We start from the raw sequence: 144,179 nt of genomic DNA on the forward strand, positions 1-144,179 counted from the left end.
AAGGTGATATCATTTATTGGTCTTCTTCAAAGAATAGTGCTTATTTAGTTGACTTAGCAAAATATTTTAAATTGACTAAGGTCTTGAATAAATGTTTAATTTTTTTGGTGGGGGCAGGGGGGTGTCAATGATAATTTCCATTCCATGATCTTCAGCATGTAAAAACTATCAAGTCATAAAATATTATAAAAATCCGGACTTGCTTTTTTTTTTTAACATTGTGTGGCCTAAAAGAAACTATATGAGACAATAAGAAATTAGAAGGCAAGAAAATAAAAGAATGCTACCAAAATAGAAATAAATAGGTTATTTGGTTGATAGGTATTACTAGAGAAAATTCAAACATTATGTTGTTGTTAATCAGTTATGCTTGTTGAATAAACAACTCTGCATAGTACTCTGTTAGCTATGCTAGGGCAATATTCAGAGGTGTGTGTGTGTGTGCACATATATGTATGTGTGAATTAAGAGACATGTAATGTGCATTGTTCACATGTTTGACACACTCAGTGACTATAGCCACAGCCATGATTTTAGGCTATTTGGAGATTTACCTTTAGCCCACTCAAGAAAATATATCTAGAAAGTAAGAGTGACTTTATTATAATAGTAGCCTGGATGTATTCTAGCATATCATCCCTGTGGTAAGAGGACTTTTCTCAGTTGCACCTGGTAGAAACCTAATGCCAAGAGAAACTTTATTGCCCCCGTATAATATTAAGTCGGTGCAAAAGTAATTGCGGTTTTCCCATCAAAATGGAAAAACTGCAATTACTTTTGCATCAACCTAATAGAAAAGCACAGACGTAAAACTGAGTACCTTCTATTTCCCTTCCTCTGTCAACTCTTCTTTCCTCCGTGTTGGTTTTATTCTCAAGTATGCTTTTTCCACTCGGTGGCAAAAAATGTCTCTGGTAGCACCAGGCTTGTACAGTCTTTGGTACCAATGATCTAAAAGGAAAAGAAGTTCCTCCCACTCCCCCAATCACAGCATTTAGTTTAATACTGAAAGTGACTCTAATTGACCTTGTGTAGCCAGTTTCTCACCCTTGGACTGATGAATGTGCCTAGGGGTCTGAAGTAGCACATCACATGCCCACCCCTGTAGGTGCGGAGGAAAGTCCTTTTATTGACAGCAGACTCAAAAAAACGGGAGGAGTTTACAAGATGAAAAGGATTTTGTACTAGAAGAGCAGGGAGGGATGGTGGCAGGCAGAAAGCACAGATTATTTCTTCAATTTTTTTACTCGAACTACTGTTAGAAATAAAATCTTCATGGCACCTCTCGTAAGTGACCATGGCATATCAGTTTGTCTTGACATGACAGCCGGGCATAGTTATTTTAGTGAGCTTTAAAACAAGGGCAAGACAGTCCCTGCCCATAAAGGTCATTGGTCAATTCTTAGAACAAATCTCTAGTAGTTCATATGCTTCTTTGGTGACTTAAAAATGTCAGGGAGGGAAAAAGAATTTAGATAGTAAATGGAATCCAAAAATCCCTGAGATTTAGACTGCAACATTTAAATTGCAGGAAATCTCACCCTCAGAAATATAGCTTTAGTAAATACTGATTTTTTTATGAAGACTGAAGAAATCACTAACTTTACCTCATTTGTTTTTTGTTTTCTCTATACTATCTAAACTACAAGAATGACTGTGGTATAATTTCTTAATGTTCTTCTTCATATTTTTAGAAGAGATTTTCCTAGAGATGTAATATGTTGGATGCTTTTATGTAAATGTTATCCTACTGAACTGTTTGTATAAGCATGTGGACCAGTTTAGCCTACAATGATGCAAAAACATTTTCAAGACCTTACATATAATTTATGCTTATATTGAAATGAGTATAATTTATATTATATAATTTATATCCTCATAAAATTCAGATATCCAAAAGATGATGAAGATCCATGCTTTACAGGGAAAGAAAAAAGTGACTAAATTATTTACAATTTGGTTAAATCAGGAGCCTCCAATTCATTTTAATCATGTATCTATGTAAGTAAAAATATTGCGTATCTAAATGAGTAAAAACATTATGGCCATGTATCTCAATATAATCATTTTAAAATTTATGAATTATAGAAAGACATATTTTAAATATAAGTAAAGCTTGATTTCTTTCTTATGTTTTAAGATTAAAAATAAATATAAGCAGATGTTCTTTCTCACCCTTGTAGATGATCATGCATACTCTGTTTTAGACACCACTGATTTGAACAACTACGAAATAAGAAGAGAAATAGACGCTATATACTTGTGGATTTTGGCAACATGGTAAATTTACTTTGCTTTGGCAGGAAAATTATAGATTTTGATGGGCTGACTTGGTTTCTGGGCTCAGTGTGGTTACTTCACGGAATTAGCCTTCAAAGACTTGTCAATACAGGACATGACTCTATGTGGGTATCTACGTGAATTTGTGCTTTTTTTCTTGGTTTTTCCTGATTTTAATCCTGAAATTGGGAATTGTATAGGAAAATTTTGAGTATCTCACCCTCAGAAATATTTCTGAATACTCCGAATATTAGAAAGCAAGTTCTAAGGCTGGGTCCTAAGAAGTCTGAAGGAATTGACTTCATTCTCTTTCATGTCGGCAGCCCTCTTCTCATAGGCATTTCCCGTTTGAAACTCACTACTGTTGAGTCCTTCAATCAGTTGGCTGCCTATTAGAGTATTTTGGAAACACAGCTTACCTTCCAGGTTATGTTATACTTAAAATATAAAACCTAGAATGCCTGAGTAACTTCAAGATTTAAAAACAATGATGATGGGAATTGATATATTTCATCACAATCATCTTCTATTTTTCCTTAAATCTTCACTAGAATTAAGTCATTTGGAACACGTGAGAAGTTTTCAAATTTTGGGTTAGGGATAAGGGAGGGAGTTTGTACAGACATAGAAAGGACAAAATATCCCCCCCGAGGCTTGGTTTTAGCACATATTGTGTCTTTTAAATCTTCTCACTGCCCAGGTCTGACCTATATGTCACAAATGATTTGAGAGATTAATGCTGAATAAATATCTATTCAAGCTATAACTTGGCCTGTCTTTCAGATTTACATCATTTTATAAGTTCCTAAATGTTAAAAAAAATCTTCCTTGTTCAGAGTTAAGTATGAACATGCATTTCCTTCTGAAGAAATCATTTTTGTGAATTTAAACTTATTGAAAATAGAATGCTGTGTGTCTGGCTTACTCATAATAGATTTGCCTAGAATTTTTTTTCTCTGCTTTAACTAAGGTCTCGATAACCCAAATTCTCATAAGATTATAAAATTAGAGAATTAAATAAGTTAGGAATGACCTTGCAGAGTAATTTTATCTGCTCTAGGCAAGAATATACTCAAACCCTTTCAGAAAAGGTGAAGATACAGTCTGTTTTTAAATTCCATCACCTCTTAATTCCAGCAAATTGGGAGGCCAAGGCAGTAGGATTATCTGAGGCCAGAAGTTTGAGATGAGCCTGTGCAGCATAGGGAGACCTCATCTCTACAAAAATAAAAAAATAAAAGTTTTTATCACCTTGTAGTGGGTTAAATGGTGGCCCTCAAAAGGATATGTCCACGTCCTAATCCCTGAAATGTGTTACTATTACCTTACTTGAAAAAAGAACCTTTTCAGATAAACTTATTAAGGACCTCCAGATGAGGTCATTATTCCAGGTTATCTGGGTGGGCCTAAATCCCATGACAAGTGTCCTTGTAAGAGACAGAATAGGAAATGGTATAGACACACAGAGAAGAAGGCAATATGAAATAAAAACAACACAGCTTCAGTTCTGTATCCCAGCATCCGTTTAACATTCACTCAGTGTACTGGGTAGAATTGGATACTCCAAAAAGACGTGTTTAATTCCTAACTCCTAGTCCCTGTAAATGTGACATTATGCTTATGTGGAAGTAGGATAGGATTTTTACAGATGTCATCAAGTTAAGATGAGGTCATACTGCATTGGGGTAGGCCTTAATCCAATGACTAATGTTCCTTTTTTTTTTTTTTTTTTTTTTTTGAGACAGAGTCTTGCTCTGTCATCCAAGCTGGAGTGCAGTGGCTCAGACTTGGCTCACTGCAACCTCCACCTCAAGGGTTCAAGTGATCCTCCCACCTCAGCCTCCTGAATAGCTGGGATTACAAGTGTGCACCACTGTGCCTGGCCCAGTGACTAATGTTCTTATAAGAAGGAGGAAATTTGGGCAGAGAGAGGAGGACAACATGTGAAGATGAGACACACCCGGGAGAGTGCCACATGAAGAGGGAGGCAGAGATTGAGTGGTGCATCCTCAAGCCAGAGAACACCAGCGATGACTGGCAACCAGCAGGAACTAGCGAGAGCCATGGAATGTATTCTTCCCCAGAGCCTCTGGAGAGGGCACCACCCTGTCGACGTCGTGATTTTGGACTCCTGGCCTCAGAACTGCGAGATGATGAAGTTCTGTTGTCTTAAGCCACCCAGTTTGTGGTGATTTGTTATGGCAGGCACAGGACACTAACGCAACCTCTCCACTACTTATTTAGGAAAGCTTGTTATTTCACACTTTTGCCTAAGAGTAGCTCTGGGTTATTGTTAGTTTTAAAGCTGTCCCAACATGAAAAAGAACAGATAAGCAAAGCGACTTTGGCTGTGGAAGAATCTTGGTAAACTGAGATAATGTTCTGTTAACAAACGAGTCAACCTCTTTTACTTCCTGTCTCTCCTTTTTGTTCTAAGATAGAATGAAGAAAGGGACATTAGAAAAGAGAAACTTCGTTTTAGCTTCCTTGTTTTTCAGCAGTTCTTGTTTGTTTGTTTGCTAAATTTGCCTTCTGTTTTCTAAAAGTTAAGCTGATTCTTCCTTTATTCTTGTGCTCAAAATTAATCATGGCCTTGCACTTCACGTTTCTCTAAAATATTAGTTACCACAAAATGCTATTCACATCCCAAAGATTTCAAACTATGTTGTAAATAAGAATCACTTGGGTGGCATTATAAAATGTGAATTGTTTGAGCCCACTATCCAGGAATATTTATTCATTGAGTCTAATGTGAGGCTCAGAAATTGCTTTCTTTTTTTTCACTCTGGTTTTTTTTTTTTTTAAATCAACTCCATGAGTCTAATGCTGGGTGGGGATGGGTCGCACTTTGGGAAACATACTTTAGTCCATCCTGGCTCAACTGATGGGAGGAGTGCTGAGGAAAAATCAAAGCATCCATGTTTTATGTCTTAATTTCTAATTCATTTTTTCTTCAATTTCATTTCTATAGGAACGAACCTTTCTTCTTCTGTGACTCTGAAAAGCAATGTTTATTTCTAAAGTTTTCAAGGTTCCTTAGCCTTTCGTTCTGTTTGCTTGACAGTTTTACTCATTTGCCCTTTTAAAGAGTTTAGGGGGAGTGGGTGGAGAATGCCCCTCCCTGTCCCTAGATCTCCCAATGATCTGCACAACTTCCAATTCCTCTGTCACCTCTCCTCTGTCTTGCATTTCCTACAGCTCGTTCTTCTGAGCAACCCATGACCATGGTATGTGAAACTCACAAGTAATAACCAAATAAACACTAGACACTTTTGCTATTATTAGCTCAATTTACGGTAATCAGAAAGGTTAGCTATTATATCTAGCATTTTATTTACTTTTTAATTCTCAGTGTTCTAAGAACTGTACAGATACCTTCTGGCAATAGGCAGGTTCAGAGATTCATAAATACTTGCTGTTTCTTGACCCTTATTGGGAATCCTAAACCCCATTTTGACTTCCAATTTTTAAAGGAAGATGAATTTTTTATTTAGATGCACTAGGATATATTGTTTCAGCTGGCTAACATCTGGATGCTTTCTCAGCACATGCTGAAGCCGACATTTCTAGCACTGAGTAGTTTGTTCCAGGAACACGAAGAGCTCGTTATTTACCATTGTTATTTTCTTTGACTCTAGAGAAAAGTCAGTGCTACAAAAGTATAAACTCGAAGGGAAAAATGAATTAAAGCTGATAGAGTTCAAAATGTTGATATTCTGATTATTGTCTCCTGGATTCACCCTAAAATAATTGTTTCTTTTTTGGAAAAGCATAAAAGAAAGATGAAGTTAGATTAATTTTATTTCTATTTAAATAGACCATATATATTCTAAATTTTTCATTTTTTAAAAACCTCTTGGAGTCATAGAATGCATCACTTGACCTTGAAGAGACCTTGGAGGTTATGGAGTTCTGCCTCCCACGCAGCTCAGAAACATCCTCTGCTCAATCTTTGGCAGGTGGTCCTTCAGGCTGTCTGCTTAATGGCCCCTATTTGCAGAATGCTCTCCCTGGACAAAAACCAGCCCTTCTTTGAGTTAGTTTGAAATTAGGTTATTAAACACCATTAATAAGATGAAAAAAATGGGTGCAATTAATCATTCATCTGCTCATTCATTCACTTTTCCACCTGGTTCCAAAGGAGATTTAATGTACTTTATGCTGGAAGTGGTAAAGGATGGTGGGCTTTGGAGTCAGACAGACCTGGGCTTGATTCCTGACTCACAAACTTGTTTCATGACATTAAGCTAGTTGGTTATATTTCTAGGCCAAATTTTCCTCATCTGTTAATGGAGATTTTAATAACAATACTGACTTCATTGAGTGATTGTGAGGATTGAATGCATGTTGGGAAATTAGTAAATAATTCATGTTAATCACTATTATGATTTAATAGTTTTTAATAACTTACTGTAGCAGAAAGAAAAAATGCCAGACTTTAACAATGTACAGGGTCTGTGCGTGGTGGCTCACGCCTGTAATCCCAGCATTTTGGGAGGACAAGGTGAGGGGATCACTTGAGGCCAAGAGTTTGAGACCACTCTGGACAACATAGCAGGACTCAGTCCCTACAAAAATAAAAAATTAACCGGGTGACCGGGTGTGATGGCCTACACCGTCATCCTAGCTACTCTGGAGGCTGAGGCAAGAGGATCACTTGAACCCTGGAGTTTGAGGTTATAGTGTGCCATGGCTGCTTCACTGCACTCCAACGTGACGGAGAGAACAAGACCCTGTCTCTAAAACAACAACAACAAAACACACACACAAAATATACAGAGATGGTAGCAAGATTCATTTGCTAATTTGGGTGCCATATTAATTTGTTCGTGCAAAGGAAATCTATGATGCTAGTCCACCTTTGGTGAGGAAGCAGATTTCAGAGAATGAGAATGGCCAGGAACCGTGGCCTATAGGATAGGCAGGCATTACTGAAGGAAAGCCTGGAGCAGCAGGTTCGTGTAAGACGAAGAAACAACACAAAAGAGGCCAAGTAATTCCTTCCTCCTTACATTCGTTCACCTTTTGGATTTTATTAAAATACCCATTGATACTCATATTTCGACTGCAGTGAGGGAAAGAAAATGATAATCCCAGAATACTGGAGAACATGTGAATATTATAATTTATCATTGATATTATTATTATTATTACTATTATTTTGAAATGGAGTCTCCTCTGTCACCCAGGCTGGAGTGCAATGGCGCCATCTCAGCTCAGGGCAACCTCCACCTTCTGGGTTCAAGATATTCTCCCGCATCAGCCTCCCGAGTAGCTGGGATTACAGGAACCCGCCATTATGCTCGGCTAATTTTTGTATTTTTGTAGCGACGAGGTTTCACCATGTTGGCCAGGCTGGTCCTGAACTCCTGATTTCAGGTGATCCACCCGCCTTGGCTCCCAAAGTGCTGGGATTATAGGCGTGAGCCACCAGGCCCGGTCTAATTTATTTTTAGATATTATATGTGATACAGAATAACAAAAATGAAACATAATTTAGCTATTCATTCAGCAAATATTTATTGAGCTCCTATCTGTTGTAGTTCCTGGAGATGCTCTGGAAAAGAAAAACAAAGGAAAGAAAATCTATTTTTCACAGAGTTTACATTCTAGCAAGAGAGTAACAGAAAATAAATAAATACGTCATAGGCAAGTAGTACGTGCAGTGTCAGGGGATAGTGATGAAGGACGGGACAGGACAGAGGTCTTTTTAATTAAGTGAGCAGAAACCTGAAAGTTGTAGGAGTGAGCTAGGGAAGATGAAGGGATGTGCATTCCAGGCAGAGGGAAAAGGAAGTCCACAAGCGCCAAGGTAGGATTCCATCAGAATGACTGGAATGGGGCACGAGGCTAGGAGTGTGGAGGAAAGGAGTTCAAAGAGGCAGCCTGGGGCAGCTGAGAAAGAAAAGGGAAAATAAGGCTAGGAACAGAAATTGAAGCAGAAAATGATGCATTGTATATGATGAAGAGACATTGGACTAAAGTCTGTGGGGCTTCTCTTAGGGAACTCTCATGACATAGTATCCAGATGTCAGATGATGAAGGTCAGGCCTGGGGTGCCATCAGTAAGAATGAAGACAAAGTAACGGATCAGAAACTATTCAGAAAAAGAATGAAGGGCTTGGAAAGTTGGACCTAGAGGATGAAGGAGAGGGCTAATCCAAAGACTATCCTAAAGTCTCAAGTCTTAGTGATTGGGAGAATTCTGTCATGGTACCACTAACCAAGAGAAGAAAGCTAGGAAGGCAACCAGAATATTGAGCATGAGCATGGATACGATTGGCATAAGCTGGTGGCAGCAATTCCTGGGGAAATTTCCAATTAAAAATTAGTCCTGTTATGTGGTGAAAAGGGAACGCTTATACACTGCTGGTGGAAATGCAAATTAGTTTAACCTCTATGGAAAACAGCATGAGATTTCTTAAAGAACTAAAAGTAGGTCTACTATTCAATCCAGCAACCCCACTAGTGGATATCTACCCAAAGGGAAATAAGTCATTATATCAAAAAGACACCTACATGCATCTGTTTATTGCAGCACAATTTCAAAGATATGGAACCAATCTAAGTACCCATCAACCAACAAGTAGATGAAGAAAATGTGGTATATATACTACATGGAATTCTACTCAGCCATTAAAAAAGAATGAAATAATGTCCTTTTCAGTAACTTGGGTGGAACTGGAGGCCATTATTCTAAGTGAAGTAACTCAGGAATGGAAAACCAAATGCCGTATGTTCTCACTTATAAGTGGGAGCTAAATTAGGGGTATGTGGAGGCGGACAGAGCAATATAATGGACTTTGTAGACTCAGACAGTGGGCAGTCGGAGTGAGGGATGAAAAACTACATATTGGGTCCAATGTACACTACTCAGGTGATGGGCATACTAAAATCTCCGACTTCACCAATAAACAATTCATCCTTGTAATCAAAAACTACTTGTACCTCAAAAACTATTGAAATAAAAAATATATTTAAAAAAGTTAGGGTACCTATTCAAAGATCCTGGCAATGAAAGGAGAGAAGGCACATGGTACCTAGACAAGACAGTAGCATCACACTTCTCAGGTTGGGGTGGATGCAGTAGAGGGTCATGAAAAGGACTTAGAGGCGCTCTTAGAGGTGGATAAATGTACGGCCGGGCGCAGTGGCTCATGCCTGTAATCCCTACACTTTGGAAGGCTGAGGTGGTTGGATCACTTGAGGTCAGGAGTTCAAGACTATCCTAGCCAACATGGTGAAACCCCGTCTCTACTAGAAATACAAAAAATTAGCCGGGCGTGGTGGTACAGGCCTGTAGTCCCAGCTACTCCAGAGGCTGAGGTATGAGAATCACTTGAACCTAGGAGTCGGACGTTGCAGTGAGCTGAAATCGCACCCTGGGCTGGGTGACAGAGCAAGACTCTAACTAAAAAATAAAAATAAAAATGTAAGTGCAAGGCCTTTTGGAATTTGGCAAAGAATAAAATCTAGAATTCTGTAATGTGAATGGGTGGCTTAATCATTTTAAATAAGGTCAATTTTGCTAAGAGGACCTAGGTTTTTTTAGATGAGTTCATTATTTTGAATAGTTGACAAATATTAATCCAAAACCACAAATTCCTTTGTGATTAATTTCAGGAGCTCAGGGAAGTAGAAATAGTATTTGTTGGTAATCAGCTATATTTCCATAAATATGAGTCAGAGAACAAATAATCTTATAAAACCAAACTAAAAGGTAGAGGTGGTGAAAGGACTGGAGTAATATAGAGAAGATAAAGGAGATGACAGGCTACACAAGGCTCTGTGAGTTTCTGAGATCCAACTTCGTTTATTTCTTTGCTCAACAAATACTTGTTAATCATGTTATGATGTAACGGTCACTGTGCAGGGTTTTAAAGATTCTGAGAAAAAGTAGAGAAATATGGCCCTGCTCTCATGAAGCTTCAGTCTAAAGAGGAGAGCAGATATTAAACAAATAATTACACAATTAAGACTGAATATGTTAGCACGTGGAGAAGTAGAGCGTGAAAAAGGCAATCCCTACATTCAGTTTCACAACCTTTCTACGTAATGGTGAGAGTGAATTCCTCATGTACATTATCTGAGATTGTAATTTTTTTTAAAGGAAGTTACCAACCCCATCAGTGTTTTACACTTATGGTAACTATATACATCATCATTCAAACCAGTTCACTGGTGTTAATCATTATGCCAGATAATCGCACAAAACAGGACCAAAACTCACTCTTTTTAAAGGGGCAATGAGGAGAGGACTCAAAGCAAATAAAATGTTGACAGAGGCAACGATACATTTGTTCAGGAAGTAAACAGTATTTTTCCTATGATGAGGTAAATAAATCAAGGAGGAAAGGCAAGAACTATTTAGAGAAGTCCAGTAGAATGTAATTAAGACTAATAGCATGAACCTAAACAGAGGAAAAATTGAGCTAAGTAAAGTACCAGCAACAATTTTCTAACAGCTAAGACAGATTATAAAAATCCTCTCAAGGGAAGGCACTTCAGCTAATGTGAACTGAAATATTAAAAATTAAAATGGAGAACATCCATGATACATATACTAGAAGAACTACGCCTTCACCATTAAAAGATAATTGAACAACGACATCTTTTCTAGCTCTAATTCTTAATATTCTTGAAAACTTTCAAAGTTTTCATTTTTTTTTCTTAAGGCAAAAAGCCCCTCTTTGTGATTGTGGTCTCTAATCTCACTTGAGGTACTTAGAATCCCAAGACCAAACATTGGCACAGCTCAGATCATATCCTGGTTTTAATCTATTCGCTTAGTTTCTGTCTTAAAAACAACAACAACAACAACAACAACAACAACAACAACAACAACAACAACGTCCATGGCTGAAAGGTCCAAGAGTTCTTTCCTAAAAGTTTCATTTACAAAAGACACAATTTAAATGAACGTCTTCATTGGGCACCACAGAGGGCCAATCCAAGATACCCTATCTCCAAGTGTCTACTTTAAAAAGGCAAGGGAAACTGGCTCTGTCTGGGATAGGAAAGTGGGCAAGGCAGAATTCTAGTTTCTATAAATATTATATGATTCTTTTAATTTGGAAAGAATCAAAATTCATTTGGCCTAAAATATTTGGATACGTGTCTCAATTACTCTGTTAGTGTAAGCCCGACCTCCTCTCTGCTAGCAGAAAGAATTGGCAGACAAAATACATGCTGGTGACTCAGTGTGAGGTGTTCTCTCCTCCTTGGGGGGACGAAGCGGGAGCAGAGAACACTGAAGCCAGAGGCACTGACTTAAAATGGAGCATCTGATCCTTAAAGATCCCCTGGTATTTGTTGTCAGAGATGTCAGCTGGATTTCAGTTCAGATAATTACATTTTGCTTGTCTAATGCCCCTAGCAATTTCCAGTGGGATCTTCATTTCCCATCAGAAATTGCTCTGCATGTGATGCTGTGCTTCATTAAACAACTGCCGTGTGCTAGCTCACAGGTGGTGTTTGTTTCAGTGGTCACTGAAGTAATCTCTCCACAGGCCCATGCCAGCCATACTGCCCAGACTTGAATTCTCTCCAGAGAAGTTTCTCATCCAAGATCCCCAGTAAAGAAAGTAAGTCAATCTTTAAGGAAGGGGAGTTTAGAAATGAATGACTACAGAGCAGGTTTCAAGAGGGTGTGTTTTAAGAGGCTGAATTTCGACATGGCTCTTCAATACGTACTCCAGTGGACCAATTTAATCTGGGCTGTCTAAGTTTTCTCCTTTTTACAGGGATCTTAGGATCGATTAGTCCTGATAGAAAAAGTGAAATGATGGTAAGGTCTATGGCAATTAACTTTCATTTCAAGGATTTGGGAGAACTTGGATAATTAAACTGTCAGGGAATCCTTACACATGTTTTCTTTGTTTTACATTTTCTCAAAATAGCCTCAGCTAAAACATTTAATTTGATGGGAATTAAGGTGGAGAATCCAGATACAAACTACCCCAAGAAAGCACTGTACTGAACCAAAGGCTGATAGCACACCTCAGGACTCTTTTATTGTTCTTGTAAATGCGTTTTAACTATAAAGTTTTCCATGGGCATGTCATAATCCAACCACAGAAAAATTTATAATTAAAAAAATAAAAATTACGTTCATATTCTTTAACACAAGTAGGATGAGTTCTTTATAGGGGATATAGAGTGAGAAACCCCACTGTTGTGATGGACAGAATATATTGTTCAACTACATTAAAATGCCAACTTTTTATAAATTAAAATTACAGAGAAGATATTAATTGTGATTGTCAAAAAGATGGAACATTACAATTTTGTGATTTCACCTATTTTTAGAAATATAATAAATATAGTAAAGAGGGAAAAATCTGGTAAATTATGGAGTTTATTTCTGTACTGGTTCATACAGATATATTATCGTGTCACGATTTTAATAATAGTACTGTGGTGTATATGGAAGACAAGCCTGTAATCACTGGTAATTTGTGTTGTCTTGTTGTAATATGAATATTGACAATTAAAGTGAGTTCATATTATATTGAATATTTAAAATATCAAATGATTATATATATTTTTATTGAATACACCAGTACATCAGTTGTTTTTACACAGGAGAAATCCTTCTTTCTTCTCATTTGCCAGGGACTACTGAAGGAAAAAGGAAAGAAAATAGAGCTTCTTTCATCTTTATTCTGGGGTTTTCTGCAATTTTTTTAAAGAGAAAGGTAATGCCTGTATTCAACTACATGTCTAGCTAAAAAATACACTGTAATATAAAGTTTTAGAAGAGAAAAAAGAAACATACATTATTTATCTGTTTTATGAACTGAAAGAAGAAAATCAGAAAATAGTAGCAGTAACATGTTCTCTTATCAGCTACCCAAATCCCCACCACCGATCTCTATTTTTATGCTTTCCAGACAACTTTAGAAGAAAAGTTAAAGTCGATATTTCCAACTTGTTGCTGATATGATAAAGCTCTTTAGTGAAAAACCAAAATCCTACTGTCTGAGAAAAGCATCACATCAGCAATGTCATAGGTCAGTCTCTCGGAATAAGTTATCACTTTGACACTTGTGATTTAACCACCATGCGAGTTATCTGAAACAATTTTTCACCATAGGGTGATGTCTTTTCTGGAATATCTTTCACATTTCTAAACTCTTATCATGCAGTTTTGCTTATTCTTTCGTACATTTATCTCCTTTTAGCGCTAGAGAACCGTTAAGATGGCTTATATGGATACAGAAAATAAGACAAGATTAAATGAAAACCAAATTACATGAATAAAGAAAATGGGCTCACAGAATGAGAATAGGAATAAAATCATGAAGTTAGGAATATGCTGCTAGGTAAATGCTTAAGGTTTCTTCCCTGCTGAAAGGGGGTCATGAATTTCATTTACACTTTTAGTAAGCAATATAAGGGTAAAAGGAATCATTTGCTCAGGAGAAGCCCAATTATTCTTGGTACTGAAACTGACAGTGGCCTCTCCCAGGAGTCCTCAGAAAGGGGAAACTGCGATTTAATGAGTAATATCCTTGTAGCAGCCTTACATTTTATGGAGAGAGTGTGGTCCAGTTTAGGAGCTACCTAGTTAGGCCTAGATTTGAACAGGCTCTGTACTTTCATCACTGGCTATGTGACCTCAGGAAATTAATTTAACTTACGAAGTCCCAGGTAGAGCATTTGTAAAGTGTGTCCACCTCATATGAGGTGAGGATTAAATGAGACAAGGCACATGAAATGCCCAGCAAAACCACTGGTACCTGGTGAGTGCTCGATAAATGTTAGCTTTTACTAATCTGTGGTTACTTGGGGAGTGCAAAGGCACTTCAGTGTTAGCTCAGATAACTATGCATACAGAAGTAATTTGATGCGAAAACAAATAATATGAAGCATTGCGAAGTCTTGAATGTATATATTTGAGCTTACCCACGTGTGTGCACACATACAGAATGTTGATTTTTGTCCATTCCTTGGCCTTCTATTATATATATATAGTAACTTTAACCTAGGCATCTAGCGTATGTTGAAGAAAGTTTAGCATTTATGTTTTACCAACTCCCAGGTTGGGTATAAGAACAAAAATTTGCAAAATAGGTGCCTTTTTCAAGTGCTGAGAACGGACTTGAGTTCCTAGAGTCAGCAAAGATGTGGATTAGGAGATAATTCAGACCAGCTAAGTAGACGATAAATGAATCCTATTATTGTTTTTTTTCCCCTTTCTACAAATCATTTCCTCATTTTAAGTAAAGAAGGAAATAGAAGGCTGAGAACTTTGGCTGGACATGGTTTTTTCAAAGCATTTCTCACAAGTGAGAAAAGGAACCGGGGTTGCCAGCTTCTGTAGGAAGAACTCAGTATCCACCACACAGAGATGAAAGAGGCACATTTTCCTAAGTATTTTTCTGTGATTGGAGTTTCAAAGAGTGATGAATTTGAAAGGTCAGCAGTTGATGCTTGTTTTTTAGTGTAGTTCTGGCTGGGAAATGGTATGATCAGAGAATGGAACTCTGACAAGTGAATTCTAAGTCTTCCACAGAAAGAACTTCAATAATAGCAAAAAATTTGGGCAGACGAGATGGTAGATCCACTAATTTTACTGAACAATCAATTTGGTATGCCAAAATCTGCCGATCCGTTTTTGGTTTTAAGTCCTGAAACAGTATAACATGAGAAATTTTGTTAATATTTGTTTTGTTTTGTTTTCTTAGAGCATGAAGTAGCATAAAGATTATTCTGTATATTTCTCTTCTCTTTATCTTGCCTATGCCAGAAGTTTTACTGGACATGTTATTTACTTTAGGCATTTCCTTTAGGCCTTCTTTGCACAGTTTTAATAGTTTTTTGCTTTAAGAGGCTCCTATCCTGATTTCCTTCCTTTTGTATAAAGAGGAGAACATGATACCGTGAAAAAACCACTGTCTTATGTTAGGGGACCTTAGGTTCTTATTCTAGCTGTGCCTGTAGCTGCTGGTATGATATTGTTCTCTTCAAATAACTTGTCTTTGATTGTTTCACATTTCTGCTTCTAGAACAACTTAGTGGTTATGCTTCTTAAAGTTTCTGTTTTTCAAATTGGCAGAAACATTTTTTGAAGTAAAAATTTTCCTCAGAAGCCCAATATGTAAATTAGATGAAAGCCAAATCCCCTTGTTGAAATGAGATGTCTTACTGTCCTGAGAGCTTCTCCATCCCTAAGCTCTGGCAATGACCTAGGGCAATAACCCCCTAGGGCAGTTTCTCAAAGCATAGTCCATGGAACACTCATGGCCCCTGATGATCTATGGGTGGTTCATAGGTGTTTTAGTCATTTTAGACTGAAATGTTTTCTCACATACATTTCTTAAATTCGAAGTATAAGAATAATAATGATTTTTTGCAGAAATGTCTTTATGTTCTGAATAATTATGTTTTCAAGGATTGTATATGTGCTACAAGCTGTTATTAATTTGTCTAAATAATTTATGTTCACATATTTCTGTATTATTGTTTTTGCTTACTGGTAATCCTATTTTTGTTGTTGCTGTGATCATAGTGCTGTATATATTCCAAATTCGCAAAGTGGATCAAGGACTCAAAATACAGTTCACCAAAACATTAAAATAATAGTAAAATATTAGTACAAATGCTAAATACAAAATAGTTTTTTAAGTACTAAGAATAAAGAAGATTTCAGTTTGCTTATGCAATATGAATATTTTGCTACAGGGACAAGTGGAAATGTAAGTATGATGAATTTATGAGAATAATCAGAAAGCAAAAGCTTGAGTCAGAGACAGGTTGATGAACGTTTAAAAACCAAATTTTATTAGCCCTGTGGGCCATTTGAACCTTGTCCTTAGTGTGTTGTGTGTTACAGAACTTTTTCAAATAGTGAAAGGAAACCATAGAAGGTTTTATGTTGTTCTCATAATTACGCAGTAAAATCTGACAAATCAGTTGTTTTCATAATGAGAAAAAAAAGTAACAAAAAAAGAGTATTGTCACCAAAATGAAGACTAAAGATAGATTCAAATTTTTAGTTCTTATATTAAAACCACATACAAATTACATTCTAGCCAAAAGGTTTATGAAATCATTCTCAGAATTAGTGATAATATCATACTTGGAAAGAAGGCATAATAAACATTTTAAATATTATTTTATCTCATAAGGTCACGGCATGTTCTGAAAGAGAAAGTACTACTATATGTGCATTAAAGTAGGTATTTAAATTGGATACAATCATTAAAATGCAGATTAAGAATCCTTGTTTGCTCTATACGCGGCATGCGTATGAGGGAGAAATGTTTGATTATCTTTTTTTTGTTTGTTTGTCATTGAAACTTCTTGGTACTCAAAAACAGTTCTTTTTCTTCAATTGGTTAACAGCTATTTTATGAGCTGCTTTCCAAATAGCAGCATTTTTCAATCAGTGACTCTCTTGATTCTTCGTTTTCTTCCTGACACAGCAGCCAGAGTAATCCTCTTTTTTTTTTTTTTTTTTTTTTTTTTTTGAGACGGAGTCTCGCTCTGTCGCCCAGGCTGGAGTGCAGTGGTGCGATCTCGGCTCACTGCAAGCTCCGCCTCCCGGGTTCACGCCGTTCTCCTGCCTCAGCCTCCCAGGTAGCTGGGACTACAGGCACCCGCCACCTTGCCCGGCTAATTTTTTGTATTTTTAGTGGAGACGGAGTTTCACCGTGTTAGCCAGGATGGTCTTCATCTCCTGACCTCGTGATCCGCCCGCCTCGGCCTCCCAAAGTGCTGGGATTACAGGCATGAGCCATCACGCCCAGCCTCAGAGTAATCCTCTTAAAAAGTGATTCAGATCGTGGCATGCCTATGCTCAAAAGTCATCAATGGCTCTCATGTCACTCAGAGTAAAAGCCGAAAGTCCTTTTTATGACGCACAAGGCCCTACAGAACCTTCTTCCCACCCTGGCCTGTTTCCTCTCTCACCACAACTCCTCCTAATCTCCCTTTCTCCACCCTGCTCCAGCCACATGTACTTGTGTGTCATACTTTTTTTTTTTTTTTTTTTTGAGATGGAGTCTCGCTCTGTCACCCAGGCTGGAGTGCAGTGGCGCGATCTTGGCTCACTGAAAGCTCCGCCTCCCGGGTTCAAGAGATTCTTCTGCCTCAGCCTCCCACGTAGCTGGGACTATAGGCGTGCACCACCATACTCGGCTAATTTTTGTATTTTTTTTTTTTTTAGTGGAGACGGGGTTTCACCATATTGGCCAGGCTTGTCTGGTCTCAAACTCCTGACCTCGTGATCCACCCACCTCAGCCTCTCAAAGTGCTGGGATTATAGGCGTGAGCCATTGCACCTGGCGTGCGTCATCCTTAACATGCTTCCTCCTCACTCAGCACCTCTGGCCTTGTTCTCTGTGACAGTGACGCTCCCCAAATCCATGTGGTTTCTTCTCCACTTCTTTGCTGGTTTTTAACCAATGTCCTTCAGGCTTTGAGTCAAGTAAAGTTTTTCTTGGCTGCACTATCTAAAATCGCAAAATCCACCAGAAAAACAGCTCTTCCCTGCTTTGTTTTTATGTTTTTTGTTTTTTTCTCCACACACCCCCCCCCCCCCCCCCCCCCGCCCTTAGCATTTATCACTGTCTAATAGACAACTCATTTTAACTGATCTTGTTGAGGGTCTATCTCTCACACTAGAACGTAATCTACGGCAACACAGAGTTTAGGTATCGCAGCACCAAAATAAGGCCTAACACATTGAAGATGTTCAATACATATTTATTAAACAGGTGAATTAATAAGTGCTTTCAAAATTAAAAAAGAAAACTTTGTAAGCTGCTTTTTACTCTGATATGCTAGATTCTGTGGGTTCTGGTCTCAAAGCCATATCACTATTGTCTCGATTCTGCGAGTCAGTATGTAACATGGGCTCTACTTATGAATACACATCACATCACTTTACACACAGAAAACCCTTTACTTCTCCAGACAGGGAAATAAAAGGTGTTTTAGATGTGCTTCAAAGGACTATCAGTTAATATACATTTTAGCTTAATTATTTGATCTTTTCATTTAATATACATTTAATGTATATTTTAGCTTAATTATTTGATCTTTTCAAATTCTGTCTCTGTGAAAATGGTATAATTAATATGAAATCTAAAAAATTAAGCTAAATTCCTAGACAGTACTTAGTGGTGTTCTCTGTTAAGCAGAAGTTGAGTATGGCTTATTAAACTAAGAGAAAGGAGCATAGAGGTGGAATAAAAAGTGTAGTTTCCATATGTGGTTAACCTATTTCTCATTTACATTTCAACAGCTGCATGTGTCATTACAATTCTCCACAGAAGGTCCAAGCCAAAAATAATGTTATTCCCAGATAGCAAAGTTTTTCTGTACATGGGAAGTAATAAAAAAAAAATCGCAATGATGCCACCTAGATCTTTGAGAATAACATATTTAAAAAAAAAAAGAGAACCTAAAGTTACTACATTAGATTACAATTAGCGAAATTCTACCTTAATAACAGATGTAGATATATTAGTTTTCGGACTACAGTGGTAAATTAAGAGTTGCAGGGTGTTTTATTCTTTTAAAGTATATTTTAGTTCTTAATCTAGCTACTCAGTTTCTGTTGTCTTTAATAACATACTTATTGAGTGAAACTCAATACAGTTGGTTCATTATTTTCCTATTCTTTATTTTAGGCCAAGTGTATTTGATAGTAGTAGTTTGAGTCATTATATATTAAGAGAATAATGAACATTAGTGAGATATTTTTCTGTTGAATTTCAAGGTAGACCTTTGCACAGTCAGGGTAGCACCAAAAAAGCCACTCTGACTATTCCATAGATGCCTTGTGGGGTGGGGTTACCTGGGTAATTTGTAATGATCCAGACCTTGACCTCCAGCCTTCTAGACTCAGTGGCCTGGTTTTCTAACACCCTAAAAGTTTTTTTTTCCTCTTAGAAAAAGATTTAAACTGCAAGCTCAAAACCCTGACATGTAAATCAGAATGGCCAATTTGTTAACCTACAGCAGCACATAAAAACATCAAATGTACAATGTATTGTTTACATCTGATCAGTATTTATCTCCTTATAGGTAAGCTACATAAAAAGGAGTTTGCTTGGTGAGCAATGGTGGAGTGAGGCTCATGATTTGAGTATTTCAAGATGTCAACTAAGGGCACCTCAACCAAATGCACCTCATGCCCACTGACTCAACGGGTCGAGACCTTAAGGAAATGCAGCATTCCATTGCATAATGCTTCAGTAAGTACTCACTATTTTTGTCTTTCAAAATCTCTTTTTTTTTCTTTTTTTGCTTTATGGCTACTATTTTCTTTCTTTAGATATGTTATTGCATTTAAATATGATTTTTACACTATTTTCACTTTAAATCGTGATGGTTTAAACTCAAGACTTATTGTCCATAGGACACTATTATTTCTCTCATTTTCAAGTTCTTGTAGGCAGAGGGTATATATCTGTAGTAAATAACATATTTTGCTATATCCAATTTTTTAAAATATAAGCCAGAAACATTGCTTCTCTATTAATTAACTGATGGGTCTGGTTTATTATCAGTCTAGTATCCTGAAGGATTTTAGAGATGTTGCCTTCTAGATTATTTGTCAAAATTAGGTGATTACGGGGTGTGGGGGTCCTAGATGATCATTCATTTTCTATTTTGCTAGAGATGACCCTGCTGCTCTTTTAGAGTTTATTTTTATCTGGAAGTGGGCTGAGGGAAGAGGTAGCTGTATACAGTCACACCCTGCATAATGACATTTCGGTCAACAAGAGAGCACATATACAACAGTGGTCCCATCTATTATAAGGGAGCTGAAAAATTCGTATCACCTAATGACAGCAAAGCCATTGTTGTATCTTAGTGCAACTTATTACTCATGTGTTTGTGGTGACACTGGTGTAAACAAACCTACTACGCTGCCAGTCATATAAAAGGGTCGCATATAAAATTATGTATACAGTACATAATACTTGATAATAAATGAATATGTTACTGGTTTATGTATTTACTATACTACACTTTCATTGTTCTTTTAGAGTGTACTCCTCCTACTTATAGGCACTATTCACAATAGCAAAGACTTGGAACCAGCCCGAATGTCCAACAATGATAGACTGGATTAAGAAATTGTGGCACATATACACCATGGAATAGTATGCAGCCATAAAAAATGATGAGTTCATGTCCTTTGTAGGGACATGGATGAAGTTGGAAACCATCATTCTCAGCAAACTATTGCAAGGACAAAAAACCAAACACCACATGTTCTCACTCACAGGTGGGAATTGAACAATGAGAACACATGGACACAGGAAGGGGAACACATGGACATGAGAACATGAACAGGAACATGAACAGGAACAATGAGAACACATGGACACACACCAGGGCCTGCTGCGGGGTGGGGGGAGGGAGGAGGGATAGCATTTGGAGATATACCTAGTGCTAAATGACAAGTTAATGGGTGCAGCACACCAACATGGCACATGTATACATATGCAACAAACCTGCACGTTGTGCACATGTACCTTAGAACTTAAAGTATAATAATAATAAAATTAAAAAAAAATTAACTGTAAAACAGCCTCAGGTCCTTCAGGAAGTATTCCAGAAGAAGGCACCGTTATCATAGGAGATGATAGCACCATGCATGTTATTGTCCCTAAAGACCTTCCAATGGGACAAGAAGTGGAGGTGGAAGACAGTGATATTGATGATCCTCACCCTGTGTAGGCCTAGGCTAATGAGTGCATTTGTGTCTTTGTTTTTAACAAAGCACATTTAAAAAGTAAAAAATATTAGAAAATTAAAAATAGGAAAAAAGCTTATAGAATAAGAATGTAAAAAAAATTATTTTTGTACAGCTGTACAATGTGTTTGTGTTTTAAGCTAAATGGTATTACAAAAGAGGCAAAAAGTTTTAGGAAATTAAAAAGCTTATAAAGTAAAAAGTTCATGGTAAGCTATGGTTAATTTATTAATGAGGAAAGATAAGTTTTTAAAAATAAATTTAGTGTAGCCTAAGTGTGCAGAGTTTATAAAGGCTGCAGTAGTATACAGCAATGTCCTAGGCCTTCACATTCACTCATCACTCACTCACTGACTCACCCAGAGCAACTTCCAGTCCTGCAAGCTCTGTTCATGGTTAGTGCCCTACATAGGCGTAGCATTTTTTATCTTTTATACTATGTATACATTTTTTGAGATGGAGTGTCGCTCTTGTTGCCCAGGCCATAGTGCAGTGGCACGATCTCGGCTCACTGCAACCTCTGCCTTCTGGGTTCAAGCGATTCTCCTGCCTCAGACTCCCAAGTAGCTGGGATTACAGGTGCCTGCCACCATGCCTGGCTAATTTGTTTGTATTTTTAGTAGAGGTGGAGTTTCACTACATTTTCACTGTGCCTTTTCTATGTTTAGATGTATTTAGGTACACAAATACCATTGTGTTACAGTTACCCATAGTATTCAAAACAGTACCATGCTGCACAGGTTTGTAGCCTGGGAGCAATAGGCTATACCATACAGCCTGAGTGTGTAGTAAGCTATACCATCTAGGTTTGTGCATGTGCACTCTATGATGAAATCACCTAACAACACATTTACAGAAAAGTATCACCGCCATTAAGTGACACGTGACTGCACTCTTAAGGTGAACATTACTAAACTAGCTCCAGAAAAATGGCTCCATGCACCCACTCTAGGCTCTCCTTTGACTTTACTCAATGCTAACCAGACTCACCACCCATGCTGATTACTTTATATGTAGACCCTCTGCCAACTGCCTGGACTTCTAGTCTCAGCCTGTGGAGGGCATATGGTCCTTTGATCTTTAAATAAAAATGGCTTGAAGTTCCAACGTGTCCCCACAAAATATGTGGCACTTTCTCCTGGTCACTTTTTCTTCTAAATTCCTTTTTCCATTCAAGTTTCTACTTTTCTTGAGCCTTTCCACTACCAACTGGGGACTCCGTTCTTCTCCAGGTCAATGGAATCCAGCCACTTTTTTATTTCCTCAAATGCCACTCATATACTTTAGTGATAGGTTTATTAAGAATGATCTGTAGCTCATTCAACAAGGTTGGGGGAGCTACACTGAAGAACAGTTATCATCTCCTTAGATGTTTAAGTCGTACAGCCTAGCCCAACATTAAGAAGAAGAAAAAAAAAACTTATTTTACAAAATCTTACACTAAATACTAACCATTTGGTTCCTAAGATTCCACCAGTCATTCCTTCTTCCAGGCACTGCTCTCTTAATGTTCTTTTTTCTCAGGTCCCAGGCCCCTGCCCTTGTGCTCTGTCTGGGCTGGCTTCTCCCCAACTTTCCTCCTCTGCACCCCTCTGTCCTCTCTATTCCTGCTCATAATACCTTCCCTCTTGGGCCGCTGTTGGAAACCCAGATTTATGTTAGGATGTAAAATTTAATTAATTTCTCAATTGTCAACTACCCTATCAATGTGCTGAGGGTTTTCTTTTTACAACCAAAGTCAGCAGTCAAGTTGATTTGCTTCTAAAAGATAATTCTATTTCAGAATAATTCTCCTATCAGCTTTTATTTTTTGTGCCCTTTACGTGCCCCCAATCATGACTACAGGTATGCTAAACCCAAAACTGGGGATGTTCAACCATGGTGCTTGTTAACCCATCCTGATGTGCCTTGATTCCTAGGCTTTTGGATATCTGGGACTCCTAATTGAATGAGTACATTTGCCCAGCCTTCTTAATAAACACATGCAAAAACATTCACACTTTTTTCCCCTTTGCTTTACACAACAGTCTGTAGCGTATTGTTCTTTAAAGGCTTACTCAAAATACTCTTACTTATTTCTATAAGATCCATATAGGGTTTTTGATATGTTTGTAAGGATGTTAAAAACCAGAAAACAGTCCTAAACAGCTGTTTGTTCCTATTCTTTAAAGCCTCTGGTTATTTTTTGACCTAATGTTCTGCCAAGAAATAAAATAATTTGAATAATAAAGTCCTAAGTACACCATGATCACCATCTTTAAATAGTGGGGCCAAATTTCCTCTGCACATCCAAGAGATCTAGAAACACTATTTATGTTTCTGAGCTAAGGGGAAAATAAAGAAAAAAAGAAATATTTTTCTCCTGGTTTTTTATGGCATGGGAAACTGAAAAAAGAAAATGTTCTCTAAAGCTGGATAGTACTTGCTAGCAAAACATGCATTTCATTACTGGTGGGAGTTTCACAGTGTTCAGCAGAGGGTTGCTCGTTATCCAGTGGATTATAGATGGGCTCTATTCTCAAATTGCTGGGCAGCTTAACTGTGAACCTCAGGGAAGTAAGGGGTTAGGATACCATGATGTGATGGCGGAAATAGACACCATCAGAGTTTGAACATATTATACAAAGAAATAATATGATTCCTAGGAAAAGATCTAGGGAAAAATTAAGTTTTTATTTTGGGCCAGTGTAATCTCACATTCAAAGGAAACTTCCCTGCATTCATTCAGACGTTGGTCTCAGGAGCCACTTAGATAACAAGGAGGTTGGAACAGAAAAAGTAATTTCAACATTGGCAACTAAAAAAAGTTAACTTTTGTTCTTGAGTTTTGGCTATAATTTTGCGGGGGGGGGCAGTTGAGGGGCCTCTGTAATGATTCAAATTATAAAACTTTTAGATAAAATGTTTGCAAAGTACTTAGAAAAATTGAGTTATTCTTTTCCAAGAGATTTTCCTGCAAATTTCGGTCATGCACATTTGGTTCGTTGACATACCTTGGGCTAGATTACAAACAGTTTTTATTAAAAACTAATTTTCAGGCTTTTATCAATCCAGCATCTGGAACGTTGTGCATTTGAACTTGCATTTTTCCATAGGTAGGTAACCCAATTATAATAATTACATTATGGAAAATTTATGACCTTCTTCTTTGCTACTCAGAATTTATTTTACCTGCTGAGAGTAAATTGTTGAGAATGAGAGAATCACAATCATTGCTGAGAGTGGCCCAAAAGTATTTTCCAATCCCATTGCTATGTGGGCATGGGATGCTTCAGAATATAAATTATCATCCATTTTAAAATCATCTAGCCAACACGCCAAATTATACAAAGGTATTATTAGAATGAAAAAATTATAAATACTTAAAACAAAAATAAGAAGAGGGCTTTTTTGGCATCTATTTCTTTGTTGTTCACTTAAGTCATTTTTCTTATTGTCAACTGAAGTCCCCTTCCTTTATTTCTGTCTAAAAGTGAGTTATTAGTAAGATAAGAAAGTAAAAACTGGGACATAAACTATATTCAGGTATAAAATATTCCAATAAGAAAGTAAAAGTTTACTACTCCCTAGAAGTAAAAAATGGCCAGGGTTGTTGAACTATGGAATGTTAAGTGTCCCCAGGTGACTTTGCAACAGTCAAGAAGGGTGAATGTGCAAATCTGGCTCATCTTCGCAAGAAGGATTTTGTTCAATATTTTGATATGCTTCATTCTACAAAATTAAGTTAATTTGGAGGGATTAGTCACAGTTAGTCGTGATGCTTAGAAGAAACATAAACTGTCAAAAGCAGCTGTGCTCTCAGTTTTATTATCATTTGAATAGTTTTCTAAACACTTAAAAGCCCTAAGGCCTTAAAACTAAAATTAAATCCTAATGCCTGTTATTTTTGAAGAAATGACTTCCATTGCATACCTTGGGTATCTATGAGTCTTTTACATTTCATAAAATTAGGAGCTCATAATGATGAACTGGAAATATCCTATTTAGTCTTTACAACTGTAGAAAACTGAATTCGTAAACTTAGCACTGTGGAGATCTGCGCTCATGGGAGAGAAAGGATCATTGACTCAGTTGGCATGCACCAAACACTGCACCACATTGGTAAATAACTATTTTAACTCTAAACATCTCTGTTTGTTGTCTGTGATTAATTCATTCTATACACGTATATCTATTCTCCCCCTCTGTCTCTCTATCATTATTTATATGTGTGAACACATGTATGTGTAGCTTATGCATGTATCCACACATAAAGATGTATACATATATATCTATATATACATGTGGGTATGTGTTCCTTTCCTTCTTTTAACATTTAACGTATTTCACAAGCTTAAAAAAGACTATTGCATACCACTGAGGAAATTATGTGACTCATTCACTAAAATTATTTTTAATAGTGTGAGGCACGTAAGTTGTTCAATTTATCATGAGCACAATTGATTGATTCATACCCCAAATGGATACTGTGCAGAATATCATAGGCTTCCCTCTCTATCCTTGGGCTATGATTTATAACTTTCTGACAAATTTATTTGAATCCGTGAAAAAATGATTGAATGATTTCAGCCTATATTTAAGTGTTATTGGAGGCAATAAATCATACTTTGAAAGACTTATGGTACTAGAGAATTGCTCTTCACAAGTTGACAGAATTCACTTTTAAGTGGCTTCATCCAGCACTGTGGTGGTCCTTGTAAATAAAGGAACTAATCCCTACTCACTCATGGAATTTAATAGTGTATAATTGGACCATTGGCCTTAATAACACAGTTACCAGAGACTTTTTTTTTTTTTTAATGTGGCTCTTGGCATGTCACCTGCTTTTCCTTACCTTCAATTTAGGAAGAGAATGAGATGTCTATCTGACATATCTATTTGAGTGCCTTAGAATTATGGGAAGCAGGCCATGGAGTTAAAAGAATGTGCTTTATAGTTGTGTAAATGAAATGTGTATTTCCATGAATAGGCAGTGGGAAAACCTTATGAGAGAAACACAGAACGAAAGCACACTTAGAAAGAGGAGAGATTTTCCAATATCGATGAGGGATTTAAATGATGACCAATACTAAGAGATTTCATAGTTTTTGGAGAGTAAGAGAAGTACAGGAATTAATGGGCAGAACACAGCAGTCAGAATGTGCATTGCAGTAATGCCTTGTATCAATATCTATATTGTTTTATATCATAACTGAATAATGACAACATAATGCTAGAAATTGGAAATGGGTTGAAAGAAAAGCTCAAAGCCTAAGTAATTCTGGCAAACAGAATTACTTCAAAATAATTTTTGCTTTTTTCTTTTTACACTTTAAGTGTATGCAGTACTCAATTGATGCATTCCTTTCAGTTTTAATCTGAAAGTAACTGCTCTGAACAAGTCGGGATAGAATGGCCTTTGTGGAGAACAAACATAGCCAGTAACTGCCCCAGTCCTCTCCCCATGATTCCAAGGAAAGTCTGATTTATGGCTTCATCTCTGCTGTTGGACAGAGAGGCCTCAGCCCATTGGAAATCTCCAGAGCCATGGGAGAGGAGCGAGGCTGTGGTCCACCACGGTTGAGGATTTTCAAGGCCTCGTTTTCTTTTGGCCAAGTCCAAATGGTAACAGTGTGTTACGGCCTGACTTACTGACTCTAGCTGGGCTAGGAAACTATAGATTCTAAATGGCATCTCTGTGATTTAAGACAGTATACATAATCAGCTTTCTTTTTTAAAATTTGCCAGTTACACATGAATGTTTCATGGAAAATAAGTCAATTGTAGTGTTCCCCATTTTTCAAAAAAGCAAAGGATTTTTTTTTCTTTTACAATATGAGTAGGAAATGGAGCATAATGGGAAGCCAAATTGATCAATTGTTGTTTCTAAGTAGAGTGATTTTAAGATTTGATTTGGGAAGAACTGTTTCAATTTACTCTGCTGTCCAGCCATATTTTTAATAATGCCCCCCTTTCAATCTCAAAAGTGTTCAAGCTTAGGCAACAAATTCTAAGATCATCCTATTTTTTCATATATAGATACCTTTTGATTTTCAGGTAGGCATAATATTTTTAAATGGTAGCGTACTGAAAACAGGTTAGGATTTTAAAAGATGTAGAAATTTGCTTTTTGAAACTCTTCCCACCAAATGAAAATCATCCCCAGTACCCTAGAGAAGCTCACCCAGACACTTCTACAGTTTTAGGAACTAATTTATGAAATAAAGACTCTACCAAGGAAATTCTTGTGTTCTCATATTTTATTCTTAAATTATTTCAATGAGAATGCTTATTTTTTTTTCTACAAGAGCAGGACAAGTGAATTTCCCTTTTCTATACCTTTTTTATCCATATATGAATTGAGGAGCATCTTGAAAATGTGATTTTCAATGTGCAATAAGAGGTCATTTCAACCTACTGAAATACAGAAGTGATTAAAGTAGAAGAGGAAGGATGATCAGAAGAAAAGGTGAGATTAAGAGCACTCTGACTATAGAGCTGACCTGCAGGTGGGATCAGTAGCATTTTTGTCTCAGATCTATGCTTTTTTCATTTACTCTTCATGCAAAGTTGGGATCATGGTTTCCAGATTTCACTGTTAGTTTTTAGTTTAAAAGCAATTGTAAGCCAGTTTGACCTTCAAATAAAAGTAGAAGGTCGAGCATGGTTCATGCCTGTAATACCAGTGCTTTGGGATGCCAAGGCATAAGGATTGCTTTAGGCCAGGAGATCAAGACCAACCTGGGCACCATAGTGAAGCCCTGTCTCTTCAAAAATAAAAACTAAAAACAAAACAAAACAAACAAAAAAACACAAAACACACTTGGGTGTTGTAGCATGATCCTGCCGTCCTAGCTACTTGGGAGGCTGAGGTGAGAGAATCGCTTGAGCAGTAGTTTGACGTTACAGTGAACTATAATCATGCCACTGCACTCCATCCTGGGCAACAGAGAAAGAGACCCTATCTCTAAAAATAATAATAATTTAAAAAATTAGATTTTCAGTTACAGCAGAAGTATAGATGTATAAAACCTCACTGTAATCTTACTTGATTAAATTATACTACAGTTACTATACTCAACATCTTAATTATAAGAACTAAAACCAGATTAAACTACATCAGTATTTTGGGGTAGGTCTATAGTGGGCATCTATAGTTTTGTCTATTCACCTTGCTGTCCTTCCATCGGTGGGACCAGCCCTGCCACCTGGAGGCTAGAGGAAGACCTGCCCCAAGTGCCAGCAAGATATCTTCCTTTCCGTCCTAATTGGTTGGTTGAAGTACAGACATCTGACCCAAACTGAGCCAACCTGAGACCTCCTTTGGGATTCCTCATACTGTAATTGAAAAAGAATTAGTATCTATCATGTGGAGAGACTATGAGATATGAAATGTGTGAGCTGCCACTGTCATGTGACAGCAATTGTCTATAGGTCTCAAGAATGAAGCTAGAACACAGAAAGAAATAGAATCAAACTGGAAGGAGGATAAAACAGGATTTTCTCACTGGTTCCAGGTTTTCTGATGAACAGTTGTCCCTCTGTCCATGTCACTTTCTTATTCATTTTTTTTTTTTTTTTTTGAGACGGAGTTTCACTCTGTCATCCAGGCTGGAATGCAGTGGCACAATCTTGGCTCACTGCAACCTCAGCCTCTGGGGTGCGGTGGCTCATGCCTGTAATCCCAGCACTTTGGAAGGTTGAGGTGGGCAGATCACTTGAGGTCAGGAATTTGAGACCAGCCTGGCCAACATGGTGAAACACCTTCTCATTCTTTAGCTCTTTCTTGAACTCAGTGATCCAGTAAAGTCCCTCCCTTGGTCTAAATGAGTTTGAGTTTGAGTTTGAATCCTGATGCATAAAGGACCAGTATGATCTCAGCTGCAGTTGTACTCTCTTTAAAAAATACCTACTATTAGACAGAATAGTGGCAGCGGCAACTTTTTAATGTTAGTATCTGGTAGCTACAGAACAGCCAAGTGTAAGTTCTGGAGAAGAGAAGAAAGATTATAGTAAGAGAGAAAGAATGAAAATTCAGGAACAGTCATTGACTGCCAGCACAAAGATAAAAGATCGCTATTTTGAGATTTGGTGCTAAGAGGAAGGCTCTTAAAAATAAATGGAGGTAAATGGATTTGTTATAAAAAGTAGCAGGGAATGTAATTAGAGAAGGATTCAGGGAATTTGTTTTGAGTGCACCAAAGCACCCATCAAACATTTTTGATATTATAGTAATTAAAAGAAAAGGCTGCATTTTAAGTGTGTGATAGAATTGGGGCCCAGTTAGGTTTAAAATACAGTCATGCATCCCTTAACGATGGGGATACTTTCTGAGAACTGCGTTGCATTAGACAGTTTCATCATGCAAACATCATAGAGCGTACTTACACAAACCTAGATGGGTTTGTGTAAGTAATACACACCTGCGCTAATTGGTATAGCCTAGTGCTCCTAAGCTGCAAACCTGCTCAGCATGTTACTATACTGAATACTGTAGGCAATTGTAACACAATAATAAGAAGCTGTGTATCTAAACATATCTACAAACAGAAAAGGTACAGTAAAAATACAGTATTATAAGCTTTTGGGACCACTGTCATACATGTGGTCTGTCATTGACTGAAAAGTCTTTACGCAGCATGACTGTGCAAAATGTTTTGGCCACGATAGGTTAGATCTGGCTCCGTAATATGCAATTACAATGTCTCAGAGACTCAAGAAAACAAACATTTAGTTCTTTCTGCGGGTCCGGGACAGATGCATATCAACATATGCTGGAGAAGGGAAGGCTAGAGAGTCTTGCGCCATCAATTAAACGCTTTTGCTAAGATGTGACATCACTTCCATGGACATATAGTTGCTGAAACAAGTTACATGGCCATGCCAAGCTTTGAAAGCGATGGGAAGTATAAACTTTCCATGTCCCTGAAGGAGATAGCCATTAGTGGCACGAATGTCTGCCACAATTGAATTATGATGAGAAAACCTGGAACACTAGGTCATAATACCAAATTTTCCACTTCTTAGCTCTCAATCCACTTGGCTCCCCACTGGGAAAGTTTTGCTTTGATTTGAAAGTGGCTTAACACCTCTAGTCTGTGTGGATTCTCTAAGCCCTGTTCCTCCACCTGTAGGAAGAAGTTAATCATGCTTCTCAGATATTACTGTTGTAAGGATTAAAAGCAACTTGAAAATGCTATTCAAATATAAAACAGGTAATAGTGTTAATATTTGGGTTTTTTCATTCCCCAACCTCCAATTTCTCATGAAACACTATTTTTTGATTGATTATTCATATGGTGCTACTTTAACATGTAAAAACATCCTGTTAATAAGAAGATACATTAAGTAACAAATGACCTTAAATAATATTTAAAGCCATAAAATTTCTTCATTACTTATGATGTCTTACATCAAATATGTTTTTGCTTTCCATTCAAGCAGCTTAGAAATTGTGACCTTCTTCATAAACTTGGGTTATTAAAGAGGCTCACTTCCATTAATTAAAAAACATTAACTACATCATTAGAGTTTTTGTGTGCTGGTTTACCTTTTCTAAATGCACACATTTCTTCTTTAATCTCAATTTCACAATAAGAAGAAAGTTAGTTCATTTTTTTAGAAAGATATTTTGCTGGTTTCCTTAAGATACTTAAGTATACATTCCTCAGTGCCACAAATGTCAAAATGCAAAATGTAAGTATTGTTTACCTAACATATATATAAATCTTAGATTGTTCCTTCAAAGTTTATTTTAATTATGATAGAGATATAAATGAGGCAGACTATTACGTCTTCTTTGAATTCTCAGTAGGAAACTTTTGCTCAGTTTCAGGCAGTTGTATTTCACTGTGAATCATTAAGAAAATTTCCACTGATCTGTGACATAATATTTTAATCTCCTGGGGCTTTATAACTTGATTTATAATGTGGAGGTTGAAAGACTAATTTCAAATAAGGCATTAAAATTACACATAAATGTTCTTTTAATTAAAAAAAGTAGACAACTTTATAACATGCACTTTGTCATACAAGAGAAATTAGGTAAGGGAAGTGGGCTTCTTGTAGATGATTTAGATAAATCCAGAGAATTAGATTATGTGGATAATGGCTTCAGAAAAGATGTCTTCTATATCCCCAGAGTATTTCTCCTTTTCTATCATTTTCACTTAAAAAAAAAAATCACTCCTGATGCTTGACTAAAGTGTATTTTTATATCGCCTCTTTTCTTCTAATTTCTAAATCAGATTACACATCTTAACCATTTTGTTTTTTCCATTCTTTTTTTTTGAAATGAAATCTCTGAAATCTTGCTTTGTCACCCAGGCTGGAGTGCAGTGGAGCAAAATTTCTTTGAGTGAAATTTTGATTGCTCACTGCAATCTCCGACCCCCAGGTTCAAGCGATTCTCCTGCCTCAGCCTCTCGAGTAGCTGGGATTACAGGTGCCAGCCACCTCACCCGGTTAATTTTTTGTATTTTTAGTAGAGACGAAGTTTCACCATGTTGGCCAAGCTGGTCTGGAACTCCTGACCTCCAGTGAACTCCTGACCTCAGGAGATCCGCCTGCCTCAGCCTCCCAAAGTGCTGGGATGACAGGCATGAGTCACTGTGCCTGGCCTCCAGCATTTCTGATCTCTTCTCGTGTCTCCTCCTTCTTGACTAATGCTGTGTTTAATTGATTTTCCTCTCTCCAAATGTTTTCAAAGGTAAATACCCTAAGTCATTTTTTAATTCAAATAATTTCATTTTTAACCATTTAAAATTGTATCTATAATGTGATCAGCGTCACATTATAGATTTTTCTAGTCCTCTGTCATCTTCTCAGTGGCATTTATATCTAATTTCAATATAATTTGTGGCAGTTCACAATTACTCATGTGGAAGTACCTGGAAATCACAGTGGCAAAGTACAGTCTTCTTAATTTTGATATTAATTCCTTTGGTGCTGGCCTGTAGAACTTTCTGCAATGACATAAATGTTCTATACCTGCTCTGTCCAATATGGTAGTCATTGGCCATATATGGCTATTGAGCACTTGAAATTTAGCTAATGCAACTGAAACACTGAATTTTTAACTTATTTTCATTTTAATTACTTTGAATACAAGTAGCCGTATGCTGCTAGTGGCCGCCATATTGGACATCACCGGTAGAGGATAAGGAAGGATTCCTGTGCTTTCCTGCTTAAGCATAACTCAACCCCTATCAAGTAGCGTTGATTCTGTTACCTAACATTGCACTATATTGATGGAGGCCACATTCTGTTTTCATCCATCTTTCCATGAGGAAACCTCCAGAAGGACCTGGAAAGGAAAGTGAAAAGGTTTATGAATAGGTCAATTAGTGAATTACCCAGTTTAAAAAGTGCCATCTCCTCCATGAAGCCACTGCCCACCCTTCCAGAATTCCCTCCCCTGGGCCTCCTGCTGGGATCTGTTTCCTTTTCTCAATCCCATGGCAGTTTATGCCACTCTCATAGTTCTTGTCAAGTTCTACCCTGTAGTACTGTTATTTGTGTACCTGGCTTATCCTTTTCTAGACACTTTGAGGGTAGAATTCAGAACAGAAGCCTGGCTGATTTGGGCATTCCTCAGAGCACCTAGTGTAGTAGCTTAAACAATAAATACTGGCTGGATGCATGAAATGTCTGTCTTCCTGTGGAGGTGAACATTCTAAAGGCAACCGTCAGTTGGAGGTCTCCCAAAGTCTCCACTGTGTGGCCAGAGCTCAGATACAATGCATGGCCTCAGCCTGGAAAGGTTACCTTTGATTTCTATCCACAAGTGGCTTTGGTGAACTCTGACTTCATACTCATTTGACATGGCCTTCCACTGTGACCAGCTTGAATATTTCCTTTACTTTGTTCTACTTCCTCCTTTTGCCATTTTGCCTCTAAAACTCACAGCACTGTGATGAGTCTTTGGCTTCTAAAGCAAATAACTTTTGTTGCAAGGGCCATTGTCTTTTCATTCATATTTTTACAAAGTGTTACAGTAAGCTAGCAGTGACCACTAGGACTTATTAGAGGAAACACTATTATATTCTGTTATTCAATCTTCAGTGACTTTCTTTCCAGACTGAATCTTCAGTGTCTAAAAAGCAACCTGTAGCAGTTATGATTTGGGGAAGCTGTGGTGTAGTTAGAAAAACAATGACATGGTCAACTGAAATGTTGCAGGCCAGAGTAGACAGGTGAACACACATCGTTGCACTGCTTCTCTTTGTTAATGGCCACAGCACACTGGGATTACAAATGCAGTAATATTTCCATGCTGGTCTCTGCGTTGTCTCTGTTGAACATCTGTGTGCTGAGAATTATCCATGCTATGTCCCTTTGACCTGTTTCATGTGAACTGTTCTGGATGTAAATTTTTTTTTTAACCATTAAATCTAAGTGCAGGGTGTGAATCACAGCTGGGCGATGATAGGTAATTGGACAGGGAACTTACTAGGGGCATGAGAGCATCAGAGATCTCAAGTTCTCAAAGGAAAGACTTTTTTCAATAAAAGCAATGTAATATTGGGAGGGGATTTTTTTTTATTTTCCTGGAGAAAGCAATTAGATTTTTCAAGAAATTTTGTTTCAAAAACAGGCCAAATGTTTTAACAAAGTGCCTAAGATTATGAAGCCAAATAGTAAATCTTAATATTTTCCCAACACCTAAATTAAGGGATCTTTTAAAAACCTATGTTATGGGAATTGGAGATATACATATATATATATCTGTCCTTCACTATGGGAAACTTTGCTGTGATGGAGACCACGGCACTTAGTAGCTACAGGTCTTTCATGTATAATGACGCAATACAATTTTTGAAACTGAAATTGGAAAACTGACGTTTTCCGACACTACAGCACTGTCTTTTAGAGCTAATACTTTTATGTTTATAGGTGTACTATGAAATCTCCTCCGTGAAAAGATAATATTTTGGCCCAATTATAGAAAGAAGATTCTTTTCCCATGCATATTATCGAAGTGTTTGCATTTAAAAAACAGAACACAGGTAAAATGTATGATTGCCCCACAATGAGCACTCTCCAAACATGGAATGAAGTGAAAAGAAATTAGAGATTGAGGCTGGGTGCGGTGGCTCCCACCTGTAATCCCAGCAGTTTGGGAGGCCGAGGCAGGCGGATCACGAGGTCAGGAGTTCGAGACCAGCCTGGCCAACATGGTGAAACCTCATCTCTACTAAAAACACAAAAATTAGCCTGGCGTGGTGGCATGCACCTGTAATCCCAGCTACTCAGGAGGCTGAGGCAGAAAAATTGCTTGAACCTGGGAGGTGGAGGTTGCAGCAAGCCAAGATCGCACCATTGCACTCCAGCCTGGCCGACAGAGTGAAACTTCGTCTCAAAAAAAAAAAAAAAGAAAGAAAGAAATTAGAAATTGCTAAAGGAATTTTAATACACAGTAGACAGAAAGTACTCTCTTAGATTTATTCAACAACTTGTCCATTCTTGGCCCTGGTCCTGGTATAGCAGTGTTGAACCAAGCAAAATAAACACTGAATTGGTAAATGGAAGATACCAAAGTGCTTCACATATATTTCAGTTCTCTTAGTAAAAATTTGTGTAACGTTTTAAAAAATTACTGATACGGATTACTTAGGAAGTAAATATTTCTAGCACTATTAGCAATTGATTTATCATACATACTGTAATGTCAGACAGAATTCAAATTACCCCAGAGAATACCATATCACTCAGCTTTATGATGTTTTCAAATGAAAAAAAAAATTGCCTTACAAGCAGACAATTTCAAATGGAAATGTGTTTCTCCAAAATTTTCTGAGTCTTGCCTAGACTAGCTAATTCCTTCTCAGTCCTTACACCTCCTTCCCTATTGGTTTGCTAGTAGAAGAAATAGCATTTGGTTTAGAAGCAAATAGTTTGGTAAGTAATTGACCTAAGGATTTCATTTGGCTCTAAGCTTAAAATGAATCAACAGTGACACAGATGTTGAAAAAAAATGGAATCTTACATAGCATTAACAGAAGTATCATCTCCAGATGTTCTGACAATACTCTGGAAATAGAAAAATAACCTTGACAAAATAATGAGTTTCCACAGGAGGGGTGACCAAAAGGGTGAGGGATTTGTAAAACTCATACAAGTAATGATTGATAGACCTGGGAATACGGAGCTCAGAAAAATATAAATCTAGGTGATTACAGTGTCTTTCTTCATCTCTCTCTATCTTATGAATGAGAGCATAGATTTACTTTATGTGGTCTCAACAGGCAAAATAAGACCAATGGTTGGAAGACAGAGGTAAGCGGATTCCAACTTTATATACGGTTGACCTTTGAATAAGGATTTAACTGTGAGGGTCCACTTATATGCAGATTTGCTTCTGCCTTTGCCACTCCTGAGACAGCAAGACCAACCCACTTCTTCCCCCTCCTCTTCCTCATCCTACTCAGTGTGAAGACGAAGAGGATGAAGATCTTTCCAATGATCCATTTTCACTTAATGAACATATTCATTAATACATGTTCTCTTCTTTATGATTTTTTAAATTGAACTTTAAAGTTCAGCGATACAAATTTAACTTTTAAGTGCAGGTTTGTTATCTAGGTGAACTTGTGTCATGGGGGTTTGTTATACAGATTATTTCATCACCTGGTACCCATTAGTATTTTTCCTGATCCTCTCCCTCCTTCCACCCTCTGATAGGCCCCAGTGTCTGTTGTTCCCCTCTTTGTGTCCATGTGTTCTCACCATTTGTCTCCCACTTACAAGTGAGAATCTGTGATATTTGAGTTTCTGTTCCTGCATTAGTCTGCTGAAGATAATGGCCTTCATTTTATTTTCTCTAGCTTCCTTTATTGTAAGAATACAGTATATAATATATATGCAATCTACAGAATATGTGTTAATTGACCGTTTGTGTCACCGCAAGGCTTCCAGTTAACAGAAGGCAATTAAGTAGTTAAGTTTTTAGGGAGTCAAAAGCTATACTTGTATTTCTAACATTGCAGGGAGTCAGTTCCCTTAACTCCTGCATTGTTCAAGGGTCAACTGTAGCTGAGGTTATCTACATGTCAAAGGTGATAAATGGATAAAAGGTGATAAAAAATTTTTTTGTTTGTTCATTTTTTTTTTTTATAGTTTAGCTGTCAGTGAGAGTGTCCTGGTGAAAATTGTCCATGATCTCATAGAAGGTGTTCATAAATTGGGAGACAGGTCATATTTTATAGCCCCCATTCTCCTAATTCTAATATTCTATCAGATTTTTAAATAGTTTTATATTTATTATTAACTTCAGAAAATATTTTTCATTCATTTTATTAAGCTGAAAGACAGAAAAAAAAATCTAGGCAGATATCATTAAAACAGAGGCAGAGAATAGTTGGCAAAACATTCCAAAACAACTGGAATCGTTTCTAAGTATGAGTAGGAAAAAGAAGGTAAAAGCCAACCATATTTCTGTCTTTAAGTGGTCATAATTCAAATCGTACCATTAAAAATTTACTTTGTACAAGTATATTTTTTATCTCAGAGCCATTTTAGTTATTTGTACCAGATCCCTGAAGAGCTCTAGATTTGGGGTGTTGGCTAAGAAATTACAGATGACAGAGCCAGATGTGAGCAAAGCAGGGGTCTTGGTTAAATGTGGTCAGAAGTATGCAGAAGTCAGGCAGGCAAGCAGTGGCTAAGCAAAACTATGAGAGACTGGTACAAGGAGACTGCCTCGATGTCCCTAAGCCGCAAAGCAATCCTTTGCCTCAGTGAAGAACATTTCTGCTGGGACCCACAAGTGGAAGCAGAGAGCGCAAGAGCAGGGCGGGAGCAACCCTGGGGCTCCAGTCCCACCGCTGCTCCAGCTGTGCTGGCTGCCAGGTATTTGGCACATTGTTTAATACCAGGAATTCATAGGCCTGCATTATTATTAAAATATTTCACAATACCAAAGTCCTGCTGAGGATAGTTTTCCACAGGCAGCTGAGGATCATATCTTCCTATGGTTTTCTATGACTGATTTTTCCCTTAAATCCTCCACATTGCAATTGACGCCAGGCTTTGAACACGAACCCTGCAGATAACTATAGTGCCAGGATGCCAGAGGAGGCAACCTCTGCTCTTAAATGGGGTGCCGTGCTGCACTTTTACTTGAACCTCGGGTAACTTTTCACCCAGTGTTTTCTCAGTATGTAGAATCAGACAGAAAACAAAAATCTTGGGATTAAGGAAAAGGAAACTTAAGACTTCACTGGCCTCTCATTAACTGATTTCATTCAGTGCTCCAATTCAGAACTCATCAGTACTAGCATAGTTTGCTTGCCCCCGACTATGTTCAGAGCCTCTTCCTCAATCTTCTCCTTTCAATCATCCTTTATGCTACCCTAAGTTGCTAAAACTCATCCGAGGTTCCTCTCTATTTAACATCAGCTTAGGCTTCTTAGTAAAGCAGTCAAATAGCATTTTTCTGCCACTCACCTACACTTCAGTCACTCCAGACTTTACTCATGTTACACAAATACAGCACACAGGCTAACACTTCTGTGCTTGTTTGTTTATTTTGTTCTTGCTGGTTTCTATTCTTGGATTACCTTTACCTTCTGGCCTTCTTCCCTCTATCATTCTCCCCCACCTTTCTGCTGGATGACATATACCTTCTCCTTCCCAACAGAACAAAAATTTACATTTTCCAGGAGACTGTCACTAACTTTTAAAACATTAATTATTAACTCCTTCATGCTCCTGTGTCTGTATCTCTGTTGGTGAGCTTGGTCATATTGTAGTTTAATTTTGTTCTGTATGAATTTTTCTTCCCTCTATACTGTGAGCTCTCTAAGGGTGGGCCCAATTATGTCAACTTTTGTAGTTTCAAGATCTGGGACTTAGTAGACATAAAATAATACAATACAATTCTGGCACATAATATATACTAAGTAACTTTTGGATGTTATTGAATTTTATCTGTTGGATATTATCATTTCCCAGGTCCCTTTTGGATCTAAAATTCTATGATTCTTAGTGGTACTATGGGGATTATAAATATTATTATACAATTCAGATGGAAGTGGCTTCGCTGAACTCTCCTAAGTGGCAAGTTAAATTGCCTTGTGGCTTGCTAAATAGGAGAGCCAAGTCCAGAAACTACACGATTCTGGGTCAGCTTAACATTTATCGGCTTTCAAAGTCTATGTGGCTTTTGGTTGTTTAAAGGAACTACTGGTTTGTCCATCTAGGATTCAGTTATGGTTTTTCTGGGGCATCTTGGTAGAAACAGCCACGGGAGCATATAAGGAAAGAGAGTAGGCATGTGTTTTGTGAGATTTTCCTGCTTGCAGCTTCCCTGCCACATACTAGTAATGATAAAAACTCAGTATAAGCATGGGAGGCCTAGGAGATTATTTGTCCCCTCTAGCAAAATCAGTTTCCCCTGAGTGGATACAGTGTCACAATTACACTAATTGAGCTTGACTAATGTTTATAAACATCTGCTTGATGTTTTATTATTTCATATGTTTATTATTTTTAAAAGCATTCTTAATACTAGAATAACTCTGGATAGCAGCCTGGAAATGAATGTCACCATTAAAGTAAATATCAGCAAAAGATGATCTCGTGTCAGTTTTGAACGGCCAAGGAAAATAAGATCCATTCTGATAGTCAAGGTATATACATTGATTCTCAAACACACAGGCATATACTTTTTCCTCCATCCATGTTCCCTCAAAACAATGGCAAACTCATATCTGACATCAAGTGTTTCCTCTTGGGTTTTGCCTAAGCTCCAGCTTATTATTTCTGGCACATCTGTCATCAGTGCCTAGCGGTTTTAGCAGCAGGATTTGGCCAGTAATGGCTCTGGCCAATGGGTGTAACTGGAATTTAGGCACATATGGAAGGGTTCATCTGTTTATCATAGCAGCACCCAGCGGTGGGTCTGTGAGCATCTCCTTTCAAAACTGTTTTCCTGAGAGGTTTGAAGTTTGATCTTCAATTTCCTATTGGCTTAAAATTCATCAACAGAGATATTTGGCTTTTTAATTAAAGTCTTGACTGGTCCAAACTTTCAGAAATACTGTTTAGTGAATATATTTTTTTTTCCACTGGTTTCAGGGAAAAAAAGAAATAAGATTTACTAAGACTTCATGTTTCTTCCTAGTCTGGTATGATTCAAGTTATTAAGTTCACAAACATTTAGTCATTGTGTCACTTGGAGGGGATGAGCAGTGACCCAAAGGCTCTCGTAAGTTTTCTTAAAAGGTTTTTCTACCAAAGCCAGTCTGCGCTCTGCTGAATAAGCATTTTCTAATATACTCCTGTTTATAATCTTGACTACACAACCCTAAATTGACAACAGATCCACTCCTCATTGCCTAAGGACGAGGACTTTTAGGAGGCCAGCTGTTCTCATGGACCTGAAAAAAGATTCATATCAATATTTCCTATTAAATACTCTAGGAATTTGGCAGAGACATCCCACTGCATGAGACTGTAAGAGTCCTGATGTGTTCTTCTCCACCAAAATTCACCATTGTGGCTTTAGTTCCACAAAAAGAATGTAAGATCCTTTAAAAAAAGCAGCCTATATTCTAAATACCTAGGCCTACCAAGGAGTTCCTGGGCCTCCTGGAAGCCTCTAAAAATCCTCCTTTTTTTTTTTTTTTTTACCACCCAGATCTTATATTTCCTTATGACCTTTTATAAGAATAGCCTACTCGTGTATCTCACATTATGAAATTAAAAAGTTCCTAAAATAATTAAATTTTTAAAAATGAGAGCTAACATGTATTGAACACTCACATTCTCACTGCACGTAAAAAAAATTAAAATTTTAAGTTCACTTATTTTAAATGGAGAAATAATACTGTACGTTTTCATCACATACAACATGATGTTTTAAAGTACATGTACATTGTGGAGTCATTAAATCTAGCTAATTAGCAAATGAATTACCTCACATAGTTATCATTTTTGTGGTGAGAGTACATAACATCCACTCTAAATTTTTCAAGAATGCACTATATTATCATTAACTCTAGTCACCTTGCTGTAAGGTATAAATTTTACCTTGCTGTAAATAGATTTCTCTTGAAATTTATTCCTCCCATCTAACTGTAGTTGTGTATCCTTTGACCAACGTCTCCCCATCCTCCCTAAGCCATAATCATTTCAGCCCCTGCCAACTACCATTCAACTCTCTCCTTCCATTTGATCAGTTTTTGTAGATTCCACATATGCATGAGGTCAGGCAGTATTAGCCTGTGTGAAAACCAGTATGGAGTTTCCTCAAAAAACTAAAAATTGAACAACCAAATGTTTCAGCAACCTCACTATTGGGTTTATCTCCAAGGAAGTTGAAATCAATTTGTTAAAAGAGATATCTGCACGTCCACGTTTATTGCAGCACTATTCGCAATAGCCAAGATATGGACTCAACAGCAAATGTGGTACATACACACAGTGAAATATTATTCAGACATAAAAATGAATGAAATCCTGCTATTTGTGACAGCACAGATGAACTTAGAGGGCGTTATGGTATGTGAAATGAGGCAAGGACATTTTCTTTTTATTACTTCATTTCATCCTCATATCAGCCCTACATGATGGGGATATTATCCACTTATCTAGCAGATAAGTAACGTGAAAGATAGCATTGGGAGATATACCTAATGCTAGATGACGAGTTAGTGGGTGCAGCGTACCAGCATGGCACATGTATACATATGTAACTAACCTGCACAATGTGCACATGTACCCTAAAACTTAAAGTATAAAAAAAAAAAAAAAGAATCAGAAACTTCATAAATGATCCAAGGTCACAGAGGCAGGATGCTGAGTGATTAAAATTGGAGTGTTTGACCCCAGGTCCTGCTTTTCATCTGCAGCAGCTTCCACAAATTTCACACATCAAGGACCGTTTTTGAGATCCAAATCACCATGTGATTTTTGGCCTGTAACTAAGAAGGACTTTCGAGATTTGAGGGACATTCATATAACTAAATTATTTTCATTTCTATTTATTAACAACTTTTTTCAGTGGAGCCTGTCTCTTGCTAGCAATAGATAATATTTATCCTTGAATATATAACTAATTTTAATAGGCCATTCGTTGTATTCAAAGATGCATTTCTAAAACATGCTTTTTATAATCAATAATCATTTTTACCTTACTAATATATTTATGTTGTTTGATCAGTTGTCTAATAACAGTACTAATAACTCAATCCAGAAAAATTTTTTTAAACTTAGACCACTATGATCATAGAAAATTTTAAAACTCTCTAATTTCAATTTTAGTACCTATTCTATTACAGAGAAATGTAATTAGATGAACAAAAGCAGACTTTTAAGTTTAAAATGTTATATCTGAATAAAATCCTATGACGGATTGTCAAAAGGAAATATGAACTCAGAAAGAAAGTGGGATAATGTAAATTTTGGATCTATGAAAGAAGAGATTGTTCTGCATTTTTCAAGTGGATAATGGTTGGTGGATATCAAATATTTTTGGTATTAGTTTCAATTGAATACATTTAAAGGAGTGACAGAATAGTACTAAGTAAAATGTTCATGTTTATAATACACTGTTCCTTACATCCTCTACAGCCAGTGGGATGGATGGTAAATTTACAACAAGCTCCCCAGGGCGTTAATGCCCTAATTTGTAGCATTTCCTGATTTTCATAATGTGAATACTTTCACCCTAGCTGATTTCAAGCTACCGATAGTTTAACAACTGAATGACAAAATCTCCAAAAATTTAACAACTGGCTCTCCCAATCTCTACAAGCCAGAACCAGTGCATTACTTATTATACCATGTAATATTGAATGTCGAAATAATATTTGAAGGCTACATTATTTTCAAGTTCCTTCGTTTGAAAGCCCTTGCCAAAATTTTATGAGAACTTCTTTGAAATATAGATAAATCTTCAGTCCTACGTGCACCCTAAACTTCTACTTAAAGCATTCACAATGATCTTGTCTTTTCCTTCTGTCATAATTTCTCAAATTAGCTATTCCTAAGAATTACATAAGAAACTTTGGGGGAAAATGCAGATGTTAGTGCCCACCTCATACCTATTAAATAAGAATCCCGGCCGGGCACGGTGGCTCATGCCTGTAATTCCAACACTTTGGAAGGCTGAAGCAGGCGGATCACCTGAGGTAGGGAGTTCCAGACCAGCTTGACCAACGTGGCAAAACCCTGTCTCTACTGAAAATACTAAATTAGCCTGGCGTGGTGGCGTGTGCCTGTAATCCCAGCTACTCAGGAGGCTGAGACAGGAGAATCACGTGAACGTGGGAGGCGGAGATTGCGGTGAGCTGAGATCACACCATTGTACTCCAGCCTGGGCAACAAGAGCGAAACTTGGTCTCCAAAAAAAAAAAAAAAAAAAAAAAATCCCTAGCAATAGGACCCATCCATGTTTATTTTAACAAGCGTCATAGATGATCCTGAGACAGCCAGCCTAGCACTTCTGCTGTCCTGGAAGATACTGCTCTATAAGGCTGAATTGAGAATAGGAATTGAGGTAGAAGCCTTTTCTCACTCTTTAAATGTGAAACAATTAGAAAACCTCAATGGGCTGGTTTTGTGCTTTTTTTTTTACTAGAGAGCTAGAAAAAAGTTGTGAGACTGTTTTTTCTGTACTAGATGAATAATTAGTTCCTGAGTTAAGTTTTGAAGCAACACTTGGTTGTGGACAAAGAAACAAGACAAGCCATTTTCTGGGATGACTGTGGGGAAAGAATGATAGTGCCTGAGATCTTGACCTGAAGCCAAGGAATGTGCCTGTGAAGCTTTCCATTCCCTAAAAATTCTGTTTCTCTACCTTATCCTAGAGCCTCTGCTATGGACTAAATGTGTCCCCCAAAATTCATGTGTTGGAAACTTAATCCGCAATGCAATAGTGTTGGGAGGTGGAGCCTTTTGAGAAGTGTCTAGGTCATGAGGACAGCACCTTCATGAATGAATTAATGCTGTTATTGAAAGGGCTTACAGGAATGACTTCTCTCTCTTCTGCTCTTCTGCCATGTGAGGATGCAGCATATCCTCTCCTGCCCTTCCTCCTTCCACCCTATGAGGGCACAAGAAGAACCATACCAGGAGCTAGCACTTTGCTCTTGGACTTCCCGGCCTCCAGAACTACGAGAAAATGAAATTCTGTTCCTTTTAAATTACCCAGTCTCAGGTATTCTGTTACAGCAGCAAAAATAGGCTAAGGATGCCCCATTTCTGCGTCTTCTCAACTTTTGTGACTTTCCCCACCAATCCAAAATCAGCGAAACTAGGAGGTTGTAAGCATCTAATGAATCGTGTATTTGAAAGTGCTTTATAAAAGTTAAGGGTTCTAGTTTACATATTAAGAGAACAAAGCCCTATTTTAATCCCAAACTGATATAAAAGAACAGCAGCCAATGTCCTCCCATAGACGTGTATCTCTGAGTTCCAGGCTCAGCATTCTCTGGGACCCACAGGGTGATCATTCGTTGTTTGGCAAGAGCAGAGCTGTTCTGTGGGAAAGTCAGCTCTGAAGATGACTAACCATGAGGTCCTTGGGATTCTTTTTCCATGGCTGCACAGAACTCCACCACTGTAACTAGATGTCAAGGTTCAGTCCTGGGCTGTCCTGGGCTTTTCTAGGTGTTAGGACCTCACCTGTGATGTCCACCCATCATATAGGACCTTAGTTGTGTGTGTTCTCACTATTGTCTGTGTCTGTGGATGATAACAACTCCCTCAAACTTACTATTATTAGAAGAGAAATGTTTCAAATTTTGAAGAAGTGCACTGCCTTCTCCCACTCCCACTCTTTTCAATTATCCCTGGTCCCTAGAGTAGGCTTTCCAGTAGGCAGTCCCAATAATGAATCCAAATACAGGACCAAAGATGGTCTAAATCCTTCCTGAGAGTGTGAGAATTGTTCCTCCACTACTGCTTAGAGTAGCAGATTGCCTCAGGGGACCAGGAGCTGCCAGTTGGATGGGGCTTTCCACTTGAATTTCCTTTGTTACTCCCAAGAGGCCCTTGGAATATAAAGTGTGCACTCAAAATCATTATAGGAGGTTATATTCTTGTTCAGGCCATATTAAAGCGTTTGTATGAGCAATTACTATTAGACATTTCCTGCTGAGATATTCCCAGGTGCTAGAGAAGTTGACTTATTTGCTATGAGAAAACACATTACTCACTTTAATAAGTCCAGTGTCTTTTGTCAAGCTAAATTTCTGATGAAGTGTTAAAAACGTACAGAAAATCACAGATAATATAATATAACTAACATCCACTATGCTACAGATACAATAAAATGTTACAGATACAATAAAGCATTTCAGATTTAATTGAAAGGCCTGGATAGCTCTTCTTGGTCCTGTTTACTTCTCACTCTCTCAGAAGGAGCCATTCCTCTAAAGTTGGACTGTTTCTTTGTTATGCATGAATTTGTATTTTTACTAAATGCATGTATTTCCATAAATAATATGAAAAGATGCATGTTTTGAAATTTCATATATGAGGAATCTGCACTTCTAAAACATGTGTCAGTCCTCACTTTTTCCATGATGGTTTTTTTTTTTTTTTTTTTTTTTTTTTTGAGACAGAGTCTCACCCTGTCGCCCAGGCTGGAGTGCAGTGTCGTGATCTCAGCTCACTGCAACCTCCACCTCCTGGGTTCAAGTGATTCTCCTGCCTCAGCCTCCTGAGTAGCTGGGGTTACAAGTGCATGCCACCACACCCAGCTAATTTTTGTATATTTTTTTAGTAGAGACAGGGTTTCACCATATTGGCCAGATGGTATTGTTCTCTTGACCTCATGATCCGCCTGCCTCGGTCGGCCTCCCAAAGTGTTGGGATTACAGGCGTGAACCACCACACTCGGCTCCATGATGCTTTTAAAAACATTTATATGTACAGTATATAATTTTATATAATTCAATTTTATTTATTTTTCTTTTCACTATATGTACGTATATACCTCAATTTCTTTATTTTAGCTTTTTTCCTAGATTTTTACTGTCACAAGAAATTGTAAAAAGAGCCTTTTTGGTACACACCTTCTTGTATATGTAGGGTGGAAATTCCTCTAGTTTTTTGTTTTGTTTTGTTTTGTTTTGTTTTTACCTAAAAATGAAATTGCTTGGTCAAAGCTCATCGTTGTCAGGCCAGCTTTACTCTCATGATCTTACAGTGTGTTGTCTTCCAAAAGCTTCAAAGTCAACCTTGCACAGTTAGAGTTTTAATCCATCTAAAATTAATTTTCTGTTTTGTGGGAGGTAAGAATCATGAATAACATGCAAAATCATTTGTCCTAACAAAACTGATTGACTAGCTCATCCTTTTCCTACTGATTTTCCTCCACTCCTGTTGTGTACTAAATTTCCAAATTTCTGAGTTCCCTATTCTTTTCCACTGTTCATCTCCTTCTGTACCAATACCACGTGGTGTTAATTACTCTGATTGTATAACAAGATTGAATATATTATAGGTAACTTATTCTTCTTCAGCACTCTCTTAATTATTCTTGGTTCTTTATTCTTCCATATGAATTTTATCATCATCTTTTGAAGTTTTACAGATTTCTTACTAAGATTTTTATTGGAATTTCAGTGAACTATAGATCAATTTCAGGAGACTTAATACCTTCAAATAGTGGAATTTCCTATGTATGTGGGACTTCTATTATATATTTCAATATTATTTTATTATATCTTGCACAGTCATTTGTGGATTTATTCTTATGTACCTCAAAGTTATTGTCTCTTTCCCCATCACTGGAATTTATTTCACTGCTCAGAATTCAATGAATCCTTTCAATCTGAGCCTTGTGTCATTCTTCAATTTAGAGAAATTTTATTTTATTATTCCTTATTTTTTTTGTCTTGGTTCTCTCTTTTGGAAATTTCTTTTAGACAGATGTTGAAATTCCTTTTTTGTTTTTCTTTTTTCTGAGACAGAGTCTCACTCTGTGGTCCAGGCTGGAGTGCAGTGGCAAGATCTCTGCTCACTGCAACCTCTGCCTCCCGGGTTCAAGCAATTTCTCTTGCCTCAGCTTTCCAAATAGCTAGGACTACAGGCACGAGCCACTGTGCCCGGCTAATTTTGTATTCTGGTTAGAGACAGGGGTTTCACCATGTTGGGCAGGCTGATCTTCAACTCCTGACCTCGAGTCATACCGCCTGCCTCAACCTCGCAAAGTGCTGAGATTGCAGGTGTGAGCCACTGCGCCCTGCGCAGATGTTGAAGTTATGCTAACACTTCATGTCTTGGTTTTTCAAGCTTTTTGTGGTTTTTGTTCTATGTTTTAAAGGACTTTCTTAATTTCATTTTCCAAATTACTAATCTAATCCTCAACTATGTCCTTTCAAGAATTTGGTCCATCTTTGCATGTTTTTATTTCAGTAATTATACATTCCATTTCAGAGAACTCTTTCTCCTACTCTGATTGCAAACTTTTCTTGTTTTATGGATTAAATATTCTCTTCTATTCCTGAGGGTACTATTCAGAATATTTTAAAAGTTCTCTTATGTTCTTTATATAATTTATTTTTCTCATCATCAGATATTGTTTGTTAATCTTGGTTTTTGCCCCTTCCGGATTGATTTTTCTCAAATACCTCTTGTCCCTTTGTATGAAAAGCTAGCCTGACTGGGATAGGTAGTGACTATGGATTTTTCCAGTTGTCGGAATATAGGTCTGGACTAAACACTACCTCATCCGATTTCCAAAATAAAAAGGTCCAGGCAGTACAGCATTTCATTCACTTTCCTCCTGGGTCCAGTTGTGTTTTTTTCTCCATCTTTCTATGATTGCTATTGACATCTAAGTGGCATACTGGCTAAAAACACAGACCTACACATCTCCATGAGCATATATCGCAGCTACACTGTGCATTAGCTGTGTGACCTTGGGCAAGTCACTTGACATCTGTGTTTCTCATTAAAATGGGGAAAGTAGCAGAATCCACACTATAGGGTTATCATGAAGATTAAATAAATCAGTGCTTGGAAACTGCTTGAAACAGGGCCCAACACATAATAGCTGCTTTATAAGTATTAGTACTGCTTGTAAACTATGTTTTTATATTCATAATAGCATAAATTACAACTCAGCATTCTTTTTTTTCTTTTTTTTTTTTTGTTTTTGACAGAGTCTCACTCTGTTGCCAGGCTGGAGTGCAATGGCACAATCTCGGCTCACTGCAACCTCTGCCTCCAGGGTTCAAGCGATTCTCCTGCCTCAGCCTCCTGAGTAGCTGGGACTACAGGCACGCACCACTGCACCCAGCTGATTTTTGTATTTTTGGTAGAGATGGGGTTTCACCATGTTGGCCAGGATGGCCTCAATCTCTTGACCTCATAATCCACCAGCCTCTGCCTCCCAAAGTGCAGGGATTACAGGCGTGAGCCACGGCGCCAGGCCAGAACTCAGCATTCTTAAAAGAAGCCTTCCCTAAGAGGATTATCTCCTCTTTTTAGAGAGCAATTTTAAGGTTATTGACCTATTTGAAAATAGTGCTTTTCAGCTCAGTGGGAGAGTGGAGAGTAGCAGTAGAGACAAAACTGTTATGAACATCTTTAATTCTTTACTTTGAAGTATCACTGAAAACTTTGGTAGTTTTCTTCTGTGTGGTATTGTGGTCCCCAGTTTCTCCATTCTTATTCTTTTTCAATCTATCAATTTGCTGTTAATATTTTAGTAATTTTTCAAATTTTCTGCTATATTGATTTTAGCCTTCCTCATTTCTTAGTAAAGTTGTAGATTTATCCCTTATTAAAAATCTTTATATCATCTCAAGAATTATGTTGCAGAAAGTGAGATCCAAAATTATGTTTGCTCCATAACCTTGATCCAAATGGCACCTTCTGGATTTTGCAAAGAGAAAATTGTGAGTGACCTTGGCGATAGCAGGTTTAATGGACTGGTGGAAAGAGTGTAAATTTTAGCGAGTTGAAGAGTAGGTAGTAGGTGTTGAAGCTGCTGTAGCAAGTATGGACAATGGCCTGGACAATAGGAACATTTCCAGATTCTACTATCATTTGAGATATTTGGCATGTGATATGTATGTCCATATAATAGATATAGTGGAAGTATCATGTAATATTTCAGAGGAACTGATAGTGTGGAATGCAGCATGTGTTTCATAGCTGTGAAAACGCATATCTCATATACAGAGAGTATAGGACTCAAGAAGCTGGAAGCTCTAGTTCCAACAGCTGTTCAAACAGATTTGTTAACTTGCCTTGAGTAAATAACTTAACCTTGCCAATAGATCATTATTTCTTGTCCCATCCCTTGCTCACTGGAGTTACTCTGGGAGGACTTATAAGCAAAGCACTCATATTTTTAATAGATAAATGTGCATTTTATATATATATATATAATATACACACACACACTCACATATATGCATACACACACACGTATAAAATCTATCAAGGCTATTCACTGATAGATCTCCAATTGCTCATTTCTCCTCTGAAGACATGTTCTCTACTCCAGTGTTTCTGTAAGATCCATGGCCCACCTACTTTATAATAACTTGGGTTTCACTGTTAAAAAGATTCCTGAGGTGCAGCCCAAACCTACTCAGTCACGATTTCTATGGATGGGCCTAATAATCAGCATTTTTCAAGTTCATGAGTGAATATTATCCACACCAAGGTTGAAGGACCACCACTTTAGTGTGGGATGCTCTCTATATGACTGTCAACAAAAAAGCAGACTCATGTTCCTGTCAGGTTACATGCATTTCTATGTCAAAGGACAACTACTGTTTAAAAGAGGAAACTGATATTTTAAAGAGCATAATTAGGATGTTCTTCAATGACAGCAACCAAAATTTGAGGAGGAAAATTGGCTTGGTCTATAGCATACATTTGTGGATGATCACATCAAAATGTGGGAGATTGTTTTACATTTCTTTCACCTTCATTTTGGAATTTGTTGCTATCACCTCAAACAGAGTTCTCAAGGCAAAATTTGAGAGTTTGGGGTATTATTAAGCCCTCTTGTTTTCCCGGATCTCCTTTTGCAGAGGGGACTAAGAAGAAACTTAAGAAGGTCTCCAGGTCCTTCCATATATCACTGTAGACAAGTGATAGAAAGGAGGAAAACCACTCTGGCCAAGCAAAACTTGTGTAAGAGGCCTAGCCTTAGAAACCTTTTCAGGAACTGCCAACAATTCTAATGGGGCTTTTTAGTTAAAGAAGCCTGGAGACTGGAACTATGTAGACACAGAGGAAATCTTGTTAACTGTCACCAGATTAATCATTCGGCCCAGCATTCTTTAAGTGAGAGCTGCTTTGCCACTCTCCTGTTCTGCATGCCACAGTGCCTGAGTCCACTCCCAGCCGAGTGCCCTCCTGGGGACGACTAGAAGCACTGGCAGGTGCTCCAAGGTCCTCCTTTCCCTCTTCCCTGCCCCTGCTCCCTAACTGATGTGTGAAACACTCTAACTACTTGACCCATGGTATGAAGGTCTTTCAGTCTTAACATTGAAGGAAAAGCAATAAATTGAATATCTGTATGTCTTGGTGAAAACTTTCTCTGTCATTGATGTCCCAATTTTAGTTCTAAAACAATTGATTTTACTATATCAAATAACTGAAAAGTCTTATTTTTACTAAATGAGTAGTTTCTTTGAAATAATTATACTTAATTTATTGTTTTTTTCTTTTTGAAATTCTCATAGAATTTGCATTCCACTAACTGTTGTACTTAAATTTTCTTTCAATAGAAGGATGAATACAGTCTTGATAGAAGATAACTTTGTACCTCTTACCTCTTTAGCCTCTTGTCAAAATTCTTAAGGGAAATGCTAATGAGGTAATGAATACGTTAGAAATCTCTGAATCAAAGCCAAACAGTTCCCTACATGATCATCATTATAATAGGAAATAATTACCAAGCATGTTGAGCTGTGGAACACTGCAGGTCTTATTCCTTTAAGGTATCTACTAGAGATAGATGAGGAAAATACCTAAACACACTGAAAATGTTTCAGAGAGTGCCTTGTTACTTTAGACAAATGTTGAATGAATTTCTCAATCATCTGGGAGCTTCTATATTAGGTCTTAATCAGAGAACACATCATTTAGCTGAAGAGCTAAATGTCCATTAAGCATGGACTTTGATTTTGTTTCCAATAGTTAGGACAAATATTAGCTAACAGGGACTTGATTTCAGTATTTTCCCAGGAGTTATTCAGAAGAAGTAATGAAGAAAGCAGGTACTTTTATTCAAAGCAAAGCATAGAGCTGAAGAGTCGGTTATTTCAGTGCTGAATACTAATCTGTAATAATTAGCAAAATTTAACATCTGAATGAATCACATCTTTGTTTTTATTTTTCAATAAAGGCAATGAGACCTTAATGAGTCTCTGTGTATAAATGAGGTATTTAGTCAGTCCCCCGACCTCTCCCAAGCTTTTACTCTCCTCTTCAACTTTTCAGTAAAGGTTTTGGGTTTTTCCACTGTTCATGTGTAATGTCTATCAGATAATGGGCAACTGAGAGGGAAAAAGGCACAAATTCAATAAAATTGTCAGGATGCTTGCCAAGTCAGTGGGGAAACACCCAGTGTTTACCTGGCTGTTTCTGTAACAAATTGCATTACAGTGTATGTATTTCACAACAACACTGCTAACATTTTAACTCCTTCATGATTTTATGAACTGTGAGCTCCTTCAAGATGCAAACCAAATTACATTTTCTACTATTTCCATACAGACTTGCTTCATGCCTGGCACACACAAAGTATTCCATTAACACCTTCTTAATTAAATGAGGTTTTGCCACCCCTTGTTTTGTAACTCACTCAAGTACACAATTTGCAAGTTTAAATGCTACAGATGAGAGTGCATGTAACCTTTGTGGAACAATATAAAAGTGAGTTTTCTTCATGAATCAATTGTTCATGGTCTGAGTTCCCAGCGACTCAGAGAGTGCCGTCTTTCAATGCTTTAATACACTAAGGAGAGAAACTCAGTAGATGATTGGTAATTCTAAGAATCTTTAGACCCCAGACCAGGAATTTGAGGCTATACGGCTTGAGATAACACACAGATAAAAGATATGTTTTGCTGAAAACAAAATATTTTTATAATAGGGAATTTTGCATTAAAAATATCTAGAGTTCCAACTTCTCTGGATTTCAGGAGGTTGAGCAACCCTTGGCAATAATCCTTTGGAGCTGATGAGAGGCTGCTTTCTTATAATCTCAGTTCTCCTGTGTCAGGTTTCCCTTAACTTGTATTGTTTTACTTTGGACCCTTAGATATTTTAATTTGTCACCTCTTTCCTCCCCATCCCCCCATTACAGAGGCTTAAGACTTAAAATTAACCAGGATATGTTGAATATTTTTTGGCAATTTTGAAACTCTGCAGAAAATTTGCTGTGAATTAAATTTCTACTTTCGTGTTCTATCCATTTCTGGAAATTGCTAGAACTCCATCAGGAGTTCCATGTGTCTCTCAAGGTCCTACTAGGACATCCATTTCCAACAGTTAACTGGACTGTCACTCAAGAGCATATAGTAAATGGCCCTCATGATAACAGAAGAACCAATGAATAATTCAACATTGTCTGATAAGCCCTGGGGGCCCACCTTCTAACATCCCTAGCTTAGAAGATCCTGGTCCTTGGTCTCAACTGATATCATGAAGGATATTGGTAAGACATGATGAGAGCGCTGGATGACATGACTCTCTGCCATCCTGACCCACACCAAGTCTTTGCCTGCTTCTGTGTCCCATATTGAGGCAATTCTTCAAAAATGGCCAAATTATCTTTATGTTAATTTTAATTGTGCGGTTAACATTTTAGCATTGTTTGTGAGTCATTCTAAAGATCCTTGGAATACAGTAATTTATAATTGTGCTGGGTCAAGTATTGTATCAAGCATGGTGGGAGACTGGTAGTTAGAACATTAATGACTTCACTAGTTAGTGAGGCTCACAGACTGCACACACACACATCTCCATGTGGCGTTGTTGCCATGTTTTTATTTTTAAGTCTGTATTTTATGGTAGCGTATATATGTAACACTGTAATTGTAGTCTCAAAATAGGAAAATGTCATGGATTTACTCTTATGATAACTATGCAATTTAAATAGGCCCTCCGTTTACTCCAAGTGCAGATTTAAAATATTTTTTTCAGATTTGGAAATGATTTTCAGTAATAAATCATAGGACATGTTGGCAGAAACATTTCTCTAGGCTCTGTCTTTAATTTTGGATGTTGCTAGTATAGTTCTTTTGCTCCATCACAGGCCTGCTTCTCTAAGTTCTATGAGGTTAGTAATATCTTTATGCAGAATCACAATAGCCCTATGCCATTCATCCCAGTAATGTGCATGAGCTGAAAAGTTGGCTTGTCTTACAAATGCTAAGAAAAATGCTTCATGCCAAACTTCTTAACAGTGGCCCCTTCTTAGAGAATAAATCATTCTATGTTTTCTTTAAGATTCATTGCCAACGTTTAAATATTTATAACTTCAGATGAAGCAGGAATCCTGGTTTTGAAGTCCTGGAGCATGAGCTAAAGTCTTAAGCTCTATAATTAATAATAAGCTACATGTTTGTACAGATACAACAGGTGTGTAGAAGATCTATGTTACCTATTTGACAAGGAGAAGTGAAAATTGAATTTTCAACATGCAGGCTGATTTTTATGTTAGCAGAATAGAAAAGGGGGCTATTTTTTATCAGTTGAACAATTTAATCTCACCGTGTAGTGGTGTCTGTCACAATGATTTGAGGGGAAAAAGTCAAGAGGCAGGCCAAGAAAAGCAGGGCAGACCAAATGCAAGCATCAGAACAGTCATGCTGCAATGGCCTGGTAAATGACAAAGTCTGAGAAGTTATGAAGAGTATGGTCCAAAGTCCCTGCAAGTGTTTTCTAATCATGGCATCTATGGGAAAGGGGAGAGCTAGGGCAAGCAACACAATTGAAGAACAATGGATGCAGAAAGTTGGGAAAGGGCTTGGAACAATTAGTTTTCCTAACCTCAACTTCCTTTCCTCATTCTCCCTGGTTATTGTCAACTCCAGTAGAAGTTGACAATAGGAGTACAGGTGATGCTAACTAAAAACAACTGGAGGAGAGTGTGGACAGGGTCAGGGAAAAGTCACTGTTCTTTATAACAATGCAGAAAAAAAAAAAGGAAGCATGAACTTAGTATCATTCTTGAATTCCTCCCTCAAGTCAATTTATTTCCAGTCTAGGAGGCAATGTGTCTCTGTGCTTTATGGCCAGTAGCCAAGAATCTCTCTTCCATTATAAAGAAACTTTCATAAGGATGCAGAATGGGAATCAGAGAGCAAATGGAGAATGAAAAAGTTGTGGGACTAGCAACCACTCCTGGCCTAGTATTAAACCAATCCCAAAGCCCCATCCCACTCACCAAGTTCAGCCTCCCCTGATCGCCTCCATGTGAGGCTGGCAGCCTTTAGAGAAGGAGTTGCTTCTCTTTGACAACTCTGGTTATAATCCAATCATCTCTTCTACTCTCCTCATTTCCTTGAAATGTTAGCTTTCTCTGCCCTTGTTCTCAAATACAGTTTAAGTTTGGAATCTTCATTCTTAAAGGATCAGCGTTGGTTCTTCACGAGAATAGTAGTTAGAATGATTTTGATCTCTTCCATCAACTCTATCCAGACCTGTCAGCTCAGATTGCCCTGAGAGGCTAGTAGAACTTAGATGTGCTGATTTTTAACCCTGATGTCTGGTCAAAAGCCAGAGTGAATTCTAAAGATTTAAAGCAAATGTCTCTATTATTTAGAAAGAAATTATGGCCTGTTTAGAAACTCTTGACATAGTCTGGTAGGTATTGTATTAACTATCACTCACTCTTCAGTAAAAAGCTGTCAATTAGTTAACTCCTTCTGGGCCATAATGAGCTAATAATGTAGATTGGTGTTGTCTAATTGACATATAATGTGAGCCACAAATGTGAACTACACATATAATGTTAGATTTTCTACTAGCCACATTGAAAACAAAGGAAAAAAACAGAAAAACAACCCCCACCAGTGAAATTAATTTTAATAATATAATTTATTTATCCAAATACATCCAAAGCATGATCATTTCAACATGTAATCAATATAAAACTTATTCATGTAACATCTTCCATGTTTTTGTACTAAATATTTGAAATTCATATACTTACAGCATATTTCTATTTGGACCAGCTACATTCCAAGTGTTTAATGATCACTTTCACCAGTGGCTACCAGCCTTAAATAGAGGGCCTGGTGAGGTGGTTTTTCTTTCTCAGATTTACTGAGATTCCTTTGAGCCGCTGTATGAGTCAGGGTTCTCTAAAGGAACAGAACGAATAGAATAGATGAATATATAAAGGGGAACTTAGTAGGAGAATTGACTCACATGATCACAGTGTGAAGTCCCACAATAGGCATCTGCAAGCTGAGGAGCTGGGAAGCCAGTCTGAGTCCCAGAACCTCAAAAGTAGGGAAGCCAATAGTGCAGCTTTCAGTCTGTGGCCAAAGGCCCCAGAGCCCCTAGCAAGTCACTGGTGTAGGTCCAAGAGTCCAAAAGCTGAAGAACTTGGAGTCTGATGTTCCAGGGCAGGAAGCATCCAGCATGGGAGAAAGATGGAGGCCAGAAGACTTAGCCAGTGTAGTCCTTCCACGTTCCTCTGCCTGCTTTTATCCTAGCTGCCCTGGCAGCTGATTAGATGGTGCCCACCCAGACTGAGGGTGGGTCTGCCTCTTCCAGTCCACTGACTCAAATGTTAATCTCCTTTGGCAACACCCTCACAGGCACACTCAGGAATAATACTTTGCATCCTTCAGTCCAATCAAGTTGACACTCTATATTAACCATCACAGTCACACAGTTCTCTAAAACAAAATTATTTCTTAAGCTCTCTGTAATTTATCTTTATGATTTTAAAATGTATATTTCAGGTAAGTTCAGACTCTTTTTCATTGATTGCAATTCAGATTCCTTCAAATTTCTTCCTTTCTCCAAGTAGATGGCTATCTTTGTTTCTCTACTCTATTCCACCTCCCCACTCCCACTCCCTCCCAGAGAAGAATTTTTCATAAATTTAAAGGGCCACACATTTTTCCCGAGGTGCTAAGATTTGCTCCAGACAGATCATTAGGGCTTTCTGCAACTTATCCTACAACCCGACTCCAGCCCACACCACCATCCTCATTAGAAGGCAGCCTACAGAGCATCAGCAAAAAAAGCTGAATTTTTTAAAGGAGAATGCCCTTCCATAGGACAGAGATAACAGAACAAGAATCTAAGGACTATGGGTCACACTTTCTAAAACTCAGCAGATCTGTCTGGAATCAATGTAGTAGACTTGAAAAATCAATTTTTCTAGTTATGCAAATGAGTTTAACTGGCTTTATTTTAAATAGAGAAGATTGACTGTGTTGGATCAGTCCTCTTTTTATTCCAATCAAATGCAGAGTAATATAAACAAAGTATGAGCAGAAGAAAGTTGGGTAGAAAATTATCTAATATACACTATATAAGAGTTCTCCTATGAGTGCGATTCCTTCTGCAGAGGGTTGCCCTGTTAGTCTTCTTTTCTTCTGGGTCTGGTGTAGTGCCTAGCACCTAGTAGGTCTCAATAAATATTCGTTGGATTAATAAACAAAATACCCAACTTTAAAAATTTCCATTGCATGTACTATATGAATAATATTGAAAGGTACTCAATTAGTATAGGGTGAAGAATGCATGGTCCAGCTACATTGTTGTTAGCCGAATAGTTGTTAAATTATTGTAATTTAAAAGAAGTTGGAAAACAATTCCCCACCACCAGCAGCCCTGCCCCCACTGCTCAGTCCCTCCCTCATTATCCCACTTCCCAAGATCTACTCACTGAAGAACGAGGGCCTGGCGCCTTCACTGGCCATCAGTTCTAATTGGGCACATTCTGGCTGGCAATGTCTGGATGAAAATATTTTGAATATAATTCTCAAGTGTGTGTTGAACCAAACCCTCTGGAAAAGCATATGATGTAAAGTGCCTTAAGTTATATTTATTGTCCATGAAAAAACATTCCTGATAGAAATTTTTAGAAGTTTTTTATTGCTGATATGTTTTCATAAGACTCTGGAATACACTGCGAAAGAAACTAATTGTACATAGGGATCCTTTTGTGAAAATAAATTTCATTCTGATTTAATATAAACCCATTAAAACATCTCATTTATCTCTCTTACAATTGATTTTGTTGTATTGTTAAAAGGTTTTCTGTACAAATTTGGCATTGCAGAAGTATGTTTCAAATAGTATGGGAAAAACAAATTATCAGAGTTTATCAGGGGTGGGGAATATTTACAAATCCTCAACTAAACTTGTAGTGTTTGGTCACACGAAGACAAAAACATGAAAGAATACCTGAGAAAAATACTTGAGACAAAGAGAGAAGAAATAAAGCTGTTAGTCATGGACACTTCTGATGCATTTTGTACAGGTATAACTTTCTATACTACAGTGTATTATTATTTACCTTGCAGATAAATCCTCCCTTCCATTTTGAGTTTTGAAAGGGGAAAAATAGACAATTTATGAAAGGATGAAATATATTCAAAGAGCTCTCATAACCCGATTATGTGTTCTTAAGCTCTCTCTGAAGTTTTGATATAATCAAGTGAATAAATAATTTTTTAAAATCTTATGTAATACACTTGTAAGAACATGTCTTATTGCAGATCACTTTTTTATAGAATTATGCTTTAATACATGACAGGAAACTGAATTTTATTAGACAACTAAAACCATAAATAAACAAGGTGAGACTGTTTTTACCGAATTGGGAGATAGAGATCTTGTGAAGGTTTTATTAGCAACTATCAGCTAGGCCCAACAAATGATTATGGCGAAGCTCGGAAAGACAGTAGTCCATCTTAACATAGTCAAAAAGCTTTCAATACAAATAAGTGTCAGGGTTCAAACAAACATATACATCCAAAATTGCTTTGCCTTGGGATAAATCCTGTCTTCGTACCACTAGTCTCATGAATTTCAATCTTCCATAGTAAGTTTGTAGTAAGGCAAAAGATAAATAAAGACATAGGGCATCCAGTAAAGTCATGGAGCCCTGTGACGTCTTTACCCTGAGGATTAAAGAAGCAGGTGGTAGGATAATCAGATCTTATTTGTGGGCCTGGTTTTCTCAAATATGGTTTGTGCTTTATCAAATGTTTTCTCCAATTTTCTATACTTTTTCAAATCTCTTTTTTTCTCTCTCTTCAAAATCTTTATTAGACTCTCCCTTAAAAATACTGTTTCCTTTAATAATTCAGAGTATTCAGAGTATTGACTATCTAATAGATTCTTAAATATGCAACATAAAAATAGTCGGATGAGCCAAATAAATTCCTGTGTTAAGGTACTGTAATTTTATTTTTCACCATATAAAGAGAGCATCATCTGAGAAAGATATTTGGGAAGTAATTACCAAACGAGCTTCCACATAAAAAATGAGGATAGTTGCTGGTCAATCCATTCCCTATTTCAAAACCATTGTGTAATGGATTATAAAACAATTTTTATAGCCTATCTTTAAGAATCACAGTAGACTAATTTACACTCCACCAACAGTGTAAAAGCATTCCTATTTCTTCACAGCCTCGCCAGCATCTGTTGTTTCCTGACTTTTTATTAATAATCGCCATTCTAACTGGTGTGTGATGGTATCTCATGGTTTTGATTTGCATTTCTCTAATGACTAGTGATGCTGAACTTTTTTTTCATATGTTTATTGGCCACGTGAATGTCTTCTTCTGAAATGTGTCTGTTTATATCCTTTGCCCACTTTTTGATGGGGTTGTTTGTTTTTTTCTTGTAAATTTTTTTTAAGTTCATTGTAGATTCTGGATATTAGCCCTTTGTCAGGTGGATAGATTGCAAAAATTTTCTCCCATTCTATAGGTTGCCTGTTTACCCTGATGCTAGTTTCTTTTGCTATGCAGAAGCTCTTTAGTTTATTTGGATCCCATTTGTCAATTTTGGCTTTCCTCAAGGATCTAGAACCAGAAATACCATCTGACCCAGCAATCCCATTACTGGGTATATATTCAAAGGATTATAAGTCATTCTAATATAAAGACACATGCACACGTATGTTTATTGCAGCACGATTCACAATAGCAAACACTTAGAACTAACCCAAATGCCCATCAGTGATCGACTAGATAAAGCAAATGTGGCACTTATACACCATGGAATACTATGCAGCCAGAAAAAAGAATAGGATCATGTCTTTTGCAGGGACACGGGTGAAGCTGGAAGCTCAGCAGACTAACACAGGAACAGAAAACCAAACACCACATGTTCTCACTCATAAGTGGGAGCTGAACAATGAGAACACAGGGAGACAGGGAGTAGAACATCACACACCGGGGCCTGTTGGTGGGTGGGGGGCAAGGGGAGAGAGAACATTAGGACAAATACCTAATGCATGTGGGGTTTAAAACCTAGATGACGGGTTGATAGGTGCAGCAAACCACCTTGGTGCATGTATACCTATGTAACAAACCTGCATATTCTGCACATGTATCCTGGTACTTATAATAAAATAAAAATAAATAAATTAATTAAGAAAAAGAATCACAGTGGAATGAGGGGGCCTTAATTCTTGGAGTCGGGAAAGACATTAGAAATAATCTAGTCTGTATTCTTCATTTTATAAATGAGGGAACTGAGGCCTGCAAAGGTCCAATCACTTTTACAAGATTATACATCTAGGTAATGGCAAAGCTAAAACTCCTCCCTAGGACTCCTGCTCTCTATTCCAGCACTGTGTGCATTATACCATTCAACATCTTCTGTAGTAGTAAAAATATAGGTATCATTGCAGAACATTCCACTTTTGACTGATACACATTCAAATCCCACTATCCAGTATGCATATACAGCCTTAAATGAGAGTCTAGCTTAGAACACAGCAACTGGCAATGTGTTGTTTTCTCAGTTACTTCAATTTCTCTCTATGGAGTCTCCATCTGTCCAGAAAAACATATGTATTTTGATGAAAACCTTAAACTTCTAAGGAAAAATCAGTTGAAGGCTAATGTTAGATACATTTTAAAAAAAGCAAATAAACTTTTGTCAATAAGTAAGGGAAAGGATTATAGAGTAAGCTCTCCAAAGAATAGACTATTCGGTTCCAACCCCTCTCTGAGGTATGTTAGATACATTTTTAAAAAAGCAAATACACTTTTGTCAATAAGTAAGGAAAAGAATTATAGAGTAAGCTCTCCAAAGAATAGACTATTCGGTTCCAACCTCTCTCTGAGGTGTGTTGAGGTTCCTCTACACTCACGGGGCATTAGACAGTTGGTTCTTTTTCTTCTCTAGTGCATCATGTGCATAGAGTAGTATTAAAAATTGGTTTGGACACAGGAGTCCATCTTAAAGCGGATCACGTGTGACCTTGTACATTGTTCCCACAGTTAGGTAAACTCCTTCCTCTTCTCTTCCAACCCCTGTGCCAAAGCCCTCTGAAAATCCCATATGTTATTGCTTTGCAAAACTCAAATCCTGTACATTTGTCCTTGAATATGACAGTAATGTATAGTTTATTTTCCAGATGGAGAAAGTCTTTGTCATAAAAATCAATAACTTTAAAATATATATATTAGTTAACAGTAACTTGGAAGTGATTCAAAGGAAAAATCAAGCTATCTTCACCATTAGTAAGTCCAAGGGACTCATAAAACTTTCAGTGGTGTTTGAATCAAAATATAGGCTGCTCTCTCTTCAATTAATGGAAGTTGCGTAGGAATGTAAGATGGTCTTAATTTATGTAAGTTCTTAAAATTTTTTAATATTTTTATTATGTATTGCCTTTAGTTTAAATTTCTACATAAAACTAAATGACTGAGGCATATTTTTGCATCTACATATTCAAACAATATTTCTCTCAAAATATTAAGAACAAAGTATATTAATTTCAGATATCCCAAACTTGACAATATGTTAAGGTTACGTATATTATTAGTTTTTCTATATAACTCTCATGCTAAACTAATTGATATTTAATTAAAAATATTATTATATTTTAGGTCACAATTTGGCTCCTTAAAATCTAAAAAGAAAAACATTTTTAAAACCTAATAGAAAGATTTCTGAGAATTTTAATGAAAGTTAAAGTGGACTAAAACCATTAAGCTGTACAGGAAAATAGGTTTCACTGCCTGGATTAAATTAAGAGCTGCCTTAAAAATACATATTTTGATATATAAAATATTTTTTCAGAACGTTAAATACATGTCTATAATAACATTGCTTTAAAAGTGAAACCAATTAATTTTGTTTCATTATTCAAACTGGGAAAAATACTAGAACAAAAAAAAGTAATGAAATAAAATACATAGGTGGTGGCTGATTTATGTCTTTTTTAGTCTTTTAACTATTTTATATGACTTTCAGTTTAATAATTTAGCATAGTATTACAGGCAAAAATTAAACTTTCTCTCTGTGTATCCAATTTCTTTCTGACCATGCCACTTCCATGTGTTCTCTCAGATATGAGTTAACAAGACAAATGAGGAGAGAAACTATGACTCTCCATGCTGCAGAAGGAAAATGCTCCTAGCGAACATCTGCTTTGGGTAAAGTAATTTAATTGCAAAGATCACGGTGGTATGTTGAGATTTATTTCAAGGGAAGAGCAAGGAAGCAAAAGAGGGCAGTGGGAACCCTTGACACCCTCCTTCCTTATGGAATTTTATCATCAGCGGTGAAGGGGCCAAGAAAAATCTGTCTTCTTTTGCTTTCCTTTGTATCAATTTCCTCTTTTGAAATAAGGAAGTCTAAACAAAATAGTCTGGACTTTGAAATATTTTATATATGTATGAAATATTTTATGTATATATTTTTCTGTACACACATGTGCAAAACATACACACACACACATACACACACACACACAGTCTAGCCCTTGCCATATTTAGATGTGTTCTCTGGACAGTAAAATCCACCTTAGCTTATAGAGGCTGCTAATTTTCCTGAGATTTCCAAGCCTATTTAAATCTATAGAACGAGCAAATGTCATTAAATGAATCTGTAGGCTCAGGATAAGTGGTTCACCTATATACCTCCAAGACCAACAATAAAAAGCATTCTAACCAAGGCTTATGTTGAGGCAATGCTCATTTAGGAAGTAACATGGACTAGACTGTGATTTATGGAGAAATGGTGGCATAGATACATGTAGAGAGATATGTAAGTTGATTGACTGCAGCAGAAATCTGCTGTTGTACAATCTGTTCAGATACTTGGCATCATTAAAACATTTATGGAATAATGTCTATTGTGTAAGTCATTACCATAAATTTTTAGAGATAGTGGTTGAGATAGTAAATATTCAGAATTTAGGGCATTCATCGGATCTACTAAGACGGACAGGCAGGGAGCACACAGTGGTGTTATAGATGTCAGTAGGTTCCTAGGGTGCCCAGGTTAGGTCTTCTCTTTCTCTTCAACAATTCCAGTTGCCTTTCACATACATACATGAACTAAGAACAACCCTTTCCACTTAGAGAAGTGGAAGGAAGCAAGGAGAGTCTTATGATACCATTTTGAATGAAATAAAAAACGTGGACTCCATGACAAGTCAAGCAGATTCAAAACATGCAAATGAATAGATTGAAGTAGATGCTAAGTGACATCTCCCAAAACATACTTCAAGGCTGACCAGTGAGTTGTGAGGCTCATCCGTGGAGGCTCAAAATGGATCTTAACATGCAAGTCCTTTCCTTCATTCCTACATGTGGGTGGTCTGAATGTTCTTGGACCACTTCTATGTTCTTGTATCATTGGAGGTCACTCAATAAAACTGAAGTGCATTGTTGATAGTTGCTAACATTTGGTATGCATAAACTAAAATTAGCATGATACTTAAGTTTGCTAAAGACTTTAATTCCATAATCCTAATAGATTTCCAGTGATTGAACAATATTATACAGCTCCTCTTGTACAGGAGCTAATAAGTGGTAAAAGTCAAGACCAGAAGCGTTTCTCACACTAGCACAGTGCTCTTAATAGTCCATTCAGCTAAATAATAGGTTGGATCACAAAAAAACAGACTTTTACATACCTTCATAGTCCAGAATAGGAGGTCAAATCTAAGAAGAGGAAACTTGCATAGGAGTAGAAATTGTACACTTTTAGACTTCATTTTGAAATGCCAGATGCAAAGTACAGGATTAGAGAGTCTTTGCTTTATATATATTCGTGATACACAACATCACATTTTAGTAAGAACGTTGATGAACTTGACTTTGTGCAGGGAAGGACGAATGGTCTGGGAAACATACAGTTGAAAGAACTGAATATGGAGAAAGGATTTAGAGTAAGTAGTTGTCAGATGGAAAACAGATTCATTATTCTGTAGGGTTCCATGGCTTCATTTGTGAAAATACAGAGAAGAGATGTGTTAGACAATTCCATAAAAGAGGATGCTTTCTTCTGCATCTCAGTTTCCTACTCTGAAAGAGGGTAATTTTATTAATCCTTGGGCCAGAAACAATGAGGAAACATCTACTTAGCATCTAAAATCTTTAGAACATGTAGGGAATGATGTGCTTTTCCCAGTTCCCCTGTTTGAATGAAGGACTAGTTTTCCTAATTACTGGAAGTGCTTGCCAACTGACAGCTCTCAGGTATCACAAGGCTGTGGAGTGGTACATCCAGAATCAGACACACATAAGGCTGGGACACACAAATAAGCTGCAGGTAGTCCAGATCTTAGAAACCCCCTGGTAACTATCAATGATGACCCAGTGCCTCTTTCTCCACTTATTCCTGTTATAATATCAAGGACACTCACTTTATAGCGAAGGAAATGAAGCAGTGGGCAGAGGTCCATGGAATCTAGGGCTAGTGTCCCATACCACAGCCCCAGAAGCTGCAGGGCTGACCAACCTAATCATTTAGGATGCTGCGTACTCTCTGAATTGATAGCTTTATGATGTTGTGCCCCTAGTGGATAGAATGAATGGGCTTGAGAACCAACATTCTTTCGTCCTCTTGGAGAAATTTTGCTTCCCTTCCCCAAATCTCTGGGGTTCTGTGCATTTAAATGTCTTGGTTCCCAAAAAGGGAGTGTTTCTAGCACATGGCCCAGTACGCATCCCACTGAACCTAAAGCTACACTGCTACCTACACACTTCAGAATCCTCAGGCCAAGGTGCCAGCAGGCAAGATGAAGAGTTACCATCATGACAGACATAACTGACCATGATCGTCAGAGGGAGGCACAGGTGATGACATACAACAGGGGCAGGGAGGAATGTGCTTGGCAAGCAGGTGATCCATTTGGGCATCCCTTGCCCAATTTTGATGGCAAATGGATGTGTGCTGCCACCTGAGAAGAACATGACGACAAGAGGTTCACATAACTCAGGGATGAAAGTCTAGGTCATGCCGGCCGTGCTCGGTGGCTCACGCCGGTAATCCCAGCACTTTGGGAGGCCGAGGCAGGAGGATCACGAGGTCAGGAGATCAAGACCATCCCGGCTAACACAGTGAAACCCCGTCTCTACTAAAAATACTAAAAATTGGCTGGGCGTGGTGGGGGGCTCCTATAGTTCCAGCTACTCAGGAGGCTGAGGCAAGAGAATGGCGTGAACCCGGGAGGCGGAACTTGCAGTGAGCTGAGATCGTGCCACTGCACTCCAGCCTGGGCGACAGAGCAAGACTCCATCTCATAAAAAAAAGAGAAAGTCTAGGTCATGCCACCAGGTAAACTGCACAGAATAGCAGAAGTGAGAGTCGAGGGTGAGCAGTGTCTGGAATGGACTGAAGAAGACAATGAGTATTGGTGGTGGCCTTGAGACCAGTAATGTGGGCTATAGTTTGTCCCATCCTTTTCCTTTTATCAGTTTTCCTCAGGAAAAGAGTTCCATCAGAATCATGGAGGAACTGCTCTCAGAACTTCAATCCCTCCTTAGGCTCCAATGCCACCTGCTATTCCAAGTCACTAACATCTTTCACCTGAAACAGTGTCTTGTCTCATAGGCCAGCCATTATCCACCACATCACAGCTAGAGGGTACTGTCAGCAACAGAAGTCAGATCATATTATTTTTCTGCTAAAAACACCCCCAATGGTTTTCCATCGCCCTTAAAATCAACTTGAACTTCATGGCCCCAGGCTGCTCCACAGAACTCGTCTCCTACTGCTCTCCCTCATGCCCACGTGGGCCAGCCATATTGGCTTCACTCTCATGAGTATGCCAAACTCCTTTCATATCAGGAGCTTGCTCTACCCTTCTGTGTCTGGGATGCACTTTCTCCTGATCTTCACACGGCTGGTGGTGTCACTTCCTTTATGTCTCTGCCCAGATGTCACTTCCTCAGAGAGGTCTTTCTAGACACTATATCTAAAATACCCTATGTCATCTACAACCTAACTGATTAGTTGGCTTTATTTTTTTTCATTGTACATGTAACAATTTCTAATGAGATTGTTATTTTATTATTAACATGTGATTTAGGTATTAAATATTATTTAGGTATTACTGTGAGAATCCCTCATTTAGTGTAAGCTACATGTTTATCTTTATATCTCTAGCACCAAGAATAATGCCTGCCATGTGCTAATTCCTCAGTAGTTATTTATTGAATTAATGAATGATGCATATATAATGTTTACTAAAGATTAACCAGTGAGTGCCTTCAGTGAATTTGTTGCCATCATTTGCAGTGGATTTTGTTGCTTTTCCTTTTAAAGAATAAGCCCAAACTATAGACCACTCTTAAGAATATTATGAATGAAAAATCTGTATATTTATCATATTTTTTAAAACTATGGTTATTACATGACTAGGGTATATAGTATATTACCCTGAAAAAAATTCCACTCTCCAGCTTACTTTGGTAAGAGTATTTAATTTGCCTGAGCCAGATTTTAGTTACAAACTTCCAAATGAGTCATTGTTTCTTTGGGAACATTTATCCTACCTGTTTCCACCACTTCCTCTGGGGAGGTTAATCTAAATTCTGATAATACCAAGAAAGGCAGAACTTAAGTTTTTTTCTTATTATTAACAAGTTTAAATGACTTCTTTTGAACGTTTCCTTTTATTTGAAACACATAATTGTGACTTTCTAAATTGAAGTCAGCCATTAATATATAATTCAGAGCCTACTGGATGACTTTTCTTTGTGGATACTGACGTCATTGTTCTCTTTCTCAATGGTACAAACAAAAACACTTCAGAAAGTAAACCCTTGTCTATTGTTACAGTAAGGTGCATAAATATTCAAGCCTAATATTTTCAAGGTAACCTTTTAGGTAATTACAGACACTGTCCTGCCATTTTATGGAGGGGAACTAATTGATTTATATTTTTTTAAAAAACAAAAGGATTTGATGAAATGTTCAGCTAGCCAACCTGACAACTCTTTTATTTTTGTTTTGTAAGAGTCAAGCTTGACTTCTTACAAAATTACAATTTAGATGTTAAATGACATCTCTTAGGAACATTCAGAAATAGAGATAATTAGAAAAATAAATTTGGAAATTAGCTTGCAGGGCCCTTGGTTAGGGATCTTTGGGCATAGTGAGCCATCTCTTTAAAGAAAAATGAGGTACTATCTTTAAGAGAACTGAAGTTACCTGGACCAAATCACAGCATGGCTTATCTGCTTCCTCCCTCCCTCAAAGGTAAAATCCTCTCTGAGACACAGAAGTATCTGGTTAAATTTTATCTCAAGATAGCCTACTTGGGACAACATGCATTCACCTGCTGTGGAAGACAGAATAATGCTTCCTGGAAGATGTCCATGTCCTTCTTCCTAGAACCTGTGAATATGTTAACTTATATGGCAACAGGCATTCTGCAGATGTGATTAACAACCTTAAGATGGAGAAGCTATCCTGGGTTATCCAAGCAGGCCCAATGTAATCACAAGGGTCCTGGTAGGAGGTCAGAAGAGCCAGTGATGTGACAATAGACATAGGTCAGAGTTATGTGGCCATGAGCCAAGGAGTGTCGGCTGCCTCTAGAAGCTAGAAAAGGCAAGGAACAGACTCTCTCTTGAAGCTTCCAGAAGAAACTGGCTGTGCAAATACTCCATAGGACTCATTTTGGCCTTCTTATCTCCAGAGCTGGTAAGAGAATGAATTTGTGTTGTTAAAGCCACTAGGATTGTGATGATTTATTACAACAGCAATAGAAAATGAATACACCTACATTACCTTGACCACAATTTCAGGTGAAGACACTAGTTAAATATTTGCCTGAAGCTCACTCTGTACATTTGGGCATAAGAAAAGCTCTTCAGACTGTGGTTTTGAGGCAAAGTGACACAAGGGAGTACAGATCCTCTTCAGCATGTAAGTTTAGTTTAAGCTTAAGCATATTTTATATCTTAAATTTTTTAATGTATCTACTCAAATCTAGTCTAAATCTAGTGTAGTAACTCTGAGCAGAAGGCATAATTCTAATGAAAGCATAGAAAAAATCTCAAGGATTATATGTGTAGTTTGAGTAAGGCATGGCTTCGTTTCAAATGAAATGAAATCAGATCATGAGATTTAAGATTGAGAAACGCTGACTTAGAGGCACTGAGACTTGTCTACGTTTCCTGGGAAATTCTTCTTATACTTTATTTTTCCTCTTCACTATCATTATGACAGTTTCCTATTGTATTACATTTATTTAGTTCCTTAACTACACCATTGATTCCTCTGTGATTAGGATCATGCCTTAATCATTTATGTGATTCACACTTAGCACAGGGATAATGATTTAGTTTATGCTCAATATGTGTTTAATAAATTTGAATTCTCATTCTGGGATTTTAGGATCTTTTGCTGAATATCTATAATTTTAAGATCCTTTGCCAAATATTGTAGAATTTTTACCATGCAGATGCCAATGAAAGCATTTGGTACTCCTGATCAATAAATAATTGTTTGGCTCTATTAAAAACTACACACTTGTATCCTGTGTCCAATTTTTATCTCCCAATTATTTGATAAATCTCCATTGATTGTTTTATTTAAAAAATTATTTTTTCTAGACTGTTAATGACAGAGCCTTTAGAAATAAGTTACATAAGATTAATGTTTTATTTTGTTGGTTGACCTCTCAGGGCTTTTTTCCATTTTGGCCTTCAGAAGTCAACAAATTAAATTATGAAACTATTTCTTCCCTTATTCTTTCACATCTTTGCTCCCAATTTTTTTCTTTTGCCTCATCCAAGTGAGGATTCTCCCGCCTGGATTTTAACTGTCTTGATTTGTAGCTGGCTCTTTTCTATAATGTACTTATGTCTTATTTTATCTGTAAACTATTATGTTAATCTGAACCCTAGAATCTTTTAAGCGACGTAATCACTTACAATGTTATCAATATCTCCTTCAGAAAATATTATTTTGATCTGAGAGTTTCAATCTAATTCATCCTGGAATTGTAAATTTCTCTGAACTGCTAACTTTAGCTACCACCACTCCTATCCCTCAATGTCCCTGTTCAGATAGAATAGGGGCCAGAAAGAGTTCTCTCTTTTTTTTTTGAGACAGAGTCTTGCTCTGTCGCCTAGGCTGGAGTGCAGTGGCACGATCTTGGCTCACTGCAAGCTCTGCCTCCCGGGTTCATGCCATTCTCCTGCATCAGCCTCCCGAGTAGCTGGGACTACAGGCGCCCACCACCACGCCCGGCTAATTTTTTTATTTTTAGTAGAGACGGGGTTTCACCGTGTTAGCCAAAATGGTCTCCATCTCCTGACCTCGTGATCCGCCCACCTTGGCCTCCCAAAGTGCTGGGATTACAGGCGTGAGCCACCGCGCCCAGCCCAGAAAGAGTTCTTTATTTCTTCCCTATATATATCAAAAATAAAAACCAAAAGCTTCACTGGTAAAGGTTACTACCCCACTGGATATTTTTATTCAAGTGGTCATAATTTTAAAAAATTAAATTTTGTGCACTTTGTAGACTAAGTTTTGCCTGAAAGTAGGTAACTTTGAGGTAGAGCAAACCAATGCCTCAAAAAGGGATTTCCTTTATTACCAGCTAAGGAGTATTTTTGAATATCGATCACAGCTAATAATTTCTGAGAATGCATTTACTTTTTAGAATATTAACTATTTTGATCATACAGAATTATTTTTTTTTTTGCGCTGAGAAAGAGAAATCTCTATTCTTCCTATAGTGAAAGTGCATGGCACATAACAGTCCAATAATTTTATCACCTTCACTCATAAAATAATTGCAGAGTGGGAAAAGGCATCCTATCAAAGGAAAAAAAAAGTAAGGAGAAAACCTATGTTAAATAATGGAATATCTAACTGTAGAAATGTTTTTAAAAGTAACATTGTTCCTTTAAATTTAATGCTGACCACAATGCTTTGTAATTTTCCTTACGAAAACTGGATTTTCCCAGCATGACACCCAGTGCTGGCATCAATATCAGACGCTTAAAAATACTCATGCCAAGGAGTTAACAGGAAATATCTTGGCAAATTCAGAGTCAAAAGGAAAGCACAAAATTGTCAGAACGCATATCGTGTTTCTCAGAATTATCTGTATCATGTTGGAAGTTTTTATACGGAAGTGTGTGTTGACACAAATGATTAAGGCCAGGATTCCTACAATTGACAGGAAAATGACCTATAAATAATGACCTCTGATGGACTTGTCATGCAGTCATTAAGTGAAATATTCTAGTACCAGTTTCCTCTCTTTGGTATCCCAGTTTCCGGCTTCTGTGAAGTACTTTTCCTTTGTGAAGATCACTCATTTTACCTGAGACCATCAGATTTTCTCTGGGCTTTATGAAATGATAATTTCATTTACTGTCTTAGCAGATAGCAATATCAATTGAGTTTCACAGCCTTTTTGGGGCACATTTTTGCTTACACGAAAATTTTTTCTGAAGAACCTCTTATTTCTATTGGTACCTAAAATGCAAAGTAAACTGCTTGAAATATTGAAAGTTTAGGATTTTTTCAAGTTTAAGATAAAAGTTAATTTTTAAAGTCATTAAGCAACTAGTTTGCCTATTATTTTATATAATGTATTATCGATTTTTCATTAAATTAATACATTTCAATATAATTCCTTGGGAAATGGTATTCAGAAACTTGCAAATGAGATATCATATTTCAATTATCTCACCATATATGTATATCATAAATGAAATGTAAATTTCTAGAAAACTAATTTTATTAACCAAACTGAGGACAGTGAATGAAATCACAGTTCACTTTTAATTTTCATAGGGCCCATTCAGGTTTTCTTCTCTTTAGTCATTTCTCCTTCTAACCCCAAAACACCCTATGAACCAGTGGTCTATTTTCCTTCTTCTTCTTTCCCTTTTTCCCTTCCTTCCTTCATGTCTGTGGGTAAGAGATTGCAGAGGAAAAGTAATAGGTGATAAGCCCTGTCTTCTAAACCCACAAGCAAGATGCATGGATTTAAGCACTTAAAGGAAAAGAAAAATAAAGAATTTGAAACCATGTCACAATATCACCATATTATATTACATCAATAAATAACATCATTGAAGCAAACATACAATTGAGCCTGAGAAACACTTACAGGAATCAAAAGCTGAGGGCTGCACCACCAAAGAGAGAATCAGTACCCTATAAATTCTACATTTCATGACTTATGTTGCTCATTCTAAATGCTAATCTTGGGATAACATTTTTTAGGAGCACTTTTTTTAAAATTTATTTTTAATTTTAATTCATTTATTTTTTGAGGCAGAATTTCACTCTTGTTCCCCGGGCTGGAGTGCAGTGGCACGATCTCAGGTAACTGCAACCTCCGCATCCAGGGTTCAAGCAATTCTCCTGTCTCAGCCTCCTGAGTAGCTGGGATTACAGACATGTGCCACCATGCCCAGCTAATTTTTTTATATTTTTACTAGACGGGGTTTCACCATGTTCGTCAGGCTGGTCTCAAAGTCCTGACCTCAGGTGATCCTCTGGTCTAGGCCTCCCAAAATGCTGGGATTACAGCCTGGCCTTAGGAGCACTTTTAAAATGACCACTTTTAAAACTCCCACATAAACAATCTCACATTAGAAGATACGTAAGAAAGAAATAATATATTGATCCTGTAACAAGGTATAGAAATTCAAAATGAAAAGGACCTTAGAATTATTTCATTTAAACTTCTGATTTTAGAGCCAATGAAAGTGAACTTGAGAGAACTTGGAGCCAATGCGACTTGCCTACATCCACAGGGTCAAAAATAAAACTGGTCTCTAATCAACGAGAATCTGATAGAATGCTGTATGTTCTGAAAGCCAATTCTAATCACGAGCCTTGGATTAATTAAAGTCCCTGGAACTTGCAATTTCTGTTCTCTCCCTCTGCCTCCTCATACATTCTCTTTGGATGGCATGTGTACCAATCAACATTGCTGTGTGGTTTACACTAGAGGCTGGAGACTATGAGAAGAGGAATAAGACCCAACACCTACCTTTATAAAAGACTCACAATCGGCCGGGCGCGGTGGCTCACGCCTGTAATCCCAGCACTTTGGGAGGCCGAGGCGGGCGGATCACGAGGTCAGGAGATCAAGAACATCCTGGCTAACACAGTGAAACCCTGTCTCTACTAAAAATACAAAAAAAATTAGCCGGGCCTAGTGGCAGGCGCCTGTAGTCCCAGCTACTCGGGAGGCTGACGCATGAGAATGGCATGAACCAGGGAGGCGGAGCTTGCAGTGAGCTGAGATCACGCCACTGCACTCCAGCCTGCGCGGCAGGGCGAGACTCTGTCTCAAAAAAACATAAAAATAAAAATAAATAAAAATAAAAAAAGGACTCACAATCATGAAGGAGAGATAAAACATGCACACATAAAATAAAATAAAAGGAGAAATTCAATACTTGACAGTGAAGTCTGGTGCCATCCAGCAGAGTCCTAATTGGAGTCTCTTGAGCTAATATCTTTGCCCCTTGAACCACTTTGATCAAGGCTTCATGAATAACCTTTCTAGAGCACCTCTGTGACTCTACTCTTTTCCTACTTGAAATCAATGGGTGGCCGTATCAGAAAAAAAATCTAGTCAGCACTTAATACAATACGAACTCTCCTTCCACCCTTCCTCCAGATCTTTTCCTAGGGTTAGGTCTCATTAGCCACCTAAAATGGAAGTGATCTCCAGCCAAACGGCACAGCCCACTATTGCCTGACACACTATTTTTTTAAAAAAATTTGCCTCTTTTCTCCTGTTTGTGACATGCTATGTGGTATGCCTTCTCTTCATTCTTGTATCAAAATTCTACCATCATTCATAGCCCAGCCTGAGGGCTGCCTTTGTCATAAAGCCTTTCTTGCCCAATCAGGAGTAATCTTCCCATGCCCAGAACAGCTTTGGAAATAAGGCTATATTGGTTTGTAGGCACTTAACACATTTGCCCCCCAACTATACTTCCATTTTTTTTTCTAGTATAGTGTATGTTCATTGAGAACTAGGAATATCAACCTCAGATAAATAATAAAATTTGGAAAAATAGCAGTACAGCTTTCTAATAGAAAATCTCAGGAACTAATTTTTAAAATGCTAGTTAAGAAGGAATTTAACATTTACTTGGCCTAACTTGTCTCTCAATAAAGAAACAAAAAGAGCTGAATATTTTATGAGAGAGTAGGTTTCATTTTTAAACAATTATAATTGAAGAAAATCTTTGATGCATTAGAATAAGCCAAGATTTCTTAGGACAATGAAAGCACAAACCATATAAAAAATTTTTTTAGTTGGACTTAATTAAAAGTAAAAAGTTTGGCTCTACAAAAGGCACTACTAAGAAAATGAAAAGTCAAGTCATAGAAAAAATAATTCACAATACGTATATTTGATAAAGGCATTGAATCTAGAATATAGAAAGAAATCTCATAATTCAACGATAAAAAGGCAAAAAAAGAGAAAAATATTTGAACAAATACCTCACAAAAAGACATACAAATAGCTAATAAGATTAGAAACAGATGCTGAACTTCATTAGTCATCAGGGAAATGCAAATTAAAACCACCATAAGATACTACTACATATCTACTAGACTAGCTAAGCTTGTAAAAACTTGACAGCATCATCTGTATTGAACACATATAGCAAATAGTACTCTCATACACTATTAGTGGGGTATAAAGTAGTAAGCCACTTTGGAAAACAGGTTAGGCAATTTCTTATAGTTAAATACGTATTTTTAAAAATGGACCCAGTAGCTGACTTCTAGGTATTTACTCAAGAAAATATGAAAACATATACTCACAACAAGATTTATACATGAATGTTTATAGCAAACTTACTCAACCTGGAAACAGCTGAAATGCTCTTAGGTAAATGATAAATTGTGAAATACCACGTAACGAAGTACTACTCAACAATAAAAAAAATTACTACTATACATGCAACAGGATGAATGAATCTCCAAATTGTACTGAGTGTAAGAAGCCAGACTGAAAGAAATCCACAGTGCATGATTCCATTCCATAGTGGCAGAAATGGTTCCCATGTTGAGGGTGGAAAGGGGATTATCTGCAAAAAGGCTTCAAGAAGCTTTTGGTGTGATGGGGGTGTGCTGTATCCTGATCATTCAACTCTTATGACTGCACAGTGTAAAAGAGAAAAGATTGTATTTACCTCTACAAAGGGTGAATGTCCCCCTTCCCTGGAAGGCTACTTATTTTTACAGTAATAGGTTAACTATGGAATATATACTATTATTTCAAACTAATTGAAATATATCAATTTAGTGAACTATCACAATCGTTTCAAAGTCAATCATACTGAAAATTCACTCATGGCAGCTTTTCTTTAATTGCAACACAGCAGAAAATGAAAGAGAGACATTCCAAAACTCATTTCCCAAAATTCTTGGGGCTAGATGTGCTCTGGTATTCAGAATTATTTGGATTTTAGAATAATAATGTGGTGCATGTATTATACCCCATCTGTAGCAACCCTTAATTAATATATTAATACTTTTGTTGTGAAACACATGAAAATTCATACAAAGTAAGTTAAATTAAGACTATTTATAGCCTCACGTCAGTTCAGAGCATGTTTTTTAGCCAAATAAGTTCTAATACTACAGTTACCCAAATCTTCAGTTTGGATTTGGGAATTGCAAGTAAGGAAATGTGGACCTGTTTTAAATAATCAATTTATCATTGATTATTAAAATGGTTCAATAGAGAACATGCTTGCCATGTTCCAAGGTTATATACATGGTTGTGATGAACTGGAACTGTTGTCAAGTATAGGAATCTTGGCTCATACTAAATTCATGGCATTATTCTTTGAGCGGGGAAATTTAATCCTAGACGAAGACAGAGTTTTTGGTTTCAGTGGACTTACAATGAGGATAAAGTAACATTTCTTTGACTTGAATGAAACATCCTTTTACTTTTATTTTCATTTTAAAATGTATACCCATAACACAAAACTATATGAAATGATGGATCTCTTTATACAAAATACAGTTTTCCCATTAAAATGAAAAATCAAAAAGTTTAACATGGAACTGGAGACTAAATTTTAGTCTTAAATATTACATTTTTCACTTGAATCATTGCTTAGTTCTCATTCAACTGGGCCTGATAACTTCTATGTCCTGGCCGTGCTTATAGGCACAGGTGTGTGTATGGACATCTGCCTCCATGTCCTAAGGAAACTCTGATAGACATGCTATAAAATGGAGGTAATGTGATACAGTACAAAGAGCATGAAGATGGGGGTTAGTCTCAGATTCTAACTTCTCTCTTAAAAACCTATGACTGCAAATAATTCAGCTGTTCTGAACCTAAGTTTTATCAACTATAATTGAGACCTGTAAATAAAACTTTTTAGAATTGTTTTTAAGATTTCATAAGATACTGTCCAGCATTCAATACAGAGTAGGCACTTGATAAGTGGTAATTATAGTGAGTTTATTTTAGTATTAATAAACTTTAACAGAGAAATCTATGGTTAAAAAGAGAAGTATATAATTGTGTTAGAGACTGGCTTAAACTTCATCTTGTGAAAATGTTATTCACTTCTACCTATAAAACTATTACAAATTTCCAGCACTGGAATTTGGCAAGAGATATGTTTCACAGTGTTTGATGAAACCACACATGACCGACTGACTCACAACATCCCTTATAAAACCCATGGTCAGGAATCACAATCCAACTAGTGTAAAGAAAGCTCAGAATTATAGAAGAAAAAAATTACAGGAAAAAAAAATTCATTCAATAGGAAAGACGTAAACTGTAACCAGTGATGCTCAAAAATTGAAGGTCTGATTCAATCTTGACATAGCGAATGAAATTGGATTCATTTTATGAAAGCTTGGCTATATTATCTGATGAGGCAAATGAGGGAAGAAGGTGTTTCATTGCAAAACATTAACTGTAAACAATCAACTAGAATCCATTAAGCTGTTTATTCTTGAAATCATTCTTTCAGACTGATTACTTAAGTATCAAATGCAATAAAGCAATCAACTTATTCTTCTTTTATTTATTTGTTTTTTTACTACTTAGTTCTTATGGGAAATTCTATCCAGGTCATCATAACACAATTGAAAACAACTGATAATGAAAAGAATGCTAATTGGTTTCCTCTCTCTCTTATCACTGATCCGTACACAGTAAGTAATGCTTCCACATTCTTCCTCCTGTTTGTATCCAACTTTTCTATATATCTAGACTTTAACATTTTTTGGAAGAAATCATGAACTAACAAAGCAATGCACAGCATTGATAAGCTATGTTAAATAGTAGACAGTGCAATGGAATAGAAATAGTGTGTTTAAAGTCATTAGACCAAATATTTATTGCGCAAGCACTAACACAAGTGCCAAGGTTAAAAAAATGATACCCAGGCTTTGGTTATGGGAACCCAGAGTCTAGTAGGGGAGATATATAAATACACAAATACAGCACAGAACAATACATGTAATAACAGACTGTAGCCAAAGTAATAAACATTTAGACAAATAATAAACAGGCTGGCCCACAGAGACAGGGCCATTATGCTACTCAAAGCCTTGTGTTCTGCTCTGCAACTTCTGTGACTAAATCAAATCATCTTAAGTTGGGTCAGCCAAAAGCTGTCTGCCATTCCAGTCCTTCAGTCCCACCTCCTTCAAAGAGACTACTGGTAGGACTAAATTCCTGAATTCTCAGGCCTGTAATTCCTGTTTAATCCAGCCAATATCCAAAGTCTCAGTGACCTCCTTTTTAAAAAAATAGTATTAATATAATCTATGTGCCACATTTTCTTTATCCAGCCTATCATTGATGGGCATTTGGTTTGGTTCCAAGTCTTTGCTATTGTAAATAGTGCTGCAATAAACGTACATGACCATGGCCATAATCATGACTATAACCATGAGTGACTATAACCATAACCATAACCGTGATCATAACCAATACGATAACCATGACCATAACCTTAACCATGACCATAACCATAACCATAACCATAACCATGACCATAACCATAACCATAACCATAACCGTAATGCTTCTTATCTTTACTGCCCTCCTCTTCAGCTTGGATTCCACAGTCCATTTTTTCAATTACTCTTTTCTTCCCTCTGAACTCCAATTTCCTCTGCCTTTTCATTGCCTTTATTTAGCAAAACTAAATCCTAAAGGAATCCATTTTAGAATGACACTTAAGGAAATAATAGTAGGACAAAGTAACACTATAAATTTATCATTATCGTCTAGGTCATTAGCAGTGCCTGCGTAGCCCAGTGTATTTCTCACTCACTAGCCTCAATTATTCACACTTTTATTAACTTTTTCTCACTCTCAATTTACACCATGCCAGACCCATCATTTTTCAGACCCAGATGAATTCACTTTCTAAAGAGAAAAATAGAAGGTATCATATGGATATACTCTTAATTCCCTTAATTGGATAGCATTTGCACTCATCCTGTTATTCTCTTGTTCAAAGAGGAGAAACATTGTCCCCTCTCCTGTTTAAGATCAGTCCTTTCACAACTGCCCTAAATTCAATTCCCTCCCACCCTCCCAGGGAGCATGCAAAGTCCATTGTCTCTTTTCCCTCCTGTGTAATTAATCCCCTTCTTTCTCAAATGGCTCCTTTCTGTGAACATTTAAAAACTTCTTTTCATTTTTAAAACAAAACAATAAAAATACAACTTTCCTTGAACCCAATTTTACCCCTATCATCTTCTGTTTCTTGACTGTGACAGTCAAATTTCTTGAGTATCCAAAGTGCATCTGTCCTCTTTTTAACCCCGCATTCTCTCCTCAACAGACTCTAGTCTGCCTTATGAACTTAAGTACTATGTACTTACATGCTCCACTGACAAATCTCTTACTACCATCAACAATGACCTCCCTGCCACTCAATCCAAAAAGCAGTTTTCTATTCCTTGGCCTGGTTTTCTCTGAGTAGTGCTGATCCCTTTGGGTTAGAAGTTAATATAAAGTAGTAGTTAAAACTGGACTCTGGAGTCAGACGGCCTGGGATGGCTTGCTGGATCTGCCAAGTACTAGCTAGGATCTCAAGCAATTAATTAAAATTTCTTTGTTCCTCTGTTTTCTTCCACGTAAAAGAGAAATACCTGCAATAATAGTACCTTTTCCTAGGACTGGCATAAGAATACAATAAATATTTGTGAAGTTCTTTGAACATAGCCTGATACCTACTACATTCTCAATAATGTCACTTTAATTTTATTGACACACTCCCTCCTTCTTGAATAACTCTATTCTTAGTTTCCCAAACTTCACACTCTGTTCGTTTCGGTAGAATGACTATTTATGACTGCACTGGAGACCATACAAAAGGAAAATGATATGCTCAGGGGTTTAATAATGTCAACTGAAATAGAAAGCCTCTCCGTGATCCTAAAAAATCTCTTGCTTTTGTACATATGAATTTATTTTTGTTTGTATGTACCAGGGTAGATATGGCTAAAAATTTAACTCAACATTTAAGTATCTGGGTTAGTATAGAATTACCGTGTAAGAGGTATTCACAGACTTTCCAAGTTTCCTAAGTGGAAAATTAGGGCATTGATTATGAAGAGATAGAAATACTTAGGTACACATGCATAAAAGTGAAAATTGTGAATCTACTTTAAGCATTCTTTCAATGGGCCGCTTATTTTCTTTAAGGCCTATTCCTATCACCCTTATTGTGTCTAGACCTATAGCTAGAGAAATCTGAGTCCATTTCAAGAGAGACAAGTGAATAATCCAAGCTAGGAAGAAACAGGTTATACTCCAAAGATAGCAATATTATTCTAAATTATATTGGCATAAACCTAGGGGAGCTACATGGGAATAAATTAGTAGGGTGTTAAACCAAGCAGCATAAAACACAACATTGGATCAGGCCAAATTAATCAACGCAGGTGCACTTATTCCAGATTTAACATGGTAGGTTGGACAGATAAGAGTGTTCTCTTTGTGACTTCTTTCTTTCTACATGTCTTAAGGTCCAGCCCTGCTTCCTGTTAGCACCCTAGACAATATTACCAATACTTGGTTTTATATACTATTTATTTTCCAATAACCTCAAATATATATATCCCACTGCCGTTTTTTTCTCTGAGTCCTAGACCTTTCGATTTCAAAGAATCTTCTCAAAATCTCCATTTGGATATTTGAAAGAGAGAAATTTTAAAATCCATATATCCAAAAATAAACTCATCATTCCTCTCCTAAAGATGGACACCCTAGAGTGCTCCTCTCCTACAAATGGCTAGACTATCCACCCATTCACGTAAGTGAGAAAACTGGGATTCCTTCATCTTCACTGCCAATAACCAATCACCAAGTCTTGCTGTTTTACCCACTAACAGCTTTCTAAGTCATTCACTGTTCTTATTTTCACATTTTCTCATTCCTCAAAGATTACAGCACCTGAAACACTATCACTCTTTTCAACATGTGATATCTGTGTAGATTATCTGTCATTATCTTGGACTCTAAATTCCTTGGCAGTCTGTCTCCCAGTGATCTTTCTTGTACCCTATCCCAGATGCTAACATTCAAGGTCATGCTGTCATGTTTGTCAATGGCAGCCCTGAAGTTCCTCCAAATTTTCAGTTTCAAGCATCACATTCTCCAGCTGACACCTCCTCTTTGCCTGCCAATGCTTACTAGAATGAAACTCTAACAATTATTTCACCAATCTGGTGCCCCAGCACATCAATCCTAATAACTCTTTTCTCTCCTCGTGTCCTCTCCTTTCTCCTTACCCAGCTTAAATTCATGGCAGTCCTTCTAATTATTCTTTGAACCTGCTCTGAACCCCTTTGCTTTCTCTCACTTTTGTGGTACTTTTGGCAAAGCAACAACCTTTTTAAATTATTTGCCTAGTCTCTGCTTGCATCAACACAGATTATCTCTCCTTTTCACAGAGATTGGCTAAAACAGTTCACAAAACGTATTTTCCTTTCCTTTTTGGTACAAGGCTAAATGATGTTTCCTGGGTTCTGTTCACCTAAGGTGCAGCCATGACATTGAATTTTAGCCAAGACAATGTGAGTAGAAATGATGCATACTACTTCCAGGACTGGCATAAATAAAATTTATGGAAATCTTGCATTTTCTCCCATCCTCAATTTTCCAACTGGGTATCAATTCCCAGGACAAACTTGAAAAACACGTGTTGAGTTTCTACTGACCAAGATCACTGAAAGACTCAGTTGTATAATCTAGGAGTTCATTCTCATTATGTCCCATTACCTATTAGGCTTTATGTTACTAGAATAGAAATTTCTGTTGTATTAGGTTACAAGATTTCAGGATTTATCTGTCACAGCAGCTAGCATTACCTTAACAAAACCACTGTAGAGCTATGCACACTCAGCTGCTAGTTGGTCTAACTTTTAGATTCATAATCACTGATCTTAATTGTTTCCCAGCGTGAACACTAGAGTCTTCTAATCAGACTCCTACTCTCCTAGATAACAGTTCATACTTTTTACTCTTTCCTTGAAACTCACACCTGAATGTCTACAAATCCCATCATTAATACCTTCAAAATATATACAGAATGTAACCACTTCTTTATCCCCATCTATTTTGACTGAAATAGCCTCCTAGCTGGTCGGTCCCTCAGTCAATTCCAACACAACAGCCAGGGTGATGCTATCAGAATGCAAGACAAATCTTTTGAGATCTCAAAACCCTCCATGACTTCGTATCAGTTAGAGTCTAGCCAGGAAAATAGGAGCCACACTGGATATCTCAATCTAAGAGGTGTTTTCCATAGATGTTGGGTGCCTGAAAGAGAAAAAGGGTAACACAGAGATTTAAAAACTCAGGCAACAGCTGATACTGCTGGTTGTTGAAACAAAAGGGAAGGGGTGGGGTTACCAGAATCTAGGAGCTTAGAAGAGGGGCTCTGCAGAGCTGGTTCTGTACTTCTAGGAAAATAGCCACTGCCCTAGAGCTGCTGATTCCTCCGAGAGTGTGCCACAGCGCTGTGCTGGAAATGCCACAACTCATGGGAGGCTGGATCTAGCAATGCCGTCAAAGACAGGAAAAACAGGAAGGAAGTTCCTTCTGCTCTTCTCTCTATGCATCCTGCAGATGGAACCTAAAAGGAAGCCTGCTGGCAAGGGTAACTGGAAAATGTAATTTTCAGAGTCCTCCCAGCATCAGAGAGTCACCTTCTTTGGTTTCTCAGCACTCCTAATCACTCCTCTCCATGTATTTTAACTTCCATGCAACAACAGTTAACAACTTCATGCTTCCACCTAGCAGGATCCAACTCTCTTTTATATAAATGAAGTCATTTGTACTTTCTTCCACATGTAAGAGACTCAAAGTCCTAACATTTACTATGCCCCATCTGGGAGTGGTGATAAATCCTCTTATTCAGTTGCAATCACAGCGACAATCCTTACATGAAGTAATAGGGATGAAATAAAGGATGAAAAAAATCCGTGATTCCTATGGTTTCACTTAGACTCACTGGTGAGTCCATGGTCAGCTGCTGGGCTGACTGTGCTGGTCTTTGGGCCCTCTCACGTGCCTGGGACCTTGGCTACAACAGCTTGTCTCTATTCCACATGGTTTTTCCTTCTCCAGATGGTGGGCACAGGCTTTTCTCCATGAAAGTTGCAGGGTTCCAAGAGAGAGAGGAGGAGGATAGAAAGTCTCTTGAGAAGCAAGCTTAGAACGCACACAATGTCACTTATATTCTACTGGCTAAAGCAAATCACAAAGGCATCCAAATTCAAGACACTGAAAAATAGATTACACCTCTTGAAGGGAGGCACTGCAAAGATTGCTATTTTGCAATATGCTACATGTATACATAATCAAGAAAGAAGACATACATAGCTTTCCTTTTTCCACTACATTTTACCCTTCAGTTGACCACTGTGACACGGATTTTTACTTGATTCCATAGGTACCCACTTTTTGAGCAGTGATCCAAAACGATTTTTGAGTCCCTAGAAGCATTGATTTGGTCTAGTGTACGGTCACCTATCAAATGCAGGCAGGCATGTCTCAGGAAGATCTAGAAAACTTTTACAGTATTCAGTTGTGGCAGTGTTGAAGAGTACTTTCTCAAAAGGACCCAGTCTTCCTTTTGATCAAAGAACGCCAAGTCTGTGAACGCCTTTAGGTTCGGGAAGTAGATGAGAAGTTGTGAATACTCAAGTCCGATTTCTGCCCATCAAACATAGAGTTCTCCTATTATGCTGATTAAGTAACACTTTAGAAATCTGCTTATCTATTTTCCTCCTAAGTCATTTCATTCCTAAGGAATTAAGTGAGCATAGACAAAGGTCTCTGCAGGTCAATTCTGATTTCTAATTCTTCCTAGCTATCTTCACAGAAATTACATAACTCTTACTTCTTGAAGTGAGTATTACTTCTTGACTTCACTACTCTGCGATCCCATGATATACATTGAAATTAGGGATCCTTTTTCAATAATAGCATCTGCCCTTGCCATCTTTACCCTTCAGAGGATGACTGCCATTGAACTTTACAAAGATACTGGCATACGCTCTAGAAAAAGGGATGTCTTCTGGGCCCTCTAAACAAATAGAGAGGGGTGGTGGGTGTGCAAGTTTCACAAGTAAAGTCCACTCTAACATTCCTACATCCCTAAGCCATTTTTGACACCAGGCCAGGAAAATTCTCATCCAACCTTCCTGCAAGAAGGCCACCATTGAATCCAATAAATTAAACAATTGTTAGAACAATTTTAGTCTGCTCAACCTATCATATTAAATCTGAAAGAAGTATACCTATGTTGAGAAATTTTATGTGCTACAATGTCACATTCCATCCTTTTTGGTCTAACATGATATTATTATACATATGCTATAATCACATATACCCCCTAGGTTCATGTCAATATGATTTAGAAAAATACAGCAATTCTTTTGGAGTATAACTTATTTCTTCTTACATTGGATTTTTCACTTGGCCCTGTTACTTAGATTGCTTTAGCAGTATAGGCCTAGACACAGTAGAAGTGGTAAGTCTTGAGGAGGATAAGCATCTCGTTGAAAGGAATGCTCAGAGTGGATTCAAGGTTTTCAAATTTATGTTCCATCAGATATCCCTATTTCTTTCCAATCAGTCTTAATTTTCACTTAGGACACTTGCAAAGTCTGTGAATGCCCCTTTCATTGTAATTCCGTAACTGACCTAAATAGTTAAATGTTGAATTTGGTTTTCACACATATTTGCCCTGCTATATACAAACTAAAATAAATACATTTGTACAAAATAAAAGATTCTTCTAGGATCACAAGACAAGCTTTGAGATTATTAAATTCTTGAGTCATTTTCCTTTTGTATAGTCTCCGGCACTGTCAGAAATAGCCATTCTACCCAAAAGTCATCACAGTCATTATTACCACCATAACCATCACCTGCAGCAGTCATTTTATCCCCCAAGATACTCATTTACATAAGCATTTTATCCCAAGCAATCCCAGGTGATAATTTAGTTAAATATTGCATGCCATGTCAGCATCCTCATTTTCTACTGATAAAGAACTTAGCATTAAGTTCAAGGTCAAGGACGTATCTTAAACATTTCCATAATCCCATCTTTGAGGGTTTTCTGGCATCATTCCCAGTACCTGACACTGTAACCATCAGGAAAATAGAAACCACCTTAAGGATTTGGAACAAAGGGCATTTAAGCAGAGAATTGGTAACATAGGTGTTTGAGAGCTAAAGAACAAAAATGGAATATTTCAGTAACCTGGATATTAAAAACTAAAGAGGCTGGCATCTCTACATCTTTAGGACCAAGGACAGAACCCAGAGGGCTAACAAAGAAGCACCATGGAGTTGGTACACAGACCTCTGAGAACGGATCCTAAATGGCTATCGCTGCTACCTGGCATCTCACCAGAGAACTGGTCCTGGAAGCTCTCAAGGAAGGTTGAAGCTTTTAACTGCTACTGACCAATACAGGAAAAACAGAAATGTGTAAGTCCCTTCTCTCTTTTCCTTGCCTTCTATTGGCAAAACTTAACAGGAAATCATTTGACTAACGGGAAAATGTAGTTTACAGAGTCATCATAAAGAAGAGTACTGAAGGGTGCTTTGGAACCAAGAGCTAATAGATCAGTAGCTGGCACAGACTCGCCATCTCACGCAGAATAAAAGCTAAAATCCTGTAGTGATCTATAGTTACTACATAACCCAGTCCCTTGTCACTCTCAATTTCATCTCACTCCTCCTGCTCCTGCCATAGAGACGCCTTGATCCTTCTTGAACACACTAGGCATGTTCTCATCTCACACCCTTCACACTCAGTGTTCATTCTGCCTGAAACGCTCTTCCCCGAGATCTTCATGGGTCACTCCCTCATTTCTTTCCATTCAATCATTACTTTCTCAGCGAGGCCTTCCTTAGATTTTCCTCCTACAGTTTCACCTCACAGTGGCATCTTATTTCCCTTTTCCCTGCTTTCTTTTTTCCATATGTACTTATCACCCTATAATATACTATATATATGCATATATTTATATTTATTTTATTTTATATATATATATATATTTTTCTTTTTTTAAGACAGAGTCTTGCTCTGTCGCCCAGGCAGGAGTGCGATGGTGTGATCTCAGCTCACTGCAACCTCCACCTCCTGGTTTCAAGCGATTCTCCTGTCTCAGCCTCCTGAGCAGCTGGGACTACAGGTGCGCACCACCATGGCTGGCTAATTTTTGTATTTTTAGTAGAGATGGAGTTTCACCATATTCGTCAGGCTCATCTTGAACTCATGACCTCAGGTGATCCGCCCGCCTTGGCCTCCTAAAGTGCTGGGATTACAGGTGTGAGCCACGGTGCTTGCCCTAATTTTTGTATTTTTAGTAGAGATGGGGTTTCGCCATGTTGGCCAGGCTGGTCTCGAACTCCTGGCCTCAGGTAATCTGCCCACCTCAGCCTACAAAAGTTCTGGGATTACAGGCATGAGCCACCACACTGGGCCAATATACTATATATTTTATGTATTGATCTTATTGTATGTCTTCTCCAGTAGAATGTGAGTTCCACAAGATAGAGACTTTTATTTGTTTTGCTCATGGCGGAATTCCAGTGACAGAACAGTGCCTGGCAAACATTTGAAATTAAACAAATATTTTTTGAATTAGTGAATATACTAACACAACCCTCATCCTAGACAACACTCACCTGGACACATCCAGGAGTCTACTACCTGCTCTCCCTTCATTCATTCTTGTCTCTGCCTATCCATTTTCAATGCTGCTGGTATAGTAATTTAAATAAAATAATTATACATTAGACTACATTCTGTCCCTGCCTCTTCACCTCAGTCATGGCTGTATAGCTAATATTGACTTATTTAAGTAAACTCTGTTCATTCAGGGTTTCCTTAATCATTTAATAGTGAGGATTTCTACCTATGACAGTTTTTCAACAGTTTTTCACTTGACTTGTGTTTTTAGTGATCTTTTAAAGAAATCTTTGCAAAGTCTCTCCTTACCTAATTTGGCTTTGGTACTGTAAAAATCAAGTGGATCATTTAAAATCTGATCTTTTGTATGTAGACACAAGATGAAAATATGCCTATCTTAACACAAAAGTTATGCTTTCAAAATGTTGCCTGTGAATCGATATATATGTTAAAAGTCTAGGTTTTTATTTCAAAGTTTATAATAAATTGAATATTCATTCTTTTGGAAAATTCTGTGGGAATAAGACATAATAAAATCTCACTTAAGCATTCATGAAAACAAAAGTTGCCTAAATCGTAAAATAGAGATGTATATTTTATATTTTGCATAGTAGATTAAAAGTCTAAAGGGGATCATTGTTTAACAAAATTTCCATCAACCCTTGTCTTACCTCCAAAATAGAATAATATGTCCCCTTTTTTGTCTGTCCAAAACCTATTTCTTTGCTCCCTGTAAAAGCTGTATACTTGTAGAAATGAACAGATTGATGTAGTCTGATGGAACAATAAGATGCAGCAGGAATCCAGGCAACAATTGAGCCTGCCTGCCTGGTTGTTTTTCTTTACTCTGAACTACTGTATCGCTTGAGCTTTGCTTATGCCAAGCTAGTGGTTGGATGTGTGTGCCTTCTCTTAGTGAATTGTAACAGCCTGGAGGTCAAGGTTTTACTTACTTTGTGCCCCACAGAAGGCTTTGCATGGGGTAGGTACTGAAATTGTTTGTTATAATTAGTTTAAAAATTGGACACAGAAAAAAGTATATGAAGCAACTCTATCAACACATCAATGGAAATTTTAAAGCTAAATGCAAGTCTTTAGATTCAATGCACAGAATGAACACCCAGAACACCCAGATTTATCAATTATGTCAAATTTGGTGTTCTATACAATGAATTGGGCTGATAGCCATAGACATTTGAGTGTGTATATGTGTGTAATGGTTCAAGCTAAGTTGAAGGGAAGGGTTTTGATAATTCTCAAAACAAGGCTGGATTTTTTTTTTTTACAACATAGAAATTACTGTCTTGCTTCAAATAATACATTTGAATATAAATGCATGCATGTTCATTTCCTACCTTCAGCTTCTCCCTTGCAGGTCTGGGGTCCTAAAACATTGCACGACTGTGTTTTCCTCCAGCTCAGGCTTCTCTACCTTTCTTCCTTTGGAGCATCTGTTATGCAACGTATTGAAAAGCAAATTGCCTGTTTTGGAAAGGGTGATTTCCTTTTGAGGCCATCTTAATCTCCAAGGAAAATGTAGAGACACACAAAAATATGCACAAACAGCTGGAGTACAGGTTAACGTTAGTGAAACCAAACCTTTTTTTAAAATATATTCAGAAATGTGAGTGAAGTTACTTTTTGTAAAACTTCCCTGCTGTTCTCACAGCACAGCATGCAGCTCTATGAGGCTGAATATGCTTTATTTTCACACAAACTTTTCTTCACATGGGTCAGTATTGACAGTGTAATCTTTACAAAATATGCCTCTGATGAAGAAAATAAATCCTCCACTTCTAATAGCAGGGTTGTAAAAAAAATACAGCACAAGGAAACTTGTTTGAAATACCATGCTGCCGAAACATGTAAGAATATACTTACTCTTTAATCTCAGAATGACTTTCACTGGTTTGTCTTTAATGTAATCATTTTTAGCCCTTATGATTTAAGTTTGGCTTCATGTGATCCATCTGGTTGGATCAGAGCCAATACTTATATGTTCCTCTCAGGTTTACTGACTGCTTACATAAATATTATCTGGCAAAATAGGTATTTCTCTTATCCCCATTTCACAAACATTTGGTGATTGCTTTTGCAGATGTTACCCAAAGATGTTACGGTAAACTCTAAAAATTCAAAAAACTTAGTCTATCTAATTGTTCTTTTTCATGAAGTGTCAGACATTTGTTTATGGTAAATTTATTCCATTGTATTTTTGTAAACCAATTAAAGTGGAGTGACAAAATGATAATAAATCTAGTTTATGTCTAAACATGTGACAATACTCTTTCATCATTGAAGAGATGTTAAGAAATATATTTGGCTACCAGTAGTTATAGCCTAAACAAGAGACATGTAGCTTTGTCTCATGTTAAAGAAATCTGAAAGCAGGCAGCTCTGGTTGAGGAAACCACGCTATATATATTATATATATTGTGTATATACTATTTCTTAGGGAACTACACGTTCCTTTCTGCTCTGCCATTCCCAGCACACACATGGTTTCCATTTTCAGGGCCCAGGGTAGTTTTCAGAGCTCCAGCCATCTTCTGCATCATTTTCTATTAGGATGCAGAAGAAAAGGAAAGAAAAGCAAAAAGGTTTTTTCAGAAGTCCCACCCAATAATTGTTCTATCTACATTTCACTGGACTTCCTAGTTCCAGGGGACAGGGCAACAGTAGATTCCGGGATGGCTCATCATTGCAGGGCTGAGACTGGGGATTTGTTATTGAAGAAGAAAGGATGAATGGATTGGACAACAAAACTTGCTGTTTTTGTCACTCTTCCATAAAGGGTTTCTCTACTTTTAAGAACAGAATCTATTGAACCCTCCAAACTATTACCCCACATATTTTTTTAAAAAGTCCCACTAATGGTTTAAAGAGTATCCTTGGTTGAATAAAAATGTAATAGAAAAAACAAAATTAAGATAAAGCGAAGGTGACAGTTGAAAATCGAAAAGTATCCACCCCAGATCAGAGACTATATAATAGCAGTGAAAAATGAACTAGAATTTAGTAAAAATCTATGTTATTCCTCTACAGGAATCACTTCCTGTAAGTATCTTGAGACTGTTAAGGAAGCATGCTTAAATTATGACTATTGCTCTATGGGGTTCTGAGAGCTAGAAGGAATGAAAACATCCAGAGTCTTACACATTCCCATCATGAACATGACTTAAAGTCTAAAATCATTATACTATTGACATTGAACATTAGAATAACAGCGAATTATTGAAAATCACATTAACTCCTAATCTCAAAATTTACATTATAAGCATAAAAATGTGCTAGAGCACGTTAGCAATTCAGTGCTAGTAAATTAAACAAAAGCAAGATAGGATTTAAAATACAGTTTTATTAAGAACCGACTGATCGCGAAAAATCATATAAACATTCCCTTATACTACTTGGAGAAAATGAGTGGCAAAAACATTTAGAAAAGCTAAATAATGCATTTTAGGCATATGTGTGTGGTATACAAATATATAGAAAAAGTAATAAAGCAGCCACATTCCCTAACCTGGTAATTCTACTCCTGGGAAACTCTTTCTGAAAAAGATGGATCCTAAATCCTGAAAAAAAGGTTTGATGCACAATCTTTACAGCAGCAGGATTTAGAAGTAAAAAATTTAAAATAGCTAGCTGTTCAACAACAGGATAATAACTTAGGTAACTGGTGATATGTTCACTTACTGAAAACAGTATTGCTAATCAAGTAACTGAACATGTAAGAAAAGGTCACAAGAGAACTCTAAGGTATCACAGAGGTACAGACTGCAGGGAGCTCCTGGAGCTGGGAGAGAAAAAGGAAGAGATTGAAGTTGAAACTTAGCACCTTCTTGGAGGATCCCTGTGGACCCGTAGCCCAGACCTCTGAAAAGTCAGCCCCCTGGCTGAGGCTGATGTTTCTGAGGTGTTGTGTGCTGAAGCTGGTTCTGTTAAGCGTGGGAACAACTGCAAACTGCATCCACCCACTGCTCTGGCAGGGCGCTGCCATTTGTAGGGTGAAAGAAGCATCTCTGGATGCTACGTAAGAAGTAGATAGAAAGCACAAAGGAAGGAGTTCAGTCACTCCCTTTTCCTGTAGAGCTCAACACTCCCTGAAGCACCTCCACTAGGCAGAGCCTAACAGGGAACCAGCTATCACAGCAGAAACTCCTGGCCCCTCCCTGCACTCTTAACAGCAGGTCTTTTCAGGCTGTGCTTGGCCCATCTGGATGCCTACCTTCTCCTTCGTCAGCTCCTAGGGCTTCTGGAAAATCAAGAGTGGGTTAGGGGTGACGGGGAGCTCCCTGCTTCCGCAGGACTGAGTAGGAGCCTATCGTTTGCTCAGTGGGCAAGGGCCACCTTGGCTAAGGTGCCCCACAGAACAGGTACCCAAGACTGGTAGGGATGGGGGAGAATGTTCCCAGCCCTCCACAGGGCTTATGGGGCTTTCCCATATGTGCCACTGCCTGCTGCAGGCAGGATGAGACACTGCCCACCATGGGGGCCTCCTGCTCATTGTTACCATCAACAGTGGGCTTTCTCACTTTTAACTGTGCTGGATCCAGTGGTCTGCAGAGTCCCAGAGCCACCACAGCAAAACTGAGTATAGAAGGCTGGTTTGGAGGTGAGAGACAATAACTTAACTGGCACAGCCTTACTTATTGCCTGTCTCTAGCTAGAAAATAGACTCTTCAGGGACACAGTAGCTCCAGTTCTTAGAGCAGTGCCTGACCCATGGTAGGTGCTCCATAGGTATTGTTGAATTAATGAAAAGAAACTCTCTGTTAATGAAGGAAGGGGTAAATTGTGAAAAAAAATTATGGCATCTTTATTTCTGCCTTTGGAGTTTTCCTAATTCAGAAATTCCTCTAACAAATGAAAGGTGCAAACCAAGAGAACGCCTCCCCTCTTTCCTGTTCTACTTTTTCTTAACTATGTGTGACTTCAACAAGTTACTTAACTGTAGGAACCCCGGTTTTATAATCCTGAAGACAGAAATAGCATTTACTTTTTTTTTCTCTTTTGAGATGGAGTCTCACTATGTCACCCAGGCTGGAGTGCAGTGGCGTGATCTCGGCTCACTGAAACCTCCGCCGCCCAGGTTCAAGCAATCCTCCTGTCTCAGCCTCCTGGGTAGCTGGAACTACAGGCACCTGCCACCATGCCTGGCTAATTTTTGTATTTTTAGTAGAGACGGGGTTTCTCCATGTTGGCCAGGCTGGTCTCAAACTCCTGACCTCATGATCCGCCCACCTCGGCCTCCTAAAGTGCTGGGACTTCAGGCGTGAGCCACTGCCTTCGGCTGGAAATAGCATTTACTTTAGAGTGTGATTGTAAAGATTAGTGTGATAATATGTACAGAACATCTTATATTCACGGAGGGCACACATTTGTTCAATGAATTGTGCTGTTGCGATCACAAATCACATTTCCTCACCCTTCAACCACTGCGCATCCAACATCATTTCCAAGTAGGTATGATTTCTGAATCATAATAGAAACTAACACTTCTTGGGTATTTCTGTTTTGTGCCAAGCACCACTATAAGTGTTTTACCTATATTAACTCAATTAATTCTCCCAAGAATTTATGAAGTAAATGCTTTTATTTTTCCAATTTTACCAAAGAGGAAATTAAGGCAGAGAAAGTTAAAAGAAAAAAAAAACCTTATATTACGTAGCTAGAAAGTGTCAGAACTAGGGTTTGAACCCAAGCAATCTGGCTCCAGAGTCTTAGCCACTGGTACACTGATTCTTTAATAGGACTACTAATAACTATATTCTTATTGCTAACTATGCTATAAGTCTTCTGGGTATTTACAGGACTGTCTTGTGTAATTATTAATAGGGCACTTTACCCAATTCAGCCAAAATTCCTAAGGAGAATCATTGACTTAGAAAAACCACATCTGATTGAATTGAGCATGCCAAGAATGAGGAGAGATGGTGTCTCCTTTCACAAGGGTATCTGGACAGAGCTTAAAGTGTCAATCTAATTATAAACTGTTATTCTCCTATTATGGAAAAACCCTGTAATTGGATACTAGAAAATTCTCTGTAAAAGCTTGTCCCTCAGGCAAGGCTTAATACTGGTCTCAGAAGCCCAGTTAAGTATGTTTTAAAAAATTGGTTATCCTTAAAAATACTGAAGGGAAATACTTCCCATTAATGCAGTTGTCATTGGATGGTAACATAATAGGTAATATATATTTTTTTCTTTTTTAAAAGTCTTTTATTCATAATTTTTCTTAAGAGGAAGAATTGTTATAAAAACAATGTATTTCTTAATTATAAGAAAACATTTCTACAAAAGGTAGAAATTTTAGATAAGTAAAAATAAAATGAATTATACATAATTAATTACACCATTGCATGTTAAAAATCTGCTATATTTTCCAAATTTTTCTAATGTAAGGATACTCATAAATTGTGTGAGTCTGTATAAAAGATGGAATCATATTCTTCATGTTGCTTTCTATTCTGTTGTGCTTTTCACTTACAAGAATACTGTGAATATACTTCCCTATGAATAAATGCACATGTATGTCACATTTTGCAATATATTTACTGTTATTAACGTATTATAATTTTTAACCATTCCCTTCTTATTGGATATTTAGGTGGGCTCCACTTTATAGCTATCATAGCTCTAAATTTATACATTTTTTTCTCACTTCTCTTATTAGTCTCTCAGGATAAATTCCAAGAGTGGAATTTCTAGGTCACATTTAAAACTCTAAGTTTTTAAATGTGTATTGACTAATTGTCCTCCAGTAAAGTTGCTGCAAATTATTCTTCTACCAGCAGTGTCTTAGAGTTACTGTTTCCTTAGAGACATGCAATGTTCTTTATTGTCTTTGTCAGTAAGTCAAGCTAAACAAATATTTAAGCTTTATTGTTTATTTATTTGATAACTGCTTCATGTGCTCTTGTCATTTGTGCTTCTTCTGTGAATTGCCTGTTTTTGTCTTTTGCCCATTTTATTTATTGAATTGCTTTTTTAAAAACTGATTTGTTCATGCCTGTAATCCCAACACTTTGGGACTCCAAGGCGGATGGATCACGAGGTCAAGAGATCGAGACCATCCTGGTCAGCGTGGTGAAATCCCGTCTCTACTAAAAATACAAAACTTAGCTAGGTGTGGTGATGCGCACCTGTAGGCCCAGCTGCTCAGGAGGCTGAGGCAGGAGAATCGCTTGAACCAGGGAGGGAGATGTTGCAGTGAGCCGAGATCACGCTACTGCACTCCAGCCTGGTGACAGAGTGAGACTCAGTCTCAAAAAACAAAAAAACAAAAAAAAAAACCCCCTGATTTGTAAGAGTTCTTTATCTTCAAATATTTTTAATATGTTTCAAAACCTTTTACACCAGCTGATGAATTAATTATATTGAAATTCCTATTCATGTTTATTCCACCCATTACATTTTAAAGGAGAAATCAAAGGCATATCCAGTCCTGGAGTGGACTCAATGTCTAAGCAGAGACAAGGGTAACTTGGCACCAACGTTACAGGAAAAGACAGTGCTGGGCTCATGAGAGACTCTCAGGAAGAAATGCCAAGAATTCAATCTGGGCGAGAACTATTCTCTTGGGCACAGTGAAAAGTTTTCTCCTAACCATAGTTTCTTCATGAAACAAAACTAAAGATTAATATCAAACTTCACAGTGTATCCTTCCCAGTTCCTCTCTGCCTGGTTAGGCTTACTCATCCCTTAGATCTCAGCTCAAGCACCATTTCCTCAAGGAAGTTTTCCCTGACCTTGCCTACTAGGTCAAACCTCCTTTTTATGTTCCTGAGACAGTGTAGTTTTTTGCAGTACTTCTCACCGTTGTGATTTTACATCTATTTACCTGATTGTTTGATTCATACCGCTCTCATTTATTTGAATGGATTCTCCCTGAGGGCAAAAACTGTCTGTTTTTGCAACTCTTCATCTCTCAGCCTGCCACAAAGGAAATGAATGACAAAGATTCGTTAGATAAATTGTATGTGAAAATGCACTTTAATTATAATTAATATCCAAAAAGAGTGAGTTCAGCCACTCTACATGAATACTTTTGACATTATCATGAAGTGCTAATTTAAAGAGCCACTTCCGATACTATCACACAGAAAAATCTAAACTCAGGAGATCATAATTTAACAGCAAAATAAACACTCTATTGCCCCAAGTGAACAGAACACATTTTTCTACCTAAAATTTTCGGCAAACAAGTTCGGTTTAAATAGACCTTTCCATGAAATCCCTCATTATATAACTTTTTAAAATGCCATTGGTTTGATCCATAGGGACATAAAAATTAAAAGAAAAAATCCTGTGTACCTGTGCAGTCCAATACAATAGCCACTAGCACCCGTGACTACTGGGCAGTTGAAAGGTTGCTAGTCCAAACTGAGATATGCTGTACTTATAAGATATACACCAGATTTCAAAGACTTATTATGAAAAAAATGAATAATGTCTCATTATTTTAAAATACATATGTTTAAATAACACTATTTTGGATTTATTTTTTATTTTTTACTTTTTGAGATGGAGTCTCGCTCTATCACCCAGGCTGGAGTGCACTGGTGCAATCTCAGCTCGCTGCAAGCTCTGCCTCCTGGGTTCACGCCGTTCTCCTGCCTCAGCCTCCCAAGTAGCTGGGACTACAGGCGCCCGCCACCACACCAGGCTAATTTTTTTGTATTTTTAGTACAGATGGGGTTTCACCATGTTAGCCAGGATAGTCTCAATCTCCTGACCTCGTGATCCACCCACCTCGGCCTCCCAAAGTGCTGGGATTACAGGTGTGAGCCATGACGCCTGGCCCTATTTTGGATTTATTGAGTTAAATAAAGTATATCATTAAGATTAATTCTGCCTGTTTCTTTTGACCTTTTTATTGTTTCTAGGAGAAAATTTACAGTTAATATTTGACTCACATTATATTTCCATTGGGTAATGCAGCTCTTTGGTCTAACTCAGATGGAAAAACCCCTACCTTGTTACAATTTGTTTTACACCACACTCAACTATTGAAAACTGGGAAAGCTGCCAAAGAGATATTTGAGTAACAGCAATCTGTTACAAGAATCTGAGTAAGAAAACTTACTCAATGGAAGTCCTCAAGTCTCCACAGCATTCATTTTCTCTTATTTCTACCCATAATTTAACACATTCATTTATTAACTTTCTAAAGTCAAAGAAAGAAACGAGAAATGTTGAGAAAGGTGACCAATAGCTTGCACACTTCTATCTGAGGATTCAGACTCTTAATCCTTCACATTTTATTAGATGGCGACCTTGATAACAAGATAATACAAATACTATGGAAAGATAGAACAACAAATCTAAGCTTTTGGGGCCTACATAGTGTGCATAGTTCAGGAACAAGCGGGTTTTTGAATGTAGTTCAGAATAGTCGTTGATGTTAGAAAGAGTTAAGTGATTGATCATAGGACATACTTCATTTAACAAAACAGGATAGTGACATTATATCATAGGAAGAGTTCTATCCAAAGTGGTGAAAATAAAATATTGAAATTCAGTAATTTTGTTTACTAAGAGTAGCTTATTCTCCCAAGGTAAAGGGGAAAATAGGGATAGATGGAGAGAGGTAATAGCAGATAAGAAGAGGGTTTTGCTCTGGTTAGTCAAGGCTTTATTATTAAAGGAGCTCCCTTGAAAAATTAGGCCTCTTTTATTGTACAACATATGCATTTTTAGGTCAAGCATATGTTAGATTAACACAGTGCTGTAAAATAATGCCTTCATATTGATAGCAGCTATTGCAACACACTTATTAGTAGGAAAATGTTCTGCCCTGCCCCCTGAGTCAAATACCGTCTTCCGTGCGCTTTTGTGACAAGATCTTAATGGAGCCTTTGGATTATTATACACTTTGGCCTAAGCAAGTGAATGACCGCTAGGTCTGTTCACTGACTTCAAATCACATGTTATCAGTGAAACCTTCACTGCTGGGTTTCCTTTCATTGTATCTCCAGGCTGACCGTTTCCTGTCAATGTCCTTAGAACGGAGAATATACTGAAAACTAGGGTCAGCCACTCAGCCGCTAGCGCTGCACTCTGGCTTTGGAAGATAAAGTCATTTTTATTTTGTTTTGTTTCAAAATATTATTTTTTTCTTTTTTTTTAAACCCAACATTAGATTTTTCTGTGATTTGTTTCTTGTTAAAAATCAGCAAGGTACATTTTAAACAATATATAGCATTGTCTAAAGATGTATCAATAAAAAAATTAATTTCTTATTGTGCACGTTATGCCTTATTCAAGAATTTGCATGCTCTGTCCAGCATACAGTCTTTGAGGCTGCACAGAGTAGGGGCAACTAAAATTTGAATATGAGCCTTGTAATATGATAACTCATGAAAAGCTACTAATTTATGGGTGATGATTAGTTAATGGAAACTGACTAATTTTTTTTTAAGTCCAAAGTGTATTTATTAGAACTATAATGCAATATCTTTCAGACTTTGTATTCATAAGCTTGTTTTTTTCTTTCTTATTTGTCTTTTATTTTTGAAAACATAACTGAGTTATTATTTTGAGCACGTTGGGGGAAAATAAGCATATCAATAAATAAAAGAAGGTAAACAAATCCCAAGACATAAATATCAAGAAAGGAAGATATTAACTGTCCCAGGTCGGGAGAGAACAGTTAGCACAGCTGCTTGGACGTGTGACGATCGTCCTCACCCTTCAGGCTCGTCACATTATTAGAATTATTTAACGGTCAAGGTGTGAAGGATTAGGATAACCAGCTCTCAGTAATTAGCAGTATACAACCTGTTTTGATTGGAATGACAGAAGGAAGTAGAAGCTTCTTAGACATGGGGGGAAATGGGATGAAGTAGGCAGCAGCAGAAATAAGTAACTGCTTATTTCTGAAAAGCTTTGTTATTGTGGTGTTGTCATTGCTACCACTTAAGTGAGCTCCAGACCATGTTTCCTGCTCCACGAGGAGAGAGCTGTTCTCATGAGCAAGGAAATCAACTGATCGCAGCAAAAAATTAAAAAAACAAAATCTAGAAAAAGGATCCAGTCATTTTATGCAGTCACATAGTAAAGAATATCCTTAACCAACAGTTCCAAATTAATTGGCAATAGGCAAAATCACAGTACTGGATTTGAACACGGGTAGGTTAACATAATTTTGACAGGTGCAAGAAAGGGCTCTCCACAGAGAGACAGTGCCTGGGCTGGGGTCTCTGAACAAGCCTAACCCAGGGAAACTGTACTATAATATAAAAAGAAAAGAGAACAACTCACACTCAGTGGAGGTCTGAAGAAAACATTTCCTACTTTCCGTTTGAGTTCAGAATAAGCCCCGATCAGGACTAAGATAGGAGAGAAAATTGATCAGTTGTGTTGTTGTCCTCAAATTAGTTTCATATGATTATTTTGTCTTTTTTGTTTATTTAATGTTTGGTTGGCTGATGTTTTAAATGGAGCAAGTTATTCTATTTCCTTACTGATTGAATGCCAGTTGAACTACTTTTGGCTTCTAGATGGAAATTTCTGATTCTCTTGCAATTATCCACACTAGTGTGATTTTTCTTTCTCTTTGGAAGTTCCAGGGTCCCTGACTCTCTGTTATATGCACTCCAGGGACAGATGGCAGAGGAAGACACCACCTGTCTGACAAAAGACATTACCTGGCTGGTGCTCTGAGTGTCATGCTGAGTAGAGTAGCCATCACTGAGAAACGCTCAGTTGTTATATAATTGTACATTCAGGCACCTAATTTTATTTAGTTTTGCCTTTAATCACTTATATTTTTTAATTTGCCTTACATTTTAAAATTTGATGTATATGTCTCTGCAAACTGTCAACTCCTGGAAGACAGAGACAGTGTCATGCTTCTTTCAGAACCTCCAAATAACAAAAAACACAAGAGAATTAAATAAATATTTGATAAATTACATTCAACACTGGACTGTAATCTTCATGAAGGCAAGTGTTGTGACCATTTTGTTCACGGTGATATTTCTAATGCTTACAATTATTCCTGGTCCATTGCTAAGTGCTTCATGAATATTTGTTTAATAGATGAATAAATAACGTTTTCAAATTGTAAGTTTTATTTTCAACTGAGGTTGAGGTTGCAGTGAGGAGAAAGAAGAGTGGAAGAGGGACATTTCCTGTTCCTGGATCACATGAGGGCCATCTTTTCACAGTTGGTTTTCTCTACCTTATTGGCCTATGATCAAAAATAAGGGCAGATCCAGGAAGCTTGCATGAGATCTAGCTGTTTCTAAATCCTCAGAGCTGGGATGTATGCCACCACTCACTGCCCCATTCCCAATTACCAATTATTTCATCAAAGGATAGACTTGGGCTAAACATCTCCCTTTGTTTTGGTTAGGAGGATCCACTTATATTTTCTGGTTGAGTAATATTGTCCTTTATGAAATATAAAATGTGCAATTTTGATCATTTTACACTTTCAGCATGAAGAAAAAAATACCCTGTCTCTGTAACATTCTTTGCAAGGATATTTACTGCTCATGAATACATAAGGACTTAGATTCATACACAAGGCACACAGGTTTCACCCACAATTTGTTAGTTCTGCTATTTCCACATATATTTTATCTGATCCTATTTCCACACGTATTAGATTAGAGATCAAAATCAAGTGTCATGCCTTAGACATTTTTATATCTCCTGCCTGGAACAACATGTGTTCATTAGTATTTGTTAAATGTGTGAATGAATGAATGGTCATTTTATTTTCTCTTACTATTACCATAATTTCCTTACCCCTTCAGAGGAGTTGCTATTTTTCTGAAAATATGCATTTCTCCTCTGATTCATATTCATGTCTTGTATTTTAAGACTTCATGCTGAGAAATTCTAATTGCCTATATCATAATGTTGATTTGGCTACTCAGAATTTTCTTAACCTTGGTTTGTTACAGCAAGTTCCCAGCATTCCCCTCAAGTTCCCAGATTCATGACTGCCTCATTAAAATCAGAACAAAATATAGAGAGAGGACATTTTACATAGACCCCTTGTTTGGATTTATTTATTTTTTCAATTTTTCCTCTCTCTACCAACTAGTACTTGGAAACAAGTACTGTAGCTAGAAAGTTGAAAAAAAAAAAAAAAGCAAGCTGTCGAATGGTTATTTCAAATTACAATTTGACTTTTCCTGGAGATAAAAGTGAAAAAGAAAAAAGCCTTAGTCTGACTGTGATCACCTAATATACTTAGAAATATATTTAGGAATTCATTTAGAAAGTACAAATAAAAATAATGAATATTGACGCATTAAAAAAATAAATGGCCTTAACCTCTGAGTTTACAACTTAGGTCTCTTATCACAATTATTTTTTGTTACCAGAAAGATAACATTTTAGATAACTGTGCCCTTTAAAACATTTATATTGTTTTTCTTCACAGTAGTTAAGATAAGGTAGTGCAGGAGTTCTCCCTAATTTTTAGAAGTAATTAGAACCAATTAATTGATTTGGGAAGTTCTCAACAAGGTACTATTATTCTGATTCTAGTACTTTTCCCTCTAAGACTCCTAGACCCTCCTATGAAATTCTTGGAACTTTTTTTTCAGAAACCTTATACTTTTCATCCTAATCTACAAATCTAACTTTTGGAGGTAGTTTTTGAATACACTCCTTTCTGTTTTCCAGTTACAACAATAGGAGATGAAATAATTCAGCTTGGAATAAAAACACTGAGAACTTTCACAGAATTGCCACATAGGTGAAACTTGACCTTGGTGCCATTCCTAGACTTGTCCCTTCCATCTGGCCCCCATCCTCTAGACCTATCTCAAGCCAAAAGGCCTCATTCTCTGAGCTGGTTCTTAAGTGGCATGGAAAAGATGCTGGCTGGTAACTTAAATTGTATCATCCTTAGTATCATTTTGTATCAGAAAATTTATAGACCATATCCTTGAAAATTCAGAATAAATGACTGTTCATCATGGAATTTAGGGGGGCAATATTGCAAGCATCCTGCAATGACCACCTGCCCCAGACCCTCAGAACAAATACTTTAGGAAATACTGGGCAGGTGACACAGTTGTCTTAAGCTTTCAGTTATAAGAAATACAAGTTCTGGGAATCTAATTTACAGCATGGTGACTACACTTACTATCCTGAGTATTTGAAATTTCTAAGAGAGTAGATCTTAAGCATTCTCACACACGCAAAAGGTAACTGTGAGGTGATGAATGTGATAAAACTTATTGTGGTAATCATTTCTCTCTATATATGTATGTATACGGAGATCAAATCATTACATTGTACACATTTATTTATTTATTCATTTTTGAGACAGAGTGTCACTCTGTCTCCCAGGCTGGAGTGCAGTGGCATGATCTTGGCTCACTGCAACCTCTGTCTCCTGGATTCAAGTGATTCTCTTGCTTCAGCCTCCCGAGTAGCTGGGATTACAGGCGTGAACCACCACACTCGGCTAATTTTTGTATTTTTTGTGGAGATGAGATTTCACCATGTTGGCCAGGCTGGTCTAGAACTCCTGACCTCAAGTGATTCACCTGCCTTGGCCTCCCAAAGTGCTGGGATTACAGGCGTGAGCCACCACACCTGGCCCTGTACACTTGAAATACACATTTTTATTTGTCAACTATACTTCAATAAAACTGGAAAAAAATTTTTTTCACAGGAGTCACAACGTACAGGGACAACAACAACAAAACACCAAAAATCCTGCAAATTGCTTGCAAATACTTCTCAGGATCTTCACTGGGTGGTTTTGTGTATATATAGGAACAGGGTGGATGGGTCATAAGGAAAGCAAGAATGGGGAAAGGATTTGGTGGTATTTGTATCCATCTACAGAAAGAAGTCAGCTATCAGACTCCGGAAACCCAAACAATTTTCTGATGAAGGAGAGGCGTGGTATGACAATTGGCCCTGAGCTCCGCACAAGCAATCAACAAGATTCACTGATTCTGCAGCTGTAGAGTCAACTCCCAGACTAAGTTATCTAAGAATTAAACCTCAAATCTTCCACACTAAAATCACCTTCAAAAACATAACCTCTTTAAAAAAAAATATTAAGAGGTAAGTTTTCTAAAATATTTTGTATAAATATTTTATAATTTGTGTGTGTATGCACATTTGTAGATTTTTAATTTGTAGGTACTCTTTATTTGCATTTTTTCACAAAAAAGCCTTCCTCTAATATTTATAAATAAATATAGTAAAGAAAAACGGTTATCAGTACGAACAATAAATACAATTTGCAACTTAACTTTAAAGTATCTAATCTTTGGAATTCTGGGTTGTAATGTGGAGAAATAATGACATCTGATTTGCCTTCCCTGTCATTCCATAAAATATTCTTGAAACTCAAAAAAGAGAAATAGTGACTCAACATTATTTTTATTCCCTCAGTTTAAAATTCTTCTTTAGGCTCCATTTAATCAGCTCTTACCACTTTCGTCTTTTAACTTTTTTCTTTCTTTCTCTTTTGAAATAGGGTCTTGCCCTGTTTCCCAAGCTGGAGTGCAGTGGTGTGATCACAGCTCACTAGGCTCAAACCTGTAGCCCTGAACAATCCCCTCACCTCAGCCTCCTGAGTAGCTAGGACTACAGGTGTGCCCCATCACACCTGGCTAATTTTTAAATTTTTTAATGGAGAAATGGGATCTCTCTCTATGTTGCCCAGGCTGGTCTCAAACTCCTAGTCTCAAGCAATCTTCCAGCCTAGGCGTCCCAAAGTACTGGGATTACAGGCATGAGCTACTTACCATGCCCAGCCTTCTTCTTTTTCATTTTTTTCACAATATTTTGTAAGTCCAAAAAGTACATGTGAAATAGATTTGATTTACAAGGCATATTGACAAAACGAACCAGCACATATCCAATACTCTACACTCTGTTCCTATCCATTTTCCCTGCCCCACCTTCTAGGTATAGCCATTATTCTGAATGTTTGACATCCTCCCTACCAATTTTAGTTGTATTACATGTGTGTACAGCCCTGAATAACATATTGTGTATTCTTCCATTCTTTAAAAATGTTGTTACACAGCCTTCTGGAATTTACTTTTTCACTCAACATCATATCTTTGAGAGTCATCGTTGTTGTATGTAACTGACTTACAATGATTTGTTGTATGCATATACCGTAATTTATTTATCCATTCTGCTACTGGTAGATATTTGAGATCACCCAGGTTTTTGATACTTGAACTGATTATGTGAATATTCTTTTATTTCTGATGCACATATACAAAACTGTCTCTAAAGTAAGTCCCTGGAAGAATCGTGGAGTTATAGTTTATCAACACTTTTTTTTTTTTTTTTTTTGAGACGGCGTCTGGCTCTGTCACCCAGGCTGGAGTGGAGTGGCGCGGTTTTGGCTCACTGCAGCCTCTGCTGCCAGGGTTCAAGAGATTCTCCTGCCTCAGCCTCCTGAGTAGCTGGGACTACAGGCCTGTGCCACCATGCCCAGCTTGTTGGCCAGGCTGGTCTTGAACTACTGACCTCAAGTAATCCACCCGCCTCGGCCTCCCAAAGTCCTGGATTACTGGCGTGAGCCACCGTGCCCGGCCTGAACACTTTCAATTTTAGTGGGAAGTCTTCTTTTTTCCTAAATCTGTTGCTTTTATATCTTCACCAATACTTGGTATTATTAAACTTCTTGATTTTTGTCTGTCTAGGGAAATAAAATATCATTCTGCTATTAATTTGCATTTTCCTGATTATGTTAGATACCTTTTCACTATTCTTGTTTCCTCTTTGGGGAAATGCCTGTAGTTATTTTCTTCCTATTTTTTTTCTATGGCATTATCTGCATTTTACTGATTTACAGAAAATCAGTACATTTATAAATTACTCTTATATTCTGTATACTGTTTATTGGTAGTGTGTTGTAAATAAATTCTTACGGATTGCGGCTTGTTTTTTCACTTCACTTATGCTGTCTTTCAGTGAATACAAAGTATTAAAATAGTGTGGATTATCAGTCTTTACTTTTGTAGTAAGGTTTTTTGTGTTCTTGAGAAATTCTTCACTACTCTGAGAAGACTGGATTTTCCCACGACCATGTTTTCCTTTTTTTTTCTCTAAAAGTTTTAAGTTTGATTTTTACAAATTCTTAATCTATCAGGAAATGATTTTCACATGTGTGGTGAGATAGGGATCCAATTTTATTTTTTCCACATGGACATTCAACTGTCCCTGTTTACTGAATAGCCTCCCTTTCCAGTTATTAAATAGTATCCTTATCCCATATAATACATGTCCAAATAATCATGGATCTGATTCTGGGTCATCTATTGTTTCACTGACCAATTTATCTATCACTGTGCCACCCCACAGCTTCCAACTTACTAGAGCTTTAAGTAAAACAGAATAGTTACAAGGCAGGTCCTCCCACCTTATTCTTCTTTCAGGAATGTTTTTTTGTTTTCTTGGCTATTTGCTTTTCACTTAAATTATATAATCACTTGTTATAGTCTACAAAAAGCTCTAGGGACTTTGATGAGAATTACATTAAATGGATAGATAAATTTAAGTGAGAATTAAAACTGTGATACCGTGTTCCCATACAATAAAATTTATCTCCCGCACTTGTGTAGATCAACTTTAAAACCTCTCAAGAAAGTTTTATAATTTTCTCCATGAAAGATTTCCACAACGTTTGCTAGAATAAGTCTTAGGGAACAATATATTTTGTTTTTATTATAAATGGTAACATTTTAAAAATCTGTTTTTAAAAAATTAGATATCTGATATTAATATAGAGAAAATAAAGAGTATTTTATTGCTAATCATATCACTAGCCACAACACTAAATTCTTATAATAGTCTGTAAATTTGCATGGGAGTTTTTGTGTGTGTGTGTGTGTGTGTGTGTGTGTGTGTGTAAACAAATTACATCATTTGAGACTAATGACAATTTTGTTTTTTTTCTTCTCAGTTTATGTGACTTTTATGTCTTCTTCTTGCTTTACTATGCTGGCTAGGACTTCCAGTACCATGTTTAATGGAGTAGTCATATGATGTGTCAATGTGCTCATGATTTAATAATGAATTTTTCTAATATTTTCTGATTAACAATGATGTTTTCTTTAGAATTTTGGTGAAAACCTTATCAGGTTAAAAGAGCTTCCTTTTATTACTTGTTTGCTAAAAAATTTTATCATTGACAGTGCTGAATTTTATCAAATTCTTGTTTTGCATGTACTTAATCTTTTAATGTGGTGAATGACATTTACAGTTGTTTAAATGTTAAACTACTCTTGCATTCCTGGGATAAACCCTTGGTCATTCATTAATTTTGCTTTTAATTCGCTGGTGTTTTCATTTGGGGCCTATTGCGTTTATTCAGGACTGAGACAGGACTATAATTTTCCTTTTTTTGTATAATCCTTGTCTGCTTCTAGTATTGAGGATTTCTTAACTTCAAAGAAAGAGTTGGGGAGTATTTTCTCCTTTTTAACTATCTTTAAAAGGTATACAAGACCAAAACAATTGGTACTTTGAAAATTTTGTCCAATTTGTCTATGAAACTAGTTTGGCCTAATGTTTATTATATGCACATTTTAACTACTAATTCCCTTATTAGTTTATATTTAGTGTATGTCTTCTCTTTTGGATCAGTTTTGTAAGTGCTGATTTTTCTAAGAATTTGCTGATTTTATATATATTATGAATAACATAAAGATCTTGTTATTTTTAAAATTTCTTTTTATTATAGTTATATTTTTGTGTTGTCTTTAATGTCTATGATTTGATAGCTGGTGGTGCCTTCTCTTCTTTACTCTCTTCAGAGGTTTGTCTTTTGGCTTGGTTGATCCTCTGTGGGTAACTTATTTCTGTCATTAAAAAAAAATTACCTCCTAACTTCTACATTCTTTGGTTTTATTCTGTTGTTCTTCTGTTATTATGTTAGATAATTAACTCATTAATTTTATTTTCTTCTGAATATGACTTTTTCAGCTATATACAGATATACTCCAAAGTACTGCTTTCACAGCAATTCACAGGATTTAATTTGTAGTATTTGTATAATTATTCAGTTCTAAGCATTTTTAAATTCTCATTATTGTCTTTTTAACCCATAAATTATTTGAAACTGTGTTTTAAGATTACAAAATGTATTGTTGTTGTTTTTGTTATTGCATTTTAATTGCACAGTACTTGGAGAACATGGTCTCAGAAAATGATTTTTATACTACCTGAGACCTGATGTTGGCCTAACATTTGGTTAATTCTTATAAACGCTTCATGTATCCATTAGACATTGTATATTCTCTAATGGTTGCACATGGAAACCAAACTTACTAATCCTCTTGTTCAAATCTTCTTTATCTTTTTTAATTTTTGTTGTTTGATATGCCAGTAATTGAGTAAAATATGTTTAAATTTCTCCCATGGATGATGGATTGTCAATTCTTCCCTTTTGTATTCAATATACTTTTGGTTCTTATATTTTAAGACTAATTTTTTCCACAGAGATCTGAGTTTAGATTTGTTAGTTTTTTAATGAATTCAAGCTATTGTCATTATTTAATGATGTTTTTTCTAATCTTTAACAATTATTTTGTCTTAAAATAAATTTTGCCTGGTATTAACCTAGCTACCCCAACTTTCTTTTGATAGTATTACCTTGGTGTATTTTGTCATAGCCAGTCTTCAAGATGGCCCGCAGTGATCCCCAACTTCTGGTGATCATATCCTTACATAGTCCTCTTCCATAATGAATAGGGCTGACTGCCTAATCAATAGAACTTTGCATAAATGGCAGTATGGGGGTTTGGGCTCAGGTAATAAGACAACTTGGCCTTTTGGCTTTGAGGAAAGCCAGATGCCATGTTCTGAGCATACCAAGGCTGTAGACAGATTCTTCAGTCAAGCCTTGAGATCATGGGCATCTCTTGTGAGACCCTGAGTCAGAATCATTCAGTTAAGCCTCTTCCTAATTCCCGATTCACAGAAAATGAAATTTTCAATTCACATTATGTCAATTCATAAACATAATGCATGTTTGTTTTAAGACAAAGTTTTGAACTAATCTGTTACACAGCAATAAATAGAGATAGATCTTATTTTAAGGTAAGCATGTAATCCAATAATCTATCTATTAATTGGGGACTTTATTGGTTTATTGAAATTATTGTTATATTTTGATTTATCTCTACCATCTTATTTTAAAAATTGGTCTATTTTTGATGCTCCTTTTCTCTTTTTTTGCCATTTTATTTAATCGGTTTGAGTGTTTATTTCATTTTTTCCTTCTATGAGGTTAACATTTATACTATATTACTTTTCATTCAGTGGTTATTATATCATAATCTGGACTTTATAATGTCTAAAGATATCTGTATCCTAAATATTAGAATACAGTACTCTCTTTCTGACTTACATCCTATTTTACGCAGTATTTTAGAGTTGCCTTTTAAAATAAAACTATAGACAATTTTTTATGCAGACATATTTGTTTAGATTAAAATGTACATTTACCATTTTGTTTTTCACTATATTTTGTACCTCAGTTTATACTTCTGTGATTATTTTCCACCTTGTTGAAATACATCTTTTAGAAGTTCTTGAAGTAAAGAATTGTTGGTGGTAAACTCCATTTTTGTTTATCTGAAAATGACTCCATTTCACTCTGACTTTTGAAAAATAATTTTTCCAGGTTAAAAAAATTTCAATTTTAGTTATATCAGCCCAGCACTTGCTGTTGATAATTCTTCAATTGGTCTTATTTTTAGCCTTTATCAGGTGATAGTTTTTTGTGGGTTTTTTTTTTTTGGTGCTTTTAATATTCTCTTTGATTTTGGTGTTCTCCAATTTTACCAAAACACATCCAAGTGTGGACTTTATTTTAAAAAAATTATGATGCGTAAGATTCATTATGCTTCCTGGATCTGTGAATTCAAGTTTTTTTTAAAAAAACTTTTCAGCCACTATCTTTTCACATATTTTCTTCCTTCCATTATCTCTATTTTCTCCTTTTGGCTTTCAACTACACATATCCTAGAACTACTCATTATCTTCTACATGTTTTAACTTCTGTTCTATATTTTCTATTTATTTATTTTTGTCCCTCTGAATTACATTCTGGACAATTTCATCAGATGCATATTCAGTTCACTAATTATTTCTTCAACTATACCTAAAAATCTGTTTACTTCATTTATGGACACTTTTTATTTCAAAAGTTGTATATCTTATTTCAAGAAATTCCATCCTATTTTAAAGTCTTTCTGATCATTACCATTGGTTGTGTATTACTTATTCATATTTGTGGTTCCGTATTTTATTTTCTTAAGCATTTAGGATACAGCTTGTAGTAGGCAGGATAATGCTCTCCACAAAGTCATCTCTGTCCTAATTCCCAGAACTTGTGCACATGTTGGCATACATGGCAAAGGGGAATTAGGCTTGCAGATGGAATTATGATTTTAATCAGCAGATAAGAAGATTATCCTGGATTTTCCATGTGGGCCCCAATATGATCACAAGAATCATTAAAAGTGGGAAAGGGAGACAGAAGAAGTGGGTTAGAGAAAGAGATATGACCAAAAAACAAAAAGGCATGTCAGGGATATACAGCACTGCTAGATTTGAAGACCAATAAAGGGCGTCAGATCCAAGGAACATGTGTCCTCAAGAAGCTGGAAAAGGCAAGGTAACAGACCCATTCCTTAAGTTCTAGAAAGGAACATGGCCCTGATTTTAAGATATGTGACCCCAATAACTCTAAGATAATAAATTTGTGTTGTTTCAAACCACTGTTTGTGGTAGTTAGTCACAGCAGCAATAAAAATGAATACATAGATATTATATATTTTGTATCTGACTATGTTAATATGTACAGTCTTTAAGGGTCTTCTGGCTGTTGCTCTTATGACTTACTTATGCTTGGTAATACTATTTTTAAAATTTTTTAATTGACACATAGTAATTATAGATGTGGTGTATACAGGGCATAATGATATTGGAATACATATATAGTGATCAGATCAGGATAATTGCATATCTCTCATCTCAAACATCATTTCCTCATGTTCAGAATATTCAACAACCTCCTTCATGCTTTTTAAAACTGTATATTACTGCTTACTATGGTCATCCTATAGTGCTATAGAACACCAGAATGCATTCCTTCTATCTAGCTATAATTTTGTATACTTTAACAAATCTTGCCCTATCCCCCTACCTCATTCCCTTCCCAGCCTCTGGTATCCTCTATTTTACTTTGTAGTTCTATGATACCATCTTTTTTTTTCTTCCACAGTTGAGTGATAACATTTTGAACTTATATTTTTCTTGATCTTAACTTGTAGGACTTTTGTAAGGCCTTATTGAGGATGTTTTCCTCTTAAGCCATAGGAGCAATAAAACTCTGAAAATTGATCTAATTCTCTGAATAATTTACTTTTATATGCAGATACAGCTATCTTTTTTAATTTAAAGGAAAAATAATACTCAGTTACATAATTTGGGGAAAAATACTTTTTATTCTTCAATTCCTGCTCCTGATTTCCACATTGTAATGTTCAGAGGTAAAAACAACAACAAAAACCTTTATATTTTTAAATTGAAATGTGCATGCAAATGAGATTCTGGATTGCATTCTTTGTGTTTCATATGCCAAAAGGAAAGCTTGAATGAGTTAGAAAGTCAGAAAATTTTGACTGTTTGTATAACCGATTGAGGGAGCTCGTATTTGCTTATAAATCTTTCTAGTCAGGGCTTAATTCTATAGGATTTGGTTATCTAAATTATAGACATCTGTTTATTTAACTTTAGCCAGTTCTTTTTATTTGTACCTCCATGAGATTTACAGAATGGAAAGCAAAAACATGAAACTGAATATGATTCAGTAAGCTTTGCCATCATAAACTTGGGTGAAAGACTTGGAAGGTAAGACTCGAAAGCCAGTGATGGAAATCTGATTTTATATTACTTGGGTCTTTCACCAATCCAAGTCCAACATACATCTTTTTCTTCACAAATAATGTAGAATTCTTTGTATTTCTTTCTTTCTCTTTTTTTTTTTTTTTTTTTTTTAGACAGAGTCTCACTCTGTTGACCAGGCTGGAATGCTCTCTGCAACCTTTGCCTCCCAGGTTCAAGCGATTCTCCTGCCTCAGCCTCCCAAGCAGCTGGGACTACAGACGTGTGCCACCACGCCCGGCTAATTTTTGTATTTTTAGTAGAGACGGGGTTTTGCCATATTGGCCAAGCTGGTCTCAAACTCCTGGTCTCAAGTGATCTGCCCGCCTCATCCCCCCAAAGTGCTGGGATTGCAGGCATGAGCCACAGCGGAATTATTTGTATATCATATCAACTGATTGTATGGCTGTTATGTGTAGCTCTATTTAATTGCTCTGTGGGAAATACATTAAAGTTCTCTGCACCATCCTAAGCTATGATCTGTGGTGAATGCAAATCGTGGGCACCTCTGCGATATCATTTGCAAGAGTTTGAGCTAGAATTTATTTTATTTGTTTTAAAGTACATGAATTTACACTTTTGGAATTAAATCATCCTGTCCATCTTCCTTCATTTTAAGATTACATTTACAATTTGTCTCCTATTTTGTTCATCACAGTACATGCGAACATGACAGACCTTTCAGTAACTAAGTCGGAGACAAAATATATATATACATTTGTGTTGTGTGTACATGTCAGTGTCAGTGTATCAGATGGAATTATGTTTTAGATATCCAGTGTTGCTTTTGATTCATTGACTGATAGTTTTGAGCATATTCTCACATCTCTGCCTTGCATCAGCTAGAATTCTTGCATCAGCTAGAATTCTTGCATCAGCTAGAATGCTTTCTCCTCAAGTATCCTGAAGTCCACTTAAATTGGCTAAACAATAAGGAAATGCACTAACTTTTATATAACAGGACTTCAAAAGGCCAGGCACCTTTCCAGGTTGATTCAGTGCTCCCCAAGGTCATTAAAGACCCAAGTTCTTTCCACTGCTTGTGTCTGACACCCTCACTTTTAGCTTCTCCTAAAGTGCCGGGAAGCTGTCTGTATCTGTTCCAGGTATCACTTATGCACATGAAAATGTCAGGAGGAAGGAAAGGAATGACTTTTAATATGACTCCCTTTTAACAGAGAAAGAATGTTTCTCAGGAGTCAGATATTCTTCTTGTCTCATTGGCAGAATGGAGCAAACTGCCCACTCCTGAATCAGTCATTGGCAATGAGGTCAGGGTCATTCTTAGAACAGTCATTCATGCTCTTAGAGCAGGGAGTGTGGTCAGTCTCCACGGAAGCACGCAGATGACTGTGGGAAGATTCTATTAGGAAAAGAAAGGGAGGAATTGATAATGGGTAGGCAAACAAGTGTCAACTACATCATTAAAATATTTGATTTATTTCTTTAGACAGCAGATTGTTATAGGGAACACATATAATCTTAAAATTAAATCTTCTCATGTATATTCTTAATACATATTTTGAGATGGACAGTACCTGAACTGCTTTCTTGCTATATGATTGGAAAGGAGTTTTAGGACTTAAAGAAAGCATCATTGGTCACTCAAAGAATTTCACAATAAATCAAATCATGGGAGTGAAACACCAAAAATATATTAGCACTTCTGAGCATTGCTTTCACTTTCCAGGCAAGTGTTCAACCGAAACTAAAAATCTTATTTTGTAAATAGAGTATTAATGCTTCAGGAGGAGAGATAAGGCAGCCATTATTAAAGGTGTGGTCACAGTTGTTTCAGGTTATTAACATTCCTCAAAGCTTGCATTAGAAAATAGTTTAGAAAATGTGTCCTAATCTTCTGGATGACAATATATTAACAACAACAACAACAACAACAACAACAACAACAGCAAAGCAGAAAAGTCAAGGGAAAGTAAATATACATATCCAGATAATGGAATAATGTATGTGTATATATACAAACACATTACCTATTTACCTCCAGACAATGGAATAAAGTACAGCCTTTAAAATCACATTTTAAAGAATACCAAAGGACATAGAGGAAAATGTACAATGTAGTATTAATTAAAAAGCAGTATCAAAAGAAAATTAATATTATGATCTCATCAGTAAACTAATTAGAAAGATGCAAAAAATTTTAATTTTTTTCTCTATGCATGGTATGGCTTCTAAAATTTTAACAGTTGCGATAGATTGTATTGTTACCATGTGTTCTCTGCCCTCCATGTCACATAATTATACTTTTGCACTCTATCTCTCAGGTAGGTGACTTGCTTTGCTCAATTGTGAGTGAAGTGATTTCTGCCATGTGTGAGTAAAAGCTCAAGAAGCACCCTGAGGCTCTGTTCTTGCTTCTCTTCTAACTACTATGAGCTCAGTGTGTCCAGAAAGGGGTCATTCATGACTGTGGACCCCTGAATTAACAACACACATGGAGATCACATGCAATGTAGACAAGAAATAAACCATGGTTGTTAGAAGCCATTGGCTTTTATTGTTGTTAGAAGCCATTGGCTATTTCTTACCTCAGCATAACCTAGCAAAAGTTGCATAATAAGGAAATTTATAAACTTTTGTGTTCAATTGAGAAAAATAATAAATAATATAAATATCACACCATGAAAATCAATTTTATTTAAAAATCACATCATAAACACTTTCAGGAGGAGGAACATGAATATGCGGTGCCCTCTGGAGCTCAGGTAGAGTAAAAGGAAGAGGACTTGTTCTAAGCCCCTTTGCACACTTTTACTGCGCAGTGCTGGAGTTTTCTTTTTGAGATTAGCGTCCTTGATTCATGTGGTTTCACTCTTCCTTGTGAATGCTTCCACTGTCCATAATCAATTATAGATAATCCAGCAAAATACTTAGATAACTTCTATATTTACTTCCTCACTTGGCATCCCTCCTTCTCCTCTTCTACCCACTTTAGTGTCTAACCATCAAACGTTTTTGATAATGTCCTGTCAGGTCAAATGGTCATACTTAGTCCTCATCTCTTTGGCTTCTTTTAGCCCTTGAGTCAGGTGTGCACCCCTGTTTTTACTGAAACTTTTCCTCACTGGGTCCATGTGGCACCATGATATTTTGTCTCTTCCTATGTTGCTGGGACCACTCCTCTTTGTCTGTTCACCTGGCATTTCCTTATTTTCGCTTCCCTTACACTCATGTGTGCTTTTAGCTTTTTTCTTTCTCCTTTTCTTTTATTTTTCTGACAATAGCTTCTTTGCCACACTTATCCATTCATTTCAGAGATGTATAGAGGAATGAGCCATGTATTTGTGAGTTGCTTTCATCTATTTTACTGGGAAACAGTGGCATAGCTATTGGTACATAAATCCCTCAGAAGGCTGTATTGCATATCTAAGATTAGTATAACATTACACCACTGGAATTAAATCAGTCTTCATTCACTAGTGAACAATCTTCTCATGGGTGAAATTATTCTAAAAATGATCCCATGACAGTTTTAATATCTAATCTTATTTTCTGGGTTCTTTTCACCTATGATATACAATTGCTATTTCTTATAAACAAACTACTCAATAAGAAACATTACTGATCTTGGCAAGATATGATAAGTTATGTAACTGCTTGGGATTCCAAATATGAATTCATGAACTGTTATATCCACATAGAAAGAGAGCCAAAATTGAAGTTAATGATTTTATAGGGGCCACAACAACAACACATATGCTGAGAGATATTTCTTTTGAGTGAAGCAATGGAAGCTCCTATAAAACTGCCTTTTCTCAATCACTCTGTTGGAACCTAATTAATGATTTTTTCCATTTTAAGCATTTTTGAAGAAATAACGTCTTTACTTATAGTCAGAAAAATTCATATTTTCATTGAAATTATTTATTGTGGTTATCCATCTTCACATACAACTCTGTCCTTGAGAGATGAAATGTATCATGCTTTTAAAGACCTCTAGAGAAAAAGATTTCAGAGCTTACTTTTGGTGACTTATTCCAATGACTAAATCCCTTCAGGAAATTATTTTTCATCTAACCTCAGTATTTCACAATATGCTTAAATGTTTCCTTTTACTATGTCCTTGCTGAAAATGTCTATAAAATAACTGTAAACTGGAAACCCATTTTAAAAAATTACTCCTTGCCCACTGTCTTTAATCTAACTCGAGTCTTGAAAAAAAAAGTCTTAAATCATTTCTGAGATACTCTGAATGCTTTCCAAATAAGGTGCCCATTTTATCTTTAATTTTAAAAATTTTGCATTATACAAATTTATTTTTCTTTTTATGGTTTTGTAGTTCAGAGTATTTGATATTGTTTTAAATAGAATATATGCTATTATAAGATATAAGCATTTAATTAGACTTTAAAAATGCTTTTTTAACAACTGAACCTCCCGTCAAGTTTACACCAATAACTGTCAAAACAAAAAGATGGCCTAAGACTCTTTTTGTGCTGTTAATTCTTTTTAACTTCCTGACTTTTGTGGCTGTTGTTACTCTTAGGCAGGATTATCACAGTGTAACATAAATAAGAGATTAACTTTACAGTCACTCTCCATTCACCATAAAACTCCTTGACCTACTCAAGTCCAGTAGGGTCAGCGTTTTCTTTGGCCAGCTTGGGTGGTTGGCTTTGGGACTGTGAGGCTCACGCCATGGAATACTGTCAGCACAAGGGATATCCTTTGGAAAATAACAAAAACTCACTCTCTCACTTTTTTTTTTCCTTTGCCTACAAACCCAGGGAAACTCTCATTCCTCAATTCATTAATGACAAAGAGTCTAAAGAAGTTTGTAAGGACAAAGAAAAGCTCTGCTAATTAACCATTGTAATGTAATCATAATCAAGATTTACCAAGTACTTTTTGTGCCAGGTAGCACATAGATTGCACAAAAGACAGTTTCTGCTGACAAGTTTTCTGCCAGCCCTGGGTCTCAAGCCTCAACAGTTTGACGATTTGTGCCAAAGGCTTCTGATTAATTAGGAAAATTCAACAAGCGTTTATGAAAATGCCACCCTCTCCACCCAAGTCATTTAGATATAAGGTAGTGTTTTCCTGTTATATTTCCAGTAAACAAAAGGATATTGGTTGATTGTTGGAGGGGAGTTGATTGTAACCTTTTGGCTCTAAATAAATAATAAGGCTGTGTCTTAATTTCATTTAATGGTTTGGAATTCCTAAGCTATGGAGTTCGTGAGAGAAGCAGAGGAAGTACACACATTAAAAAAAAAAAAAAAAACAGGGAAAGAGACCTGTTGAACCCCAAGTGGCTTCCTTTTCCCAGCATTAATTTGCAGGTGGACTAAATCCACAGCCGCTCCTCATGACAAACAGATGAACTGAATAATTTCCAGTTGTCTCTCATACTATCTTTGAGCCCGGGAGCAGGTTGTACATACCCTCAACTGAATCTATGAGGGGAGCAGTGTTGAGGGGCTTTGGACTAAACCAAATTAGAATTACTGAGAAGTTGATAGAGATGGATGTTTTCAGTTACAATTTTAACTAGACATAATGGCTTCCCCACAGGAAAGTTCATGGATCCATAAACCTAGTCCAGTGCTCCCTTACAGGAAAGGAGCTGTTTATTAGTGCGGTCCATGCCACCTGCTCAGCTATCAAGTGCACATTTGTTCTCTTGGGAACAGTAGGGTGGAGTGGTTACTAGAAACAGGGCTGGGAGCCAGCAGTATTCCACTTCCAAATTCTGGCTGACTCCTCTAGTGACCTCTGTCTAGTCCCTTCAATAAAGCTAACCACTGCTTATTTCAAACTGAAGCCAGATGGGTAGTGTCTTGGGAAATATCCTCACTTCACTGGGATTTCTTTGCCACAGGATTCATTCAAAATTATCCTTGTAATCAACAAATATTTATTGAATATCTTCTATTAACATGCATTAATAAATGAGTCAAAGGGGCACGCTATACCTGGATTTACATGATGTGATTCTAAAAACCAATTTCTTTTTAGAAAGATTGTTGTGTACACTGTTTTGTAAAGCATGGAATTTTTGAGGAAGAATTTATGTAAATTCATCGATCTATCTAAGATTTCTCTAAGATTTCTATAAATTGAATTAGCCCTGTAGCAGTTGATTATTAGGTGTGGTCCATAGCATACGAAATTAATTTTAAAGATAAACATCAGTGACAAAACAGAGCACAATTTTTTTCCCGTACAAAGAATCAGGATGCTAACATACAAATTCTTTTTTATTGTTGCTATTAGAACAGAGGGAAAAAAAGGTCCCTGACCTTGGAACCCTATGTTTGTGCAATTAGAATCATGCGGGTGAACAATAACAAAATATTCTCCCCACCCTCTGAAGGGGGTGACAGCTCCTGGGCACAGTGATACTCCATAAACAGCCCAAGTGGCAGAACATCCCTAGCAGCAGAATCCACTGGCTGCTTCCCAATCTGAATGTTTTTGTACTATCCTTGACTTCTACAGTTGGCAGAGAGAGGGAAAAAAACGTTTCAGAAAGTAGAGATGTTGAAGGGATGGATGTCCAGAAATGGAAGATGGGGAAAGAGAAATGTTTCTCTCACACTTTGTGATGCATTGGAAACAATAACGTGGTCACTTTCGAGATCCCAAATGTTTTAGAAGTGCAGAAGGTAACAAAAACCTCCTGATATTTCAAAACGCAAATCACCCAGCTTCATCTCTTTTTAAGAACCTTCGCATTACTGTAGGGTACAAATAGAGAAACAAGCACAACTACAGTCCCAGCGAAACATACTCAGACTCTCTTAAAAACTCCACTGGTGAAAACAGTTACTCGAAGAAGCCAAGTTAATCCTGTGCCTGAGTCCTCCGAGTCCTGCTAAGACAGCTCTGGCCAGTGACATTCACCCATAGTGCATTCCTCTCGGCCCACCTGCTGCCGTAGGATCCTAGTTTTTCAAGCCCTCCATGAAGTAAAGAGCTAGAGTTGAAGATGGAAGGCAACATACAGCTAGAAGCATGAAACATGAGCATATACTGTTGGCCAGAGTCTTTCAGCAGCTGGTTTTTCTATGACTCAGTTCCCCATTCTAAGAACGAGTCTACCAGAAATATTTTCTTATCACAAATATCTTATTGATAGCCTCAGGCAAAGCAAATGAGAAATAAGCCAGAAAGAAATAGGTCTGAATTGATCCCAAAGAGAAACTAGCCTTTTCCAGTCATGTATCAGGGATTTGCATGGTAGATGTAGGTCACCTGAGAGGGCTCTAAGCTCTGCCCTATGAACACAATGCTTTCTTTTCCTGGTTTTGCATATGTAACATCATTGTCCTCAGAAGTCATCAAGTCCCCATTAGCTTGATGGGATGTAGTAATCAGCTGCGGTTGCCATAACAAAATAAAAGCCACCCAAACTGGGTGGCTTTAATGACAGAAATTTACTTTCTCAAAGTTTAGGAAGCTAAAAGTCCAAGATGAAGGTGTCAGTACGACGGGGTTCTTGTAAGCTCTCTCTTCTTGACTTGCAGATGGCTGCCTTCTTGTCTCTGTGGTCTCTGAAAGAGAGATATCTGGTGTCTCTTCTTTTTCTTAGAAGGACATCAATCCTGTTGGATCGGAGTCCCATTCTTAGGACTTAATTTACTCTTAATGATCTCTTTAAAGGTCTTATCTCTAACCTGGCTGTGGTAGTGCACGCCTATAATCCCAGAGGCTGAGGCAGAAAAATTGCTTAAGCCTAGGAATTTGAGACTGGCCTGGGCAATAAGCAAGACCCCATCTCAAAAACAAAATGAAAGTTTTAAAAGGCCCTATTTCCAAATAGTTTCATTGAAGGTTATAGCTTCAAAATATGGGTTTTGGGGGGACACAATTCAACCCAAAGCAAATGATAAATATTGATTAGTAAGTATTAAACAGGCATATGCACAGGGCACTCATATTGTCCAATTAAATTACTAATACTAGCTAATAATTGTGTAGATTAACTGAATTAATAAAATAAGCCAGTTGAAACTTAGCGGAAAACATCTCATTTTACGCCATAGGCAAATAAAACAGGAGACACTTTGCAGTATTTTTTTAGAGCCAGATAGATTAGTCTGAAATCCCAGTTCTGCCACTCATTAGCTATAAGGACTTGGGCAAATAGCTTAACCATTTTGAACCCCAGATCTTCTTTATGGGTTAGTTAAGGATTGAAATAAAGTACTTTATATTAAGTGTTCAGTGCCTGACATACATTATACACTCAGTAAATGGAAATTAATATTATGAATTATCATTTCTATTATGCCAATGTAAATATCAAAATTGAACTAACTTCATTAGCAAGTGGACATCTGTCAGACTTCTATGGTACATTAAGTGTTTTGTATTCTTCTTACTTTCAAGTAGAAATTTTCCTGGTCTGTACTGGGGTTATAATTCAATGTCAATGTTTTTCTCTCTGGTGATAACCAAAGCTCTCAAGGAGCTTAGTAACTTGCCTCAGGCACAGAGACAGGCAAAGGGCACGTGTCCCACATAGTCCCAGGTGTCTTCTTGAGAAAAAAGTACCAGTCAGTGGTTACCACAGAGCAAGTGATTTTGATGGGTCTTTGATGATACCTTATATCATCTTGGTTATACACCAGGGGCACGAGTATCATTCTTAGGTCAAAAATACTACCTCAAACCACAGAGCAGTATTTGCTTGTAAATATGAGTGAAGATGGAAGTTTTGTTTTCAGATATAAACCTTCCATTTCTTGGCCACACTGTCTTCAGTGTATTTTGGGCCTTATGAGCAAAGCAGTAGAAGATTTTGTTGTGATTATTTTTTAAATTACTACTCCTTACAGAGCTTTTGACATTTATAAGGAATTCAGTTCTTTCCTAAACCTGATTTTATAGATTTTTCTAGGTTTGGCACGGCCCTTGCTTCTTGGCACAGCAGTATGTTACTATTTTTAAAGATGAGCATGACAGTGTAGATACTGAAATGGAAACGTAGAGCCAAAACAAAGTTTGGATTCAACTGGAAGAACCAAGAGGTTGACATTCAAATGTCAATGGATTCCCCTAACTCATCTTTCATGTGCTTGTTTATTTATTTATTTGCATTTTAAGATTTACTTTAAAGTCTGGGTTGCTATCACATTAAGCAATAACAATTTAATTTCTATCACAGTGAATATTAACAAGTGCTTTTATTTTAATTTCAGTTGCCTCCTAATGATTTTATTCTTGAAAGTAGCTTTTATTTTATGCTGTTCAAGTACTTATCTCCAGTCATCCTTCCTCTTCATAAAACACTTAAGAACAGGAGAGATTGTAAAACCTTTTATTAGATAAGAGGATGGTAGCTGTTATTACATAAAATTCAAGAAAATATTTCAATTTCTCATTTGCAGTTACAGTCTTGATATCTATATTTGATTTTTCTGAAGTTAAACTTCATCTCAGCTTAATCCCTCCAAGTGGCATGATTATTTTAATACCTTACTGGATAATACTCCCATAGCCATATTTTTCCTCTCCTAAACCTGAAAAGGTTAACAGTTGTATCTGAAGGTTTACCTGTTTCACACTCAGGCAATTTAGTTTCTAAAAAGAGAGAATTAAGTATCCGATCCTTTCAAAATGTATGCAGTACAATTTTGGCTGGTCATTTTTGAGAGACCAAGAAAAATGCTGTCAGCCATAATGCTAAATTTGGAAGTGCAATGTCGTGCCAGCAAGTATTTTAGCAAGGCTGATGCTATACTTGGGAATTTGTCAAGTACATCAGTAATATTTCATAGCACATTTGGCTGTGTGCAAAGTAGATACAGAATTTACTCTTCACTCTCACTATGAGAAATACCACACATTTATAAATGTATTAGGGTGACTTCCTTCATTCTGTTCTTCTGTTTATTTTTAGGGTGCTTATTAAGGAAGTACCTAAGCTTCTTTTAAAATGTCATATCTTCACTAATGTCATGTGATTTTATTCACCCACAGAAACTTAAGTTGTATTCAGATAACTAATGGAAAAATAAATAATTTAATCTGGACACTTGGACAGCTAATCTTGTTGGGTAACCCAGCTATAGTCTGGTGCAATGAAGATATTCTCCAGTTGGCTAGCTGTGAAACCCACTCAACTCCCTCTCTCCTGTCACCAGCTATTACTCTTCCAGAGCCTTTGGTGAGGACAATGGCAAATGTGCAAGGCTAATTGATTATGTCTGCGGTGAAAATATACCCACTGGGGAAGACTTTCTACTGCTTGTAAAGACTCAAAATTCTGGAGCTCAGAAGGACCTTGGAAAAACAATTCTGACTTCTTGGAAAATTTCTCGCAGCAAAAGGCACTGAGTCTCAGAAGAGTCAAGACTTGACTTGTCAGACACAACCCTCATCTAGGAACCCCAACAAGGCAAGTCTCAGATTGACTGAGGCATGACCTAGTTGTCATGCGTTGCCATTGCATCCTGGTACCTCTTGCCCCAAACAGGTTATTTTTATTCCTACATTGATAAAGTGCTATGATAATTTGTGGGTATTTGTTGATGCTTAGCCTTTTGTGTTTTGACACTAACGACTGAAAAGAGAAGAGTGGTAGTCCAAGCTGCCTTCCACAGATGAAGAGGCTTCAGTTTTGGAGAAGAGATTACCTTTTAAGGGGAGGCCATTTTGTCCCCCTTAATAACCAGAAGTCTTAGATCAGAGGCCTCAGACACCACCCTCATCTAGGAACCCCAAAAATGACATCAGGACACTGCCTAACATGCTCAATTTGGATACCAGGAAAGCAGGATGGGGGGTCCTGACTGCCCAGTCCAAGAGTGGCAAGGAGGAGGTGACAGCATCCAGCTGTTGGCCAGGCAGCTAGGCCCTTCCAAGTCACTTTCACTACTAATATGGGTGATTAACATTTTTTGGTGCACTGTACACATTTTAAGCCCTAACACAACCCCATGATCGCTTTCATTCTTATTTCACAGAGAACTGAATAACGTGTCCAAAGTCATACAGCATGTAGAGACAGACATCAGAAATTGAAATGCGGAAAGCCCAATTTCTGAGCCCAAGCTTTTAACTGTTTCTCCACCCCTTGCCTCCTCCCTACAGAATTTAGTGGCATCAAAGGTCATGTTCTAAGTAACAGCGATGAATATCTTTTATGTTTTGGCATCTCTCATAATAGGGAAAGAAGTCTTCCATATGTTTATTTCAAAAGTATGAGAACACTTTAAACAAACTACTCCTTTTATAACTTTATAAAATTTAGGCAAATCCTCAGTTTACAGTACATTATAATCATTGGTCCATGTAGGAATCCATCTTTTACTTAACAAGTTTAAGATTCTATAATGACTATATGGGGGCCTATCACTCAATTTAAGAACTAGGATGTTACCACTAATTTATAACTACATGGGCTCCGCTAATTTTTACATGTTTTTGTAAAGATGAGGTCTCACTGTGTTGCCCAGGCTGGTCTTGAAATCCTGGGCTCAAGCAATCCTCCTGCCTTGGCCTCCCAAATTGTGGGATTACAGGCCTGAGCCACCGGGCCCCTCCGAGAGTAATAATCGCTACCTCGAATGTTATTTATTTTGTTTTTAGAAAGTGTTTTTATCATATATATGATAAAATATTTTAAATCTTGCATCTTTTTGAGATTTAAATAGTATATTGTGTGTAATCTTACAGTAATGGATGTATGGATATAGCTGTAGTTCATTCATTTTTACTTCTGAAAAAATTTAATTCTAAACATACTAAAATTTATTTATCCGCTCTAATGATGGATATCTGGGTTATTTCCAGGTTTTAATGTTTTACTAATATGGTGATATAAATATCCTTGCAGTCTTTTGGTGCACATATGTCTCCCTAGGTATAAACCTAGTAGGACAGGCACTGCTAGGTTGAGAATATGCAAATACTAAAATTTACAAGATAATGCCACACGTGTTTTCAAAGTGGTTGTACGAATTTATACTCACACTAATAATATATAATTAATACTAACTATTAAATGGTAGATCATTAAGCTTAATTTAAATTTCTTTAATTTCTAATATTGGTTCTATGCATTTACTTTTAGAATAAATATTCCGATCTTTCCCATTCTTCTACTTTTTTTTTCTTTTTGCCTTTTTTCTTATTCATTTGTAGGAATTCAGTATATAGTCTATAGCAGTTATCCTTTGATGGTTATTTGTATCGCAAAATTATTATAGCTATTGTTGTATTGCCTTTTTGAACATTTCCTTTGTTGAACAGATATTCTTAGTTTTCATGTAGTTTAATTTGTCCATCATTAAAGACGTACCCCAAGTATATTGCAGGTTCAATTTCACACCACCACAATAAAGCAAATGTGAGTTACATAAATGTTTTCATTTCCTAGTACATTTAAACGTTATGTTTACACTATTTTGTAGTCTATTAAGTGTGGATAGCATTATGTCTAAAAAATATGTGCTTATGTTAATTACCAAATATTTTATTGCTAAAACATGCTAATGATCATCTGAGATTTCGGAGAGTCATAATCTTTTTGCTAATGGAGTGTCTTGTCTTGATGTTGATAGCTGTTGACTGATAAGGGTGGTGGTTGCTGAAGGTTGGGGTGGCTGTGGCAGTTGCTTAAATTAAGACTACAGTGAAGTTTGCTGCATCAAGTGACTCTTCCTTTCATGAAAAATTTCTCTGTAGCATGTGATGATGTTTAAAAACATTTTACTCACAGCAGATCTTCTTTCAAAATTGGAGTCAATTCTTTCAAGCCCTGTGGCTGCTTTATCAATTAAATGCAGGTAAAAATCTTGAGGTGTCAAATTGGAGTCAATTCTTTCAAGCCCTGTGGCTGCTTTATCAATTAAATGCAGGTAAAAATCTTGAGGTGTCATTTCAACAGTGTTCACAGCATCTTCACCAGGAGCAGATTTCATTTCAAGAGATCACTTTCTTTGCTCATTTATAGGAAGCAACTCCTCATCCACTTAAGTTTTATCATGAGATTGCAGCAATTCAGTCACATCTTCAGTCTTCAATTTCACTTCACACTTGCAGCATGTCTTTAATTATGATCTTTAATTCTAGTTATCTTGCTATTTCTACCATATCTGCAGTTACTTCCTCCATGAAAAATCTTGAACCCCTCAAAGAAATCCATTTGAGTTGGAATCAACGTCTTTCAAACTCCTGTTAATGTTGATATTTTGATCTGCTCCCATGAGTCACAATGTTCTTAGTGGCATCTGGAATGGTAAATTCTTTTCAAAAGGTTTACGATGTACTTTGCTCAGGTCCAAATCCATCAGAAGAATCACTATCTATGGCAGTCATAGCCACACAAAATGTATTTCTTAACTAATAAGACTTGAAAGTTGAAATGATTCCTTGATCCACGGGCTGCAGAATAAATATTGTGTTAGCAAGCATGGAAACAAAATAAATCACCTTGTACATTTCTTTCAGAGTTCTCGAGTGCCCAGATACATTGTCAATGAGCAGTAATATTTTGAGAAAAAATATTTTTTTCTTAGCAGTAGATGCCAACAGTGGGCTTAAAATAGCTCATAAACCATGGTGTAAACAGATACGCTGTTATTGAGATTTGTTTGTTCCATTTATAGAACACAGACAGAGTAGATTTAGCATAATTCCTAAGGGTCTTAGAATTTTTAGAATGGTAAATGAACATGGGCTTCAACTTAAAATCATCAGCTACATTAGTTCCTAACAAGAGAGTCAGTCTGTCTTTTGAAGCTTTGAAGTCAGGCATTGTCTTCTCCTCTATAGCTATGAAAGTCCTGGACGGCGTCTTCTTCCAATAGAAGGCTGCTTCATTGACGCTGAAAATCTGTTGTTTAATGTAGCCACCACTGTCAATTGTCTTAGCTAGATTTTTTGGATAACTTACTGCAGCTTCTACATCAGCACTTACTGTTTTCACTTTGTACTTTCATGTTATAGAGATGATTTTTTCCCTTAATCCTCATGAACCAACTACCTCGGCTAGCTTCAGATTATTCTCCCACAGCTTCGTCACCTATCTCAGCTTTCATAGAATTGAATAAAATTGGGGCTTTGCTCTGTATTTGGAATTAATTTTTTTTTTTATTTTTAGTGTATTGGGTTTTGACTTAAAGAAATGTTGTGGCCGGTTTGATCTTCTATCCAGGCCACTAAAACTTTCTCCAACTCAGCAATAGGGCTACTTTGCTTTCTTATCATTTATATGTTCACTGGAGTTGCACTTTTAATTTCCTTCAAGAATTTTTCCTTTGCATTCACAAGCTAACTATTTGGCACAAGAGTTAGCTTTTGGCCTGTTTCAGTTTTGGCATGCCTTCCTTACTAAGTTTTATCATTTCTAGCTTTTGATTTCAAATGAGAGATGTGCAACTCTTCTTTTCACTTGAACATTTAGAAACCATTGTAGGATTCTTAGTTGGCCTAATTTTAATATTGTTGTGTCTCAAGGAATAGGGAGGCCTGAGGAGAGGGAGAGAGATGGAGGAATGGCCAGTTGATGGAGCAGTTAGGACACAAACAACATTTATTGGTTAAGTTCACTGTCTATATGGGCGTGGTTCATGATGTCCTAAAGCCATTACAACAGTAACATCAAAGATTACTGATCACAGATCATCATAGCAGATATAATAATAATGAAAAAAATTCAAATATTGTGAGAATTACCAAAATGTGACACAGAGACATGGAGTGAGCACATGCTGTTAGAAAAATGGTGCAGTTAGACTTGTTTGACTCAGGGTTGCCATAAACCTTCAATTTGTAAAAGCCATAATATCTGCGAAACACAATAAAGTGAAATTCAATAAAACGAGGTATGCCTTTATTTTTATTCAGAAATTTTACATGAATTTTTATAGCTTATTTAAGGTTGGATTTAAGACCTGATGTGTATTCTTTAAAAAATTTTTAAGGTTTTGATTTTGATATGTATTTAGCTCTTTTATCCATCTGGAGTTAATTTTATGTAAGCTATGTGGTAAGGATATAATTTCATTTGCTCCCCCTTACCACTAACTACTTTTCCTAGTTTGTATTTACTATATTGATTTACCATGATACCTCTGACAATATTAATATTCCTTTTGTATGTGGGTCTGTTTGGGGGTCTCTAGTCTCTTGCACTGATAAGTTTATCTGTCTCTACATCTATTGTACAATAACTTAATTACTATCATTTTACTATAAGGCTTACTGTATTGTAGGAAGTCCCTATTTCATTTATTTAAATAAACATAGATTGGCAATATTTAGCTATTTGCTTTTCCATATAATTTTAGAAACATAGCAAATTTTATGAAAATTACTACTGCAATTTTAATTGCAGTTACAGCAAATTTATGAGTCAACTGGGGAGAATTGACATCTGTTACATATCACTTTCCTGTGCATGAATATGCATTATCTCTGCACTTACATAGGTCTTAGGTAACTTCTCTTAGTAAAATTTATCATTTTCTTCAAGATTGTGAAGAAATATCTTTTTTTCAGATATATTCTTTGATACTTTGTTATTTTTGTTAACAATGTATGTGGCATTATTTTAAATTGTATTATGTGTGTTTTTCTTGTTGTATAAAAATACACTTGACCTTTATATGTTGATTTTATTTCCAGAAATCTTGCTGACATATATTATTATGTATAAGGATTTCTGAAGTTTTTTCTGAATTTTCTGTTTAAATAGTATATTATCTGCAAGAAATTACATTTATATTTAAATTTCTTTATATTTTCTTTTGCTAAATAGGCTTTATAACAAAATATGTATTAGAAGTGATGATAACTGGCCTACTTGTATTCTAACATTTCCCCTAAAAACATGCCCAATGTGATAGTTGGTTTTTTTCCCCCAAGAGCACGATTCCAGAGAGCAGTATGCTCATAGAGAATTTTAGTGCACAACCAGCAAAACCACATGTGATAGTCCTATATATTCCTCATGAGGTCAAAGAATTACCCTTCTATTTTTATTTATTTAAATATGTATGTATATATATGTGGGTGTTAAATTATTTGCATTCATTTAATAAAAAATTCTTTTATTATTTAATCTGTTAATCTGGTGAAGAACATTTACTGATTTTCTAAAATTAATCTATCCTTGCATTCTGGGGATAAACTAAGTTAGTCCTGGTTTATTAACCTTCTTCCCCCGACTCTCCATGTCTCCCCACACACATACTGCTGATTTCAGATTGCTATTATTTTGTTAGGCGTTTTATTTTCTTTTTAACCAATTTGTGTAAGTAAAATGGGCTTGCAAATTTCCTTTTCAGTTCTCAACTCATAGAATAATTGAGAAATAGTCCTAGTTTGTTCTCTAGAAAAGCTTATAGAAGATTGGAATAACATGTTTTTTGAAAAGTTAGTAAAATGATTTTACAAAATGGTCTTATCTTGGCGTTTTCTTTATGGGAAGATTTTAATTACTGCCTCAAATGCATTAATAATTATAGCATTATTTAGGTTTTCTATGTATTCTTGGGTTCGTTTTTGATGTTATATTTTTCTATTAATTTAACCACTTCATGTAAACTTTCAAGTATATTTGCCCAGAATTGGTGATTATAATATTGTCTTTTTATTCTCTTATATCAGCATGTTCCTTTTTTAATCATGCTATTATTAATTTTTGCTTTCTCTATCTTTCTTGACTGGTCTAATACAGATTTATTTTTTAAATATACATTTTTTTGTCAGTCTTTTCTAATGTATTATTGTTATTTCATTCATTTCTGATTATATACTTTTCCTTTTATCAAATTCCTTCATATTTATTATTTTTCTCCCCTTCTTGAACTGGACAGATTATTATTAGTCTTTCCTTTTTTTAAGTACCACCAGCACTTAAGACTATAATTTTCCTTTGTATCTCAATTTGCATTACATCTCACGTTTTTATATATAATCTTTTCTTATTCATTCAGTTATAAGCATGTGTAAACATTCATTATGACATTTTCTGTAACACATGGGTTCTTTAGAAATGTGCTTTCTAATTTTCAAACATTGAAGAATTTAAAGTTTTTATCTTTTTTATGACTCCCTAACACAATTGCTTTGTGGTCAGAGTATGGAATGTTTTGAAATCTATTTTTCTGATATTTATTGAGACTATACTTGTGTTCACCTACTTGGTCAATTTCAGTCAATTTCCATGAGTGCTTAAAAAGAATATGTATTTTTACTTAAATGTATGCAGAATTTTAAATATACCTATTAGATAAGTTATTTTATTTGTGTTACTTCTTAAATTTTCCCTATCTTTGTTGATTTGCTTGTATGCTTAACTCATCAATAATTGAGAGTTGTATTGATTTTCTCAACATGCTGGTAGTTCTATTGATTTTTCCCAGTAGTCTTACCAGCTTTTGTTTTACATATTTTAATCTCTTGTATTAAGTGCAAAAGTGTTTAGAACTGTATTTTTCTGGTGAATGGCATTTCTAGTATAATTAGTAAACATACCCAAAGTTTTTTTTGCCCTAAGATCTATTGTGCTCAGAATTAAAATTGATATGCCCAGATTTTGTTTTTTCTCAATATTTGTCTAATATATATCTTTTCAGTTTTTTCATTAAACCATTTTTATACTTATGTCTATTTCTTATAAACAACTTATAGTTAGGTTTCTAAAACTGAAATCTGAAAAATACTGTATTTTATCTGGTGAGCTTACATGTATGCTAATTATTGATATATATGTACTTGTTTCTACCTTCTTTTTTCAGATTTATTTTTATTCAGATTATTACAGTTTTCTTCCCACCTATTCTTCTATTGTAAGGAATGACTGACTTTTTTGGTTCCCTTTTCTCCCATTTTTTAGTTGCACTAGTTAAAAATTTGTAACTTTATTTTTATTCCTTTTTTGTGGTTAATCTTATTTTATAAAGAATCTTTAACTTGATAAAGTTCAAAGTAAAATTTTTAAAAATAGACTTCCCTACATAAACAATAAGATTTTAGAAAATTTTAGCTTCAATATTAAGTGCTTAATTATTTAGCCTCACAAATTAAACACTATTTTTTGATACAGAAAATGTTATTTATATTTTGCTACTTTAAATGGCTTATTTACAAGTTTCTTTACAGCAGCTCTTTTGGGAATTTTCTCCCAGTTTTTATTTAACTGTAGTTGTCTTTATTTTGCCTCTGAGCGCTCTGTTGAGAAAAGATTATAAAAGGACAAACATGGTAGTTAGCAAATGAATAGTCAAGGTGCTTATGTAATAATCCAGGCACGGGAAGATGGTGGATTGCATAGGTTGGTAGAACTGGACCTGTTGAGGAGTACTAGTTGTATTTTCAAGATTTAGCCAACAATATTTCCTGATTGAATGTCAAGAATGAGAGAACGAGGAGTCAAGTTTGAGAAGGAGTCCAGGGCTTGAGAAACTGGAAAGATGGATCTGCTATTAACTAAGATGAGGAACCATAAGTGAGGCACATTTGGGAACGAATAGGATTTTAGTATGGGATATGCTCATGTCATATTTATCAGACATCAAGTGGACATTTTAAATGTGTGAGTCCAGAGTTCAGGAAAGAACCCTATTTGTCAGCCATTTACACATAGATGATATTTAAAGCTATGAAACTGTATGAGATCTCCACGTGGAGTGAGTACATAGAGAGGAAAGGGTCAAGAGCTGACCCTTGGAATACTCCAATGCTAAGACATGGAGGAGTAAGCAAAAAGAAAAGGTGCATCCAGTGAGGTAGGAGGGAAAACAGCAGTGTGGTATTCTTCAGTTCAAGTGAACAGGGGTTCAAAGGATAAAGAGTTAATTATCTGTGTATGTCATGCGTGTGGAGGACAGAAAAGTAACCACTGATTTAACAACATGAAGATAACTATTGGTGACCTTGACCCAAGCAGCTTTGGTTGAAAGATGGCAATGAGAGACTGATGGAATTATGTGGTGAAGAGCAACTGGAAACAAGAGCTTTCAAGGAAATTGTATTTAAATTGGAGAGAAAATTGGAGATAACTCTTTTATGAAATTTTCCTGTTGAAGTGGAGAAAAATGGATCAGCACCTCGCAGATAAGGAGAGTAGAGACTTAAATTCTATTGTGAGCTAACCAGTAATCACTAGCCATAAGTGATTACTGAGCACTTGAAACGTGAATAGTTGAAACTAAGATGTGCTGTAAATAGAAAATATACATCAGACTTTATAGATTTTTACCAAAAATCCATAAACGATCTCAGTGCTTTTTAAATGTTGATTGCATGTTAATATGACAGTATTTTAGATCTATTAGATTAAAATATATTATTAAAATGAATTTCACCTGCTTGTAAATGTTTTTTAAATGTGTGTATCAGAAAGTTTAAAATGACATGTGGCTCACCTTATATTTCTACCAAACAGTGCTTGTTTGGACAATCATATCGTGTCGGGAATTGGTGAGTTCTTGGTCTCACTGACTTCAAGAATGAAGCTGCGAACCCTCACAGTGAGTGTTACAGGTGGCATGTCCGGAGTTTGTTCCTTCTAATGTTCAGATGTGTTCACAGTTTCTTCCTTCTGGTGCGTTCATGGTTTCCGGCCTCAGGAGTGAAACTGCAGACCTTCGCAGGGAGTGTTACAGCTCATAAACGCAGTGCAGATCCCAACAGTGAGCAGCAGCAAGATTTATTGCAAGATCAAAATAACAAAGCTTCCACCATGCAGAAAGGGGCCTGAGCAGGTTGCCATTGCTGGCTCCGCAGCCTGCTTTTATTCCCTTATCTGGCCCCACCCACATCCTGCGGATTGGTCCATTTTAGAGAGCTGATTGGTCTGTTTTACAGAGAGCTGATTGGTCCATTTTGACAGGGTGCTGATTGGTGTGTTTACAATCCCCCAGCTAGACACAAAAATTCTCCAAGTCCCCACTAGATTAGCTAGATACAGAGCACTGATTGGTGCGTTTACAAACCTTGAGCTAGACACAGAGTGCTGATTGGTGTATTTACAAGCCTTGAGCTAGACACAGACTGCTGATTGGTGTATTTACAATCCCTTAGCTAGACATAAAGGTTCTCCAAGTCCTCACTAGATTAGCTAGACACAGAGCACTGATTGGTGCATTCACAAACCTTGAGCTAGACACAGAGTGCTGATTGGTGCATTTATAAACCTTGAGCTAGACACAGAGTGCTGATTGGTGTAGCTACAATCCTTTAGCTAGACATAAAGGTTCTCTAAGTCCCCACTAGACTCAGGAGCCCAGCTGACTTCACCTAGTGGATCCTGCACCAGGGCAGCAGGCAGAGCTGCCCACCAGTCTGGCCCTGTGGCCCGCACTCCTTAGCCCTTGGGCGGTGGATGGGACCAGGAGCTACGGAGCAGGGTGTGGGGCTCGTCGAGGAAGCTCGGGCTGTGCAGGAGACCAGGGCGCCGCGGTGGGAGGCTCAGGCATGGCGGGCTGCAGGTCCCGAGCCCTGCAGCCTGGGGAGGCAGCTGAGGCCCAGCGAGAATTTGAGTGCAGCGCCGGCGGACTGGCACTGCTGGGGGACCTGGTGCACCCTCCGCAGCTGCTGGCCCGGGTGCTAAGCCCCTCACTGCCCTGGGCTGGCGCCGCTCAGAGTGCAGGCCCGCTGAGCCCACGCCCACCCGGAACTCGCACTGTCCGGCGAGCCCCGTGCGCAGCCCCGGTTCCCACCTGCGCCCCTCCCCCCACACCTCCTCACGAGCAGAGGGAGCTGGCTCCGACCTCGGCCAGCCTAGAGAGGGGCTCCCAAAGTGCAGCGGTGTGCTGAAGGGCTTCCTCATTCACAGCCAGAGTGCGCGCTGAGGCCTAGGAGGCACCCAGAGCGAGCAACGGCTGCCAGCAGGCTGGCACATCTCAATATCATCTAAGCAACCTCTCTAAGCCCAAGGGTGTGAGGTGGGAGAGACAAAGTAAGAAACTCATACATGCTAAGAATTTAGACATTTAATGACAGTTAAGCAATCCTATCTAAAAATCTTTTCTGGGACCCCATAATATTAATTTATAAATGAAAACCTTCAGAATAGTGAGGATATTTGAAGTAAAGCTAATAACACAGAAATATAAAAAATGAAAAGGGCTACCTTTCAGACGCTGGGAATGCTTGTTTTGAAACTATGAACAGAATTTCCCAGAGACTGTAATGAGTTAATTTTCTTCAATTAGTAGAAATTAGCAGAATTTGGCAGTGTTAGCTACCATACAATTTTATAAATATTGGGTCTCTTTGAATATATTATTGCATAAATATGCAATAGCTAATAAGCTTCTGTTTTTTTCTGTCATTGATATTTTGAAATTAAGTTTATATTATGGTACTTCAAGCATGAAAGTGATGCAAGTTTTACTAAAAACTGCTTAATCTAGTTATCTGGCTATCTGTATTCTTACTGAATGCTTGCTAAAGTTATGGTTTCATCTCATCCACAGTAATTCTATAATTACAGCATTAAGGATGGAGGAAACCAGCTGTGTTTTGGTTTCATTGAACATCTTGAACTATTATTCAAGCATTTTGGGTAAAATAAAATCTAAAATGCATTTTGACAAGGATGTTTCACGTTTATTTTTAGACCCAAGTACATTTCAGAAGAAATTTAATTCATACGTTTCTGATTTATTTACAATTAACTGATCAAAGTTTTTGCTGAGAAGTGTATGATATTAAAGAAGCTAAATCACCATTAATAAGGGATCTTTACCCACTTCTTTTTCCCTCATTCTCCTATAGAAAGTCATTTTTGCAAAGCAAACATAATTTTAAGTCATTTGACATAATACTCAAAATCTACAATGTTGTATTTAACTTGAAGAGATTCCTCAGTATTGTAAGATCATTTGGAGAGCTGTTATCATTATTAATTTTTAAAAATTTAAGAAGCCTAGTAATAAAAACCTCTGATTTTGTGTAACACTTCTTTTCATTGACAACATTAAACAGCAATTAACTATTTGCTGATTACATTATCTACTGCTTTTAACTTACCTAAGATAGGCAACAGCAATCACAAAGCCTAGTATAGCTTAGCTGCTTAATAACTAATTTTCAAAATGGTTAATGAACAAATGATGAATGAATGAAGATATTAAACAACTGGAAAATATCATAGATTTTCGCTACTATATTTTAAATTTCATTTAATAGGACACTATGTAGACAAAACAATATACTAATCCCTTGATAATTTCTTATTTAAAATTGCATGTCTAACACAAAATATATTTATATAAAATGAAAAAAATGTATATAGGCTTAGTTATTAACTTGAATGAGATACTAATGTTTTACATTCATAGAAATATACATCTATATGCACTTATATAATCAGCATAATCTATACACTCACATTATATATTATATGTAATATGTATATTACATATATATGCTCCACTATACATAATATGCATATATTCTATTCATATTATATGCAATATATACACATTAGCATTTTATATATTATATACATTGCAGGATATGTTATATAACTATATGTGGACATGTATTCTTACACTATTTCATGTAATCTTAAAGATTCAGAAGAAAGTTTGTAAATATATCAACAAAATCTGGTCTATTTTCAAGTAGTTTCAAGATGAGATGTTACTGTAATGTACTCCTTTTGTTACTCTCTTTAACTATATTCAAAAATATACATTCTTTTGACCTGATCTAGATTTTACAACAGAATTATACAGTAGCGGAATTTACTCAACACAAGAGTTAGGGTAATGGGGCTTCATGTAAGACTCCAGAAATCTTGCCAGGCCAAATTCTAGAAACCACTCATCTAGAATATTTTCCCTAGAACTCAGCTTTATTGGATATTCTTCCTTCCATCTCTCTTTAGTCTTTCTTCAATCGCAAGAAGTTACAATTATATAACTTGTAACAGGTTATTCTGTCCTTCAATTTCTTTGTACTTGGAATTAATAATGTGATGGAAAGAAATTGTAAGGTTGTACATAAACAGTTTTCAGAACAGGTGCATTTCATTTTGCTTGTTTGTGTCAACGAGTAGGAAATAAGCAGTTTTGGGTATTCTTTACATATTTTTACTCAAGACTTGCTATCATGGTTGTTGATGAACTTCCAGAACAGTGCACAGTTAGCAGAAATTTGTGCTGTCTGATCTGTTCTATAAGTTGTAAGACATGGAGGTTAGATATTCACAGAAAAATTTTCCTCCTTTTCCTTTATAGTTTGTGAATTATGCACTTAAGGGTGTATTGAAAAGCTCAATTTATCTTAATCAAGTTTTCACTACAATTCATCAAAAGCTCAGCTCTTTTCTTAATTTATTACAACACTTTGTTCTTTGTTGAAAATGTGCCCAGAGACATGTGCATTGTATGCCTTTTCTTAAATTAGAGAATAAAGAGTGAACTCTGTGAAGTGAACAGATGCCATAATTCTATATTTATCACCAGACTGTGAAATCATCTCTTTTTGAGAATGGCTAGAACATCAGTTCTGATTTTAAATGATATTTTACTGGCAGGTTTGCACATGCCATCTGAATTTTATCTACACATGTGAAGCATGGCCTATGGCTCTGCTGTCAAAAATAAATGATTCAGGAACATGATCAGTTTCTGATACTGCCAGCAACCAAATTGGTTTTCTGTATGCATAGGAGAATAAGTAATGCTGTTCCAATTGACATCTCTCCTTAAGACAGAGATCCTGTTAACTTACTGCAGGCTAAATGTTCAAGACAAATATTCTCCGTTTCTTCCATTGGATCCCAATTTAGATTAACTTCCATAGTAGGTAAAATGTGTCTTGGTTTTCTACTGTAAACTGTTCACAATTCCTCTGTCAACCTTTGCAATTACATAAGCAATGCCTTGCTTTATTTAAGGTTTCCTCAATAGCCCTAAGAGGGAGCCACACCTTTCTCTCAGCCACCTGAGCCGATCCATGTAACAAACTCACCCACACAGGAAATTAATCCAGCTCACACTGGCCACACACACTAATTGTGCAGTTTTTCTTTTTTTAATAAACATTTCCCTGTGCTGTTTTGGTTTGCAGCTGGGAACTGCCCAACCACACACAGAGCTAAGCTGAAACTAACCTTTCCACTCAACTCAGCAAAAAGGACAAGTTTGCCTAGGCAGATGGTGATGTGCACTGCTGTGTGCAATGCATTTCCATGTCACTGGGCATCCTGAACTTTTCAGAAGCAATTTCAAATATATTTTAAAAGAAAATGTGATGTGAAGGGCTGTGAGCTAAGTTTGTGCGTTAGGCAGACACACCTCTTATTTTTCCCTGATGTAAGAACTAAGGTAAATGAAATCAAGTTAACAATACTGTGCACTTCGTGTGTGGAGAGTGGGAGGATACATTTTTGCCTAAGTAAAGCAAGAGTTTTAGTGAGTTTCCACCTATGTCAATGACAATAATTTGTGAAATAAGAAAATGTGGCAAAACTGCCTCCTAAAAAAATTAGTTCACCACCATATTATGTACATATCAGTCAGAAAATAAGTTTTTAAAAAATCACTAGACAAAGTCAAGATTTACTGTTTTTAGTTCTGTCTCCGCCATTTTTCAGGCACTTAATTTTTCTGGACTCTAGTTCTGTTGCTTAACATAGAGTGCTCAATTTGTATTAGCACTTCTGAAAGAAAACTTATATCCTAGCTCTTCAAGATCTGCAGCAGAGAGTTCCTTGATCAACTAAGTTCAGGAAACATCAATGCTATATTCTCTTGATGTCACATTTATTAATTCATGAAGAAATTTACATTTGAAAGACTTTGAGAAGTACAGCAGTAAAGAAACCTAGTAACTTTGTTTAACTCAATGTTTCTGAAATTTTTTTTTTTTTTACCATGAGACAATGACGCTAGGAGATATACTTTGCAGATCATCGTTTAAATAACCCCTAAAGTCCTGTTCTAAATTTTATGGATATTTATACTTCACTGATAAGTGTGTTAGTAACATTTATTGAAAATCTAAAGTTTTAAATCATTATAACATTCTTTTTTTATATCTTATCATTTTAATTTCACTATTTCATATATTTAATATCTCATATCTCAGAAATGAATGAAAATGGCACTGAGATAATTAACTAGCTCTGGTCTTTAAATTCCATGATCATGTTCTTTATTGTCATAAAACTTATTTTCAGTTTTATTTCAATTGTTTTTAATTAATTTATAATTTTAAACTCTATACCTTACAACCACTACATATATAGTTAATTTTATTATTTTATCCTTAAGTGTCAAAAGAACTTGAAGTCCAGTCAAAGTTAGAACTCAATGTTCTAACCTGTCAAAGTTAGAACTCCAAGTTCAAATTCATTATTCCCTGGCTTAGCTTACTGGGCTCTATACTATCCGAATCTAAACACTACTTTTAAAAGAAAGTAAAACATTACTTTTAGAACAAATTACTTTTAAAAGAAAGTAATAGATGACTTCTATTTAGCATTCCAGACAATTCACTATAATGCTTGTGTTTTTGAGCAAAGTTTACAGTAGAGATAATAAAGTTTTGGGGGAGGGTACAATAAACTGATGAAATACTATGGGATGTAATTGCTGTGGCTTAAGAATGGTACTCTCTATACTTACATGATAAGAAAAAGGAAAATATTTGGACACTCAGATTATACCAGATGCCTTATAACCTTGTTACTTGAGATGATTCTGGCAATAGTTTGGCAGCTGCCACACTGTGGGTGCCATATGTCTGATGGTCTAACAGAGCTGAGATGCTGCCTGCTGAATCCATTTCATTACTGTAATCCCTACTCTGCTAGAAAGCCTCCCCCATATTTTTTACCTCTCGTGCTATTTCAGCCTCTTTGTCCTACTCTGCACTTCATCCCCAGAATTAACACTTAATTATTCCAGAATGAATAACAAGGAGACAGGAAATACCTATAGTGCTCTTCATGAATGTTTCAGAAAATACCTATCATCCATTTAAGAGGCAAAAATTGCCTCATCTATTAGTATTTTTAAAAGTAATACTAATTCTAAGCTGCCCTCAACATCTCAATAATATGAAGAGTTAACATTTGTTGAGTACTTACTATGTCCTGGGTAAAATGCTAATCATGATCATGATTAAATCTGGGTCAAGGGTTCTCAAGTCCATTATACCATTCTCTATGTTTTTCTATACATTCAAACATGTATATAATATAAATTAAAAATGACATGAGGTCAAATGTTCTCAGGAGAGCATACAGAGACCTTCATAGAATAAGAAATTCAGGGACTAAAGCATTTACACAAAGAATTTGGAAAAAGAACAGAAACAGAAGGAAGAATTTTTAAAATGAAATCATAAGTCAAAATGAAAACAATTTTGAAAATTAAAAAATTATATGTAAAACTATTTGAAAAAAGCAATATATTTACATTGCTAGTCAAATAATAAGTAAAACATAACTTTAAAACACTATGATTAGAAGGAACATATAATTAGAAGGTTTTGGAAAGTTTTGAAAATTATGCAAACTAGACAAATTACATTTGAGATTTTGTATAAAATATAAATTTCCAAGCTTAACAAAAACAAGTTGGAAACTTGAAAAAATCAAAGTTCATGAAAACTATTTAAAAGTGGCAAAAAGACCCTCCAAACAGAAAGGGCCAGTTTATCTTATGTTTTGAAAGTATCATAAAATTGCATTAAATAAAAATGTGTGAAACAGGAAACAGAAATAGATCAATTAGTACTGAATAAGAAATCCAGTAGACATTCATGTTTAAGTAAATATTTAGTTTTTTTAAAAAAATAATGGCATTAATTTGGGTTTAGAAAAGATTAGTTGTTTGAGGAATTCTTTAGGTATTCAATTAGGTTGATAACTCAGTGTTTCCTGAAGTATGCTATTGAACACCAATTCTACATCATATTAAGAGGTGTTAGGTGAGGTAAAAGATTTCAAGGTTCAAACAAGACTGCACGACAGGCTAGATAATGCCAGTTTTATTAACTTTAGACATATGAAAAAATAGAGCTATAGGGTATAGGACCTGCTACCCCAAAATATGGCATTTTAGAAAACTGCAGAAGCAGGAAATTTTCTCTGACCTCTCCTCTCCCATCTCCACAGGTCATCAAATCCTAGGAGGGATTTTCTGATTCTATCCTGAAACAGGTCATGAGACCCTCATTCTAGAGTTGCCCAATATGTGCCTAGAGGAAATGAGCTCAAGATACAAAGACACCAAGAATCTGAACAAATAAGCCTTTGTAGTTTTCTCCCAGTTTATTACTAATATGTCATACCTTTTTATCCGTCAATCATATTTCTCTACAACTGTCCACTCATTATCAAAGCTAGCATAAAAAATACCCAGGTTTATCCATTTCTTTGTGGCTTCATTTCCTTATGAAGGCTCCTGTGTCACACAAAATTTATGTTAAATACATTTTGTATGTTTTTCTTGTGTTAATCTATCTTTTGTTATAGAGGCCTCAGCCACGAACCTAAGATAAGATGGAAAGATATTTCTTTTCCCTTACAAGAGAATACACATACAAAACCATTCATCGTAGAAAGTAAAACAGCCAAAAAATATGTTTAAAAAAGTTAATCCTCTCTGGTCAAAAAATGCAAATAAAACAAGATACTTTCTTTCAACTCTGCAATTGGCAAATATTAAAAAGTTGTAAAACACAATATTGCTGACTATTTAGATAAATGTCATATACTGCTGATAGGTGCAATTTTTTTCTGGCATGTAAATTGAAGATAGGTACCAAAAGTCTTAAAAAACATTATATTGTTTAATTCAGAAATTCCACTTCTAGGAATTTATACTTAAGGGCATAATATATTTAAAAATGCTTCTCACAGCTTTATTCACTGAAATATTAGAAACAGCCTCAATGTTTTACAATATGGGATTGTGGCAGCCTTTTATGCTAATATAGTTTATTTTCTTGGAAATCATTTTTTGAGGATATGTTGTTACATGTAAAATCTGAGAAAATATGTCTCTTGATAAACCTTTAGAGGAAGTTTATTTTCAAATACCTTATCTATTCTAGGAAAAAGGGGGTGGGACTCACCAGAAATAAATGTTTATATGTGCAAGGATGCAACTGTATGTAGCCATTTTAAAATGTCATCATGGAAGAATAGTTTCTCAGGTGTGGTCCTTAGAGCCTGAGTGATTCTATGAAGACACACAGAGGTCACCTAGGAGGAGGGCAACAGAGCTGTGGACCTTCCATCTGCCTCTTTGTTTCAAAGAGGCATTCTCATGTTTCTGATTTTTACGTTTAATATTTATTTTTTGACATAGGTTTAGATGGTTAAAACACCATTGAGAAAAAAAACAATGAAAAATGTTCATTAAATGTCAGGAAAAATTTTGAAAGATTTTAAAATGGAGGAAATACAGATGATTGAGTGTCCTATCTAGGTGCACCTGCCTGCTTGTATCTGCTTGTCCTTGAGCTATTTGAAAACTCTGGAAGTTGTAGAAAACTGATAATACAAATTATTTTGGTCCCTAGAAATACAAATTAAGTGGGTCTTCACAGAATGCAATTGATTAGGACATTTTGCATCCATTTGAAAGTGCATTTTAACACTCCTTACTTGTGTATGCATGTATGTGTGGTTCTTTGAATTTTCCTTTGAACTGGCTATATCACCTCATTAGTTCCTCATTAATGATTGAGTAAAATAAATACATTGATGTACTTATTTTATGTACACGTAAGGGTCATAATTTTGTCTTTAAAAAACATTTTCTAACATACGTTTGTATAATTTTCTAATAAATTTTATTTTGAATACAGGTTTGCTTGGCTAAAACACATTTGAAAAAATAATGGAAACTATTACATGACTTGCAACTTGCTTAAAAAACAAGTTAAATGAAAAAGTAGGTCATAAAAGAGAATGTGCAGCATTAACTCATTTTTGCCTTACATTTTTTACAAATTTATCTCTCATCTCTGTCTCCTGAATGCTGCTTTGGGCTTTTCCAACAGTTCTGTGTTTTTGTAGCAAATCTCCTTAATTGACTTCATACTGAGTGTGCATAGAAGCTTTCCCCTTAAATTTTTGAAAACTCAACTCACACTAAGCTTAGAATTTAATAAAATGTTATTGAAGACCTTGAGGAAAACAGAGTGGAATTAAAATGCAAAGAAAAGGAGACAATTCTAAATGCTAAGTATTCTATATCATTCTTGTCCATCAAGATTGATGCTCCAGAGATGTCCATCATTCATCATTGGCCTTTTGTATTCCTAGCTGTGTCCTGATGCAAAGTTGAAGAAGCTACCCTACTTCCAGTAATCTAAAATGAGAAAATGCTGCTGTGTTAGGCTGTTCTTGCACTGCTGTAAAGAAGTACCTGAGATTGGGTGATATAGTTTTGCTGTGTCCCCACCCAAATCTCAACTTGAATTGTATCGCCCAGAATTCCCACTTGTGGGAGGGATCAAAGGGGAGGTAATTGATTCATGGGGGCTGGTCTTTCCCGTGCTATTCTTGTGGTAGTGAATAAGTCTCACGAGATCTGATGGATTTATCAGGGGTTTCCACTTTTGCTTCTTCCTCATTTTCTCCTGCTGCCACCATGTAAGAAGTGCCTTTCACCTCCTGCCAGGATTCTAAGGCCTCCCCAGCCATGTGGAACTGTAAGTCCAATTAAACCTCTTTTTCTTCCTAGTCTCCAGTATGTCTTTGTCAGCAGCATGAAAACGGATTAATACACTGGGTAATTTATAGAGAAAAGAGGTTTAATTGGCTCACAGTTTTGCAGGCTGTATAAGTAGGAAGCACAGTGCTGGCACATTCTGGGCTTCTGGGGAGGCCTTAGGGAACTTACAATCATGGCAGAAGGCAAAGTGGGAGCAGGCATGTCACATGGCAGGAGCGAGAGCAAGTGAGAAAGTGACACACACTTTTAAACAACCAGATCTCATGAGAACTCACTCACTATCATAATGACAGCACCAAGCCATGAGGGATCTGCTGCCATGATCCAATCACCTCCCACCAGGCCCCACCTCCGACATTTGGGATTACATTTTAATGTGAGATTTGGTAGGGACACAGATCAAAACCATATCAGTTGCCTTCATAATAATCTCAACAAAAATCCAATTTTGTCCCTAAAGAACAACTCACTTAACATTTCACTTAGAAGCATCTACATTTAGATTCCTTTATCGTTGCAATATTAGAAAGAGGCCAACCATACATCTTCCTGTCTAATCTGCTTGAGAACCAGGGGAGATAGAGCCTAAAACACCAAGCCCATCTTTCACCCTAAGAAGAAACAGTGTATGGACTCCCCAAATGGAATCCTTTGTAATGTCTAATCTCCACATACCACATTTAGCAACAAGGTAGAAATTTTTGACAGTATAAAAAATAGCAGCTTCTCAATGTTACATATATTTTCCCTGTTTTCTTCAAGACAATAATAATAGTAATAATAATGAATAATAAGAAAGGAACAGTAAGTACTATAATGATAATAATGATTGTAATGGCAACAAATAATTTAATAAAATAAAAGTGAAAAAGTTATCTAAATTAAAGGATTTGAGTGATGCTGTAAAGGTTTCCATTTTAACAAAACATAATATTTAGTGAAAATTAATTAGTTTTTATTATTTTTTACAGTAATTTTATTACCCATTAAAGTACAAAGCTTGGCCACCAAGCCATCTGATGGGCATCTCAACTGAATGAATTCACAAATAAAAATAAAATCCACATTCATTTATTACTATTTGGTTTTCTAGACAAATTATTTTCCAAACAGTTTTTGTCTTAGGCCTTGAAGAGAAAACACGGTGAGACTACCAGGGTGATGGTTGTCTCTCAGCTCATCAGATTAGATATTGCATAGATAATCTGTGTCCAGCTAAATTTTGCTAACGTATTAGAGATTTCATTACAATGCTTTGATGTGCTGAGATCTTAACATATTTTGAAGCCATAAAATCACACACACACATACATACACACACACTATTTTTTAAAGTGCTTTCCAGTGCCTATCTAATTTATTATTATTATTATCATTATTTATTGCGGCACAGTGGTCCCAAGGTTGTGTTTAATCCTTTCAGATCTACTTAAGTTCTCTAAGTGGCAGTAGACAATCATTGGTTTTCCTGATCACATCCATAACTCATCTTTCTCAATTCAAATAGACAATAATTTAATTATTTTATTCATTGTGTGAGTTTCCTTTATAATGTGCTTCATGTACAGGTTGGAAATATTTAGGATATCCTACTGAGAAGATACAGCCTTTGGGAAACCGTTGGCAGAAATGAATAGTTGTCTTTGTTACTTAGAAGTATTGTCCTCTGGAAAAACTGAAGGGTCTAGAGCAGTGCTGAGAAATATCTTTTAGTTCTAAGTATCACTTTAAATTAATAGACAGTGAATAAAATTAAATCAGTAGCAGGCTTACAAAGTAAATAATTTAGCCAGATTTTTTTTAATCTTAAGAGAAAAAGTAATTTGAGTTTTTAAAGAGTTGTATGAGCAGTTTAAGTTTTGGTCCTTGTCTGGGGAAGGCAAACATAGTGTCATATTTTGTTATTCTTATTTTTAAAATTGAACGATAGCAAATGAGAATTTGGTGCAATAAGATGATTGAGTACATATTAAGTATGTATTAAGACCTCCTTATATATTTGATTTCTATTGTCTTCTTGCCTGGTGAGAGAGAGAGTATGTCTCTGTGTGTGTAATACACACATACACACACACACACACAGAAGACTACTGTGACATATGAAATCCAATTCCTCATCAGAAAAGTAATAAATCTGAAGAGAATTTAATTGATTCACCCTCAAACCATCCTCGGAATTTACTATGAGACAATCAGTTCTAAGCGTAGTGCTTTTCATCATACTTGTATTTATTCATGCAACCTGTTTTTTATTTAATCTCCACTTCAGGAGCAGAAAATCTTCTCTAACCTTAGACTACTATTCTTTCACTCCAGAAAGATGTCTAAATATTTAGAGTTTAGAAAGTGTTTAACTAAAATGTTGGGTAGTGATTGCAGTTTTCTCAAAACCTTTTAAAATTTAGAAACTTCTTTGTTGTACAAACAATAAAAATTGTTTGAAGTTTGGTAGAGATAAGAAAAAAGATTACACATTAGGAACACAAAATAATTGAAAGATTTAAGGCATTAAAATTATTTGTAATCAAAAACTGCATTTCTTATCTTGATGAACTCCTTGTTCTCCTGTTTTATCACATATTGCATTAGATTGCCTTATTTTAATTTTAATACACACAAATGTAAAATAGGGAGTGTAGATTATGCTGATAATTCAATTGTAAAGTACTTTCTCTGCTTTTATTTTGTACCTTTTTCTTTGTAATTATTTACTTGATGAAGCATTTGTAAAGCATTTTTTTTAAAAAAATCACCAAACTGGGGTAAGAGTTTTTGGAAAGTAGTAGGCTTAAGTACTAGTTTTTTTGGGCTGCTATAGAGTGAATCCCTTGGTAGGAAATGTATTTGATTTATTTTTTCTGCAATGACGTCTTGCATCTGAAAGACAGCCTGTATATAAACAATACATTCTTTATAGCTGATCCTACCACAAATTAAAAATGTATGTATTATTCTATCACAGACTTATGAGAGTATGTGGTAACAAATAAATGTGCATTGTATTTATTATACATGCACATAAGGCTAGCATTGAGGGATTCAGTCTTACTCTCTAACAGTCTGGATTTAATTTTTTTTTTTTTTTGAGATGGAGTCTTGCTCTGTTGCCCAGGCTGGAGGGCAGTGGCACGATCTCTGTTCACTGCAATCTCTGCCTCCTGAGTTCAAGCAATTCTCTTGCCTCAGCCTCCTGAGTAGCTGAGATTACAGGTGCCCACTATCACACCTGGCTAATTTTTGTATTTTTAGTAGAGTCGGGATTTCACCATGTTGGCCAGGCTGGTCTCGAACTCCTGACCTCAGGTGTTTACCCGCCTTGGCCTCCCAAAGTGCTGGATTACAGGTGTGAGCCACCGTGCCCAGCCCTGCATTTAAAATTGATGTACGTGTGTTATGTGTATTATAGTCACTGTATGTGTGTATCATAGTGGTTATTTGCTCACTGTTGATAGCAGAATATTGTCCTGAAGAGCAATCTTATTTTTAGCTTATTTAAATCACAGACCTTTTCTATTTTGGTAAACTCTTATTTCTCCCGACATATTAAACTTGACATTTCACAGATTAAAATATTACTTGAAGAAATAACTTAGCATTCTTACAGGAAACAACTTTTATAATTCAAAGATGCTTGGAATTTTTCACATTCTGAGAACAGAATTATCTGTATGTAGAATGGTCAAATATTTAATATTATTTTAGATGAGTATTTCTAAAAGTTACAATCATTTGAAATGTATCCAATATGAAAGTTGTCTGGAAGATTTTATTATTTCTTATACATTGTCAAATCATATGTTTAAGAATAATTACAATGGTAATAAATAATAATGACTCTTTATAGCCTTAAGTCAACTTTCTACAATAGTAAAAGAGTGGGAAAAGATTCAGAAGCTAACATTTTATAGGTGAGGGAACTGAAGTTCAGAGAGAGTGAACAGTTTGCCCATGGCCGCCAAAGATATGTGAAGGAGTTAGGATTTGAACCTAGCTTCGTTAGATTTTTTTAGATTGACACTAAAATCTATGCCCCTGTAAGACTTGCAGTAATGACTGAGAGAAGTCAACACTGCAAGTTACTGTGTTTTAATATTCAGATGCAATGGGGTTGACCGAGTCAAGAACTGCATTTAAGAGGCATCTTATCACTTTACAACCTTGATGCACTTCATTTAATTCAAGCATTTAGTGTTCCCTATGTGCTCAGTATCAAGAACACCTTGTTGAGCAACTCTACAGACCCCATTCCCATTGTATCCTATGTCATTTGGATCCCCAGAAGCACATTTCTTGGCAGTGCCATAGACCTTATGAGAGACAAACAAGAATTACAGCAGTGCTTGTTTCAAAATGCTTGTAACCTTCATTGGTACACAGTTCTCCCACAAGCGAACAAACAAACAAAAAACCGTGGAGAACAATATGAAAAAAAGTGAAAGAATTTAATAATGAGTTAAACATGTGGTAAAGTCATGACTTTTTAGTAAATTATGGAGCATTCTATTTTTCTTTCTATTTCTGCTTTCCTCCGCTTTTTTTTTTTTTTTTTTTGTAAAGACTCCCGTGTCACCATGCTGGCCTTCCCAACAGTTTAGCATTGCAGTCATGTGTCAGCCCTTCGAGTCATTGTATGGAACTCCATTAAAATTCTCTCTCTTTATCTGGCCTTGTGAGGGGAGATGATGTTAGGGAGAGGAAGTGATATCTGACCCAAAAGACAGGAAGACTTCACCCTTTTCAGGAGTCTCTGAATGTACTCCCTAGACATGATCTAGGGATCCAAGAACCAACTTGATTTTTGAAGAACTGGTAGGTCATGTATCTGTGTTGGAAGTGCCTTTCTTGGGTCACACTTATCAACGTAAGTGATAACTCACCAAAAGATGTGCTGGCCACTTTGCCAAGAATTAGTTATATATGTAGCTCATGACTTTGCTCTCTTAGTTCTCAAGAGGCCAGAGTTAGTGGCAGTGAGCATCTAGCCATGATAAGCTTCATCTGTTTCAACTCAGTGAGCCACAAATATTCAGTGTGAGCCATGACTGGTAAAATTGCTGGAAAGCCCAGGCTTACTCTACTCATGTGTAAGGACCAATTTTAAATATGTGCTAATGGTCAGGAGAAAGAAGAGTATGAATTTTAGCTCTGGATAGCCTTCTTGAGAAGAAACTTCAACTAGATCTTGAAAGCTAAGTTGGATCTTAGAGGCAAGGAATTAAAATGCTGTTTGGGACTTAGGAAGAAACAGGTTGGCAAACTTTTCTTAAAGGAAAAAATAGTAAATATTTTAGGCTTACAGGCAAAACCATCTCTGTTACAACTACTCAGTTGTACTGTTGTATTTCAAAGTGGCCCAGATAATATATAAACTAATGGGTGTGGCTTTGTTCCAATAAAACTTCATTTACAAAAACCAGTGGCCAGTTGATTAGGCTGCAGTTTGTTTAATCTGCTGTGGTTTTTAACACCATAAATGATCAGTGTTTGCCCTTATTTTTAATATGCGGGTAGAATAGAACTTGAAAATAGTAAAAAACTTAAGAAATGGAGTCTATGTCATTCCTGCGTATTAATTTCTCTGTGACTCCCAGCTGTTCTTAGAACCTAGAACCTGGCTGAATGCCAGCTTGTCATTATTAAATTACTGAGTACTTGCCATGAGCTGGCACTTAATATGTATGATTTCATTATGTTCTCACCTCATAGTGAGAAGCTGAGTCATAGTGAACTTGGGTTGGTAACATGCTCAAGACTGTGTAGCCAATGAGAAACAGAGTATCTAACCCAAATCATTTGGTCTTGGAAGCCTAACCTTAAATGTCTTTCCCCCAGGTCTCCGTTAAACTCAGCTTAAAGATAGTCTTTTAAGTATTAAAGATGCCATCAGAAATATTTCTAGAATAATATGACGCAAAATGATATATCCTCAATCTTTAATTCTAAATACTAAATAATGCACTCTCCAACCATATCCATGACTTTGCTTTCTGGGTTACTAATTACTGAATCAGAAAGAGTCACCAGAGGTTGCTCCATTCTCAGTGAGTACAGAATCTTAGTTAATCCTCTTTATTCTCTTCAATAAGGCTTGTTATGACAACAGAAATTAATAGTGAAACTAAGACTGCCAAAATTATGATGTAGTTCAGAAGGCATCTTTCATTTTATTTTTCCATTAATACCTATTAAACATTATTAAAATGGGCCTATCTACACACACATAAACAGCATTGTAAAATCATGAAAACCTAGTGGTTTTCCATATTGGAGATGTCACCTAGGACTTAAGTTAATAATACAAAAGAATATTTTCCATCTTTCTTTCTTTTTTGGGGGGTGGGGGAATAATGTTAAATACCAAATTCTGTTTTAGTTCTTCACAACTTAATTTTCCTTTTCATTAGCCTTCAAGTAGAAAGTGCCTGGGCAAGATAGAGGAGCAAGAAAATCCCAAAACTTGTTGGTTTTCATGCTTCAAGTCTAGTGATAGAAAAAATGATAACTCTAGTTGTCTCCTAGGATTGAGCAAGGGAAGGAGAATAGAAGATTCAGCAAGAGAAAGTTGTTGTTACTCTCGAAGTATCGAGAAAACAGACAGACAGAGTCAAGCAGGCTAGACGTCACTATTCACAGTTTGACTCTGGGTTAATCTAAACTTGTTCTTTTTGTTTTGCAATATGACAAGATCCTGTTTTTTAAAAGTATTTACTCATAAGATCTACTTTCCCTTATATTGACCACTTTGATTGATTATTCTAGGAGCTGTGTCCAGTTTTCCTGTATGCCTTTAAGTTTTCTGATGACAAAACACACCCAAAGGAAATTGATATTGGCTACTAGAAATACAGGATAATATTTACAAGGTGTGTGGACTAAGCCCCTCATCTTAACATTGTGTTCTGAGAATCCCAAGGGATATTTTGTTTTGGTTTTGCCCAGATGTTCTATTTCCTTATTCCTCTGATGTGATCTTTGTTAGTTTGCATGGTGTTTTCTTCTTTATTTGTAAAAACTAATTTGGGGTTCTTTTTATAATCTGGATATCCATGCATCTTCCATTATAGGTGTTAAAACTGTCTTCTCCCCATTTGTAGGTTGCCTTTCTTTAAATTTTGGGGTTTTTAAAATATACTTAAATATACTCTTTAAATATATTTAAGTAAACTTTAAGTTCTGGGGTACATGTGTAGAACATGCAGGTTTGTTACCTAGGTATATATGTGCCATAGTGATTTCCTGCAACCATCACCCCATCATATACATTAAGTATTTCTCCTAATGCTACCCCTCCCCTAGCCCCCTACCCCTATAAAGACACATACGCATGTTTATTATGGCACTGTTCACAATAGCAAAGACTTGGAAATTTGGGGTTTTTTTTGAGAAATAAGTTTTTGGATAAACAATGGGAAAAGGATTTCCTATTTAATAAGTGGTGCTGGGAGAACTGGCTAGCCATATGCAGAAAAATGAAACTGGACCCCTTCCTTACACCTTATACAAATATTAACTCAAGATGGATTAAAGACTTAAATATAAAACCCAACACTATAAAAACCTAGAAGAAAATCTAAGCAATACCTTTCAGGGCATAGGCAAGGGCAAAGATTTCATTACAAAAACGCCAAAAGCAATTGCAACAAAAGCAAAAATTGACAAATGGGATCTAAGTAAACCATAAAGAGCTTCTGCACAGCAAAAGAAAGAAACTATCCTCAGAGCAAACAGACAACCTACAAAATGGAAGAAAAATTTTGCAATCCATTTGACAAAGGTCTAATATCCAGAGTCAACAAGTAACTTAAACAAATTTACAATAAAACAACAAACAACTCCATTAAGAAATGGGCAAAATGGGAGGGGAGCGAGGGATAAAAGACTACAAATATGGTGCAGTGTATAGTGCTCAGGTGATGGGTGCACCAAAATTTCACAAATCATCACTAAAGAACTCACTCATGTAACCAAATATCACTTGTACCCCAGTAACATATGGAAAAACAAAATACAAAAGGGCATGAACAGACATTTCTCAAAAGCAGACATTTATGTGGCCAATAAACG

The 144,179-nt window shown here is 36.6% G+C and overlaps 2 long non-coding RNA genes across 2 annotated transcripts; one reads left to right on the plus strand and one right to left on the minus strand.

Moving 5' to 3' along the window:
- Nucleotides 1-11,749: 11,749 nt before the first annotated feature.
- LOC109026533 (uncharacterized) lies at nt 11,750-90,115 on the plus strand. The gene is made up of 6 exons (XR_002005540.4): nt 11,750-11,864; nt 12,895-12,977; nt 19,318-19,487; nt 60,470-60,555; nt 82,182-82,367; nt 88,596-90,115. It is a non-coding gene; the product is annotated as an uncharacterized lncRNA (long non-coding RNA).
- On the minus strand, nt 58,042-70,438 carry LOC109026534 (uncharacterized). Its single transcript, XR_002005541.4, has 4 exons — nt 70,386-70,438; nt 65,694-66,058; nt 62,043-62,273; nt 58,042-58,944 (listed from the first exon to the last, which is right to left on the minus strand). It is a non-coding gene; the product is annotated as an uncharacterized lncRNA (long non-coding RNA).
- Nucleotides 90,116-144,179: the final 54,064 nt, after the last annotated feature.

The sequence above is a fragment of the Gorilla gorilla genome, chromosome 3 (assembly GCF_029281585.2).
Source record: "Gorilla gorilla gorilla isolate KB3781 chromosome 3, NHGRI_mGorGor1-v2.1_pri, whole genome shotgun sequence".
NCBI lineage: Eukaryota > Metazoa > Chordata > Mammalia > Primates > Hominidae > Gorilla > Gorilla gorilla.